At 42.2% G+C, this 144,179-nt stretch overlaps 1 protein-coding gene across 2 annotated transcripts; it reads left to right on the top strand.

The window, feature by feature from the left end:
• Positions 1 to 9,774: 9,774 nt before the first annotated feature.
• Positions 9,775 to 93,570, top strand: LOC119655502 (T-box transcription factor TBX10). 2 transcript variants are annotated; one of them, XM_038061404.1, is made up of 8 exons: positions 9,775 to 10,271; positions 65,545 to 65,705; positions 65,768 to 65,997; positions 72,799 to 72,955; positions 73,019 to 73,180; positions 76,204 to 76,271; positions 92,849 to 93,006; positions 93,061 to 93,570. In XM_038061404.1, the coding sequence occupies exons 1-8, from the start codon at positions 10,106 to 10,108 to the stop codon at positions 93,375 to 93,377; spliced, it is 1,419 nt and encodes a 472-aa protein (XP_037917332.1). In that variant the 5' UTR covers positions 9,775 to 10,105; the 3' UTR covers positions 93,378 to 93,570. The 2 variants fall into 2 exon arrangements, with proteins under 2 accessions (XP_037917332.1, XP_037917333.1); XM_038061405.1 differs by having other exon boundaries at positions 93,067 to 93,570.
• The last annotated feature ends 50,609 nt before the right edge of the window (positions 93,571 to 144,179 follow it).

The raw sequence follows: 144,179 nt of genomic DNA on the forward strand, positions 1-144,179 counted from the left end.
GCCAACTATGCGAAAACTATAACTCTCGTGCCCGGAGATCTCGAATCCTGTACGCACATCCTAATTAGGACGGTCGCTCTTCGGAAGCCACTCCAACCACCTTATGAGGATCCCTTCGAAGTCCTGGAGCGAGGCCGACATTATTATAGCCTCAACGTTAGGGGTACCACCAAACGAGTCTCCTTGGCCCAACTAATGCCTTTCGTCTAGCAAAAAAAACGCGACCAGGCGCCGCTTTGACTTCCGGCAGCCGAGGTGAGGAACTTGGACTTTCTAGCTAGTCATCGCGGTAATCAGGGTCGTATTGCGTTCTCGTACCGTCGGCAGTATTAGTCTTCGACTATTCTTTTTTCATTAAGACCCGTCGTCAGACACCGAAGGGGTAAATTGAAACCACACTCGTTTCTGAAGATCGTTTTCTGTCCGGCATATTCTCAACAACTCGTTGGCATACCCCTTTCTAAGTTCGATAGTATGTGGAGTATTAACTCTACTCAAATCGAGCAAAATTCATGGTGTTGCCGAGTTTAGCCTATAAATTGTTCGCCGTCACTTATTTTGACGCCTTTTAACAGACAAGGTTGACAAACAATTCCCTTAACGGCAATTGAGGAGTTCCTTTCCACGCACGATTCAATTTCTATTAAGTGGAATTTTCACTTTCACTTTTTTTGCAAAATTTTTTTATTTACTAATTTGATAAAATATAGTTTTAAGAACCATCCCTCAAAGTTTCAAGTTGAAGTTTTTGTGAAGGCAAGTTAAAAAATTTCATACAAATCACTACTAACTAGAAAACACAAAACAGTATATTTTTCATATGAATTGTATTTGTGACACTAAGTTTTTCCGGATACTTTTTAAAAATATTCGGCTATTGATTATCCGATTTGCTTGATTTTTCTTTTGTTTTATTCTCTAGACCTGTCTTTAAGAGACTGCATTTAAACTTAATAGTTTTTACATGCTGAATGGTCGTAGAAACTTTGAATGCTTTTATCTCGAAAACACGCTTTTTAAAACTTCTCATTTTTCTCAGGAATTTCTGGATCAATCGTCGCATTTTTTATCGAAATGGCCGTAACGCTTGTCATTATGGCCCGAACTAGAATTTTCGAGATTCGTTGACATTAAGCCTTTTTCATAATGCTTAATTTAATTGAAATTTAATTTTTAGTATTTGCTGCCAAAATTTTATTTTTTAATCGATTCCTTTAGTTCTGGTTTGGGCTATAACTACATGTGTTCTAGACGAAACTGAATTTACACTTTCTTCATGCTGTAGAAGGTCAAAGCTTTGTATTCACGTGAATTCTTTGCAGTTTAAAAGCGTATGATGTTATCATCATATATGAACGGCGGGTGTTTGGAAACGTTTGGATCCCTTTTTAGCTTTTTAAGGTTTGTGTGAAACAAAACCTTATTAGAATCGATTCGATGTCGGTCTGTCTGTCTGTCACACCCGATTTATTCGGAAACGGCTTGTCTGATTGTCACGAAAATTAGTAAGAATGTGTGATCTGTTGGTCCCTTTACATACAGCAAGTGGCGTCATTTTGTGTTAAGTTTAAGGGGGGCTCCCCAAACATGCGAATGGAGGGTTCACAATTTTTTTTCATAAAGTGTGGCCATGCGGGGTATCAAATGAAAGGTCTTAACTAGTACTTTTCGAAACTGGTTCCATATTTGATATTGAAATATAAGGGAGTGAGGGCTCAAAATATGACCCACAAAAAGTGTAGCAGGTCTCCCCAACCGAAAAATCTGAAAAAAATCACAGTGGTGCATCTCTACGAAATCTAGGCCTCAAAATATATCCGGTTCAGATATCTGCACAAATAAAGTTAATAATAGTATATTTCCACATTTTAGAAATTTACCCGGCAACCCCCCTTATGTTCATCCCAGCAGTAATTTCGTATGGGTATAATGAAGAGCATAATGCACAATTTAGTAAAGCTTGAAGAAAATCGAACACGGGGGTGAAACTTTGCCATTTTTTTGTGAATTTCCTACATTCTACAACCTCTATGACGTCATCATCACCTATTAATTCATCAATACCACAATGCAATGAGTTCTTATGAATGGGGTCCCAAACAATTTTTTTTTTAGTTTTTTAATCATTTGTGTATGAATATCAATTACTTCAACCAACTATGTGTATATATAGGTGTATAGAGTATTCGTCCTAATGAAATTTGCGGGTAGTGTCTAATTCAGATAGATATGTTTGTACATTAAACCAGCCGTATTTAATATACATACGAACTATATATGTACATACGTATGCTTTTGTGCACGAAGTAAATCGGAAATATGGGTAGGAGTTTACATACGTGCATATATATGCACAGTACTCGGAAATAGGCAGTTTGTTTGTTTAGGATGAGTATAATAGCTATGGCTGTAATATGTACGTTTGTCTTGTAGTTTGGAAAAATATAAAGGAATATGTTAGATTTGTAGCTATATACTGACAGAAAAATGTGCGTTGAAGTTCCTTTCATAAGATGAACACAAAACCTTTATACCCGAAGCGCGGTATTCCAACTTGTTTTAATTATTTGTATATCAGCATCAATTACTCGAGAGATATGCAAATGTATATGAATTAAAGTGCGTAGAAAGTTCCGATGAACACGAAACCTTTATACCCGAGGTCCCCAGCTTCTGGTATTTCGACTTGATTATCTTTAATCTAATATCTAATCTAATCTATCTTTTTTTTTGTTTTTTTTTTTGTGCGTACACGGAGGTGGAAAATCTTAGAAAGACACGTCCGCCGCAGCTCCGCCGCCCGAACGGCGGAACAACAGCGGGCGCGTGTGGGATTCACACCCACTAAAAACCACCCCCGGTCTCTCCAGCCCCAGCCCCGCGGGACCACCATTGAGGTATTACTTCGCGGGGTAGGTTTGCCCTTAGGCACTCATCCTTCTCCTATTTGCAGCTTTCCTCCTTCTTTGTTCTTTCAGCAACTCCTCCTGCATTTGGATGATTGCGGAGCTAACCGCAAGCCACTTCTCCTCGGACTCCAGCATCTCAGTAACCAAGCTCTCCGGGGTCACACTCCTGCCCAGCACCTGGTTTAAGCTCCTTCTCTCCATCGCAAATCGTGGGCAGTGAAACATCACATGCTCTGGATCCTCCGGTATGCCATCGCATCTGGGACAGTTCGGAAAGTCATCCAACCCAAAGCGGTGCAGATACTGCCTGTAGCAACCACCGTGTGCCGTGAGGAACTGGGTAATGTGGTAGTTGGTATCCCCATGTTTTCGCTCAAGCCACACCCTAATGTTGGGAATGAGCCTGTGCGTCCACCGACCTTTCGCAGACTCGTCCCATCTGCGTTGCCAGAGATCAAGCGACTCTGACCTTGCCGCATTTCTACGCTGTGCATGCCCCTCCATATGTCTTGCATTGTACAGGACACTCATTTCTTTGGCCAGAATGTCAACCGGGATCATGCCTGCCACCACCAATACTGCCTCATCTGATGTGGTTCTAAAAGCACTGCAAACCCTCAAAGCCATCCGCCGGTAAACCGATTTCACCTGCTTCCGTCTATGAGAGTTTGCAAGCGCCTCTGCCCACACAGGCGACGAGTAGAGCAGGATGGAGCGTACCACTCCGGCTAGCACCAACCTCCGGCAATGTTTCGGCCCACCAATATTTGGCAACATTTTTGCAAGTGCCGTGGTGGCACTGGCTGCCTTTTGGCATGCATACTCTAGGTGCTCCCTAAAACTCAATTTGGTGTCAATTATTACCCCCAGGTATTTGATAGCCGGCTTTGATACGACCGTATGTCCACCGACCTCCACTTTTACAGTATTATTTTTCCAGCGTTTCGTTATCAAGACCGCTTCCGTTTTCGCGTCCGCCAAGGTGAGCCCGGCCTTTTCTAGCCAGGACTTTACCGCTCTCACTGTTTCCGTTGCGTAAACCTCCACATCTTCTGGGTGTTTTGCTGCAACAACCACAGCTAGGTCATCAGCAAAGCCGACAATCGTAGTCCCCTCTGGAACGGGAAGAGCAAGCACCCCATTATACATGATATTCCACAACAGGGGACCAAGTACCGATCCCTGTGGTACCCCGGCTGTGACAATGTACTCTTTGGGGCCCTCATCCGTCCCGTACCAGAGAGTCCTCTCTAAGAGGTAGTTTTCCACCAAATTCGCTAAGTATCCGGGGACACCTATGTCAGCCAACGCCCCTTTAATTCTATTCCAGTCGGCCGAGTTGAATGCGTTTTTGACATCCAACGCCACCACGGCACAGCAGCCGCCAGAAATCAGTGCACCTTTTGCCAGGTTTACCACCATGCCAATTGCGTCCACCGTAGAGTGGGCTCGTCGGAAACCAAACTGGCGTTCCGACAAACCATTGCTGGCTTCGACGATGGGCAGAAGTCTGTTGTAGATGACTCTCTCCATCATCTTCCCCATTGTATCCAACAGGCAGATAGGACGATACGACGCTGGGTTTCCAGGTTGCTTGCCAGGCTTCGGAAGCAACACCAACTTTTGCTTTTTCCACTGGGCAGGGAATATTCCTTCTTTTAGGCACGCCTCGAAGGTGTTGGCGAAAAGGTCGGGCCTAGTCTTCACTGCCAGTTTCAAAGCTCGGTTGGGGATGCCATCCAAACCTGGGGCCTTGCTGTCACCGACCCTACCACATATTTCCCGCAGCTCCTCCACAGTTACAGGCGGTATTATGCCGTCATTTGGCTGGACACAAACTTGCCTTCCCCTATTTTCGTGGTGAGGGAACAGAGTGGTAACAATCTGTTTCAGGAGGCGCGGACAGGCCACCTGGGGTGATTTCCGCAGCCTTTTCATCACCACTCTGTAAGCCTCGCCCCAAGGGTTTATGTCGGCATGGTCGCACAGCTGTTGAAGCAGTTCTTTTTGCTCCTCCGAATGGCTTCCTTTAGGCGGCCACGCAATTGCTTGTGTGCCTCCTCTCGACCGTCGCCACCGGGTTTTCCCCTGAGTCTCTGGCAAAGCCTCCTTGCCCGAAAACATGCGGCTCGCAAACTTGCGATTTCATTGTTCCACCAGTAGTTGGGTTGCCTACTGGGGAGCAATCGCCTTCTAGGCATAGTAGCATCGCATGCTTCCGTCACCCATCGAGTGATCTGGGTGGCTTTCTCTCCAGCCGTACCATTCAGGGATATGTCGGATTTGAGCACCGCGGAAAACGTGTCCCTCTCGAAAGCTTTCACTGTCCAGCCAAGCATACCACCCGGCATTTTGCGAAAACTCTTTTTCGAGCTCGATCCGCCCTTGATCTCTATGCAGATTGCCTGGTGGTCGCTGTGAGTATAGTCCTCACTGACATGCCAAGCGATTCTACTGGCTAAAGTGGCACTCACGTATGTCAGGTCCACTATAGACCCCAGGCCCCTTCCCCGGAAAGTGTACGAAGACCCAACATTCGCCAGTACCACGTCCAGCTCCGCGAATGCTTCGAGGAGAACACGTCCCCTGACATTAGTTATCCGGCTGCCCCATTCAAGAGCCCACGCGTTGAAATCGCCTCCTATTATGATCGGCCAACGTCCTCTTCCATCCAAAACAAGAGCAGCAAGCATCCGCTCATACTCGACGAGTGTAGCGCTGGGTGAGCATAGCAGCTGTAGATCTGGATGCCCTTCACCTTCGCTCTGATGAAGCCCTCCTCCGGGTGCTCCATTATTTCCTGGAAGGCTTGTTCTCCACAAGTCCACAGCGCTGCTTGGCCCGTTTGGTCTTTGACCCAAACGCTACCACCGCGGTTTCGGTATGGTTCACTTAGTATGGCCACATCGATGTTTTTCTCGCGGATGGTTTGCGCGAGTAGATCCTGCGCCGCCTCGCAGTGGTTGAGGTTGATTTGTATCAACCTCATCTGCGATTTGTGCTAAGGGCTCTCCTGTATTCCGGGCACCTGCTGCTGCCCGCAATGTGCCGATGGTCCACACCCTGCTTTCCTTTGCACAGTAGACAATTTGGGTCAGCTCCGCAGTCCTTGCTGATGTGGCCTTCCACTCCGCATCTCCTGCATTGCTTTGACCTGTCATTTGGGTTAGTGCATGACTTCGCAATGTGACCAAAGCCAAGGCATCTAAAGCACCGTTTTAACGCCACCTGTTCCCTAAGGCGACACATAACCCAGTCTATTCTCACTCTCCCTGCTGCTAACAGTTTGAGTGCGTTCTCCACTGGTAGGCTGATGATGGCGGTTTGTGTTCCCCCATAGGCTTTCCTTAGCGTTTTCACCGCTGACTCTTGTAGTCTGGCAAGATCGAACTGTTTCTCCAACGCTTCGCGAACCTCCTCCTTCGTCGTGATTTCATCTATATCTTTGCAGATTATAGTGATCTCCGGCCTGCTAGCTCTTATGTCGGCTTCCTGCCCTAAAGTCTTCCCGATTTGGCTTAAGAATTTTTCCGCGGTTACATCCTTGGATTTCTTAAGTTCCAACATAAGATCTCCCTTCTGGGACCGTCTAATGCGGCTGACGTTGTCTCCCAAATTGGTGAGTTCGGGGTCTGCCTTCACTTTCCTGAGAATGTCGGCGTATGACCCTTCGCCTCGTTTGGAAATGAAAATCACCTCCGGTCTAATCTTCCTCCGATAATTTCTTTTCCGCGGTTCTACCTTCCTCCAAGCTTCCGCATCCGCCTTTGAAGGTTCGATCCCTTTTCTCGAGGTAGCCACTGCAGTATTTTCCCTGGTAGCTTCAGACGTACTTTTCATGAACTCCGCCTTTTTGGGAGTTGACTCCTTTTTTCTTTTCGGGGTTTGCTGGCCTGTTGAGTCATTCAACTTCTCGCGCAGCCTCTTCCCCGGTTTCTCCCCTTTTGTGTTTTGAACCGGCGTTACTTGAGTTGCCTGGTTCACTTTTCCAATCGGCGACTTCCCTACTCGTTCATCCTGGGCCTTGCCGTACGTCAAACGGATGCCTCTTATCATGGCCCTTATATTTTGGTGAATGTTCCTGCGCTCCTTTATAAACTCACACAGCTCCATGATCTTTATACCGAGGGCAGTAAAGGCAGCTCCAGACTGATCATTGCCCAAAACATCGCTCGGGTGAATCGGCGTCAGCGATTCTTCCTCATCGAAGACTCCCGCTATACGCTTCCCACTGGGGGTAGCGATCGTGGGGGTTGTGCCCGTGTGGGAGGGGATCTGCGAAAAATCGAGCTCCTTCTGAACGGATCCATCACTGGAGTCAGTTCAAGTTCCTCCCGTACGCTTGTAACATTAGATGCCACAGTAGCCAAGGTTCCCACTACTGAGGCACTGCGGTCGTTGGATATCGACGGCCGGGAGCCCGCTTGCTCACTCCCAAAAACCGCCGGCACTGGGTTTCCGAAGCCCTGCACCGTAACTTCATTCTTCTTCTGCTCCTCCATGTTTGGTTTTATTTCTGGGTATCCTTCCCATAGCCAATTTTTATCCACGGGTGGGTGTTTACTTCCCACCTACCCGGCCTGCGCATAAACATGCCCATACACGCACATCTCCGGATGCGTGCATGTGCATGGCCATGACACATTCGCCGAGCATTCCCTTATCCGCACGAAGGGACGCGCCTGATGGGAGATTTGGCAACTCCACACAGGTAATCTAATCTATCTAATATATTAGCCATTGGGTTAATGTACATGACTGGGTGAGAGAGCGAATATTAGATCAGATGTTCGTTTTTGGTCAGTCGGAATTCACCTGGCGAGGCGGTGTAAGTTCCAGAAGTTTAAACCTTCACCGTTGTTGTTACGGTCATCAAGCAATTGTTTTCCATCACTAACACGTTGGCATTCAGATCACTAATCATGATCCAATGTCATCCTTAGGAAGCCTCACCTGAATTGTTCGTAGTTGCTCAAACAAAGAATCCTTCTCCCCTATATCGGGAATCTCAGTTAGTGCGTAGTACTGAAGGGTTCAACGTGGGTACCTGCCACGTATGCATAATCCTACGGTCCCTTCCAGACATGGTTGATTTGGCAACTGAATCATACTGAGTGCAGGCTCAGCATTCATTAATGCATAGTACTGGACAATTATGATGCTCCTTAATTTGGACTGCAATCTCGTACTCAAGATTCCGTCAGAAACCGTTTCCAAAGTGAGCATTTCGGATGTCCTCGATACCGTTGTCGAAAACAATCATAACCTCTTTGCGACAGTCAAAAATGGTAGCCGTGAGGTAATTTTGTCCCATTTCGGTAGTAAGAAAATTTGGAGAGTTGCGAGCCCACAAATGTTTATCCCTTTTAGTGGCTCTTCACGATAAGCAGGAAACACTTTTTTTTGTATTTTTATTCTCCAGCCTAATGAGCATGAAAATTATTTAGCAGGATTTGAATTTACTCTTTTTATCTTAGAATGTAGAGACATAACTGTCAGGTTATGCTGTATCTAAGTGAGAATATCTACTGTTTACTGCTGAGTTCTCATCGTTTTGTACTTTCAAAATGTCTCATGTTAACTTCTTAACTTATCTTCAGCGATTCACATTAGAGTTGAACATCTCTCCTCCCTTTTTCCTTTTGTCGGGGAGCGTAAAAACGGTGAAGTATAGAAGGTTATAGTATGCAAACATTTTATTTGCGAATATTTCTGCGCATTTAGGACGAACCCATAATCCTCTTGGGCCCACAGAGTATTTTATTTTCTTCCACTTCCTACCTTTTGGAACATCAAGATTGCCTTTGACACAATTTTCTAAGAGGGCTTCCACACCATGGAGTGTGATGTTGAATGTATATTTGTTATTCCTAATAACAAGGTATGTTTTCCTCCCAGCGATTTTGGAACTATTAAGATTTAAAAAAGCACCCAATTATATGCATCTATTTCTATTAAACGTACACACATATATGCACGAAAGGTTCGTTTCTAGAAAGAAAATCAAAGTTCCGCTATTTGGATCGGCCATGCTGAGGTAAACAAAAAGTACGGATAGTATCGATTTCGAAACGTATGATAAACGACCGGGTATTTCTCGTTTGCCCAAACCGCCATATTCAAAGGCAGGATTCCTCGACCGGGCGATTATTTGCAGCCAGAATCCAGATCTTCTTGCATGATCAAAAGTGAAAATTGAAAATTTATGATGAAAAATAAGGAAATCTCAAAAAATCTTATCATTGAGGGCAGCTGTTGACTGTAGGCTTCATGTTAGTTTTGTTTATGAATATATACACTTGCATAGTATATACAAACTATTCCTAGTACACATCAGGCGAATGTATCTGTACGGACTTATGCGCTGGTATCTGTGGTAATTCACGCCTCAACCGATGCATTATCCAACTGTGTGGGCGGATCTGGGCTTCGCACCGTCCCATTTGTTCGAGGCCTCCACTCAGGGGGAGAATCAGATCAGCAGGATCCATGCTGGCTCCCAGGCCAAATCCACTCATCACTTCGCGTGAAATCCATCTACATAATTAAAGACGCTGCAGTTAGCGCTTCTGCTCAAAGGAATTTAATTTATTCCCTTTCAGAGGAAGCAGTTAGCGTGGGGCGTTCCTATCCAAACAACCAATAAATAATTTGTAGACCAACAGAACTCTGATGCGTGACTTTTCCTCATAAGAAAATTCCAAGCCAATGGGAAGAGATCGGCGATCTCGTTGGCTGGATCCCGCTCGGGAAAAAGAAGATACTGTGGCGTGGAGCTATTAATAGATCCCGATCGGCACTTCTGTGTTGTTCATCACCTCACGTTTTAAGGGAAGTCGCTCTGTGACAGCAGAAAAATATTTTCAGTCTTAGTTGAAAGTTTAATTAATGCTAAGGAGGTTATCGTGCTGATGTACAGTGTCTACAGAGTCCTAGCGAAAGTGTGAGACAATAAGGTGATGAGCGCGAATTGTACCCCTATGAATGCTTTCAGCAAATTATTTGTTTGCGGCTCGGACTTTTCACCAGTCATATGAGATTACAACACACGTGAAAATGTTTCAAATAATTAATTGGTGATGGTTTTATGGTGTGAAATTTTATTCATTTGTGCCGATTTGTTGTCGATTTGTTTTGTGGTTTAGTGTATTTATTGCTATCACCTTTCGCAAGTTTGAATTTTTTTGCCGGGCAACATGCATCACGTGACATGTACTTTACCCGTTATGTCGGAGTGCGCGCTACCGCAAACTACAGCCTGTTCGGCGGAGAATGAGCTGAATATGGTGGGCAACTGCTATTACAATTCGGAATACTGGAATACCTACGCAACCTACACGAACCCGATGAAGCAGATTGAAGGTAGGTTCAGAGTGGAGGATAACCCTTTCTAGCCCTGAGGGTCCATGTTAATTTGTTGTTAGTCTAGTGACCTTCTACAGGAAATAGCCTTTCCATACATCTTTTCAACGTGATTGTGAAACAGGACCTTCAGATTGACTATCTTCTAGTGATAAATGTATGGAAACTTGAGGATCCTTCCGTTCATACATATCAGGCTACCTTTTAGAATGAACCTTGCAGAACCGCACCTAATGCCATTGCTCTTCCCAATCAAAATTTACAAGGATTCATTCCCAAGAAGCGGCTTCCATTGCTTGAGCCTCATTTAGGGAATAAGTGCGAACGACACAGTTTAGTGATAACAATCATTTTTGGGGTGTTGTCTCTTGTCTTGTGGTATCTTTGCCATCTGATATGTTTACTTTCATAGTTCCAACTCCTACATAGTCGGTTCGTATTTTATAAATCGCCTCAACCTTAAAGTTACGGCAAAGTATATTCCCTTGGTCATGTGGAGGAGTAAGACTGTGTAGTTGTCGTTTAGGCCATCAAATTCTGTTTCGCGGGTTACGTTTTCTCAAATGTTAATGAACTCAAAGATCAAAGATTTCATAGCGGCTCCATATGTATGTTACTTTAGATGAACGTTTGCATGTCCGAAATATAAGAAATTATCAAAGTTTTCTGCAAACTCCTAAAAAATATCATGCCGGTTTTTTTTTGTGCTTTAAAAGCAATTTTGTTAGGATTATTATAATTTGGGGATGATATTGAAACTATGCTCTCGTCATACATTGTCGAAAGGAAGTCATTTTTTGGGGGCAATACAAAGAGAGCTTTATATTTTTATATTTAATTCTGGTATACTTGGGGGTGGTGCTTTTCTCTTTTCGCACTGGTTCATTAGGGATTTTCTTCGAATCCTAACTCCAGTGACAATATGCGAATTGTCGTATGATTATTGTTTCCTGAGACCGGATTCAATTTTCTTTTGATGCATGCCGGAGACTCGGCTATAATTTTGGTTTCACCACATAATCATCACATGCAGAATACGATTAGTTGCAGACCACAATCTGAAATGTTCTCGATTGACCAAGATACTCACGACCTTGCTATCTTAGATACTTTCACTCGCCTGTTAGTGAAAACCAATCCGTTGATTGTTTGCATGCAATCTATATTATCTATATTGAATTTGGGCTTTTGGTAGGCTGGGCGTTGTAGATTCCTATCGTCTATGCTTGAGTTAGTTAAAATTTCCCGTTGTTGTTGCTGTGAGCAATACATTTGAAATTATCTTAAATATGTTGCAGCTCTGCTCCTTATTTTTTCCGTCAATAAAATCAGACAACTTTTTCATTCTCGAATTATTTCAATTTCTTTTCATGCTAAATTTCGGCTCTATATGTTGCTAGGCAAGTAGGCTCAAACCATCCTACCTACAATAACCTTTTGTAGTGTGGTTGGTAGCAAACTGGGAACACCCCATAGCATTGGACGCGTATGTCGGGTGGTCTATTCCCGCCTAATTTGAACCAGACCTTCCGAATTGTTGAACTTGCGGTTGATCATAGTTAGCCACGAGGGCAGAGCTATCCGAAGACCTAAAGATAGTTGGTAAATTTAACCATGAAGGTCCGCCACTACCTGAGCGCAGTCCTAAGGTTTAGTGGTCGTTGATACGCGCTGTTGTGCCTCTGCGCTAACCAAGTTCGAGAATGAAAGGGGGGGGGGGGGATCTTTTGTTGGCACTTCCGTTCGTATCACGTCATTATCAAAACTTTCACGTGTCCTTAAGTCGAGTGTGACTACGCAAAGTAGGGAAAGAAATCAGCGTGAACCTGAAAATGGGTAAAAAACCACGCGTGTTTAGTCGATAAGCTTGTGACCCGAGTCTAAAATTGATAGACCAGTAGTTTACTCCAAACTACAATTTTATTGTAATATGTATATATATATTTCGGGTCGCTGCATGTTATTCGGCAAGTCCCGCTTTTTTCGTCCGCTGCCAAAGGATCCTTAACGCTTCCCAGTAAATTCCGCAAGGTGGACGATCGACTCGAACCTACGACTTCCAGTTGGTACTTTTTTACCCAATTCCTGACATTGTTAAATAGGTAGGAATATGGGATACTTATTCCTCTAGTGATTACCTCCTTCTGCTGCGAAAATAGCGTTGTATAGGCATGCCTATTGTGTTGCCTGACTTTCCTTCCAATCAATTTCTCAATGGTCTGAGAATTATGCCCATTCTTAATAGCGGTATCAATAATATATTGTCGTTCCTTATTGAAACCGTATTCTGAAAGAGGGTATGTGATCAGTCGGTGAATCATGCAATTATAGGCAACCGTTTTTTGAGAAAATGTGTGATGTGAAGTTACTGGTATCGTTCTCTGCGTTGCTGTAGGCTTACGGTATATCTCGAACTTAAGCTTTCCGTTAGAGTTGACGATATTTAGATCCAGGAAAGGTAGAATCCAATCTTTTTCTACCTCTAGTGTAAACTCGGTTTTATTATGAATCTTGTTTATAGAAGAGATGACCATGTCTATATCGTCTCTTCTAACAATCGCAAATACGTCGTCTACATACCTAAACAATACTTTAGGCATTATTCCCCTCGATTCAATTTCTTCTTCGATTGATGACATGAACCTTTCAGTGAGTAACGGCGAGACGGGATTCCCCATCGCTACTCCCGAAGTAGTTTTGTAGAATCTGTCCCGAAATGTAAAATAGTTTTCGTTCATGCAGAGCCTGGCAAGGTTTGCATAGATACGAACTTTTCTTCTCCATTCCGGGCATCTGATTCTTGGAAGCGCAGGATTAGGCATTCGAAGTCGCCCAATATTCGGGAATACCACGCTAGCTTCCTTCAACGTTCGATCGACCCTTTTGATGGATTCGGGTAGTGGGTTGTTCCTCAATTCGAAGAAGGTTCCACTTTCCAATTTTCGAAAAACTGCCTGGTCATACTTAGCTTTTTCCATGACGACGACGTTGTTCCCCTTGTCCGCCTTGAGAAAGTCTAGCGGTTTATCACGAAGTTCACGTTTTGTTTTTAAATCGCGTTTACAAATTTTTAACGGCGCGTTATTCTGAATGATTTTACTTAGACCCGAACAAATTTCATCCTTAGTTTCGTTATCCAAGAATTTTATACCCGTCTCGATATTAACCACGGTTTCGTCGACAACCTTGGTTGTTGGTACCGCGAACGCCAGACCGTTATTTAACAATTTCATTTCGTTATCAGTCAGTTCAATATTCGTTTTGTTTATTACAAAGCTATCAATATGCGCGACTTTATTAGTATTTACCTGCGGACTCGAATGGTTTTTTAGGGTGGCGAATTTTTTATTTAGAACGCGGCGTCTCTTTATAATTTCACACTCAAAAGCCCGGTGTAGTTTCGTGATTAGTTGCTCAATTGGCAGACCCGATTCTGCGGCTTCTTTTGCCATTTTGAGGTGTGTGCTGTATGCCCGTAATGCGATGCTATTTTGTTTCGCGTGCAGAGAATTAAGAGTTGCCGCGACGTGCTGCAGCTCTAACTTCAGGACTAATTGCTTATTATTATTAGTGCCGCGATCGAGAGGGAAGATCCTCAAAATGCATCCTGAAACGATATTTCTCTTACCTCGGATCTTAGTAAGGCGCGGTCTTTGGGGACCCCACCCTACCTTGGTATCTTCCTGAGGTAAATGCTCCTGTAATCAACGTGTCAGTTTCAATGAGTGTACGAAGGAAGAGCGGTAAAAGGGGGAAGGGAGGCTAAGTAAAAATAATTGCTGAATTAAATTCATTATAGAAGTTTTAGCGACAAATTAGCTATTCGCAGGAGTAAAGAAAAATATAAATTCAATTCAACATATACATACATACATATTATAAAAATAAGAAAAATAAAATAAAAACTAATCTAGGAGAGGAAAAATGTTAAAATAATAATAAGGAAAGATAATTAACCTAAGCTATAAATGAAGGAATTTAATAATAATAATCGTTGGCGCAAGAATTCATATTGGATCAGGGCCTTGACGTGTGTTAGAGCACTTCATTCAAGGCCGTAACGGTACACTACAATACACTGTAGGAGGCAATGTGGTCAGCATTGCAACGCCCGAGATTATTACCCTGATTTGACTCAGGTACTCATTCACAGCTGAGTCGACTGGTGTCCGACGGCATGTCACGATGCAAATCCCACTGCCAGTGAGATTTGAACCGCGTCCCTCCGTACGACAGGCCAACGCTCTAACCACTGAGCTATCCGAATTTAGACTAGGTAAATATCATTATTAACACTTTGACTATGCAATGACATCTATTTACTCTCACGTTTAGTCATCAACCTTGGGCAAATGGCTCTGGAGTTTAAGAGGGAAGAAAGCAGGGTCAGATTGAAGATTAACACAACAAAATGAAGGTTCTCAGTCTAACTGATCATTGCACATGTTCGATCTCCATTAACAGCCAGAATATTGAGGGTGCCGATCAATTTGTTTATCCAGATTATTTCTGACGATGGTCGTACTGAACTTGATCTCACTCGACAGATTAACAGCAGTCAAAATCCAATCCTAATGGGTGGGATACCAGTGACCAAGTGAGGGATTACGATGTAGGCGTTTGTGTTCTACGATTCTCTTTCCGTGGTACGAATGGTGATGATCGAGATGTCTTATTCGCGGGGATGATGGTAATTTCCTTGAAGGGCGGCTACGAATGGTATGAAGAACATGCGACATCCCCCAAACTACGAACCTATTTAGAACCGAATGAGAGCAGAGGCTATTGGGACGGTATACATGTACACAAAGGTAAAGGTGAATACACCTCTCGACTCGATTGTCCTTTGGCAGTAAACCAATCGTAAATACGAAAATTCCTCAACGCCGCTTGAGGTTGTGAAAGGAAATCTGTTGACAGGTTGCACTAAGGGATCAAGTGCGATTTTCCTGGTCTGGTCTCTATCCTATCCGGTGGTGAGAGTCCGGAATCCAGAATAGGATACTACTTGGAGAGGACACAACCACTTGGGCTCAGAACTTGCTGCTGTTATTCAGAATCCGCAGTCGGGGACACTGTCGCGTAAATATCGACTACTGACATAGTCCCGTGATCAACCCATGCTTGTATACAAGGTTCTGATGAATCACATTATATATAATATTACGTGCTCGTGTATTACACTGGTGTCATCACAATGCTGTCAGAAATGACACGATCCGGTGTTTCTAACGCGGAACTCAAAGCTCCGCACTGGTTTTTTTTCACCCGATATTTCTGTATAATTTTTCGGCACAAAGGGATCATCAAACCATTATTGGAGGTAATTTACGTACTTACTACGCATTGCCCTCGATAGTTGATCTTAAAAATTAAGTGGAGTTAGCCGGTCATTCAGCTTACTTAATAATGGTAGTGCAAGATGCATCTGATCCTTGCTTTGAAAATGATCTTAAAGCAAGTCAATTTGCCCTACAACGTCACCTTGGCTAGTGTCTCTATGTGTTTTAAAGGAATAAGGACAGCAGTGTTCTACTAACTAGGCATTTAGCGAAGTATGTATTGACATGTAGCTTACGAATGTGTAATTGTTAGGGCGATATGAGAGACCATGCACAAATTGACTTTTGGCGGTCATAAAAGCAGTGTCACTTTTCATATAGGAAAGTGATGTGCAGTCACCGTGCATCTACGAGTAAATGCAGCTCTTTAGAAGATTTCATCGACATTCGCTTGCATATTACTGCATACATACTATCTTAGATAGTTTGGAAAGGTGGGCGGAATTGATGGAAGCTTGAAGCTTTTGGTCACGTCATCCGAAAACAAATAAGATGTCGCCACTTTTTGCTTAGACCTGTAACGGGATGAGCTTTAAATTCTAGAACTAGCAAAATCGTAGTTACACCTTCCGTAACATAACAAAAAGAAAAATGTGAATATGTGGCATAACGTCTAAAGTTGATCGCCTTTCTTTAAAGGGCGAGTCAAATCTAGATGGTTTTTACCATACATACATACATTTCACCTAAGGTGGGACTTATAATATTAAATGACACAAATGTCAAGCTCGAAAACGTTACGAGATGAGTATTTAGGTTCCAAAGTAAGGTTATATTCTCGATGAACGAAGGTCCCTTTCCTTTCATTTGAAGGACCTTTAGCTTGACGTTAGAAATTTTAGTTGAAATTCAATTCAATGCAGATTGATTAGCCAGTAGCCAGAAGATATTTTTTACATTTAATTTTATTTGCGTTTTTTAGCTTTGAAGTGCCCTTTTCAAGGACGACGTTAGTTGAGGGGGGGAGGCTAGAATTAATGCTGTTTAATGAAAAGAGGGGCGGTGGCCACAATACAGAGTGTGAGCTTTTGTTTTCGTTCGTCCGAACTATCTCTTAAGTTTTTCAGACAAAATTCCAGAAACCTGGAGGCATCGTTGGGGTTGTTTTGAGGGATAAGGAAAAAGATCATCGCTGCCTTGAGGAACACATGCTTTAATGGAACGATCTTTTGATAAAAAGCTTTTGTATTTCAGTCGGAACAACCGACTGATGAAGGTTACTCTTGTCGGTGAAAGTCTTTTAATCTTGTATAATAATCCTTTTTTCCAGACTTTGTGAAAAACCTGACTAGTGTCAAAAAGACGATGGAGCAATATTTCTTTGCGTTAAAGGATTGCCTTATTGTTGGGATTATATGGCGAACTTCTTCTGTTTTACCAAGCGTTTTTCGGAAGTTGAATTGATGGTCGATGATTACATTGCGATTTGCTAGGTACGTAGGTAGGATAGGCGGCAGACTTGAGCTCTATTCATACTATCCAGTAGCTAGCATGTTCAGAAACTGACGTATCAGTCACAAAATACACAATTCTTCTATATATTTACTATGGGGGTATTCATACATTCATTCATGAATACTCCAATAGTAATTGTATGGAAGAAATTTTTTGTCTGACCCGTTCAGTGTTGATAGGCTACCAGCTGGATAGTATGAATACTTTCGTCTGTGCTGGACACGCTAGCTGCTGTAGAGTATGGATACTGTTTTATCGAGCGGTATGATGTTACTTGTGACGGATCTTTTCCGGCTTCATTGTCAGCACATCTAATGCTGGACAAGTGATAAGTCTACAGCAGAAGAAGCAAATGAGATTGAGTATTTCGGAAACTGCGTTTCATTTTTTACTGAATTGGGTGTAAAAATATTCTCCAAGTACAGCATATTTTTCAGTATTATTAGGAGTCTAATTACCATTACCTAGACGCAAGGATGGTGAATAGTGTTTCGGTATCGGTCAGTATCTTCTGTCAAAGTTAAGCTGTTGGGTTAGTTTTGCATACTGTGCTGAGTTTTGCCATTCAGAGTTTTTCAGACGCTTTTTGTCGCCTCTGATAGTTCAATTGTTTAATCTTGGGGAACGACTGTGTGCTATGTACAATTTGAAAATCAACCGATTACAGAAGCAATTCACTTCATTTTGAACTGTAGGTTTAGTTTCTACGGTTCGTTCAAGAGAATTTACATATGCGTATGTTGTCTAGCAGGATTTTGGAAAATATTCGGCCAAAAAAGTCCCTTACATTTTGATTTTGCCTGCTGCTTGATCCACATTCAGTAGAGGAAATTTTGAAGTTAATGTAGGGCGCCAATAATTTCCGCTTGTTAAAGGTAGTAATCTTTTACTAACAGCGTTTTGATATCATCGTAATAGGTCTGTCTTCTTTGGACAAAATTTTTTTTCGAGACGAGCAATGCTTCTTCATCCATAATAATTTAATGTTGGTACCTCCGTTTCTGCAAATATCGTCTAATAGGTTTGGTGAGTAATTTCTTAGTCATGTAGAGCATCAAATGAAAGCTCTCCATTTATTTTTACTTTTTAAAGCTGATTCAGTTCAAGGGGGGAGGGCGAAGGTTTAAAAGTGGTTACTTCTTTCACGAACCCATTCTTAGAGCCTACGCAACCGCAAAATCTGAAAAAAATCACGAAACTGCCACTATACGGTCCCTAGGCATTTTCCATGTCAAATAAAGTGATAATATGATAATATTACTATATTATCATAGAATCATGCAGTAATATAGGCAATAATATAGAGCATGAGCAAGTTTTGGTGGAAGTCGAACTATTACTAACAAAGTTATAATAGGTCAAAGTTGTCGCTTTAGTATAAATTCTAAGACTTCAATACCATGCGAAAGTGGATATTCTGACATAATCTGACATATATACATGAGGTGCTAGATGCTAATGGGACAAATGCCCACTCAAATGTTTTTATAAAAGAAATACACAAAACCAGTGTCTAGTTTCTGGTTTCTCGACTTAATTTTTCAGTTCTCGAAATGAGTAAGCGCGTCTTTCGCTTGCTCTTCTCGTCAATCCATTTTTATCCATTGTGAGGTTATTGGAGTAGACTCCGGAAGTCACTATTGGGCGGGCTGAACATTTTCTTACTTCCGCTGCTATTGGGTATGAATATATGCTATAGTGAAACATTTTATTCTACGTGGCTCTTAAAATTAGCGAAATCACTCCTTAATGCGCGTCAATCACGCCTGCGCGTTTTTGCTGACGTTTTTCTCAAATGTATGCTTCAGTTCCCTCCAAGACCCTGTGGAGACGCTTGCACTCCGGTCCACCATTCTGCGCCATATGTTCCCGAGACGACCCACACGCCGGCCATCTTGAAACGGTCGAATTCATTGCCTGGCGTAGCCGTAATGCAGTAATGCAGTTGCCGTCTTTCCTTAACGTGTGATCTATCCATTGCCACTTCCGCATTCTGATCAATATGCCGACGAAATTCTTCGCGACAGATATATGTTGATTAAAGCTATGAGTTTTTCAGTAACATTGGTGGTCACATTCCATGCGCTACACCCATATAAAACACAGAAAGGACATTGGTAGAGGTGGATCTGTTGATGTGTCGGGCGACACTAAGTTTGGTGTGCTTCTTGCATATACAAATTGATCGACGTCTTCGATGCTCTGCCTATCAATGCAAATGGCAACAGTGCGATGATGTTTCTACTTACCTCGTTCTCCCAATCCATGTTTGGAAAGAACTGATGGTCTATTGGTGCTTTCCACGCCCTCCGGACAAGGCAGCATCAATAACATCACCGATGACACCCTGGAAAGCCCTTCCTACCTAGAGCACCCTACATATACTCCCTGTCAACAGCTTTCTCGAAATCAATGCAAAGCAGGTGAAGTGAAGATCTGAGGTCCGTGCACTGTTCCAAACTGAAACGAAGGGTGGAACAGAAACTAGCCTGACCTAAATGTAAACCGTTTCCGTTTACTTTACTAAAATTTTTGTTTTTTTGCAAATATTTCGTTTCGTAAAGAAAACTTTACTTAAATGTTCTAAATGCATCCAGTAATATTTTAGCGATTATCTTTTTGCGACGGCAATGAGCTCTCCGGTATATAGTTCTGAAATGATTGCTACCTGCGGTCCTTTTTTCACGGTGCATTCTATTTGAAACTTTTCGGGGTATTGCATGAATCGATTCTGCAAGTTAGTAAGATAGCAACGTATGCATCATATAAGTGGGTGATGTTAAACTTGGGGGGTTGTTGTTCTCCAAACCTGCAAAGAACGTCGGACGCAACATACAAGCGAAGGGGAGTGACCTTTAGATGATGATCCCTTCCGAGGTCAATGTCCGCGTCTTAATTATTACGCACATCCAAAACACAACTTGTAACTCTGCTGTTGATCTTCAGTTGTAACCCAACCGAGCAAAGTGTTATCAGAGTCTAGCTTGGCATCTAGATCACCCATCACGACCGCAATGTCACCTTGAGAAACCTCTTCTGGAGTGCACTCAATTTCTCATAAAAGGGCTCCTTTTCCTTTGCATCGGAAACTACCGTTGTTGCGTACCACTGAACTCCTGATTTTGGGTTAGAGTTTCACAGTCAATATCATCATCAACGGAACAACAATCGGAATCCAATCTAAGCCTACCTTAATAAAGAACTTCAAACATCCCGTTTTTGTGCGAGGTCAGGCAATTTGGTATTCCTAAAAGCTATTTCGCGTCCTGGCCTACGACATCACTCCATCTCAGACAGGTCTGCCTCATTTTCTTTTTCTACCATAGATATTGCCCTTATAGACTTTTCGAGCTGGATCATCCTCATCCATACGGATTAAGTGACCAGCGCAACGCAACCTATTGATCAGACGGTCGCGTTAGCGGTCATAGATTTTCTCGTGATCTAGGCTACGGAATCGTCCATCCTCATGTAGGGGTCCAAAAATTCTTCGGAATATTTTTCTCTCCAACGAGGCCAATTTTTCTGGCTAAGAAACCAGGTCTCCAAGGAATACATAAGAACTGGCAAGATTATAGTCTTGTAAAAGTAAGAACTTTGACCAGAAATACAGTACAAGCTAAACCTCATGCAGCGAGGAAAGTTGTAAAGGAATCAGATCAAACAGTTGTATTTTGTGTGAGTAACAACGAACAATTTTCAGATTAAGCATTTCTTCACTGTACTCTTCGTCCATGTGATATATTTTAAGAATTAGCGGAATCCGCTAGGGTTGTATTTTGTCATCGATACTTTTTATTTTGACTGGATGACGTGGAGGGCTTTAATATATGATGTCATCCTTCCTCAAGCACCCGTTCGCTGATGACGTCTGCTTGCTCTCTAACCGAGACATGGATCTTGACTGGAAAGGGGGAGAAAGAGATTCGGATTGAAAATGAATACCGAGAAGACCAAAGTTTTCGGTGTGACGGATCAACATGCGCCCTGTTTGCATGAATGAGCAGAATATCGACAACTTTGTATATCTGGCGCTTTCTCTGCCGACGGTCATACAGAATTGGATTTCGTCCGACGCAACGACATCCACCTTTCCTGTTTTGTACAAAATTTGGAAATGCAACTAACTCAACAATAAGTTGAAGTTGTTTCGTGCCAATTTACTCTCTGCTATTTGGGAATACACTGTTCCTCGAAACGTCCGAGCTTTCATTAGCTATATTATCATCGGGATACCATGGCTTTAGAAAATATCCAATAGAGAGCTTCGTCGCGGTGAGGCTAGATATCCGTGGATATCTGTGAAAGTCTCAATCAGAAGTCAGAAGTGGCTGTTATGCGGGCTATGCCCACTATCGCAGGATGGTTAACGAATGAGTTCCGCTAGTATTACCTGCTGTAGAACAGTGAAAGAAGAGTATGAGTTTCTCGGACAGCCTTTGTGAAACTAAAATATAGATTATACATAGGTCTGATTACGGAGTTGTGCTCCGTATAAGAGCTTATGCGAACCTACATAGGCGGGAGGAATCCGAGAAGTGTATTTCGTTGTCAAAATTTCCCGTTGCCCGATATGGGCAGCACGTTTTCGACAGTAAATTTGAGATTGCTTGGATATCCATCAGAATGAAGATTGCAAATTATATTTAGTTCTTAATTAATGTGAGTTTTATATGAAAGAAATGTGGCTTCATCAGGCTAGCTCAGCACTATTTAGAGCAACGCCGTCCAATATTTTTTGAGAGATGCTTTCTCTAGAATGACCACCAATGCAATTAACAAAATTTTCTTTAAAAAATAGTTTTCCTTTGATTCATTCATTTTCCCTCTAAATTTTATATTGACGTCAAATATGTCAGTAGCGCGAATCAGCTTTGCATTTGGACCGTCTGTTCTAATATAATTTTCTTATGTTCCAAACAATTAATATTGTTAAAAAAATATTAATTTCCATAACGATGTGCACATCTGATGACCCGAATGATTACAAATTGAGAAGTTTGATTTTTTTTTGAGGGGCAATCCTTAAAGAATTAATGCTGCCAAGAGCATATGTGCAAATGGCGTGATTATTCGTATCTTATTTCAGTATTTTGCAGATGCAATTTATTATGGATTGAATGTGGATGAACCAGATTGACAAAATGACCATATGCGTTGATTATGGTCAACTATCTTAAAAATAAGAAAATCGGTGAAAGTAGATCGAATAAATCCACCAGTGCGGGTAGCTCCACTGAAAAATCCCGTCGAAACACGTTTGCACGCCTTTTGAAAACATCAGCTCTTGACACCTCATGTACAAAACGTCATCCATTTTATACATGTTGTGTTGGGCTGCAGTTGGAGCCGATTTCTCGAGGAGTTGCAGGCGAAATCGAGGGAGGAAAATTCATTATGGTTTGCTCTCTTGACCTTATTCCTCTTCGGGCCTTAGGTCCTAAAAGACCCACAGGTGCTGGTCGCTATATGTTGAAACTAACAGAAGTGGGGAGAAAGGGGCCCCCATATTAAAGAAAACGTTCACTCTAGGTAATTCATCTTATAATAAAACCAGTCGGGAAACCGGAAGCTGGACACTTCAGGTATGAAAGGCTTTGTGTATTTCTTTTATAGAAACACTTGACTGGACATTTGTCAAATTATATATATATATATACATATATTATGTGAGAATATCCACTTTCGCGTGATACTGAGATTCAGTCTTGAATTTGCACAGAAGGGACGACTTTGACCTATTATAATTTTGTTAGTAATAGTGCGACTTCCACCAAACTTGTTCTATATTATAGCCTACAATGCTGATTCGTGATTCTAGGATGAACTTAAGAGGTGTTTTGCAATCAATTACTAAAAATTGTAGTAATATACTATTATTAACTTTGTTGGGACAGATACCGGTATGGAGGGTATTTCGACTTCTAAGCACCGTACTGTGGCAGCTTCTATTTTTTTCAAATTTTTTGGTGAGCTCCGTGAAAGAAATTATTACTTTCGACTTCTCGCAAACGCCACCTTTTCAACAAATGTCGAAACAAACCGGGTTGGGAAGGTACTAACTGAGGCCTTTCATTTGATACCCTACATGACTATATTTGGTGTAAATGTACTTTAGCATGTATGCCCCTCCATTTAAATTCCGACCTTTCCACAACCGTTACAACCGTTTCCGAGTAAAATGCGTGTTACAGACAGACCGACAGCAAACCGATTTTAATAAGGTTTTCTTTGATTATTACCCTGACTTAACTCAGGTACTTATTCACAGCTGAGTCGGCTGGATCGTTTCTTTATCTAAATAAAAATTTAAAATTTAAACAGAGTGAGTTAGGAGAGTAATCCCCATTTCAAATTTTCAGATGAATAAGTAATTATACGTATAAGTTATATGAAAATGCTTGCTTGCTGCTATAGGTTTTATTTAAGGATAGCAGACACGTGCTTCGGACACAACATGTGTCCTTCTTCAGTGCTGGCTTTGTAATCGCTTACTAACCTAGCACTAAAGAAGGACTATCCTTAAATAAAATCTGTAGTTAAACTGGAAACTTTTCCATTTAATAGTTTCAATTATATGTATATTTAGATATATCAAAATATGTCAAAATTTAATATGATAATAATCTAGGGAGGTACAAGATAAGCTAATTTTAAGCTACATATTCTGTATACCGATATTGCATGCAAATGGATGATTTAATCGTCGTCTTTTCTGGGCGTTTAGTTTCCATGATTCAAAGGCAAAGAACCTCATCAACTTCTGTCATGCAGTCGCGCACGAGAAGTGAAAAACTTTGAAGCTCACAAATAGTTGTTATTACTTTATTTTTGAGCGGGTCATTGAAGATTATTATCAATTTAAGAGCCAAGCATATAAGGTATTTATTTATTTATTTATCATAATTAACGGACGACAAACAGAAAGAATTCCAATTAATTATTGTCCTCAGGAGGAGGAGAAAGCAAAAAACTTATCCTACGTTTAAAACTATTTAAAGTAGGGAAGTTAAAAGGACCAAGCTGTTTTGCATTATAATTTCGGCAAAGCCTGGGAATCGGGGAATGAAAATAGACTTCGAGCTCCGCGAAAGGCACGTTGAAAATATCTGTGTTACGTGTGTTATAAGACGCAGGACGGCAGGTGATCTCGTCAGCGGCGGAGCAGTCCATCAGGCCCGAGGAAAGTTTAAAGAATGTGCATAGATCCAGATAGGATCTACGCTGTTGTAGGAAGGGAAGGTTTAGAAAGCGGAGGCGGGAGGGGTAATCCACACGAGGGAAGCTTTTCTTAAAGAAGAGATAACGGGTGAATTTACGTTGTACATTTTCAAGGGCAAGACAATCACAGTTACGAGTGGATGACCAGATAACGGAGCAATACTCGAGGGTATTCCTCACAAGGGAATTGAAGAGAGCTAAGGAGGGTTGGATGGAGTCAAAATCAGAGGAGGAGCGAAGAATAAAGCCTGACAATTTTGCTGCTCGATTGATGACATCGAGGCAATGGGTGTCAAAGCGGAGCTTATTGTCGAAAGTGACTCCGAGGAGTGTCAATCGACATAGTAAAATTGAGCCACGCTCTTGTAATTTCAGCAAGACATAGCAAAACATTACAGAAACAATTCAAGTGAATCGATGAATTTCAAAAATTTTCCCGGTCAAATTTGTCAATAGAAAAGTTGGGAATAAATGACTTGCAAATTGGCTTACATCTCCGAACTCGGATGCTAGTTTGACAGCTACATACGCCGGTACAAGACTCAAATCATATACTCAGGATATCCAATGCTTAGCATTGACTATACAAGTTATTATAGAAGCGAAAGAAGCGAGCCTCCCTTTAATTTTATTATTTACACAAATATATCGGTGTATAACAGGGGCAGCAACCTTCCATTGTTCAGCTTGGGGAACTATGGGGGAAGGTCTTTGATATTACGCTACTAACCGACAATGGGGTTTTTATGGTGGAAAATTGGAGAATGTCTAACCAGAGATCCTTCTCAGATCACAGTTGGATACTTTTGAGCCTAGATCTCGCTGCTTTGCAACCCTTTCATAGACCCAAGAGGATCGACTTTGGCAAGTTTGATCAAATTATTAAGAACAAATTTTCCGGCGGGTAAATTGATAAGATTGGCACGAAAGACGAACTGGAGTCAAAGGTCGAGGCTCTGGAAAAAACTGGGTGAGGCTATAAACACCTCCTCCGGTCTCAGATGGTATAATACCAGTCATGCTACAGAAGCAGCAGCGGACTTTCCAATCAGGGCAGAGTGGAATACCGGCTATTGTAGCAAGGTTATGACACAGTATTCTTCATTGGCGAAACTGGAACCTTGTGCATGGCTGGGGCATGATCTGAACCCCAAGCGTAAGAAAGCCATTTTGACCGGCTGCCAGGCGGACATTAAACTTTTGAACTTAGAAGCGACATCCTCCAGGCTGATGTGGAATTGCAAGAATGTGTATAATATTCTGGGCGGTAAGCTCAAAGTTACCTCCCTGGTCATAGGAATATAGAGAGAGAGAGAGAGCTCTCGCTAGAGGCCAGCTGCACACACTAGGGAAGCCATTCTTTAAGGACCTCAGAGAGATCTCTAAATGCAGGGTGGGAAAGCTGCTTTCCTTCGTGAATGCTGCGGTCCCCATCTAAAGATCTGAGCCGGCTAGACTCTGCCCCCTTGCTTTTATTACAGCGGTCATGGTTTTAGGAGTTTGTGCCAGCGAAATGGCGCATCATAGCGCTAATTGGGCTCATCAGAGCTGCCACTGATCTCTATCTGCCTACCCACAACGATCAGCTCATTGATCGAACAAACAAACAAAGAATCGACTGTTATTTTTTTTGAACAAAGGATCAAAAAGGCCCAGGCTGTACCTCATGCATCCGACAGCTTGAGTGCTATAAACAAATACTTCTGAATTGCCTGGGCTACACTGTTTAGGTAAAATTCATTTAATTGCGCGCTAGCATGGAATTATACATAGCGTTGCAATGTTAAAATATAAGAAAAAGGGTCAATGATTTGGCATTTCCATATACATTACGATTATATTATATAATATATTATTATATAATATTTTGGGTTACTACTAATATTACCATTTAAAAAGAAGATTTAAAGGACGTTAATTTTTAATATTCTGGAGTCGGGGAATGGTAGAGGAAGTCGGAAATGGGATTATGAAAAAGTGAAATGCTGCGCATTATCAAGTGAATTTTTCAAAGAACTCGGCGCAAGACAATAGACAACATCGTGAAACTGGCACTAACATTTGGTAGATAATTATGTTGAATCTGTATGCAGTAATAATTTTTAACTATTTATGTATGATCTTCCAATTTAAACTTCAATCCTCTAATTTCGCACTCGATGCGAACGTACATATATATGTATATGAATGTGCGTACTTTCGTTTTACTGATTTGATTGAGTCATCCAAGTCCTTTGAAAAGATATTGTAATCTGTATCGCAATGTGCAATCAAGCGAGAATTATCCCTTGAACTGGGGACCTGGGCCTCTGTATAGAAGTTTGGAACAAAATCGAGCACTAATTAATTGTCACTCCATAATGTTCGTTCTGATTTATTACATTATGTATGGATGCACTCATGGGATTTGTAGTGAGTAACGCATTTTGTGTAAAGATCAGTTGGAAAATTATGAAGTGCAGTTTTGCGACCTGAAGTACGTTTCAACGGTTTGTTTTAGATTTATATTCGCAAAAAGAAGAAAATGAAGGCCGAACACATTGTTTCACATATTTGAGCGAACTGTAATTAATTTTCTTTTCCGCAATGTGTTCATGTTGCCTGTATTTGTTTGTTTTTATTGATAACTCAACACTTGTGTAGCTGCAGACATTTTTATTATAGGATGATGGCTATATAGAGATGATACGCTGGGAAATAAGAGTTCGTCGAACCAACATTCAATTGAATCGATCATTGTCAAAGGGGTAATTTCCAGATTTTCAAGTTTTCATCAGGAAAAGGAGCTGATTCGATTTTTATGATATATTTTTGATTATAACGGGTGAAGAGCGACCGGCGGTAATTGAACGTGACTTCTGGCCTCGCTGCCCGGGTTTTAAATCCCGGTTGTCCTGGTGTGTGTGTGTGTGTGTGTGTGTGGTGGGGAGAAGCTACAGCTTCTGAGCACTCAGGCCGTGTTGGCCCATTGTACTCGCGTCCCCCGTCTAACGGAATATTCCGGACTCGTTAACGTATCGCAGGATTTCCGTTAGTGGATGTGATGCTACCCGTCGTAATTGGAGAACATCGGCACCAAAGATTTGATGCCTGATGCGTCCATAGGCGGGGCATTCACATAGGAAATGCTCCGTGGATTCCGCTTCCTCATTACAGGAGGGACACGTATCATCTTCGGTAATTCCTATTCTGAACATATGCCCAGCTAGTGAATTATGGCCTGTCAGAATGCCCACAATACACCTGCAAGTCCTTCTGCTTTTCGACAGGATAAACTTTGCGGTACGTATGTTGGGTTCTGGCAGGAAAAGTTTGGTGTGTCGAGCAGCATTAAGGCTCTGCCACCTGTCATTATGGGAAACTTGTTCCCAGTTTTTGAAAACAGATTTAGCCAATGCTACTGATACCCCAATTGCTGGCTCCGGTCCCGGCATAGGGGAGATTGACCCCTCTTTCGCTAAAGCGTCCGAGATTTCATTTCCTTCTATGCCACAGTGACCAGGTACCCAGAGTAGTTCCACCGTATTGAATCTAGACATAGAATTCAAACGGTTTCTGCATTCCTGAACGATTTTCGAGGTGATCAAAGGACTGCTCAATGCCCTCAGTGCAGCTTGACTATCACTGCAGATTGCGATGCGTCTGCCCTTCAACCGCTCGTCAATCACCCAGTTTGCCACCCTTAGGATCGCATAAACTTCGGCTTGAAAAACCGTTGCATATTGTCCCAAAGGAAAAGCCCACTTCTCGTTTTTATTCGAGAGGTAGACTCCGGCTCCAGAACCCTCTTCTGTTTTGGAGCCATCGGTGTAGAAGACTTCCGTATATCCCTCCACGCATTCCTCTGGGTCTTCCCAGTCCTCTCTACGCTTCAGGGTAACTACATATCTTCTACCAAACAGATGTATGGGGACACGAGAATCGGAAGGCATTGTAAGAACTGGATTCAGTCCTCCCAGTAACTCTTCCAATGCTCTGTGCCCCCCACATCCGTTGTTTTCCCATAGATCTAATCGAATTAGCCTATGAGCTGCTCTCATTGCAGTGCTTTGAATAAATATATCCAGGGGCTGCAAATTGAGTAGTGCATTCAGAGCTGCGCCGGATGTCGTGCTCATGGCACCAGTGATACCCAGACAAACAGTTCTTTGCATTGCAGCTAGTTTACGGTGAAAACCTTTTTGTCTCACTTTAACCCACCACACTACGGATGCATATACGAACATCGGCCTAATGATGGCAACGTATATCCACATTACCACATGAGGTCTGAGTCCCCATGTCGAGGCAAAGGTCCGTCTGCACAGCCCATAAGCTGTGAGAGCTCGTTTCATCTTTACCTCTACATGTTTGTTCCAAAGAAGTTTTTTATCTAGAGTAACCCCCAGGTATTTCACTTCTTCGGAGAGTTGAAGGGTAGTACCCCTCATCTCAGGGAGGCAAAGTCCATCCAGTTTTCTCCTTTTTGTGAATAAAACCATTGTGGTTTTATTTGGATTAACTGACAAACCATGTCTAAGGCACCAGCTGTCTATCAAGTCAACGGCACGCTGTATATTCCTACACACCGTTCCAAGATCCCGATCAACAGCAAGTACAGCCACGTCATCAGCATAAGCTTGAGCGTGTATTGGCAAATTTTGCAGTTCACATAGCAGTGAGTCGATCAGCATACTCCACAGAAGCGGCGAAAGCACACCTCCTTGGGGGCAGCCCTTCGTTGCCTCCGTAGTCAGGTAGCGATCGACCCCTACCTCAGCGCACAGCAATCTTTGCATTAGCATAGCATGGATCCACTTAATTAAAGCATCATCAACACCATGCGCTCTGGCGGCATCACAAAGTTTTTGAAAAGGCGCACAGTCAAAAGCCCCTTCAATGTCCACAAACACCCCCATCGCGTACTCACCATTCAAAGTTGCATCCTCTATCTTTGTGACCAAAGAATGAAGAGCAGACTCACAGGACTTTCCACGTTGGTAAGCATGTTGGTTTTCACTAAGTGGGTGTGACCTAAGTGCCTTTCCACGAATGTGACGCTCCACCAGTCTCTCCAAACCTTTCAGCAAGAATGAAGTCAAGCTGATCTGTCTGAAGTTCTTTGGATTAGAATAGTCATCTTTCCCAGGTTTCGGTATGAAAACTACTTTAACCTGTTGCCAAGAAGAGGGCACGTAGCCCAGAGCAAGACATCCTCGAAAAATATTTGTTAGAGGTCGCTCTAAATGCTCCATACCCTCCTTTAGCATTGCCGGATAGATGCCATCCATGCCAGGTGCTTTGAAATGTTCAAAGGACAGTATCGCAGCTCTCACCTTTTCAAGGGTAATAACCGCTTTCGCAGTGTTCCAGTTCCTCTTGCAACACTTGCGTGTTGAAGGGGTTGCAAGAACCGTCAACTCTCCCCCTACCACTTCTCTCACCCGTTCCCCCGGGTGGTGTACTTCCAGGAGGGTCTGTACTGAGTCCAGTCTGGAGTTCGTGAAAGTACCGTCGGGTTTTCTAAGAGAATCCAACTTGGCCGACTCATCCCTTTTGAGGACTCTGCACAGCCTTGAAGTCTCCCTTTCGCCTTCCAGTTCCTCACAGTACGCTCTAAAGGAGTCTCGTTTCGAGCACCTCACGAGCCTCTTATATTCACGTTGTGAGTTCCTGAAATTTAACCAGTCTTCGTTCTTGTTACTTTTGCAAGCACGATTTAGAAGTCGCCTGGTTGATTTCCTGAGTTTTTGCAGTTCTCGGTTCCACCAAGGAACTGTTTTACCGCTTTGGCCTCGGGAAATAGGGCAAGCCTCTTCATAACACTCTAAAAGTGTGTAGTTCAGAGTTTTCAATTCATCTTCCAGCACCAAAGGAGTCCTTAGTCGCCTAGGGAACTGTACTTTATTGCCAAGAAGTTCATTGAACTTTGCCCAATCCGTTTTCCTAGGGTTCCGTCTTTGTACTGCAGACTGTTCGCCCGCAATAGTCAGATTGAATTCTAGATATCGGTGATCTGACAGTGAGACCTCGTCTAGCACTCGCCAGTGTGTAATCAACTCTAACAATTTTGGGGTACAGATTGTTAGGTCAATTACTTCGCTTCTTCTCGGTCCCACGAACGTAGGGGCGCACCCCACGTTTGCAGTCATAAGACCAGCTGAAGTGATGAAATCAAATAGCTTCTCTCCTCTTGGATTGCATTTGCTACTGCCCCAACAAATATGTTGAGCATTCGCATCGCAACCTATTAAGAGTTCGAGACCACTTGATTCTGCATACGCCACCAGATCCCTAAGTTCTTGCGTCGGTGGAGGATACAAAGAATCATAGGGTAAATAAGCGGAGGCAACTATGATGTTTTTCCTCTCGCCATTTATCTGGTATTGTATGATGACCGTAGCTAAGTCCTGGGAACAATATTGTCTCAGCATAGTTGCCTCTAACCGTCTTGACATCAGGACGCAAGCTCTCGGTCTTATGGATCTTTCGTCGTAGAAGATCCTAGCCCCCATTACTGATCCAATACCACAGATTCTGTTAAATCGAACCCACGGTTCTTGCACCAGAAAGATATAGGGGAAATCCTGTAGCTTTGTCATTCTCGCTGCCAACAGGTAGGAGGGAGCTTTGGCATGCTGCAGGTTGATTTGACCAATCTTTATGTTTTTCGACATAAACTTAGTCTATTGTCTTATAGAAAACAGTTAGAAGCGTATGCGGCAGTCCGCGTATGACGGGGTTTCCCCCACACCGTACCGCCAGAGACTCGATCCCCTCGTGATTGATTTCTCTGAGAAAAGCCGTACTTGGGAGTACCGCAAATCCCATGTTCTCATCCACGAAAGATCTCACCTCATCCCGCAGAGCATTCGTCTGTTTTCTACTTAGCACCTTACTTGGTTTGCGGTGTCCGGGTTGCATAGATTCGATCACTCGAACTGGCATCAAGTCAGTTTCGTTCACGTCTCCGGCTTCCCTTCCTTCCGCCTGTTCCTTGGAAGGTGTAGGAGAAGTTACTAGCAGGTAGGATTCACTCTGTAGTCCCTTCCCCAGTGCGAGCCCCCATACGGGGGTTCCGCCTCTGTATGCACTATCCTCCGCGCACGTCTCCATTGTGGGAGAGCGCACCGAAGATGCTGCAATTTGCTCTATGTTGTGTAAGTCGAAGACCATCATTGTTCTTCGCTCTCAAAATGGAGATGATGCCCTACAGTCTCCTGATATGACTGAATTTCAGTCTATATAGGAAAAAGTGGAGCACCATATGGTGACTTCCCCTGAGCACATTTAGACTCTGTTGGTCCAGTTCGAATACCAAGTTGAAGCCCTCCACGTTAGTAGATTGGTCCTTCCTGGCATTCATGAACTTTACCCTCCAGTGTCCAAAGTCCATGCCCGGGTTCTGTTCACCCAGCAAGCGGATGATGTCCTCTGCCTTCCTTCGAGGGCCCGGTAGCCAACATCCGACATGTTCTGTCCTGCGTAGCTCAGTGTTCACAATAGTGAACTTGGGCCGACCGCCGGAACTCAAAGTTGGAATTACCTGCTGGAGCCACTTTAAGGCAGCCTCGTCAGCGCACTCCAAATGTAGAAGCCCATCACGAAAACCTTGATCGTTAAATCGTGGCTTCGTTCCAGGCTCCATCATTTTCTTCCACAGGCATTCCTGGAGGATGGTAAATTGTCCCTCTGACATTTTGCCATCCTTGGGGGAAACTCCCACGGCAGCAGTCAGAACAGAGGCCGCAGCTTGCGCATACGTCCTCTTCCTTCCCGCCTTCGTGTTCGTATTCCTGTGGGAGGGACCAGCTTCATTGAGATCTCTCTCACTGATTTGATCACCTCCCGGCACACCGGTCCTAATCCCCGCGAGACGCGTGGATGTAAGACCTGGTGCGGAGCACAATAAAGCGTCGGCCACAGCAGATGTGTTGGTCTTACGCTTCTTGCGCGCATTACCGCTGACTGAAGAGTCTGGTGCGTCCAGTGTGGATCTTACCGGGGTTTCCAGTTTATCCTCACCTTCCGCCGGAGATTCCGCTACCTTGCGTCCGATTTCTCTGGGCGTTACCGCGCCTACTGGTACAGCCACGTCCATGTCCTCATTCCCAAGGTGCTTCATCTTCCTTCGCAGTGCTCTCTTCTGCCGTCGGCTTAGGGCTTAGGGCCTTTCCGGTTGTCCTGGGATATAAAATTGGAATGCAATTTCTTTAAAAATAAAATGAGGGCAAACGATCACAACGATAATGAGAAACTCTGTCGACGCCCCACCTCCACAAAGGAGTGAACAGGAGAAATATAATAACGGATTAACGTTTTCGAGCTTCAGTTAATTTAAGGAAAATTCGCTTTTTTAGCAAGTAAATTAGGAATTTTTACTAATTTTGCAGTACGAAAAATTAAAACTATTCAGCGAAACGTGGACCTTACCTTTGCTTTCGAAAGGAAGGTCCTGCGCAGAATATTGGAAGCAGTTGGTATTGAAGATGAACTGAAAGGAGTCGGGGCTTGAAATGAGCTACAGCGCTGCAAAGAAGAGGAAGAAGAAAAGTTGCTACTGTTTTTCTTACAAATAATAAGGCGTAAATTATAGCCTGGGGAAATATAGTGGAAATCTAATGTTTTTATCAACAAATCATTTTTAAGGGGGTCATCCCGCGTGTTGGATCCGCGGAATCGAATTTTTTTTGGCATCAATTGTATCTAGAAATAATGTAGAATATATGGGCAAAGTGATTTTTTCATATTCGGAGTCATTCGGAAATTATTGTGTTAAACACGTGGTAAGTCACATGCTAGATTTATGTCGATTGCCGTAACAAAGCTCGTATTTATCGGTCCGAATGACGTTCAAATGACTTCGCTAAAGTAACAAGAATTGAAGCCAAGCCCATACACGTGTTTCTTCAAGAAACCTAAGGTTGATGGACTAGGTATAGCAGATTAATGGCCAGTTAAGGTTTTATGGCCAAAAATCGCATTCTACTTTTTAAATGCGTTTTTCTCGAAACCGCATGTTGAAAATCGGCTGCCACCATAGCCCAGAATCTATCAAACGAAATATACTTCTACGGTCCGCAAACTAGGATAATTGCCATTCATTCAGTAGTTTTTTTTTTATTCATTGAAGAAGCCGTAAAAGAGCGCCAAAATTCAAAAAAAAAAAATTTAACACGGCACCAAAAATTGAGTTTTTAATATTTTTTAATAATCCTAGTTTGCGGACTGTAAACTAGTCTGTACATTAAAATGCCGTTTACTTTTTCTCTAAGATAATCGCAGCGCCCATTTAGCGTGGCAGCAGAAAAACACCTTTTTTGGAGATGAGTGTATAAATTGCTCTGTATTGAAATACAACTAAAACTATGTGATCGGGCTGGAATATGCACGCTCAAGATATGAATAAATCTATGGTGAAAAATTCGTATTTGCATCTTTCTCCAGTAGTTCACAAAAAATTTCTAAGAACGGCCTTCACACGGGATGACTCTTTTAAGTATGAAACAAGCCTACTTTCCTTTTTAGTGTCTTTGCCAAAGCTGGGGGAAGGGTGTATTCCCAGAGAATAACATTGCCTTTCAGTAGTCGAGATTCGTTATGTTATATGGAAAGTAAAGCGTCAATTGACCGGTAAAAGCATGCAATATCTCTTCAAAGTAAGGTAGACGAAGATAAGTGGTGATGGTATCAGTGAGCGCTTAGAGTCCTAGTAAGTTAGCGAGAAGAAAAAATTCTCTCCACTGGAGAAAGCTAAGTCGACCATAAAAGCTATCGACAGTTTATCGATTATGGTATCAACACCTACAAAAGAGCAAAAATCCAAAACTCATCCAAACAATGGAAAAGTCTGAAGAACCAGGATAATAATCAAAATATGAGTCAATCATTTCAGCGTGGAACTGAGACATATGAAACTACAATGCCGCGACAGTATTTCTACCACAGAAGCAAACCAAACTACTGAAGAGATTAGGAACTTGCGATGACGAGATCTACTTTGCAAGCCAGAAGACGTGTTTTGTCAGCACGTATTCAGGAAGGTGTCGTATCTAGGCCTTGGTTGTGGAATATTATGTACAATGAAATGACGGACCTTCGCGTACCGAATGAGCAACTTTAAATGATTTTGCAGACGATCTGGTGACGTAGCCTGAGGACATGGAACTATATGGAAGTGAAATTATTTATGCCATTGAACCATAGTTGCGTATGGTCGTACTAAGCCTGGCGAGCAAAAAGATGAAGGCGGTTTTGCTAGCCAAGAAAATTATACAATACATACCTCGAGTCGATGACGGATGCCACATTACGCTTCAAGGGGTGCTTAGACTAGACGCGAGAAAAGATAGCAAAACCTAGTTCACCTCTACCAAGGATGGTACTTAGTATTGGAGGTCGAGTATAATCAAAGGTTGCTTATCGGAGGGTAGTGAAATCTGTCCTATAATAAGCGGCTCCTTTCTAGGCGCGAGCAACGGACAGTGCTGTGAATCGACCAATTGCGCTGAGAGCATGTATCACGTCTAAGGTAGCATTGGCAACGGTATTGTGTATTGAAAACCCATTTCAATGTCCTTGAAAGTTGTCAATAGATACCACCAAATTTCGTTTCTATAATGCTCTATAATTTATATGAAAAATTGATTTGTCCAGAGATCAATTAAGAGAAAGCCTTACTGTCGAATGCAGTGTTGTGCTGGCTATAAATTAGATTTAAAATTTATTCTTTGATCATAAAACGAATATTTATTTTGCACTAGGATCTTATCTTTCCTAAAAATGGGAAAACTTTGCAGGCCAATATTCACACATACATAGATGATGTGACGAATTTTTCTTCAGAAAATATATCAAAATGCCTTTTAGAACGGATATATATGAATATTTTCATATATGACAAAATTCGTTTGATCAGATTAAATTCCGTGTTTGGATTTGGTGGAAATTTATGGAATTTGTGCAAGTATAATATTTTCAAAGAGTAGACATTTTTACATACGCTTTTAATGAGGACAATTTCACCGACCAAAACTGTGACTATGATCCAGGGACAGGCGTAAATTTTCCATAATTAAGCCCAACAGGTAAAGCCATGCCACTTGAAAGCTTTTGTCAAGTTTGCAGACTTGTAACTTTAAGGGGGTCATCCCGTGTGTCGGATCGGCTGAATCGATTTTTTTGGCATTAATTGCATCTAGATGTAGTGTAGAATATATGGGCAAATTGCTCTTTTGATATTCGGAGTCGTTCGGAAATTACAGTGTTAAACAGGTAAAATATCACATGCAGGTTTATATCGATCGCCGTAATAAAGCGCGTATTTATCGGTCCAAATGACTTCGCTAAAACCATAAGATTTGAAGCTAAGGCTTTACTTGTGTTTCTTCAAGATACCTAAGGTCTATGGACTAGGTATAGTAGATTAACGGTCAGTTAAGATTTTATGGTTGAAAATCGCATTCTAATTTTTAAATGCGTTTTTATCGAAACTGCATGTTGAAAATCGGCAGCCACCAAGCGCAAAATCTATCCAACGAAATTCTTTGAAATTTTCAGGATTTATTCAGAACATATTTCTACGGTCCGCAAACTAGGATAATTGGGATTCATTGGGTAGTTTTTTTCAAAGGTGATCGCAGTGCCCTCTAGCGTGGCAGCAGAAAAACACGTTTTTTCGGGAGGTAGGTGTATAAATTGCTCTGTATTTCAATAACGCGCAATGCTATCGTGCTGGAAAAATTGCTACGCATGCTCAATACTTTAATAAATATATGGTGAACAATTCGTATTTGTACCTTTATCCAGTTCGTCACAAAAAATTTTTATAAAACGACCTTCACACGGAATGACCCCCTTAAAGTACCGTTGCAATATTGCGTTTTGAAATTTAGGTGAAAAATAGTTTTTGAAATTTCTGGGAAGTTTGAATAGTTATAGCTTTGGAGTGACGGTGATCTTTACAATTGGAAAAATATCCGTTCATATCAAATTTTATGTGTTATATGTTTCCAAATATAAGATTAAATAATTGGAGTAGTGGAGAATTGTGATTTTGTTGGGCAAAACAAGTTTTTGGATACAATTTACGAAAAACGCTATAATACTGTTACGGTAAAAGATAGAGTGGCCATTCCCCCATTTTTAATCAAATAAGTGGTGCTATCTACCATTAACATTTCTACCATCGTGAACGGGACACCCAGTATACACCAATAAGTAACGCTTGAGAAAATTATACCAATGCAGAAAGTGCAGTGCTGCAACTGTCAAAACTTTGAGCACATCACCCAGAACTGTTTAATTGGGCACCACGGTGCCAAATGCACAAAAGGTCATGTGCGTACGTGGGAAGTCAGAACATACATCCTGCGAGCGCCGCGGATGTCCCGTACTATACGTTCAAGTTGTTAGTAAAATTTTTCTTAGAACTGCGGCCAAATCGGTCCACCGGCACAAACCAATGAGTAGTGACAATTCGCTATCATTAAATGTATCGAATGTAGTCAAAATCTAACTCTGATAAGCTGACTTCTACCGTATTTAAGAGATGCGACCCAAAAGTAAGTATAATGTGAACTTCGCCGGATATAACATTACTCAGGAAGTCATTACTGTGGCACTGCCTTATTAGTCAGAAAAGGTTACGAACGTGAGGAAGTTGAAAAGAAAGAAATCACTTTTTTTCAGTTGTTTTTTCGACGATTTGTCAAATTTTTCTTGAAGTGAAATTATGATGATAGTACGCTTACGAATTTGTAAGCTTCATGCTTACATGGCTGTTAAGATTAAATCTGCCTTTTCCGCGGTCAACCTCATGTTAGCATAATAGAGTGGCAATACACCCGTGGTCGTCTCTAATCTAATATTCAGCAAAAAACGTTTTTTCAATGGAATAGGTATAACATAAGGATAGCATAAGGATAAAGGAGGAGGGTTTGAGGCAATGTACTCAATACTGGAGTTATCTCACTATGCTAAATTGTAACTGGTCTCTCTTCGCGAAGGTTTCACGACAGGCCGGTCAATAAAATGTATTCAAAATCGTCAAAAAACCATCACACACCATCTGCAAACAATACCAGGGGACCAGTCCTGTCGAGAAATGAACGGCTTCAGGACGTAAGCAAATTATTCAGAGCCACACAGGTTCATTCGGCACATTAAATATTGGTAAGACGGAGGAAGTTGTAAGACCCTTTCGGAGATATGTGGGCACCCACGACCGCGGAAGAAAAGGCTACACACTTTTCTGCTTTTCTAGCTCAAGGACTCAATATGGTTTTGGACATTGCCATCTCTGGGGGTTTTCGTGATGTCATTAAAGAAGTCGAAAAATTTGATGACGTTTTGGTGAAGCTGACTTTTATCTTACCTGACCTTATCATTCATTTCTTAACCGCCTACGCAACATAGACCTGACGCTGGGAGAGACCCCTTCTGGCAACTATTCGACGCAAAGACCTGTAATGTACCTGCCAACGAGTACGTCATCATTGAAAGTGATTTCGATGGTCATCTGGATGAAAAGGTAAATGGCAATCGGTGGCATGGGGTAAAGGCTCTGGTACACGTAATTAGCGAATTGTCGCCGGCCAATTGGCGAATTTATAAGAATACTAATTGGAAAGCATACCTGTTATGCAAGCGATCCGCTAAAAAGCTCTTTATGATAAATTGGACATTTGGGACGGCGAGGGAGATCTGTATGAACTTGCCAAAAGCCGGTATCATTGCACACAGGATGTCCATTTCTGTTGTGTTAATGATATGTTACTTCGTTTACCGATCGCCAAGCCATCACGGATTAATAATGGGAATATTTCGCGCAGATTTCAACGGAAGAATTTATTCATGCATCGTTTCCACAAACATTTTCGACATTTGGGACAATTTCACCTGTTAGCGCTACAGAAATTGAAAAGAAAATCAAGTAAATGAAATCGGGGAAAACAACAGGACCTTACGATATCACAGTTAAGCTCTGGAAAGCGAAGAGCTCTCTGGTTTTATGAGTTCTTCAATGGCTCTATTGAAGAAGACAGACCACCATCTAACTGGCAAGAGAGCACGGAAACAGAAAGGCAGTCCTGCGGAATGCTTAAATTACCGCCTGATTCAGTTGGCATTTCTGAATATATTCTTATTAACAGCATACCAGAGACCGTTCAAATTTCCATGAACCAACCACACTTCGGGATCTAGAGAAAGCATTTTTGCCACAGCAATTCATCTGTGACAATACCGAGTGGTAGAGGAAGGGAGGAAGGGCTGGGTTAAATTTCTCTACCGTGACTCTAAGAACAAAGTTCAAAGTGTGGCAGGTATATGAAAATCGCTTGAGGTCTTTGTCGATGTTCATTAAGGAAGCGCCCTCTTGCCTACACATTGCTCTCTCTGTTTTCATTGCGTCTTATATCAAATCTAATCTAGAGTAATTTCTCCAGAAGTCGAATATTCGCCTCACGGATTATGTTGGATCAGCAGCGTAACACGTTATGATATCGTAAAAAAGTGGAGACTCTCTAATAGTCATGTAGTTTGCACTGAAATTAATGCGAAGCGGTCAAATAATCGGCCGATAGTAACCATGGTACACTGGGTGATGATTTATAACCTCTCGACTCCTTATGGACTAAGTCTATGACGAGAAAAAAGTGGCCAATTCGACCTAGACGGGCCGACCGTGCTTCTGAAGGAAACAAATTCTAAAAAAACAAGATTCATTGATTTGAGAATAGTCCCAACTATAATGGATGTAACGTTAAGCTCCCGCTCATTTGTCTTAAGAAGGTGAAATTATCGTTTAATTGCCTAACAAATTCAAATCTTATAATACAATATACGAGATGACAGCACAATTCAAAGTTTCAAATCATCATAGCCGCACTTTCATCAAGATTTTACCATTGAGACTCGAGAATTAAAGCACTGAGGGAAAGTCGAATTAAGTTCAATATGGTTCACCCGCGACATTACATACAGTGATAGAAACCGTAATGCGACGTAGGTCCATCATAGTTAGCCCTAAAGATAGAAGACCCAGGAATGGGAGGAGGAATTAGTGGGAGGCCTGCAAGTGTATGTGATGCAGTGCATTGGTGTGCGGTCACGTGGTTGCGAACCAGATAGCTACGTCGTACCTACCCCACGAATATGCAATGACATTCCGTGCCCCCTAGAAGCTTGACTTGCTCCTCCTATGTGTTATCTTCCTGGAAGCTTGTAATATTTTAAGTACTTCAGTGATCGTTATGAGCTATGCTCCTGGTAAGCGGAGGTAAATATTATAGTGAATAGTCTGAGAAACATCCTATTTCCTTCTTCACTTCTTTACTAAGTTGTAGATTGACCCAGAAAGTTGTGAAAAGAGTGATAGGAGGTGCAGAAAATCAAGCTCCCTGATTTTTACAGTTTAAGTCCTCCGTTGGCACAACTTCTGTCTTCTTAACCCCTTTGACTTTTCTTTCAATGCTATTCAATGTCATTCGCTACTCCATTTGTACAGACTATTGTACGAGGAAAGAAAATTGTGCACCTTTCTAAATTTACTAGCTATTGGGCGTGTGTGCTCTCTACTGTGTATTGCGAATTCCTAGGTATTTGCGCATTTAGGTATGACGGGCATTAGACTATGTAGACTCATTAGTTAATCTCCTCTGGGCCTGCGTATCATTTGCCCCCAATGTGATGAAAGGTTTGCTTTCAAATTTTGGGTTTATTGATTAAATCCATTCTTTGAGTAGCTAGGGAAAATAATAATTGGGTACTGTCATCCTACTCATCTTCTGTTTTCTTGCTTAACGCCTGGATTGATGATCAATCAAACAAGGGAGGAAATGGTTCCCCAAATATGTTATATATTACTAAAATAAACAAGTCGGAAAACCGGAAGCTTGGCGCTTCAGGTATAAAAGGTTTTGTGTTTCTCTATGTGAGGAGCATAACGCAGTCCTCCATTGGCTGATAGCATTGACTCGAAATATTTAAATCGCTCCGTTCTGTCAATAGCAGTAACCTGCCCATAACTGAGCGATTTAAATATCCCGGGTCAAGAACTGCGTAATGAAATTGTTTCACGAAATTAACGCAATCTGGATGAAGTGGCATTCCACAACTAGTGTTCTTTGTGATCGACGTATTAGCGAACGCCCGCTCTCTATAGTTCTGAATCCGACTGTAAAAGACAATGAAGGATATCCGCGATCGATATCGGGTTGAAACGATCATGGAAAAACTACGAGAGAGGCGTTTTCGATGGCGTGGTCATGTAATTCGCGCTAACGATAATTTACTTGCCAATATTGGTCTGAAGATCGAAGTCAATGGTAAGCGAGCAAAAGGCCGTCCGAAACAACGGCTTGATACGCTGGATGGGGATTTAAAAGCCTCGCGAGTGCATCCAGATCAGATATTTGATAAAATAAAATGGCGAAACCGATCACGACGAACCGACCCTGCTTGTGAACGGAACAAATGCTGAAGAAAAAGAAGAAGATTTGAGGAGCGACGAGTGCATGACAGCCCCGTATCACATAGCTAAAAATTCCATTGCTCTCTATTTTTTAGAAAACGATTTAAATAAAGCATTTGATGGAAAGCCCTATACTGATAATAGTCAACCTCATACGCTCCACACTTTGAGTGTAATTTTATTAGCAAATGCGAAGAATTTAGCCGACAACAGATACAAACAATTCGGGAAACCGAAAGCTAGACGCTTCAGGTATGAAAGCTTTTGTGTATTTCTTTTATAAAAAGATTTGAGTGTGCATTTGCCTCATTAGTATGTAGCACGTAATATATGCATATATTATGTGAAATTAACCACTTGCAAGTGATATTGACATTCATAGTCTTTAATTTGCAGAGAAGCGACGGTTTTGACCTAGTATAACTTTATTAGTAATAGTGCGATTTTCACCAAATTTGGCAAATTCATGCTCTATGCTGTAGCCTACATTGCTGCAACATTTCATGATTCTAGGGTGAACTTAAGGGAGATTTTTCTGTCAATTACTAAAAATTATAGTAATGTAGTGTTATTGACTTTATTTGAACTGGTATTGGTATGGAAGGTATTTCGGAGCCTAGACAGTATATAGGGCATGCCTCCTGATTTTTTTTCAGATTTTTCGATTGGGTGGTTTCTGAGAATGGGTTCGTTAAAAAAATGATCACTTTCAACCCCCCGCACTCCCCACCTTTCCAACAAATATCAATACGAAGATCAGGTTCGAAAAGTACTAACTGAGACCTTTAATTTGATGCTCTACATGACTATATTTGATGAAAAAAAATTTGTGTAAACACAAAACCTTAGAAAAGGCTGGGGAGAAGTAGATTTTTTAGAAATGGAACTTTAATATTTCATTCGAATGTCAATTATTCTTGTTAATTTTGACATCAGCATCTAATTTGCATGGCTTTAGAAGAAGTAAATTCTCGGGAAAATGTTAAGTTTGAACTGCTATAATTTTGGCGTTAATGGCCAGATTTCCATGAAATTTGGCAAGTGTATACCAAATCTTGTTGTTAGTAGTCCTAAGATGAATTTCAGGGGGCTTCTCAGTAAATTTCTAGAAGTTGGTAATATGCTATTATTAAGTTTATTTGAGCGGATATTGGAATGGGACATATTTTGAGGCCTAGATTTCATCTAAGCGGACCACCCTGATTTTTTTCGGATTTTTGGGTTGGGTAGTTTCCGAAAATGAGTCCTGTCTCATTTTAAGTGCATACATTTTGGCTTTATGTAATGTTAGTTTCGGAAAGTACTAATCAATGCCTTTCATTTGATACCCTACACGACTATATCCGGTTTTATGGTAAATCCCCCCTTTGCATGTATGGGGAGCCCCCCTTTAAACTCCACCTAAATTAATATCACTCGCTGTATGCATGGGATTTCATAGTTCCCATCTATCCACCAAATTTTGTTCGGATCGGTGAAACTGTTTTGGAGAAAAGTGCGTGTGACAGGCAGATAGACAGAAAGTGAATCGATTTTAATAAGATTTTGTTTTACACAAAACCTTAAAAAGATGAAAAAATTTATTAATTGCTTTCATCGTATCAAGACTATGAAGCTTTTCTCATCTCCATGCCATTTTTTTGAAAATTGAGGCATAAGTCCCACGGTTTTTTAATCATCACATTTATTTCAATGTTTGTTTAAAATTCAATTTAGCCAAGTGCTGAAGCTCATAATGATGATATCATGGTAGAGATGGAACTAGTTATGTTGGAATCCCAGATAATATCGAAAAGATGAATGCTTAGAACATGCTTACAGCGGTTAGAGAAAGCACTTCAAAGTCAAAAATTTCCACTAATTTTTTAACATTCCCAACAAAATTTTTGCCTCTTATTTCCCGGATTTACTCTTTTGGCAAGCATATAATCGCTTATCGAAAGAAACATGATAAATCTTCAAGATAAAGCTTTAAATTTATAATTTTTTCTGATGCGATGAAAAAAACTCTATTTTCTGTGCAATTCACTCTAATGTGCAACAATTCTATTTTTATATTTTAATGGAGAAATTAATTTGAGACTACGCAAGCAAGAGAACTCCTCTCGGTGTTTAATCTTCAAATGACCCACGTTAGGTCGGAATGCCATCAATTTTCTCTAACAAGACATTGGAATTTTCGTCATTCCCTTCAGCAACGCATGAATTCTCTTTGTGACTTTTCCAATGAGTTTAGAGCGTTTATACTTTGAGGAAAGACAAGAGATTGAAGTAATTTGGCGCTAAAGGCATTATGTTCCTATAGATCTTAAGAAGCACTTGGGGTTTCCGTAGAGGCAATTCTGGGGCACAATTGGGTTGCATGAATGCATTTAAGGTTTCATCTGAATAACTGGGAACATATTACCGATTATCTGCGGGTTATATTACAAACAAATCGGCGCATATTGAGATAATTACATTTAAGTTAAAATTCCTAGAAGATTTTAGAAACAGTGCTATTTCATAAGTGCGTTGGGTTAGTTCTTCCCATTCATTGGGGGAAGAAAGTGAAACCGACTAAGCTAAAGAAATGAAAAACCTTTTAAGGGTAGAATTTAATATAATTTGCTTCTCATTTTCCTTATTTTTCTTTATTTTATTATAAAAATAAAGGCTCAACTAGAGATAAATTTAAGAGTTTTGAAGCACTTTATTATACACTATTCGAAAATGACGTTGAAGAATATTTGAGGTTTTAACACACAAATTGGAAATAAGAAGGTCCCAAAACAATGGCAAAAGGACATAATTTGAGGCATAATTACGCATTTGATAACACCAAACAGCCTCTAACCCCATGGCTTTTCGCACTGGCACGAAGGCGGGAGATGAAGAAACCGGAAAGTGGCACAAAGTTTCTGCGGAAGTGAAACTTCCTAAAATATCGAAAGTGGTTTAAAAAAGTGAGAAAGGGGAAAACAAGTGAGAAAAATCCTTTTTAAAAATTAGGTAGAAAAAGTGGTGTGCTAGTACAGAGGCAATCCTTATTTGGCCAACTTAAGGACACAGTTACGCCGAAGTCTTAAAGAATCTGAAGAAATTGTAAAGGCCAACGGTATCGAGAGGGTAAGGAAAAGGGTAAACCCCAATTCCTACAACAACTAAAACCGACACCGTGCGAAGAGTTGCTTTCGGTAAAGAGGAGAAATCAACGCCTCAATTAAGATACGGAACTTTAACTCTTTGTGTGGGGATACTAGACGCAAGCTCACTGACCACTAGTTGGGGTTTTTCAAGTACCCGGCATGCAAGCATCAGCGAAATAAATGATAATGTTTAAGCTTATATAGCCCGAAGCAGAATTGGAGTTGCGTTAATATAGTAGCTTGTTGCAGAAAAATAAGTAAATGTTGCAATAATCAGCGACCAATATAGTACAAATGGTGGCGCAATTTGGTCTTTAGACGAAACTGCTACGGCGGCGATTTGGTGAGTGATTGACTCCAGCACAAACGGGGTTTGAAACAGTTTGTGGATGCCAGAACCGAGGATTTCACGCTGATAGGCTTCTATCTGACACCCGGTGACGGCAAACTTGTCCTCATCGAAGGCAGCAGGATTGGAAGAACCTTTATTAGTAGCAGGAGTCTTTAATTCTAAAGCAGTTGAATGTGGCATACAAAAGACGTAGAAGAGAGAAAGTGCATTTTAAAGGTGGTGGCCAGACCCAGACAAATTGTAGCCAACATAGATACCATTACAGTTTTTAGGCCAGAATGCGAAAAGACCTCATACTTCAAGTTAGTATCGGAAGGTTTATTTAAAGAATGCAAATCGAACGAGCTTCAGCCTCTCAATCTTATTGTCCCGAATTGAATCTGCTGATCATAGATGATTGTGTTTCTCGTTGTGTCGTCCGCTGCTGTAAGCTTATCACTTGCATAGCATCAATAGTGGTGCTAGCGAAATTGCAGCACAATGTTAATGATAATTAAATAGAAGCAAATCGGAAAACTGAAGATCGGCGCTTAGGTATGGACGGTTCTTTGCATTTTCTATGTAAAAATGCATGGGTCTGCTATAGTTTTATTTATATACATATATGAATTGTGTATGTCCGACTATTCATCATTGTGGCATTTTCATTAAACTTCCCACAATTATCCTCGATATCATGGCTTAGATTATTACAATGTTATGGTTGTAGAATAAACGTAAGGGGGTCTGTTCCAAATTTTCAAAAAAACAATAATATGCTGTTATTAACTTTCTTCGGACACATTGAGATGGAGATTATTTTAAGGGCTATATACTGTACCACCATAAATTTGTCAGATAATTTCTAAGAATGGGCCTTTGAAATAATTACCTACTATCGCATAAGATATATCATTCATTGATCTGGAGTTTGAACAAATGATTCAGAGCCAGCTCCAGAACCAGATTAGGGATTACTGGACTGGAGAAGCATACAGAGTCGGCGTGGGGCATTATACAATAACCATTTTCGTGCCGACAAGAAAGTGTACTTGGGGTTGTTGTCTTGCTGCCTAAGGTGATGTTTTGTAACAAATTGAGGCACAATGCATAAAAGTATACTTCCTTTTTATGTTCTAGTGAATAAATACAACTTTTTCACTCTGTTCGCATTGAATCTCCAAGTTAATTGATTCCTTCGGCCATGCTTGACGATTGCACGTATTTCGCCACTTTTAAGTTCACAACGCAACACAAAGGTAGGCTGTTTTCCCACTTAACTTCTGAGGTGAATGACTAAGAAATTTAGCTAACCGCAATACCTTACGTACATACAATATATCTTAAAAGTAAAACTGTCTGCTAGTGCATGTCGGTTCTGAGCAAGAAAAAGTGCGAATTCTTAGCCGCGGATGAGCGATTCCGTAGCCTTTATAACAACGCATTTATGAGCGATACCACGACCGCCTGGTTATAAATAAAATCCGGTTCAATAAATTGCGATTCACTTACTTAATCCGTATGGGTGAGGGATCAGGATAAAAGTAGTGCTAAACAAAGAAGACAGGGAAGACCGTGCTTCAAATGAAGCGATGGCATAGGTTAGGGCACCAGATAGCTTATAGGGAAATCTTATTGATGGACTTCGGCGGATGAACCGGGACGTTTGGAGTTTTTTTATTAAGGCAAACTTAGACTGGATCCCAGTTGCTGCGCCATTGATGGTGATGTGGACATGGTCCCCCAGGAAAGTTCGAATATCAGAAGGCGCAAAAAAAGCCGATGGTTAACACGGCTGAATTTTTCAAGGGGAATACAAGAAAAAGCATTGCCAGAAAGACAGGTGGAAGACAACGTGAAGCAATTTATAAGTTTTATAAAAGTAGTTCCTGTGTTTACTACAGTTCGTTTTAAGTAAAACTACTTAAACGGGAATGGTGTCCGGATAGCTGAGTGGTTAGAGCACAAGGTTGTCGTACGGAAGGTCGCGGTTCAAATCTCGCTGGTGGCAGAGGGATTTGTACCGTGATTTGACGTCGGATACCAGTCGACTCAGCTGTGAATGAGTACCTGAGTCAAATGAGGGTAATAATTTCGGGTGAGCGCAATGCTGACCGCATTGCCTCCTACAGTCTACTGTAGTGTACCGTTAGGATCTTGAATGAAGTGCTCTAACACACTACAAGGTCCAATATGGATTGTTGCGCCAACGATTATTATTATTTATTTATTTGTTTTTTTAAGAATTGCAGACACGTGCTTCGTGTTTTAGGGTAAGTAATTAAGGGGGTATTACAATTTCCGAAAAATTTATCAAATACTAGTTACCACATTAATTGGTTTAATAGGTTAGGGTATATAAGGCTATATAGGTAAGTGAAATAAATTATTACAAAAACACCACTGAAGAAGAACGCACGTGTCAGAAATTCTTAAAAAAAAACAATAAATCTATAGTTAAATTGGAAACTTTTCCTTTTAAATGGTTTCACTTATAACATGAAACATTTCAACAACAATGAAAGGCGGACTTTGCACTTGAAGAGATTATTGAAAGAAGCGGACTTCGATTCATGGGGTCGCACATAAAAGTCGTTTATATCATCAATCTGATAAATTTGGAAAAATTCGCGATAATTCCTCTATATAAAGTCTAGGTTTCAAAAGGCATTCCGATACCTTCTCAAAGAAATATTTCCTTTTACATTTATTACTACTACTATCACTACTGGTAGGATCATAGAGAATAATATTCCGCCTAAAATTAATTTCCTTGAAGTTCTATTATTATTAATAAAATTATAATGGGTCAAAATTGCCTTTATCGTTTGGATTTAAATATATTCCCTACTTATCGTAAATTATAGAGGTATCACGTTGTTAATTACCATCTATAAGATATTTTCCGCTATCTTGTTAGGTCGGCTAGCCCCATACGCCCAGAACATCATTGGCCCATACCAAAGAGGCTTCACTCCAGGCAAATCAGCAACAGATCAGATTTACTCTCTGCGGCAAGCGATGAAAAACCTGTTGGAATATGGATATCAGTTGCACCATCTGTTCATCGACTTTAAAGCCGCCTATGATAACATAGCCAGGGTGAAACTGTACACGACCATGAGAGAATTCGGTATCCCGACGAAATTGATAAGACTGACTAGTCTCACCCTGACCAATGTGCGAGGCCAGATAAAAGCAGTAGGATCACTTTCAAGACCATTCGACATCAACAACGGTCTACGACAAGGGGATGCCCTATCATGCATCCTCTTTAACCTGGCCCTCGAGAAAGTGATCCGTGATGCTGAGGTAAATGCAAGAGGTACGATCCTCTTTAAGTCCACCCAACTACTGACCTATGCTGACGATATCGACATCATGGGAAGAACGACCCGAAACTTACAAACTGCCTTCATCCAGATCGAGCAAGCGGCGCGAGATCTTGGGCTGCATATTAATGAAGGCAGAACAGAATATATCGTGGTAACGTCAGCACCAAAAACCAACCAACCAACAACATCAAACCGCACTGATCAAACGGGAAGAATAAAAATAGGAGACTACAACTTTGAGACCGTTGATAATTTCTTCTATCTAGGGTCGAAAATCACAACCGATAACAAGTACGATGATGAAATCTGCGTACGGTTGTTGGCAGCCAACAGAGCCTATTTTGCTCGAATCGTCTCACCATAAGGTTAAAGCTCTTACTGTACAAGACAATGATCTTGCCAGTCCTCATGTATTCCTCGGAGACTTGGATTCTTAGCAAGAAAAATTGCGAATTCTTGGCCGCGTTCAAGAGAAGAATCCTCCGAAGAATTTTCGGCTCCTACATGAGGATGGACGATTCCGTAGCTTACATAACGACGGAATCTATGAGGGATACCATGACCGTCAGGTTGTGGATAAAAGTCGGCTCAATAGGTTACGGTGGGCGGGTCACTTAATCCGTATGGATGAGGATGATCCAGCCCGGAGTCTACAAGGGCAATATCTATGGTAGAAAAAAAAGACGAGGCAAACCTTGCCTGAGATGGAGCGGTGACGGAGGCCAGGGCGCCAGGCAGCTTTTAGGGATATCGAATTGGTGGACCTCGGTGCAAAATCGGGATGTCTGGAGTTCCTTATTAGGCCTAGATCGAATATCAGTTGTTGTGCCGTTGATGATGAGTTAGTTCTACACAAAAGGGATCTTTCGGAGAAACTATTAGCTATTATGAGAGGGACATATGGTCGTGCAAAATATCAAATGTTTTAGAGGAATTTAAAGTCGAAAGCGAAATTCGCCAGAGTAGCATCTTGTTACCGACATTTTCCTTCTCGTCATCTATGACGCTGTTTGTGTTACCCTGGCTGGAGAGCGTGGAAGGGTTCAGTAGAGGATGCCCGCTTTCTTCAAACATCCCCACTACGGTGACAACATCTGTTTAATATTTTACCGAGTCATGGACTGTGGTCAAATGCTTCTGGATGTAGAAAGGAAGAAAGCAGAGTCGAATTGGAGATAAACACCACAAAACCGAGGTTCCCAGTTTATTCCTCGCGATCTTCCAATCTGCATTAAAATTTTCTGTTGCTTGATGCATTAATAGCGCTAAATTCGATTTCGCTAAGTCCCAAATTTTAAAATATATATAACCAAGCATCATCATCAAGTTGAGGTAGCTTCGCATTAAAGTTTCTCTGTGCTAAAATATGGGACGATTATACGCAAAATTATGGCCACTGGTATTGAAAAGATGCCAGTTTTTAACAATTCAAGTCTTTAGGAATTAAAACTCAACACTGTCTCCGTCGCTAGTATACAGCAAACGCACATTGATTATAATTCAAGTCTGTTTTGTGTTGTTGGTGTCACTCCGGTATGAAACAATAGCAACTGAAGAACTGCGGACGTTTTGATTAGAAACCGAAGCAATAGTCCATAGGTTACGCATTAAGAAAGGGCGATAGCCTCATTGAGGGTTATGTTATGCAATGGAACCCACTATCCCAGAATAGTTGACGAGTGGGTCGCCCTAGAACCGCCCTAAATGGCCCAGAATAGTGGGCGAAGAATATAAGCTCCTTTGAAAAATGGGGTGGAAGGTATGGTATGATATGGTTGAAGCGCTATGCCTTATGTAGGGGTTTATGGTAATCATATAAGACAGAATATCAATATTACATTAAAGTGAATGTTCTGGTATGTAGTACTATAGGCTCATTCATATATAAAGTAGCTACTTTTCCCCGTTTCTGCTTTGTATTTGTTTTAGGTAAACTCCTCATAGTTGCTGAATAATGTCTAATTTCACTGTGAAGCCAGATACTAACACAAGTGGATTATTAATTGACATACTTTGTTGAAATGTAATTAGGTGTGTAATCCCAATTTTGCCCTTTTTCCTAAAATGTTTGGGAGGAAATAAAAAGTAATTTTTCCAACTTATGGTTGATTTATCGGAAAAAACGGACTCAAAGTCATTTTCTAATTTGATTATTGATTTATTGTTTTATTAGAAAACAATAACTTGAGAAGCTGAAGCCATTTATCGTGGCAATGATATAAAAGGGCCCTAGTCAAAGAGTAGTTGCTAAGACATTTAGAATCTCGCAATCCAATTCCGTAATACGAACGCCATTACAAGAAAGAAAAGTAGCGAACGCCCGAGGTAAAAAATCAAGGCGGATCTATGATGACATTGTTTTTTTTTCTCGTGATGCGGCTGGACCCAAATAACGAAGAGTTGGCTGTCCAGCAAGTATGTAAATGTCCTTCAATGGTCTGGGCAGTTCCATATCTGGGAAATCGTTGGCAATTAATTTAATTAAGTTTTTCATTTTTGTTAAAATTTTTGGCAAAAAAATCGTATTTTTGAAGAGTGTGTACGTTTTTATTGACAAACACGGCAGTGATTACTTTATGATAACTTTTTCAAAAATTTAAATTACACATCTTACTCTATATAAAATATGTAATAAACCGTTTAATATAAAGATTAGAAATACATTCGTTCTTGAAGGAAAAATATCTTTAAAAACTTTGAGTACTTATTTTCTGGCTTTAAATGCACGTATTCAAACTCAGCAAATGTGTGTGTGAGGCTTATTTTGAGAACGCGCGAATTACATCTGTAATGTCAATTCCAATGAAAAAAATGAAAGTTTACTGTACAATTAACTTAATTGTCCGGAATTGTCTCTTAATACCATTTTCATTTATTTATAAAGTATACAAATGCTTGTTGAGTGGCATGTGTGGGAAATGGGTGCAATTGCATGCTGGTGCATTGTTTCCAATTCAGGTGAACTAGTATGTGTCACGTGTAGCTGATGTAGGCGAATATCGATGTTTGTAATACTAGGCTACGGATGTGGTTGCGAATGTAACTCGCGCATATTATGAACTTCTGAACACCTTTTCCTTAAAACTACGCTTTTTTGGTTTGGTTGACTTTATGTAGAATATTGATTCATACCGATTTGCCGCAAATTTTGAGCAATTATTGTGTACATATATAAATTATCACCCGCATCAGCATTATAACTTTTCCTCCATATTTCACCTTTTTACCAACGCAACCGAAACAAAGGCCAAAAATTGAAAATTCCAACATTTTGTTTTGTTTTTTCACTAAAGATTTTTGATTCTGGTACGTGATTTTTTTATCGAAGTTTCAAAAGCTAGGATAATGTGTAAACCAGTTGAATAGGTTTTTTTTAGGCAGCCATTTTGGCAGAATATTGGACCCAAATAAATAACAATTTTTTTTGCATCTTTCAATGGGAAAAGAATTTAATGTGTAAATAAATAATTCTATGAAAAAGAAAAGTTCTTTAAAATTAATTAAAGATGCCAGAATGTCCCCTTAAGTATCTCAAAATACTATCGGTTCGTGCTTGGTTTTACTGGTTAAAAATGGTTAATTGTAAATCTAAGAAGGGACAGAAAATTGGATCTAACGTAAATTTGTTGAATTAGTTAAATTGTATGGTAAATAATGCCCCCCAAACGGAGAAACTAGATCCAACATTTAACCAAAGTTAAGGTCATATTTACAGTATTTGTGTCAAACTTGAGGCTGGTCCTGAATGAAGTGTTCTAACACGCTTGAATGCCCTGATCCAATTGGATTGTTGCGCCAACGATTATTATCATTGAGACTGGAACGAACACAAAAGTAATCACACGAATCATTTAAGGGGGTCACCCCGTGTGTCGGATCCGCAGAATCGAAGTTTTTTTTCGGCATGAATTGTATCTGGATATAGTGAAGAATATATGGGTAAAGTGATGTTTTCATATTCGGAGTTGTTCGGAAATTATAGTGTTAAATACGTGATAAGTCACATCCAAGATTTATGACGATCGCCGTAATAAAGCTTGTATTTAATGAATGCATGAAGTTGGAATGAAGTTGGAATGACTTCGCTAAAAAGACAAGAATTGAAGCCAAGGCTGCACATGTGTTTCTTCAAAAAACCTAAGGTTTATGAAGTAGGTATAGCAGATTAATGGCCAGTTAAGGTTTGCTGACTAAAAATCGCATTCTAATTTTTAAATGCATTCTTCTCGAAACTGCATGTTGAAAATCGGCTGCCACAACAGCCCAAAATCTATCCAACGAAATTCTTTGAAATTATTAAGAGATTCAGAACATATTTTTACGGACTAGGAGGAACTAGGATAATTGCGATTCATTCAGTAGTGTTTTTTTATTCATTGAAGAAGCCGTGAAAAAACATCAAAATTAATAAAAAGAAGTTTAACACGGCACCAAAAATTTAGTTTTTAATATTTTTTAATAATCCAAGTTTGCGGACTGTAGTTAAGTGTGTACGCTAAATGCCGTTTACTTTTTTCCTTTAAGACGATCATAGCGCCCTCTAGCGTGGGTGCAGAAAACACCTTTTTTTGGAGATGGGTGTATAAATTGCTCAGGATTTCAATAGCCAACTATGCGATCGGGCTGGAATGAATGGATATGAACGCTCAGGATAGTAATAAATCTATGGTAAAAAATTCGTATTTGTTTTTTTATCCAGTTCTTCAGAAAAAATTTCTGAAAAAGCAAGAAAAAAACGGCCTTCACACGGGATGACCCCCTTAAATATTTTTCGGAAGATGGCGGAACAACGGTCAGAAAACTACATTATATTAAGCCACACCGGTAAAAACTTACCTTCAATATAGAAATTGCAACAAGACCACCATCGAAAACATTCCGACGATTAGTACGACAGACAATGTTTTTATGATAATCGGGTATTTGTTACTATATGCTATTCTGATCTGAAAGCAAGTGAGATAATTCAAGAGTTTCTGGGGTAAACTTAAAAAAAAAATTTCCTAATAAAAAAATCGCGAACATAAATCAATAATAGAAGAAGTACAGAAAACATGGCATAACATCCCAAAGCCAACCTGTCAGCATCTTATGGCATCTATGAATAATAAGTGCAGGGAAATAGTCAAAAGACTAAACGTCATTGCAAAAACTTATGACGAGGAAAAGGAAAATGTGCAAAATTATGAGGTGCCATTTGTCTGGGCGCCATTTCTCATATTCATTTCGACATTTATATTTTTTCTGCCAGGTGCTTTTGGCAAAATGTCAGCTGTTTGTTAACCCATTTGTTAGAAACACCGAAATGGACTCTTTTTAAACCGAATTATAAATGATCAAGGATACGGTGCAGCATTCATTGACTGCCAAAAATTACCTATTTATTTCTCTGCAAGGACAATTGTAATTATAATTGTAATGTAAATCTATTAAGCAGTGTTCTTTTTCTGGCATCATTGGTTATTGCAGGCAAAGCAATGAATCGATAAAGAAAATCATCAAACATTGTCTATGGTTTTTATCTACGAAACTCAAATATGAAAAAAGAATCTTTGTAGTCAAATTGAATCCTCAGAAAAAACACATCACATATCACCTTTCTTCTGTACTTACCACATTAGAAGGCTTATTTTTATGTATTTGCTTGGGTTTTTTTTAGTAAAAATAATAAAATTTAAATAAATAATAAAACTACTCGGCATTAGACTACTGCTACAGCTTCTGAGCACTGAGGCCGTGTTGGCTCATTGTACTCGCCACCCCGTCTAACGGAATATTCCGGATTCGTTAACGTATTGCAGGATTTCCGTTAGTAGATGCGACGCTACGCGTCGCAATTGGAGAACATCTGCACCAAAAATCTGATGCCTGATGCGTCCATAGGCGGGGCATTCACATAGGAAATGCTCCGTGCATTCCGCTTCCTCATTACAGGGAGACACGTAACATCTTGATTAATTCCTATTGTGAACATATGACCAGCTAGTGAATTATGGCCTGCCAGAATGCCCACAATACACCTGCAAGTCCTCCTGCTTTCGACAAGATAAACTTTGCGGTACGCATATTCAGTTCTGGCAGGAAAAGTTTGGTGTGTCGAGCAGCATTTAGGCTCTGCCACCTGTCATTATGGGAAGCTTCTTCCCGGCATAGGGGAGATTGACCCCTCTTTCGCTAAAGGATCCAAGGATCCAAGATTTCATTTCTCTCTACCCCACAGTGACTAGGTACCCAGAGTAGTTCCACCGTATTGAATCTAGAGATAGAGTTCAAACGGTTTCTGTATTCTGCATTCTGAACGATTTTCGAGGTGATCAAAGAACTACCCAACGCCCTCAATGCAGCTTGGCTACCTTATCATCATCATCATCATCATCAACGGCGCAACAACCGGTATCCGGTCTAGGCCTGCCTTAATAAGGAACTCCAGACATTCTGGTTTTGCGCCGAGGTCCACCAATTCGATATCCCTAATAGCTGTCTGGCGTCCTGACCTACGCCATCGCTTCATCTTAGGCAGGGTCTGCCTCGTCTTCTTTTTCTACCATAGATGTTGCCCTTATAGACTTTCTGGGTGGGATCATTCTCATCAATACGGATTAAGTGACCCGCCCACCGTAACCTATTGAGTCGTATTTTATCCACTATCGGACGGTCGGTAGATTTCGTCGTTATGTAGGGGGCCAAAAATTCTTCGAAGGATTCTTCTCTCGCATACCTTAGGATCGCTTAAACTTCGGTTTAAGAAACCGTTGCATATTGTCCCAAAGGAAAAGTCCACTTCTCGTTTTTATTCGAGAGGTAGATTCGGCCTCAGAATCCTGTTCTGTTTTTGACCCATTGATATAGAAGACTTCTGTAAATTCTGGCCCGCATTCCTCTCTCTCTTTCCAGTCCTCTCTATGCTTCAGGAGAACTTCATATATTCTACCAAACAGATATATGGGGATATGGATTCAGTCCTCCCAGTAACTCTTCCTAGCTCTGTGCCCCCCAAATCCGTTGTTTCCCCATAGATCTAGTCGAATTAGTCTATGAGCTGCTCTCATTGCAGTGCTTTGAATAAATATATCCAGGGCTGCAAAATGAGTAATGTAGAGTAATGCACCAGTGATACCCAGACACACAGTTCTTTGCAGTGCGGCTAGTTTACGGTGAAAACCTTTTTGTCTCACTTTAACCCACCACACTACGGATGGATATACGAACATCGGCCTAATGATGGCAACGTATATCCACATTACCACATAAGGCCTGAGTCCCCAAGTCGAGGCAAAGGTCCGTCTGCGCAGCCCATAAGCTGTGAGAGCTCGTTTTATGTTCACCTAAACACATTTGTTACAAACAAGCTTTTTATCTAGAGTGACTCCCAGATATTTCATTTCTTCGGAAAGTTGAAGGGTAGTAGAGTAGAGGCAAAGTCCATCCAGGTTTCTCCTTTTGGTGAATAATACCGTTGTGGTCTTATTTAGATTAACTGAAAGACAATGTCTGAGGCACCAGCTGTCTACGTTGTTATTCCCACACACTGTTCCAAGATCCCAATCAACAGCAAGCACAGCCACGTCATCAGGATGAATTTTAGCGTGTATTGGTAAATTTTGCAGTTCGCATAGTAGTGAATCGATCAGCATACTCCACAGAAGTGGCGAAAGCCCACCTCCTTGAGGGCAGCCCTTCGTTGTTCCTGCAGTCAGATAGCGATCGACACCCACCTTAGTGCACAGCAATCTCTGCGTTAGCATAGCATGGATCCACTTAATTACAGCATCATCAACACCGTGCGCTCTGGCGGCATCACAAAGTTTTTGAAAAGGCGCACAGTCAAAAGCCCCTTCAATGTTCACGAACACCCCCATCGCGTACTCACCATTTAAAGTTGCATCTTCTATTTTTGTGAGCAAAAAATGAAGAGCAGACTCCCAGGACTTTCCACGCTGGTAAGCACGTTGGTTTTCATTAAATGCATTCATAGTCTCCCCAAACCTTTCAGCAAGAATGAAGTCAAGCTGATCTCTCTGAAGTTCTTTGGATTAGAATAGTCATCTTTCCCAAGTTTCGGTATGAAAACTACCTTAACCTTCTGCCAAGAGGAAGGCACGTAGCCCAGAGCTAGACATCCTCGAAAAATATTTCTTAGAGGTCGCTCTAACTGCTCCATACCCTCCTTTAGCATTACCGGATAGATGCTATCCATGCCAGGTGCTTGGAAATGTTCAAAGGACAGTATGACAGCTCTCATCTTTTCATGGGTAACAACCGCTTTCGCAGTGTTCCAGTGCGCAGTTTTGCAGTGAATGCAGTCTGGAGCTCGTGAAAGTACCGTCGGGTTTTCTAAGAGAGTCCAACTTGGCCGACTCATCCCTGTTGAGGACTCTGCACAGCCTGGAAGTCTCTCTTTCGCCTTCCAGTTCCTCACAGTATGCTCTAAAGGAGTCTCGTTTCGAACATCTACCGAGCCTCTTATATTCATGTTGTGAGTTCCTGAAATTTAGCCAGCCTTCGTTCTTATTACTTTTGCAAGCCTGGTTCAGAAGTCGCTTGGTTGATTTCTTGAATTTTTGCAGTTCCCGGTTCCACCAAGGAACCATTTTACCGCTTTGGCATCGGGAAATAGGCCAAGCCTCTTCATACCACTCTAGAAGTGTGCAGTTCAGAGTTTTCAATTCATCTTCCAGCGACAAAGGAGCCCTTAGTCCCTAGGGAACTGTACTTTATTGCCAAGAAGTTCATTGAACTTTGTCCAATCCGGTTCGTCTTTGTACTGCAGACGGTTCGCCCGCAATAGTCAGATTGAATTCTTGATATCGGTGATCTAACAGTGAGACCTGAACTAGCACTCGCCACTGTGTAATCAACTCTATCAATTTTGATGTACAGATTGTTAGGTCAATTACTTTGATTCTTCTCGGTCCCATGAACGTTGGGGCGCACCCTACGTTTGCAGTCATAAGACCAGTTGAAGTGATGAAATCAAATAGTATCTCTCCTCTTGGATTGCAGTTGCTACTGCCACAACAAATATTTTGAGCATTCGCATCGCAACTTATTAAGAGTTCGAGACCGCTTGATTCTGCATACGCTACCAGATCCCTAAGCTCTTGCCTCGGTGGATACAAAGAATCGTAGGGTAAATAAGCGGAGGCAGCTATGATGTTTTTCCTCTCGCCATTTATCTGGTATTGTATGATGATCGTAGCTAAGTCCTGGAAACAGTACTGTCTCAGCATGGTTGCCTCTAACCGTCTTGAGCTCTCGGTCTTATGGATCTTTCATCGTAGAAGATCCTAGCTCCCTTTACTGATCCAATGCCACAGATTCTGTTAAACCGAACCCACGGCTCTTGCACCAGAAAGATGTAGGGGAAATCCTGCAGCTTTGTCATTCTCGCTGCTGATAGGTAGGAGGGAGCTTTGGCATGCTGGAGGTTGATTTGACAAATCTTTAAAATTAGTCTATTGTGTTATGGAAAACAGTTAGAAGCGTATGCGGCAGTACGCGTGTGACGGAGTTTCCCCCGCACCGTACCGCCAGAGACTCGATCCCCTCGTGTTTGATTTCTCTGAGAAAAGCCGCACTTGGAGGAACCGTAGTTCCCATGTCCTCATCCATGAACAATTTCATCTCATTCGGTAGAGCATTCGTCTGTTTTCCACTTAGCACCTTGATTTGTTTGCGGTGTCCGGTTTGCATAAAGTCGATCACTTGAACTGGCATCAAGTCAGTTCCGTTCGAGTCTCTGACTTCCCTTTCTTCCACCGGTTCCTTGGAAGGTGTAGGAGAAGTTACTAGCAGGTGGGATTCACTCTGTAGTCCCTCTACCAGTGCGAGCCCCCATAGGGGGGTTCCGCCCCTGTATACACTATCCTCCGCGCGCAGCTCCTTTGTGGGAGAGCGAACCGAAGATGGTGCCATTTGGAAAGGAAAAAAAAGATGGAAAAGAGCCAAGAACGTATACTTTTTCTGTATGAGTTCAAACTCAGTTATAAAGCAGCGGAGGCGAACAAGAACATTAATAGCGCATTTGGAGCTGGTACGGTAAGCGAACTACACGGTAGTGGTTCGAAAAATTCCGGCCAGGCGACGTAAACCTTCAAAGTGAGCGACGTGGATATCCAGGACCATCGACAACGACGAGCTGCGTTTGCTAGTCGAATCCGACACACGTCAGTCTGTGAGAGATATTGCAGAGAAACTATATATTATTGGACAGTTTCCCCGCACTTGCAGCAACTTGGAAAGATGAAAAAGCTTGATAAATGGGTTCCACATGCCCTGACGGAGCAAAACATGGCGCTTCGAATGGGAATTGGCAGTTCTTTACTCACCCGCAACAGAAGCGATCCCTTTATGCACAGAATAGTAACATGTGATGAAAAGTGGATATTATACAACAACCGTCACCGATCAGCGCAATGACTAGATGCTGATGAGCTTCCGAAGCATATGCCGAAACCGAGCCTCCATCCGAAGGAGGTAATGGTGTTTGGTGGTCTACAGCTGGAGTAATCCACCATTCTTTTTTGGCACCTGAAGAAACGATAAATGCACAGAAATACTGTGCTCGACTCGAGGAAATGCTCCAAAAATTAAGTATTCAACGGCTGAGATTAGTCACCAGAGATGGTGTGATACTTCTTCACAACAATGCACGACCTCATGCATCCAGAACAATGGTTCAAAAGTTGAACGAATTGCAGTATGAGACTCTACCTCTTCCACCATATTCACCGGTCCTTTCGTCAACCGACTACCACTTTTTTAAGCATTGGGATAATTTTTTGGCGGAAAAACAATTTTGGAACGAAGAGGTTGTCAAAATTGCCTTCGACGAATTTATCAACACCCGACAGTTAGACTTCTACGAAACTGACATACATGCTCTTGAATCTCGCTGGGAGAAGTGTTTTGAATCGACTGGCACCTATTTTGATTAAATAAATAAATTTTTGTAAGCTTTACAGTCGTTTGAAATTTTAGTACCAAAACGGCCATTTCATTTGCAACAATCTAATATTTCTATCTATTATTCAAGATCACAAATTGTTTGGCCAAGCCTTGTTGGCAGCAAAGTTACCTTTTCTTTGCTATGCTTTTTATCAAAACATTTGTCTCCTCTTAAAGTGCCCTTTGGTTAGCACTTGTAAAAAAGACTGTTATCGTTTCTATCTTCAGTCGAATTACAGCACAATATTGAAGGAAGTGTTTTATAAAAGTAGTATAAAATATAATATGAAGCATATTATCTCCACTCTCCACTCAAATATACTCACACAAGAAGCAAACAAAACCTTTCATACTTGAAGCGCCCAGCTTCCGGTTTCCCGACTTGTTTGTTGGCTATGCGATTCTTAACATTTGCTAACGTGGAATCGATTCATTTAATTATTCGAGTTGATTGAAGTTCTAATTAATTTCCATTTATCGATCTCGAAAACAAAAGATATCTAAATCCGCGAAATCTCAGTATGTATCTCTAACGCTGTTGGTGGCTCCAAAGTACAGTACTTCGACGATTAACAGGAGCGCTTTTAACTCGGCATGTGAATCTTAGATGTTTCCAAATTTTCAGCAAAAACATCGCAGCTAAACATGAATTTTTATTCTGCAATGAAAGAAAATATTTTCAACTCTGTATTTAGTGCGCATCATCAAGCCCCTGGAGGCAGATGAAGTCATCTATGAAACCACCATTATCACACCATCTACACTATTCACGTCTATTTCAAAGATTTATTTTCACAATTTTCAAAGATTGTTAAATTAATAGCATCTTAACAACCGCAGAAGAACACCTACACCATGCTGCGTCTTCAACCAACTGAGGCAACACGGATTCACAATAAACACCAGCAAAAAAAATTGTTTTATACCACAAAGCTAACTCTTAAAATTATAAACTACCGCCTGGAGAATGAATATGTGCAATTAAATAAAATAATTTTTGTTTTTAATAATAATAAGAAAAAATCAGTCTTGATCTGGATGCAGTCGCAGGGCGTTCAGATCACCATTCAGCGTATCAAACGATAGTTGCTTTGGAGGGCTTTTCCCATCGACTTCGATGTTCAGACCAGTCTTGGCAGGTGAATTCTCATTAGCGTTAATTACAGCTCTCTAGTGCAACCCCATATCGACCGCAGCTATCCCTATTTCGGATGTTATCATGGCGTGTTATGCCTCCATTATCGCGCGACGCCATTTATTGTCTTTTATAGTCGGCGAACATTCAAAACCATAGAGGGCAATGGGGCGGATGGCACTGGTACAATTTTAGACTTGAAACCTTTGTTGATACGTCGGACACAAAGAACAGAAGTCGTGGAACACCACTTCATCCAGGTTACGCTGATGCGTGGGGCAATTTCAAAATCTAGGTCACTATTGTCTGATAGCATTGAGAGATTTTTAAATTGCTGGGCAGGACTCTGCCACTGGCAGTGATAGTGTCTGATTCATGGGGATCGGTCGACAAAAATGCGGTTTTATTCAGATTCACATAAAGCAATGTATAGGATGCAGGACTTTGGATGTCCCCCATGACAGTGTCCATAACAAGAAGAAAGAGGAGTGGTGAGAGGGCACTTCCTTGATAAACACCGAAAGAGACATGAAACGGTTTTGATCTACCCGAAGCACTTCGTACTTTACTTTTCGGATCGTGGTAGAGGAATTGAACCCTTCGCACGAGTTATTCTGGTATTAAATGTTATTGCAGAACGTACCAGATGAGTTCGTGTGGCACACGGTCAAACGCTTTCTATAAATCCAGAAAAGCAATGTAAAAAAGACGATGCTTTTCACGGTGTTTCCCCATAAGTAAATGTACAGCGTGTATTACGTCAGTAGTTCCGCAATTCTTGACAAATCCGGCTTGATTCACGGTTATTTCAACGATTTCACGAATACGGTTGTCAAGAATGCGTTCAAAAATCTTAATGGTATGGGGCAGTAATTGGGTCTCTCTCCCCGTCCCGAGTGTCCAATTTACCGTAAAAATCTTTGTAATGAACCGTTTGAGTAACAGCGGTGGCTCCCTTTGCTTCCCGATTGGCATTGTTGTAAATTTGCCAATAATCCAGTGTTTCATCAACGAGAAACTTATGAGAGAGGCATCTCTTCTCACGGACCTTGATTTGAACATCGTCATTCCAAAGCCAAGTATTTCGCTTAATGAACTGCTTACCAGGCTTGGTGACCCCGAAGGTTGCATAGACCACTTTGTCGATCATGTCCTTAATTCGATTCCACGATTCGATATTCGTAATGGTTGGTAATAATGTAAAGCCCGCCTGTCAGTTACGTCTGAATAGTCCGCATGTGACAGGCGGCGATAACGTGGATGGGTTGATGAAATGAAAAATAATTCGGTCAACCGGCCAGATATGTTCGTTTAGGCTGCGAGCGAGGATTTCATGGGCATCTTTATTGCTAGTGAACATTTTTCATAAATGCCCACAGGCAAAAATATACCAAATTCTCGTCCCAGGCCCTCACACGCCCACAATTGAACCAATGATCTTGCGGCTTTTCCGTGCGTGGATGGTGCATTCAGCTCAGCTAGGGGGCGGGTGCATTACCGACTTTTCCGGCGTAACCAACAGGCCGAATTGAAATTGTAATACCTTCCTAATTACTTAACCTAATTACCTGGAATAAGCGGAACAGTTGCCCATGTTCAACAACCTGGCGTTAGTCTGTTTAAATATTTCCAGGCTTTCTGCGGCGTCTAGTTTGAGGACTTTATATATTTTTTGTCCCGTTGTCCCAGGAAATGCCCGCTAGTTTCGCCTCTTTGGTATATTTTTCGAATTATATTTTTACTAACCACTTACTTTGGCCTATATACATATATATTGGTGTATTCCGGACATGTGATCTTATAGATTCCGCTTCCTCCTTGGATTTCGTATTCTTTACGTTCCTAAGTCGAGTTTTAAGTTATATATAAGGTTATGGAGTTAACTGAAATAAATTAGTACAAAACCAGTACTGAAGAAGGACATATGTTCTGTCCGAAACACGTGTCTGCAATTTAAAAAAAAAACACAATAACTCTATAATTAAACTGGTTATAGTCTATTAACTACAGTTTATCAAAAAGAAGAAAAAATCTTGACCGACTCTCGACTCCCAACATCTTCAACAAAAAAAAATTCTCTTCGGCCTGGTTTAAGTTTGAATTTGGGCCGGATTTCACTTCAATATAATTTGCACTCATATTGTGTTGGCGATAAATGGAGCGATTACCACCTGTCGTCACTTTCGGTCACGCTGCTCCCAGGGCAGAGGGGAGGCAACGTCTGATGCTGGACGAAACCGTCAGTCAAGATTTTTTCTTCTTTTTGAAATTGGGTGTTTCACCCAAAAAGAGGAGTCCGTGGACCACAAGAGAGGAAATAAGTTGCTTCCCAAGTGGCCCGGTCCGTCATCAAGTGGATGCGGACTCAGGACTCTCAGCATCCTCAACAAGAAAAATATAGTTCATCAAGCAAGGCTATAATCCACAGTAATTTTAATATGCTCCCTATTTCTAATTATTTTAATTTGACATCTAGTATTAAGTTTTCTCTACAGACAGTGTCCATAGATATCCGCAGTTTGCCCAGCTGATAGGTTAGCCGACTATGATCAGTGAGTATTCCGGAGCATAGTGCTCCGGAGGCTCTTCTTGGTGAGGTTTACACAGTCCTTCGCGCTTGGATTTGTATCTCTCCATGAGCATTTTGAACTGATCCATACGTGGTAGATTTGTCGTAGCCATGAACTTAACCTATGATTCGCTACCCTAAGAGGTGGTCGTAATGCCAATCTAGGTTCAGTTTTGGAGTTTAGCATGCGCAGCTAATAAGGAGTTGCTGCTATTCCAGAGGCTTGAAAATTGCGGCAACAAGAGGGAGGAAAGTATGAAGTATACTGGAAGGCTGGTTTCCTATCATAACCCCTTAGCCAGCAGCTTGCTTTGACAACTTTGAAACTTTGAAACAAATTTTTTACAGATACGCCATAATTTCACTTTGCAAACATTTTTTTACTGGTTGAGAAAAGCATAAACAATGATAAACCTCGGAAGTTGTATTATATATTGCAATACAGCGCTAGCAATTTTGATTCATCTGGTTTTAAATAGCACATTTGGCAAATATCATATATATGGTACATACCTACATACAAATACATTCTATATGGATGAAGATATAGTTCACTATACAAAACTCGATGGCGTGTAAAACAAAACCATATTAAAGTCGATTCACTGTCATACGCACTTTCCTCTAGAACGAGCGAAATTAGGTGAACATATGGGAACCATGAAGTCCCACACATACAGTGACATAAATTCATGTGGAGTTTAAGGACAGCTCCCCATGCATGCAAAGAGGGGATGTACAATTTTTTTTAACAAATATAGTCATGCGGGGTATCAAATGAAAAGTCTCGATTAATACTTTCCGAAACTGATATTAGTTTTGACGTGGATTGTAAAGTACGCGAGAAGTCAAATGTGCAAACTTAAAGCGAAGCATGACTCATTTTGCGAAACTACCTAATCCAAAAACTTGAAAAAAAGAGGATGGTGCATTTATATGAAATCTAGGCCGCAAAAAATATGTGCCATTTTGATATCTGCGTAAATACTAACTTAAATAATAGCATATTGCTAACTTTTAGAAATTGACTGAAAAATCCCCTTTAAGTTCATACTAGGAGTACTAAATTTCGCATCAACATAGAGATGCATACGCTTGCAAAGTTTCATGGAAATCCGGCTATTAATGTTAAAGTTATACCAGTTCAAACTTATTAATTTCGTGCGAATTTCCTGCATCTTAATCCTTGCAAATAAGTGGCGTCATAATTAAGGAGAATCCACTTCTCACAGCCCTTTTTAAGGCTTTGTGTAAACACAAAACCTTATTAAAATCGGTTTACTGTCTGTCTGTCTGTTCGTCACACGTATTTTTCCGGGAGACGGTTATAGCGATTGACACCAAATTTTGTAGAAAGGTGAAAACTGTGAACGCTCACGCATACAGTGAGTTACATCCTTTTACGACGAATTTAGGGGGGGTTCTCATACATGCAAAAGTGGGGTGTACATTTTTTTTTCATCAAATATAGTCATGTGGGATATCAAATTAAAGGTCTCGGTTAGTACTTTTCGAAACCGGTCTTAGTTTTGACATTTGTTGGAAAAGTGGGGAGTGCGAGGGGTTGACAGTGAACATTTCTTTAAGGGAACCATTCTCAGAAACTACCAAACCGAAAAATCTGAAAAAAATCAGGAGGCTGCCACTATATGGTGCCTGCATGATCTCACTAAATTTGGTGGAAATCGCACCATTACTAAAAAAGTTATAATACGTCACAGTCGTCGCTTCTTCGCAAATTCAAGACTATGAATGTCAATATCATCCGACAGTGGATATTCCCACATAATATATACATAGAAGAAATACACAAAACCCTTCGTACCTGAAGCGTCCAGCTTCCGATTTCCCGACTTGTTTATATATATTTGTTGTAGATTAACTTGGTCACACTTGCTAATAATATTGAACTCCTAGTGTGAAGCCTATGAGGTTGACTATTATTAATACAGTGCTTTCCAGATAGAAGGTAACTGAATTTTTAACTATGTATACACGCAGTTGACATGCACTCATCGTTCTTCACATAGGGAAACGCACAACCTTTCATACTTGAAGCGTCCAGCTTCCAGTTACCTGAGTTGTTTTATATATTAAAAAAGGTGTGAAAAAACCCCAAAATTTACAAAAAAAAGTTTAAATATTTCAATATTTTTTAATAATCCCTAGTTGTATGTAACAAAACCTTATTAAAATCGGTTCAATGTCTCTCCGTCTGTCTATCTGTCGCAGTCGATTTACTCGGAAACAGCTGAGCCGATTGTCACGAAATTTAGTGAGAACATGTGGTCTGTGCGTCCCTTGACATGTAGCGAGTGACGCCATTTTAGGTTAAGTTTAAAGGGGGGCTTCCCATGAATCTGGAAGGCAGGTGTAAAATTTTTTTACAGAATATGGTCATGTGGGGTATCAAATGAAAGGGCTCAAATAGTACCGATCTTATTTCTAACATTAGATGAAACATAGGGAAGTGAGAGGTTAAAATATGTGCCCCAAAAAGTGAAACAGATTTCGTACCTTTATACAAATAAAGCTAATAATAGTATAATACCATGTTTTAGACATTTAGCCAAAAACCCCCATTACGTTCACCCTAGAAGTAGAAAATTTGGCAAAACAGTGTAGCTGATAATATAGGACATAACTCTGAAAACGTACGTAACGTAACGTAATGCAACCATTATTAACAAAGCTATTGGAATTATTGCATTTCATGTAAATTTAATGCATTCTAGGACGTGTATGACGTCATCATCATATGTACAAAGTCAACTTATATGGAAGGCGAGTTCCAAGGAGACACTTTCCCTTTTCTTTTTTAGGTTTTTTTTTAGTTATTTGAATATCAGTATCAATTACTGGAGACAGGCATGTGTGCCCGTATATGTATATGCACTTATGTCTTTAAGATGTGTTTACGGAATATTTTGCACTCTTGTACGTATGTTTGAATGTAAAAACGTTCATAGGGAGTTGCTCACATAAGCTGAACACAAAACCTTTATACTTCCGGAGCTTCCGGTATTCCAACTTGTTTTCTTTAAGATGAGCAAGGCGCTCTCGAGCGTGGCACTTTTTGGAGATGAGTGAATAGTTGTTGCGTACTTCAATAATGCAGTAACTGTCATTGTACATATTTGAATCCCGGGGGCTGTAGATTATATAGTTCCATTGCAGTTAGTGCTTGATAACTAGATAGAAGGTTAACTTAAGTGTATTCCCTCAACTCATTGTTCGATAGCTTCACTCGGCAATTTTGGGAGAAAAACGTTTTGCAATTTATAGGACTTTTCTGAAGATTCTGATAACTTTTAAAAACACTTTTATTCCCTGACCTTCCTTCTTTTCCAATTGCAGCCTGCATTCAAACCGCTGGCAAGGAGAGATCATCATACAAACCCTTAGAACAAATAGAATTAGTGGCACATAATAATGAGTTGACAGAAACGGAAACTACCACCATACGCAATGGCTCGCCACCTAAAAAGGCGAAAACGAAAAAAACCACTGAGAAGGCCGTAAGTAAAGACGACCTACTATTGTTTATTCCATGAATATCAATTCCAGTTTGTTTCACTAGGAACATACAGTTCATCCGTCTTTGCTGCAAGCTGTGGTCGCTCTCGAGACGAAGCAACTTTGGGATAAGTTTCACGAACAAGGAACTGAAATGATTGTTACCAAAACTGGAAGGCGAATGTTTCCCACATTTCAGGTTCGCATATGCGGGTTAGACCCGCAAGCTACATATATTATGATGATGGATTTTGTGCCCGTTGACGATAAACGCTATCGATATGCATTCCATAGGTGAGTATTTGACATTTCTGGTGAATGATTACAAAGATATAACTGGTTTTACTAAGAATATTTCCACTCGTTTGGGTAAGTACTTGAGCAACATTTCTACACAAAAATTACCCTTTCTCAGCGAAGCTAAAACCCAGTAACGCATTTTGAGCGAAATAGTGGAATATATGCAATTTTTTTTAATAAGCGGAACTTTCCACTATCCTATTCTAAAGTGCTTACGCTCTTATCTGTCTTCCATTTTTTTGAGGCCTATGTTTTCGACTATTCGTTTCATCGTCATGTATCATTGCCCCAAACCACTAGTTGGGCGCCAGGCTTTCGCATGAAAGGTCACGGTTCAAAACTCACTGGTGTTAGAGGTATTTGTATCATGATTCGATGTCGCATACCAATCGAGCTGTGAAAGAGTACCTAAGTCAAATCAGTTTAATAATCACGCGATCCGTCAGTGTATTATAATGCTGTAGTGTACCGTTATGATTTTGAATGAAGTGCTGCAATACTCTAAACTCAAGCTGATTTAGTTTAATGAAAGATGCAGTCTCTCAATATCTCTATTAGTAACAAAATACCAACCTGGATCCCTAATACCCAGAAGTCAGTTAAAAGCCGTCCGCGGTTACCAAAGGCGAGATTCAGTACTTCGGTTGGAAGCTTATGGTATCTATAGTATAGCTTTAAGATGGGAGGCGCTTTACTTCTTTAAACTACAATTGTCTTAAAGCACTAATACCGTGAAAAGTGACTTTTAATCATTTTTCAAAAAATTATAGAGGGCGCTAGAAATTAGGCCCTCCAAAAATGCATCGTCCCATTGCGGCCAGGTAATCTCAGAAATGCCACATTCAAAGCAAAAGAAACAAAAAGCATGTTAAAAAGTCAATATCCAAAAATGGTATCAAATCTGAGATCAAATGACTGAAGAGTTGGAAAATTGCAATTTTGTTGGAAAGGTGAAGCTTTTTGACACTATTTACGAAAAACGCTATAATTCTGCAACGGTGAAAGATAGAATGCTCCTTTAATGGACCAATTTTCCTCAACACCCTGTATAATCGCTGTGTGCTGCTGTGAGATATAATTTCGTACGAGTTGTGATCAGATCGTCTATTAAATCGCGAGACATTGAGTACCAATAATATGATCTCGTCAAGCTCAATTGGGCGTGTTAATCATTAACTATGTCACTCTGTGATGTGTTTTTTGTTCTCTCTAACCCCTCACCCTTTTTACTGCGACTCCCTACAATTGATGCAACGATGTGTACCAAGTGCTGTCTGACTAGCTATAGGGCATTCGACAATAAATTCAAAGGCAGTAAGCTGTAGGGTATTCTGCCAATTGAGGCTGCATGTAGCGTGTCTGGAAGTTCTAGGAGACTATTCGCCTTACTGTGCGAAGCATTTCATCTGTTCCGACTGCTAAAACAACGGAAATGTGTATATAAGATTACTGCGCACATTAGCAACCAAAGTACAGAAAAGGATGACATTACAGTTAAGCGTTCGAATTAGGATGGATTCATGGGCCAATGAGGCATCAAGTAACCCAAATGCTACCATATCTGGCCACAATGAAGTAAATTCTATGAGCTTCTATGTGAAAGATGCACCTATCTCCACAGCTGGTACCTGGCTCCTGTTTTTTAGGTCATTGTGGTTGTTACGGTCAATTTGACAGTTCTCTTTTCAATGGAAAATGTTGAATGAAAACTCGGCGCGGCAATTGAGTTCGCTAAAACATGCCATGACAGTTCAGCCCGCAGTGACATTTGAATTAAAAAGCTTGAAATCAAGTGGAATGGTAATCACTGCGGTCGTGGACGATGCCAGCGTCAAATGAAACGCTGCTATGGTAAAGGGCAGCCATAAAACCATCTAATAATCATAGAAATAAAATGGTGAAGGCTTATGGTACAACTACTCTATCTTTGGATGAAGACCATAATAAATAATAAAGCACAGCCAATCATATATGCTTTTAAAATCACCTAGATTTATGTATGATGACCCGTCCAAGAATTTATTGACTGTAACTACTACTGCCAAAACTAAATACTCTAATCTTGTTCATGGGGCCGATCAGATACCATCTATTTCCAGTTCAGTTCAATTGCTGCCTGTGAACTATCTGCCCCGAAATTTCTTGATCCACTAGTGCCTCCTGCTGTTAAGATCACAACCAACTCCAAAGACGATCCAAAAAGCAAGTGCCTTTTTTATAGATTCAGGGCCCGGAAGATCTAAGACTGTGTATGCATGATGCAAAAACCAACCATAGGATTCAACAAGAGGGGCGACCCACTGATGTGGATTTCTTGCGACATTTCTTATATCGTTTCCACGGCGAGCTTATACTAAGCTCAAACCAGATCCTCCATGATCTTGAAACTTACCGTTCTTTTGTCAACCATGGTGGCGTGCTTATCCATTTGTTCAAAGTGCATTTTCTTTTTACCAATGACCTCTTCCTTAAGAGTGCCATCCTTGCACCAAGTAATCACCTGCAGGTTTAAGCCATAGGTCAATGCTGTGGCTATTCACTTCACTTTTCTTTCGTCTCTGTTGTTTTGAGATAAAGGTTTTCCCGTTTTTGAAAACTCGCACTCCCTATTTTTTGCCATTGGACATATTCTCATTGCCCCACTAATATACATGCAAGCCAGTGTTTGAAGTTTGTAAACTCCCTAGTTGTTATGTGGAGTTCCGTTCTTTCTGCCCCAGATTACCGCGCCATAAGTAATCATTGCCCTCATTACTGTAGTGTATATTCAGTGCAGTATTTTCGGGATGCATCCCCTTGTTTCGCCTGCTATGGAACTACATAGCAGTGTGGCTTTCCGATGTATGTTTTCAACATGTGTCTTCCAGAGCCGCTTTTGGTCTAGCGTGATGACCAAATATTTGACCTACCAGCCATGTGTAATTTAATGGCTCTCAGGCGATCGAGCTTGCGCTTCCTAGTGAATCGTGCTACATTGGCATTTTCTGGATTTATGTACAGCCGCGCTTTCCTGAACCAGGCGCTATTGATTCTTAGTTCAGTTTGGATTCTGCAACATAGAGTGTCCTCATATTTGCCCCAAGAAATTAAATCAATATCATCAGCGTAACCTGGTGCCTATATTCCAGTGTTTGTTAGCTATCCTAGAAGTTCATCAAATCATCGTCCCATGCTCTCCATTAATGGTGTTAATGACCTACCTTGGTGACAACTTTGAGCTGTGTTCATGGCAATCGAATTATCTAACATTCTGCCTATCCGGAAGGCCAGGATATTACCTCTATATTATCGAATCTTCCTTCGGAAAGCTCTCGTCCAACTGGTCACCTTCTACCAGTGAGATACCCTTCGGCCGAAAGTTGCTCCGTGTGAAAATACAATAGCTTCAATGGAAAATCAATTTATTCATCAATTTAGAAAACAGTGCATCATCCCAAAAAATTACAGAACAGGACTATATTTACTTTTCTCTCTCTCTCTAAATATGAAAGGATCAAAGGGAAACGTCGGAAACAGCTTATATAAATGAAATCAAAAAGCCATCTAATTCCATTTGCAAAGTTCACCATTCGTTGTTGTTCTATTTGAACTTGGTTTGAACCCTCTCCCCGAAAAATGCGATAGTGTTTGCCTAGGGTAGACATCATATCGTGTTGAGCTGTACTGAAGCTGTTCGTGAAGATTCCTAACAAAGTTTTCCTAGGTATCCACTATCTCATCATATTCATTCAGTTCTTTGTTTTCTTCAGCCTTTCTATCTTCGAACCACTTGTCGAATATAAGCTTGAACCGATTAGCTGATCCTTGCAGGATTGACACTTCCTGTATATTAACTCCAATTGTTGTATTGTTTCGCATTATGCTTTCTGCAGGTACAATTACTTTGATATTTTTATTTGTATTCGCTTAATGTTCAAGGTTGAATTAGGTTTATAAGTCAAGTCATTGCCTTATATAGGTGTGGTTCACCTAAAGGATAATTTGACATGCCATGCCAACTCTTAAATTTAAAGCGGTCCACCTAATACACTGCTCGCTAAGTTCAACTTCGCCAAAACATTTCACTGAGGCTTCGCTGTTGAAATCTGTACGTTTGTGGTAAAATAAACTTAACAGAATTGAAAATAAACTTAACAAAATTGAAAGATAGGAACGATTCGATTTTTAATTAATTGCATTACTCGCTCCAGTTTGACTATTGTTAGGTCGCTGGAACTTAGGTTCGGACGCACTGAATAGCGTGCAGGCTCTTCCTTGTCCAGGATACGAGCTCTCTGGTGCTGTCGAATAAAATGTGGAGTTTTTAAAGCACAAGGATTGGACGAAGTTATCCTCAGCCATACGAATCCTCGAGAGCCAAGAAAGTCCCTGAAAAACTGGCCCTGATATGCTATGACATGGACTCACGGAGAGGAAACAAAGCAAGGGATGAATCCCCTGGTCCCTTTTGCTTTCCAAAAGATGACCTCAACACAGGTCCACACCCTCGGCGTCCATTTGCCTCTAGCAGAGTTGCCATCCCCCAGCGCCAAAAGTAAGGGGCTCTTGGGCACATTGTTGACGGGTTTCACAAATCGTGCGAAGAGGGGGTGAAGAACTTAGTTTCTCCGTGTGAGATAGCAAACTAAAGGTCTCGGTTATTATATTACGAAACAGCTCTTATATTTGACATTGGTTGCAAGATAAGAGAGTGAGAGACTAAAAAGTATGATCTTAAGGTGGGACAGGACTCATTCTTAGAAACAGCCCTACCGGTAAACCTGAATCTCATGAAGATGCCCCTATATAAAACGTCGAAATCAAAATACGTTTATGTTTTTATGTTTTTAAAATCATTTTTATTTTTAAGAAATAGGTAACAATAGTATATAGATTGGAAAAATTAACAATAAAAAACAATCTTTTAAAATATCAAAAATAACTTAAATCTAATGGCCACTGTGGGCTCTCAAAACTTTTGAATAACGATTTACAGACAGAGAAGAGAAACAGTAAGAAACGAAAATCTAATTTTACAATAAGTTGTCGGGAAATGGTCAAAAACCCGACAGAATTCACTTGGCCTTAGTGGCAAATAAATAAATATAAAAGTAATAATAAATATTTGATCGCTTCAAAAGATACTTTTAACTTAAATTATTGTTCTTAAAACTATCATAATTATATATTTTATCTTACACATTTTTTCTTTTTTTTTTACAATAACATCCATACAAAAAAAACAAAGAATAATAACGTATATATTTATAAGTTACAACTGGAGACAAAATCAGCACCCGTTCAATGTGTACATATTTACAAAGCCCCACCAAGAAACAAATGGCAGAACTGAGCACGGCCACCGCTAACCGGCATCCCGCAGCCACCAGTACCAAGATTTCTCTTTTTCATCCCGCTTAATGTCAATTGCTCTCGCTCTGGAGTATCTCCAGTCGAATCCCGGAGCCCCCACTGTCAAATTCGGGGGGTATTCTATCCTTTTGTCCGTGGCCCGTCTATGTATATGATACATAACCGGATCACCGGCAGAATCAAGAATTAGACCATTCCTGTCAAGATACACGAACGCTTCGGGAGGAATGAAGCCGGTCGTGAGAGTTTTCTCGAAATACCCATCATTTGGGTAGAACGGCTGCGAAACCCAAGGGTTCTCACCATGCGAAGCAGATCGCACTATATGATTCCGAATCAATCTGACGATAACTGTGTCAATTCTTGGCACAGCAGCAGCTGCATACATCACTTCATTAGTTACATAGTGCTCATAGTTTGACGAAGCAGTCCTATTAAGCCCCGTGCAAGCACGCAGACATTTCCTTTCAAAGATCCTTATTTTCTCCATTTGGCTAGCACTCAAATTAAACCAGATAGCACACCCGTAGGTGAGCACCAGTCTAACCAAAGTAAGATAGCAAATAATCTTAACCTTCCGGCTAAGATGTGGAGCATAAAAGAGTCTTCGAAGAGACATGAATGCCTTGCGAGCGCTTTCTAGCGCGACTTTAACGTGCTCGTTAAATTGGAGACGCTCGTCAAGACGCACACCATATTACTATATTTTTGGATTTTTACTACAAAAATAGTGTTTCCTGATCACTCCTTGGTGGGGTATGGGGCATCTACACAGTCAGATTGGTCTTCAGTTTCACTATCATCGCTGTGCTGTGATAAGCTCACAGCAGCGAGGCAAACAGAAGACGAACACAGACATTCATGACAACTGGGATTCGAACTCAGCGCAGCAATATTGGGCAATTCACGCCCTACCACCTCAATCATGGTGCCGTTACTACAAAGAACCCTTAAATTTATTAGGATTAAACAATTACGAACGACTTTCCATACCACACAGGTCTTCAAACTACTATTCGCCATTTCGACCTTATTGATTCGATTCATGCATTTGCGCTTCAAGCATTTGAATATAATATTGTAAGTTTCGAAAGGAGTCAAATTGAGCCAGATAAGATAGGAAACGATAAAAATAGCCAAAATCTAGGATGATCTTAAATGCGAAGACAACAAATGAAACCAAGATCAAATGTTACGAAGGAATGATATGCGGTTGAAATGTTTACACGAATTGAATGTTACCTTCCTTATTTGCCCCTCATATCTCACAGCATGTATATATGTCCTTTAATGTCGAAAGTCCACATTTCTGACTCTTCTTTAAGGGAATATCTGTCACGTCAAAATCAAAGATGATCTGCACTAATTGTCTTGAATATTCTTTAAGATAATTCTTCCTAATTTCCAAAGGCAAATCTAATGTTTATCTCATTTTCCAATTAGTTCTAGTTGGGTTGTTGCAGGAAAAGCGGATCCTGTTTCGCCGCCACGTATACATGTCCACCCGGACTCTCCAGCTCCAGGCGCGACGTGGATGAAGCAAGTCATCTCGTTCGACAAACTCAAACTTACCAATAACCAGTTGGACGAAAATGGCCATGTAAGAGGAAGATGATGCATTGCCGAGGACCCAGTGAAATCTGATGTTTGTCGCTATTTTTAGATAATCCTCAACTCGATGCATAGGTACCAGCCGCGGTTTCACATCGTCTACCTGCCGCCCAAAAATAATTCCCTGGATGAGCAGGAACACGCCAGCCACTTTCGCACATTTGTATTCCCGGAGACATCGTTCACGGCGGTGACGGCGTACCAGAACCAACGGGTGAGTATGGCATGCAAGGAATATTGCCGCAATCTAGAAAATAATATGGAGCGCCCACACCAAAACGACCTTTGAGTGTAATTTATGGCTTTTGTCATTAAAATGATCTATATTATGACAGAACGACATATAATGAGACGGATAGCGAGCGTGGAGACGGGGTTCGGCTCCCGGTCGCCAGTGACAGATTAACATTTTTACATGAATTCTTCTCGGTCAATTTATTAGGAACCACAACTTTCCCTGGGTGGACTCGACTGATGTATGGTGCCGTGAATCGTCATGAGAGGTTCACGAAATGATCTGTGATGGATTGTCAAGTGGATATTCTGAATATTTTATTATTATTTTGATCATTTTTAATCTGGGGAATTCAAAATAGAAGACATAATTTAATGACAGAGACGTTGGAACCCCGTAATAGCTTTGCTATCGTGTTGAAATTACTGTGAAGGTGTTAGCAGAAGTTGTTTCCTCTCGATTGAGTTGTACAACCGGACCATCATATCTGTTCAGTTTTGAAGACCTTCAATACCAGAAATAGCCAGGAAAGACAATAATTGTAAAGAAAGCATTGCGAGAGGTCCTGAAGCAATTGAGCTAAAAGATGGTGGGATCATATTTATTTCGTGGCTCGTCAAATTTAGGCAACCTAGAAAATTTAGGCCAGATCAAAAAGAAAGTAAAATGACGTGAAAGTCCTTAGACATAATATTTAGAAATAGTTCCAGATAATGTGGAGAAAAGGTCCGATACTTGAGTGTCAATTCATAATATGGGGAATCTACATGAACTTAGAGAAAAAACTGAAACTCAAAATAGGAAAACCTTGGTACAGATCCCAAGACTCAGTTACCTAAGTATTTCTGGAGCGATGAGGACAATGCTAACCATTCGAAGCTATCCTAAATCTTTCCTTATTTCATTTGGAGGTAAAATGTAAAAAGCATACGGGCATATGGGCTTGATATGATCAGATGAAACTGATGTCTCCTGATCTTAAAGTTTTCAGATTTGCTTTGCACTGTTATAATCACAAAAAAAAAAAAAGAATGGTCAACGAACGAGCCTTTTAAGATTACAGACTTAATGAACTTCACCGATGGGCCATTGATGGTAGGGAATCTGGCCCAAAAATATTTTCGGAAAACCTCATTATGAAACTGGCTCGACCTCTTGGAGAAAAGACGACCATATTCAAGGTGGATGTATATGCCATTTTATTGATATCAGAAGAATTTGTACGGCAAAAATGGGGTTGTGACACAATATGAATCTGTTTCGACAGTGAGGTAACATTATCATTATTAAATAATAACATAACATATCAAGTCAGTTGGCATGGAGCTGCCACCAGTTGCTGCTGAAACTTGATCGACTGAACTACATATCTCTGATATGAGTACCAGAACACTCGAACATCGCTGTCAGAGTGTAATTCTACAATAGTTGGATCAGAGAAGGCATTTTGGGTTAGGTCACCATTGGCGAGTATGCCAAAATATGAATCCTTGGAGGAACGCGAAAATGTTCGTGAAAAAACTAGAGTGACTTTTTTATTGTTGCTTGAGAAAAGGAAAGTGAAGACCCGAGTAAAACTAGAGTAGTATTCTTCCTTAAGAGGGGGGATTTGATAACCCTAGTAAGGCTTGCAACACAAGTACCGCGTGGAAAAAAACTGGGATGAAGACGGCAATGCTTTTCATATACAGTTGATTGGTCTACTCAGATCTTAAACGAGGATACATCGAAAAGTTTTTTTAAACGAAGAATCTGGGCACTCTCTGACTCTGGAAGACGTTCTTAGATTCGCAAAATTCGATTGAATAGGTGATTCTAGAGAATAGAACCATGGATCTAGTAGTAGGGTTCAATGATTGGACCTCCGGCTCCTCCAATCTTTCAACTAACATAACTATTTATTAGAAGTAGCAGTTGTACTGAAGGTAATACAAACCCATGTGGCCTTGTCTACATATAAAACTGGTATAAACAAGATACGTATTATTTGAAAAAATTATCACCTTTCTAGACCAGAAGCAGCACCAAGTAAACGTCAGCTAACCATTCGGCACGACGTCTTCTACTCGCTCAGGACGACGTTTTGTTAATGTGTGAAATGTTCGAAAAGAACGGTCTTCCTAGACTACATTGGAAATAAGGAGACTCCGGGATCAGGTGGGATTCCGAATAAAGCTCTCACTTGCTTAAATCAGGCTCGAGTGGCTAAAAAAGCACATTTGAATGATGTTTAGTGGAAAGAATATATCTTTTGTTTAGTAATACAGGGCAAAGTACTAAAAATCACCCGGTGTATCCTCTTTAGATCGCTCTACTTGACATTTGGGCATTATAAAGTAAATGTTAGAGAGAATGATATACCACAGTTTGATTCATTACAATAAGCTAGCGAGTGCTCTACCAGAGCACCAGTAGATGCCGTGGCAATGGTCGTAGATCTGCAGCATGCTCCCCAAGATCTGGCATTAGGGTCCTTGTTTTAGAAGAAGAAGCAATGTTGATTGCCTTGGCAAAAATAAAGTCGTCTCAAAATCGGCCATTAAATGATTGATGGCAAGCTATGCTTCAAGAAGCACTTAGGCTTTGCACAACTGAAGGTAACAAATACAAGTTCATCTCTAGCAAGGATGGCTTTTGACAAGAGTACGTGTGACAGACAGACAGACGGGAAACAGAACAGAAGAGGCGAAGGTGAGAGATGATTAAGAGCGCATGATGAGGTCCTATTATTTTATATTGTTCGAACTTAGAACCTCCATCGTATGCTTTTTCAAATCTTACTACTCGTTTTGCTGAACGCTCGCAAACCCAAACCCAAACCGTTAGTATCATTTTCGTAGCAAAAAAAATAAATAATTCAAACTGATTTTCACAAAATATATAAGATGCTAACTTTAAAAATACATCTGTTAAAAAAAAGGATTTCCTTATTATTTTCCTTATATATAATTCTATAAAAGTCATTTTCAAAATGCATAAAATCGAATGAATTTTACTTTCAGGTGACACAACTTAAGATTGTTAGCAACCCCTTCGCAAAAGGATTTCGTGATAGTGACGCCAATGAAGAGTGAGTACCATATGTAATATGTAAAGATATGTTTGGATCACTAGGTGCTTACCATACAAAAGGATGGGTGATGGTTCACTTCTGCTTAGTTTAGTCAATTTGCTACAAATGGCTGGCTCATTGGAGCTTTCCCAGTTTTTTATTTAGTACTAGACATTTTTATCTCGTCGTAGATTTCATACAATACCTCCGTCTCCTTTAATGCTTATGTCAATATCTCGATAAAGGTTTCATATCAAAGCTGTTTTATATTATTACCTTGATGACTGTTTCAACGTAAGAGTAGAAGCCTAACATTTGGCAGCACATTCTTCTGATTCCTGAAATCTAATCACTTTACACGGAACGATAGATTGCAATTTTCCTAAAGTATTCCCTACCTGTGTCCGGATAGCTGAGTGGTTAGAGCACAAGACTGTCGTACAGAAGGTCGCGGTTCAAATCTCATTGGTAGCAGTGGAATTTGTATCGTGATTTGACGTCGGATACCAGTCGACTCAGGTGTGAATGAGCACCTGAGTCAAATCAGGGTAATAATCTCGGGCGAGCGCAATGCTGACCACATTGCCTCTTACAGGATGCTGTAATCCTGTAGTGTACTGTTACGGTCTTGAATGAAGTGCTCCAACACATTTCAAGGCCTTTCAACTCAAACGGTAGAACTTCGCAGCCCAGAATCCTGCAAAGTTCGATGCTAATTTGGCACTTAAACATTAATGAATGACTGGTTTCTGGAGGCGTCCGCTCCTTAACAACTGTGTTGGGTATCTGCAGATTGATCGTTTCCGCCAATTTGGGCAAAAATTTCGGCAATATCGCGGAATGGTGGAACTATGGACGGCATTCCTTCCCCTCTTCCGTCACTTCGTTCTTTTACTTTGCTAAGGCAGCTATAGTAGACGCGAACTTGATGTCAGACCGTTCCTCATATCTAACGCAAGGAGTGCTCTTATGACCTTGGAGCTGGTTTGTGGCACGATCTTGTGTATGCGACACGCACCAGCAGGGACTTTCGGTATAGGGAAGAGGTAGGCCATTAATGAACAGCTACACGTATATAGTTCAGGAGAGACTTGCTAAAGCTAAAAATGAGGTGGCAGCCAACGAGAGCTCTAACAACACCTGACTCGGCCAATGGCGAGGCATACTCTTAGTGACTGTAACAATAACAATGAAAAATAGGGAAATACAAATATTATCATCATTGACAACGCACTGCTCAAGTACAGCACTGCACAAAGTCAATTTGGCTTCGATAGACCGGTATTGTACATTTAATCAAATCAACCAGATCGCGATCAACAGTAGATTTAAGAGTTCCTTTTTGAATATACGTTACAAAAGAGACCATCATTTGATGATTACATACTTTTGCTGCAAGCTGCTACTGTGACAATCCATTTGTAGGGGCGCAGAGCGTCGGCCCACAAATTCAATAAGGGACCTTTCTGTGATCCAGCCTACTCTAAAGTTCACTCTGAGTGGAGGCGAGCATGATGAAATGCAGTGCGAACATCAGCCTAATGATAGCAACATATATCCACATTACTATTATACCTAAGGCTTAAAACCCATGTCGAGGCAAAGATCTCACACCTTTCGTTTCATCTTTATCTCTACATGTTTGTTCCAAAGAAACTTCTTGTCTAGAACAACCCCCAGATATTTCACTTCTTCGGAGAGCTGAAGGGTTGTACCCCTCATCTCTGGAAGGCAAAGACCATTCAGTTTCCTCCTTTTTGTAAATAACACCATTGTGGTTTTATTCGGATTTACTGAAAGTCCATGCCTCTCAGGCAACTGTCAATCAAAACAACGGCGCGTTGTGTATTTCTACACACCATTCCGAGATCTCGACTAACAGTCAGTGCAGCCACGTCATCCGCATAAGCTTGAACGTGTATTGGCAGATTTTGCAGTTCGCATAGTAGAGTGAGTTGATCACCATACTCCACAGAAGTGGCGATAACACACCCCCTTGAGGGCAGCCTTTCGTCGCTTCCATTGTTAGGTAGCGATCAACACCCACTTCAGCACACAGTAACCTCTCCGCTAGTATAGTGTGGATCCACTTTATTAGAGTTTCGTCAACACCATGCTCTCTAGCTGCATCACAGAGCTTTTGGAAGGGCGCACAGCCAAAAGTCCCTTGAATATCCACGAACACCCTCATCGTGTACTCACCATTCAGAGTTGCATCCTTTATCTTTGAAATCAAAGAATGAAGAGCAGACTCACAGCACTTTCCACGTTGGTAAGTATCTTAGTTCTCATTTAGTGGGTGCGACCTTAGCGACTTCTCGCGAATGTGTTAAGTTGATTTGTCTCAAATTCTTTGGATTTGAATAGTCATTTTTTCCTAGCTTTGGCGTGAAGACTACCGTCACTTTCTGCCAAGAGAAAGGCACGTAGCCCAAGGCAAGACATTTTCGAAAAATATTTCTTAGAAGTTGCTCTATGTGCTCTATACTCTCCTTTAGTATCGCTGGGTAGACGCCATCCATCCCAGTTGGTTTGAAGTGTTCAATTGATAGTATAGCAGCTCTCGCCTTTTCATTGGTAACAACCGCTCCCGCAGTGTTCCAATTCGCCCTAGAACTCCGTAGTGTGGAACAGTGGAGGAGTGGAAACTTCTGCCTGTGGAAATCGAATTTTAACATTGCGTTGGTCAAAGACATCACCAAAGAGGTCGTAGGTCTTCTCTTTCTCTTTCACAGGAGGGGGCTGTAAGGGACATTAACCGCGTTAAGGCGTTTCATCCTCGTATTGCGCATTTAGTGAGGTGGGAAGAACAGTTCATCATAATTTTACAATCGATTAACAACCGATGAAATTAACTCTTGTGAATTAAATGTTGATTCACCATAATATGCGGATTGGACTGTTGTTGCAAATGGAAACTAAATTATCTCAAATACTGGGTACTCGTCTTGATTGTGATCAAAGACCTAAAATACCTCCTTGAAAGCTCGATCGACAGATATCAAGATGGCTTCGTTTTTCATTGCTTTTGGGAAAGCTTTCGACTACGTGAACAGGGAGTGTGTCTGTAGTGCTTTCTGCAACTGGGAGAATGCCGCTCTTAAGAACTAATCACAAATATCAGAGTGACATATTACTGCACAAAGTGCCCCATGCTCCATCCAGGTAAAATCTTAGATGAATTTAAAATTCGAAGCAGAGTCCACTAGTGTTTTTCGTCGATGTTTCTTTCCTTCTTGCTCTCAGTGTCGTAATCGCCTGAGCTGGATGATGTGAATGGGTTCAAGAAATGATGTTACCTTTCCTTAAATACAGCATTCCATTTGCTTTGGAATCTGGAGAAGGGGGTTAGGAGAGTTAAAGTGAAGATGGTTGTGCCATTAAGCTAGCCTTAGGTAATATCAAACTACATATGTTGGCCGGCGGGCCAGATATTCATGGACGTGTTGGTCAAAAGGCGGAAATGGTATTTGAAAGGTCACATATTAGGAAAGGGCGACAATTCCATTGTGAGTTAAGTCGAGCTTGGGAATCCATAATTCTATGATGGCAAATGAGTAGGCCCTCCTAGAGCTGTGTAGCTCCTAGAGCTGCCGATGAGTGGATGGGGATGTTTAAATGTCACTTACAAAAGCAGTTACAAGCTTGTCCACACAACAGGATTCTGTTATGGGAACTCAGAATAGAACTACTGTAACAAGTGCAATCTAAAATTGTGCGTACGATAACAGGGTTATTATCTGGCTCGTGAAAAATACTCAGTTACGTAAAGATCTACAGATACTCACAATTTTGGGTGAAAGTGCAACTTATACCAAATCACCCCAACAGCCTGACAAAGGCTTCACCGGAAAAGGTTTGAATCCGTCGACTTAAAAAGCTTCATATAGAAGAATTCTTTGATAATTAATACAGAAGCAATTAGAGTTAAAAAGTAAAGTAAAAGTTTCAAATAATCATACATACTTTTAGAGAGGGCTTGTTAGCTACCTTTTTTTTAAGATTTGATAACTTGAGATTTTCTTCATTTCTTTTTAAATGAAAGATAGTTTAATAAAATTATGTATTGTGTTTTAGGGGCACTTGCAGGCGAACATGGATTTAACTCAGATTACAAAGGAATTGTACAGGAAAGAAACTTCTTTTGAAATTAGATAGACAATCTTGTTTTATTATAGTATCTATTCCCTCTCTACTCTCATGGTAAGACCCAGAGGAATCTTCTGAGTCCTTCCCATCTCTTCACGGGTTTGGGTCTTGCGATTTGTATTGCGGACTGTAGATGTCAATGGGAGATTAATATTTCTCCTCATATGTGCAGTAGGGCGGGGGCGACTGGAGTAAGATTGAAGCTAGTCGATTTTGGTGCGAGATACGGAATTCAAATTGCTTCTTCCAACATTTCTGGGATGAAAGAATCATGGTAAAGTGGTCGATTTTTAGTATTCCTTAAGGTTTTGTGTTAAGTGGAAAGGGGCTCCCCATACATGTGAATGGAGGGTGTAAATTTTTTTTCATAAAATGTGGTCAACCGTATGTATCAAATGAAAGGGCTCAATTATTACTTTTCGAAACTGGTTCCATATTTAATATCGGGTGAAACATAGGATAGTGAGGACTGTGTAGACCTCAAAATACATCCGATTCCGATATCTGCATAAATAAAATTAATAATAGTATATTAGCATATTTTAGAAATTTAGCCGGAAACCCCCCTTAAGTTCATACTAGAATTGCATCTGTGTAAACGACGACCTTAGGCACAATTTGGTCAAGTTTGAAGGAAATCCAACTATTATTAACAAAATTATAGAGGGTGAAACTTTGCAATTTGCTGTGAAAGGCAGTTTGTTTGTTTAGGGTGAGAATGATATCTATGTATGTAATATGTACGCATGTAGTTTGGAAAAATATGAAGGAATATGTGGGATTTGCAGCTATATACGAATGTAAAAATGTGCGTAGATGTTTCTCACATATTGTAAGATGAACAAAAAACCTTTATACCCGAAGGGCGAGCTTCCTGGGCCAGGAAATTATATTATATTGTCACAGAATCCAATTTACCAGGTTTAAGCCGAATATCAAAATCTCAGGGGATAAACACACTAACCCGAGTCCTTTCTTAGAAGTTAACCTATGGGCCACGATTAACAATTTGCCCGGTCGCCAATGACGATAATGACCCGGTAATATCCATATTTCGGAGATATAATTACATTCCCTGTTATCCCTTTGGCAATTGAAATATCCAATTATGATTTCCCCAAGTCTCTTTGAAAGTTTAGGTGCTAATTACATTGCTCGAGACTGAGTTATCATCCTGCAATGTCTGGGAAGAACAACCTTGTAATTTTCCCCATTGTCTAGTCATAGCTGCCCTCAGCTTGGTTTTCATGCTTATGGAGTGGTTTCCATTGAAAACCTCATCTTCCACCGAGAAGCTGATTCCCTTCCTCAGCATGTACAAATAATGCTTCTCCATTACTGCCAACCTTATCGGCAGTTACCCCGCTAGAACACAAAGGGTGTCAATCGAAGTAGTCCGATATGCTTCCGTAACTGCGAAAAGCTCCATTCGTTGTGCTGACCTGGTGGGTCCTATGTATGTTTTGCTCGTATGCCGTGCCCACTCTATCTCTCCATAAGTTAAGAACGGCAGCGATAACCCTTCGTAAGGATGGTATTTGCCCGATTTCCTAGTCCCCACTCGGAATTTGCAAGGCCGGCAAGTTGGCGAAAAATCTTTTTTCCTTGCTAGCGGTTTCAGCCCTATGTCGCTTATGCCTCTTCCACCCACTAATCTATAAGCCCAGGTACTTTAAATCTACAACCATTTGAATAGTGCTGCCCTGCACTTTCAACTGTGGCGTCCGGGCAATTTTCCATTCAGGAGGATTGCCTGCGTTTCCCTCACTGATAGTGTAAGCTTGACATCGCTGCACTACGAGGTAATATTATCTGCGGCTTTTCGGACGAGGTCTTCAATTTCGCTCCGACTTCTGCTTTCGATGAGGATGATAATGTCGTCTGCGTAACCAACCGGAGTAATTTGTTCCGACATACTAGACAGCTTGATAACTAGTTGGTCAAAGACAAGATTCTATAAACTTGGGACGAGTATGGAACCCTGCGGGCAGGGCAGCCTATACCAACTGTTTTTTCTTCCCTCTCGAAATTGTCTTCCGTAGCTATCTTTCGGTCCCGTAGATAGCTGAAGATGAGCCCATAGAGCGGAAGTACGCACTCCCTTTTTTCCAACTTTTTAAGTACCGCTGGCCACCAAAGATGGTCGAGGGCTCCTTCAATGTCAAAGGCGATTGGAAGCACGTAGGGCTTCTGACTGTTCCTAATATCCTCGGTGCCATTCCCTGCACGGAACCCAAACTGTCGCTTCGCAACTCTAGGTCCGTCGTCAAGACAAGATTTCAGCCTGTTAAGGGCGAGTCTTTCCAGTAATCAGCCAGCCACTGGGAGCAAGTATATTGGCCTGTATGACTTCACCTCTGCCCTGCCGTTTCACTCCCCCTCCCCTAGATATACCCTCCTTTTCTCCAAAAGTGCCTTCCTTGCCTCGGGACTAGCCTCTAGCACCGAGTGCACGTTATTTGAATCAAACCTCCCTGTTTTGAAGAGTACCTTCAATTTCAATCCCCGTACAGAAATTTGCCCCTCTGAAAAGGAGGCCTCTTGCACTTCGTTTTGCACCATCTCCCTGGGAATGTGCCGTATGATCATCCTGGGATTGGTTCCCTCGCCTTTCGTGGCTCGGAGACTTGTTTTCTTAATCTCCTTGTTATTTAGGATGGCCTTCAAGTCACCTTCACTGGCAGCTTCGATTACCACGTCGTTTGTACCAGAATTGCTAACATTTTTTATGTTTATTTTTGCCTTGGTTGGGTTGACGGCCTTGAATAATGCCTTCTTTGTGTTGATATCCTCGCTAGTTGCAATTTTATTCTTCTTTCGTTCCCCCACATTTTCCTTTTCTTTCTCAGTTTTTGTTTCCATCTCGACCTTTTCTGGCTACTTCACTGATCCCTTGTTTGCCTCCTTTTCTGGCTCGCCCTCACTCGGTGAAGATGTCTACGACGTGTAGTGTCGGTGTAGTGCTACGGCATCTTCCTTCCAATCCCAACTTTGCTAAAAAGGCTTCATCCATCTCCGCTTCGGATTCTCCTATAGTCTTCGCCCTCGGCCTGACTCTTTTCTTACTTTTATCCGCCATTTCTAATGATGCTAACGAATAAGGTCAACTTTAGCCGTCAATTCAACCCCCTTAAATTTCCTGAAAAAAATATTGAGTTTAAAGAAGAAATCAGTTACAGAGTTAATTTACCAAACCCATTGAAAAATTAAAATTATTCACTCCAAGAAACCACCTATGTGAAATATATTCATTCAACCTGTTTCCCGAAATCCTATATTCAATGAAAGTAAAACAAGTCGGGAAACCGGAAGCTGGACGCTTCAGGTACGAAAGGTTTTGTGTATTTCTTAGTACGTAGCACGTAATATCTCCATATATTATGTGAGAGTATCCACTTTCGGATGATATTGACATTCATAGTCTTCAATTTTCAAAGAAGCAACAAATTTGAGGTATTATAACTTTGTTAGTAATAGTGCAATTTCCGCCAAACTTGGCAAGATCATGCTCTATATTATAGCCTATATCACTGCAAAATTTCATGGTAGTAGGATGAACTTAAGGGGGGTTTCTAACCAATTACAAAAAATTCTAGTAATATACTATTATTAACTTTATTTAAACAGACATCGGCATGAAAGGTACTTCGGAGCCCAGGCACCGTATACTGGCAGCCTCCTGATTTTTTTCAGATTTTTCGGTTTGGTAGTTTCTGAAAATGGCCCCCTTAAAGAAGTGATCACTTTCGACCCCCCGCGCTCCCCACCCTTCCAACGAATGTCAAAACGAAGATCGGCTCTGAAAAGTACTAATCTATTAATTTGATACCCCACATGACTATATTTGATGAAAAAAAATGTTACACTCTCCTTTTGCATGTATAGGGACCCCCCCTTAAGTTCGACGTAAAAGGATGTAATTCACTGTATGCGTGAGCGTTCACAGTTCCCATCTTTGTACCAAATTTGGTGTCAATCGCTATAACCGTCTCCGAGAAAAATGCGTGTGACGGACAGACAGACAAACAGACAGACAGACGGACAGACAGAGGGGGGAGAATGCCCAAAGATATGAGATCTATATACAATGTAAGGATCTCGGTAAAGTAACATCGAAAGAAGAAATTTGTACTGCTCTGAAGGAGCAATTCAAGTTGAAAGAACTCACCGAGGAGTCAGTTGTGGGCTTGCGAAAAGCCTATGGTGGTACTCAAACGGCCACAATACGAGTACCAGCGGAGGCAGCACAGATGTTGTTGGCTGCCGGAAGGGTTCGGATTGGATGGGTTGTCTGCCGTTTAAGGGAACAAATTTCACTGAAGAGGTGCTTTAAATGCCTTATGTTTAGGCACTTCGCGAAGGCATGCACCAGCAGCATTGATCGATCCGATCGATGCAGAAGGTGTGGGGAGAAATGCCATATTGCCAGAGAGTGCAATAGGGACCCCAAATGCCTATTGTGCGAAGTAAAAGAGGGACAGGATAACCGGCATATTGTCGGAAGTGGTAAATGTCCGGAATTTAGGAAGGCGCTCACTGCAATGAGAGAATGAGGTTTATCCAAATAAACCTCAATCATTGCAGGGTCGCTCAGGATTTACTTGAGCAGGCCACGTTCGAATCTGAGATGGAAATCGCCATCATAAGCGAACCGTATAGAAACCGTCACGGCGGCATATGGGTCAAAGATTCGACTGGTGGAGCGGCGATATGGGTTTGCGGTCGACAGGCCATACAATGTACTGCAAGTCAAGCAGGCAGTGGCTTCGTGTGAGCGAAAATAAGTGGTGTATATGTATACAGCTGCTACGCCCCGCCAAGTTTGACACTGTCTGGATTCGAGCAAATGCTTGATAATCTTGTTGCGAGGGGACCTAGTCCAAAGGTGATTGCTGGTGATTTCAATGCTTGGGCTCTAGAGTGGGGTAGTAGGGAATCAAATGCTAGGGGTCGCAGTTTATTAGAAGCTTTTGCGCAGATGGACATAGTTTTGGCCAACCAAGGTGCTGTAAACACCTTTCAGAAAGGGGGGTCAGGCTCGGCTGTAGACCTGACCTTTGTCAACCCTTCGCTGGCGCGTGGTATGTCCTGGTGCGTCAGTGAACGCTACACCCACAGCGATCACCAGGCAATCTTCTTTGAGACATGTGTCGAGCCACAGGCCAAAGAGCTATCATGCCCGAAACCGAGAAAGATTTCAGGCTGGTCTGCAAAATCTTTGGATGAGGAGACCTTCATAGAGGTGTAGTTAGATCAACCTGATAAAGTAGGCACCTCTACGGAAAGAGCCATCCATCTGGCTCAATGCATTGCCAAAGCGTGTGACGCGTCCATGCCTAGAAGGTGTTCATTCCCCAGTAGAAGACCAAACTACTGGTGGAATGATGAACTGACCGGCCTTCGATCAGCCTGCCACCGAGCCAGAAGAGTGGCTTAGAGGGCGGTAGGTAAAGTTGAACAGGGACAAAAAGAGCGCGCCTATAAGGCAGCCCGCAAAAACCTCAAGCTCGCCATCCAGCGAAGCAAGAGGGAGTGCCTTAACGAGCTCTGCTCAGAAGCGAACATAAACCCGTGGGGGAATGCCTACAGAATCATGATGGGACGATTCAGAGGCCGTTCATCTCCGCAGATCACGTGCCCCACCCTCTTGCTAAAAATCATCCAGGGGTTATTCCCCCAGCAAGAGGAGAGCACCGACACATTCCAACCACCTCTGAATGTGGCGGCAATTCCGCCAGTCACCAGAGACGAGCTGTTGGATATCTGCGGTAGAATAGGAGACAACAAAGCGCCGGGCTTGGACAGAGTACCGAATAAGGCCCTTAAGCTTGCCGTGGAATCCAGACCGGACATGCTCGCTGAGTTGTTCGAAGCGTGCATGTCCGAGGGGATATTTCCAGTGGCATGGAAGCGGCAGAAGTTGGTACTTCTGCCTAAACCAGGTAAGCCTCCAGGTGAACCATCTTCATATCGACCCATATGTCTCCTGGATACGGTGGGGAAAATTCTAGAGCGGGTAATCTATAATAGATTACTCCCGGTTGTTGAGAGCCAAGGCGGCCTTTCGGATTGGCAGTATGGGTTCCGTAAAGCCAGATCAACCACTGATGCCATCAAATTGGTTACTGGCTTGGCCGAAGATGCAATTCACGGAAAGGGTAGTACCAGCAAATATTGCGTGGTAGTAACCCTGAATGTGAAAATGCATTCAATTCGGCCGATTGGAATCTAATACGGAAATCTTTAGGTTGGTATTCCCGCCTATCTCGCTGCTATCGTCGATAGTTATTTAACTGAAAGGAGGCTCTGGTATGACACCGATGACGGACCCCAGGAGTACGTTGTTTCCACGGGTGTCCTGCAGGGCTCCGTATTGGGCCCACTACTGTGGAACATCATGTACAACGATGTATTTAATCTTCCCCTTCCGGGGGAAGCCACAGTGGTGGGTTACGCTGACCACATAGCGCTGGTTGTTGTCGCAAAGCATCTCGAAGATGCTGAGTTATACTCAAGTGAGGCAATCGGTGTTGTTAAAAGTTGGCTAAAGAGCTCTGGTCTGACAATTGCGGAGGAAAAAACGGAAGCGGTCCTCATCACTAAGCGCCGGAAGAGAAATTATGCCTGTATTAGAATCGGGAATCATATCATCACTTCCAAGCCGACCATCAAATACTTGGGAGTGGTGATAGACAGGAAGCTTAGCTATAAGCAACATGTGCTGTATGTTTGCGACAAATCATCCGCTGCAAGTATGGCCCTGGCAAGGATGATGCCGAACATTGGAGGGCCACGGCATACCTCTAGTTTGCTTATAGCCCGGGTGGTGACCTCGATCGTGCTCTATGCAACCCCAGTTTGAAGGGAGGCGTTGTGGATGTCAGGGAACGCTACCAAACTGAGTTCAGTCTACAGGAGGACAGCCCTGAGGGTATGCTCTGCCTTCAGGACTGTCTCAGATGATGCAGCATTCACCATCTCTCGAATGATGCCGATTGACATCTTGGCAGATGAGATCGCGAACATATACAATGCGAAGCCAACCTCTTCCTCATCGCGAACGAAGAAGACTGAGGGGGAGAGATCCATAAATAGATGGCAAGAGCGGTGGGAACGCTCGGGAAAGGGTCAGTGGACGCAGAGGCTCATTCCTGCCATCAAGGAGTGGTTGGAGAGACGACACGGTGAGATTAATTATAATCTCACCCAGTTTCTCATGGAGCACGGAGGATATCTCCAATACCTTCACAAGTTTAAATTGGAGACCTCACCCGATTGTCCAAATTGCAATGGAGTCCCAGAGGACCCAGAGCATGTATTCTTCCACTGTCCGAGATTTGTGGAAGAAAGGAGGAATCTAGAGGAGACTCTAGGGGAGGTGCTGGTACCAAAAAATCTGGTGCCGAAAATGCTAGCACATCAAGAGAATTGGGATGCGGTAAACTCCATGATCGCATCTATCCAAAATAAACTGCGAAAAGCAGAGAGGAGAAAAACGCGGTCACTCCGCCCCGTGATGTAATACCTTATTGTGGTTCCGCGGGGCAGGGAGGGAGTCGGGGGTGGTTTTAGTGGGTAAAAATCCCACACGCTGGTGTGTCCAGACCAGTGTCTTTTTGAAGATTTCCACCTCCTCAACAAAAAAAAACAGACAGAGATAGACAGACAGACAGACAGACAGACAGTAAACCGATTTTAATAAGGTTTGTGTTTACACATGCATGCAGCACTTACCTTACACTCTCTTACGCCTTGGTACTCGAATTCGCGGCTTGCCCACAAATGTTTGTAGTTTCTTTACTTTTTCCTCGCTGATGTATCAGAAATTTCGAAGCAGAATACTTTCGAAATGCACTACGCAACAAAAACGGAACGTGAATCACAAAGCCGCCGAACTAGCACCTCACAACCCCTTCAATACGCACTTGCACCTTCGAAATACTACACTAATTGGAAGAAACTAGCAATATGCAAAATGCACCAAACACCATTAGTACACTGAACACAATATCCCCTTCTGCAATTTTTAAGAGGTTCCACAAAACCACACAGAAGTTCAAAACGCCGTTTGAATCAACTTTCCCAAAGTCCCGTTATATACACCTCTATCGAATTTTACTAAATCACAACTACTAGCAGTGGAAAAAGTCAAAATTATCTGAATTATCAGAATCACATTTGAGACCCCTCGAGTGTGGCCACGTAATAGCAACATGAAAATGTGACAATCAAAATTGCAGAAATTCAGGAGATGCAAGGAAAAGGGATCACAATAGGTAACAATAGGTGTTTGTTATTTAGGACACTAAACGTCATACAAGATTGGAGTTACAGTGTACTGAAGTGTACCGTTAACGTCTTGAATGAAGTGCCCTAACACACTCAAGGCCTTGATCCAATTGGATTGTTATGCCTACGATTATTATTATTATTTCAATACTTGGACTACAAAAGGTCTAAGCTTTCTTGAATGTAGACATGGCACTAGCTAATGTAGGATCTACGTTAAATTTTGCGGAGCCAGGGTTCGATTGATGATAATGACGTGCGTAAAGGAGTTCTACATCAGCAAGAAACTTGGATTCGCATGTTAGCGAGTGATTTAATCATAGTGACCACGAAGCTATCTTTCTGAAGATTGAGCAGAAAGCATGAAACGAATACAATGACAAAAGTATTCAATGAGCAGTAGTTGAACTGAGATTGCCAGGGATGCGTTCATGGATACGTTGTCAGTTGGGTAGGGTTTGGGAAGTTCCGCTATAGAAAGAGTGACACAGATGAGAAGACTGTTGACTGAAGCAAGCGATACCTCTTTGCCGAAACGGAGAACAGGCAGTAAGGGGTTATATACAGTTACAATGTTCCCACTTTCTCGATTTTTTTCGACAGCTTAGTAAATGCTTATTAAAAGCAGTATCAATTAATACATATTGTGGAGCGCTGGTGCTTTTTTGGGAATGGTTTGCGGGGAACACGAGAATTTGATAAGGGTTCATCCAATATGAGAATCAAAGATTTTTCGTTAGTATATCGCTTTGTCTAGGCACTGAATGAAGGATTTTTTTAAATGCGAATTTTCATAAGAATCACTCCGGATTTAGCAAAACGTTTGCTGTTTCGAGGTGTTAAATTTCCGATTTCTTTACCTAAAAGAAAATTTGAAAAAAGAATTGAAAGCCCTCATTCAACGACTAGCTTTTATCATAATATATAAGTGATAAATTTGGCGTTGATTGATTTTCTAGTAGTGCCCACCGCGAAAGTACTTTCCAAGAAAAAACAAAAACACGATCCTGAGATAATCCTGTTTAAAGTTTCATGCTTGTGTTTTTCATATTAAATATTAACTTATTTACTAACATCGTGTCGCCGGTTCCGCAGACCCCAAAACATCGATTTGTGGCTGCAACTACAAGCAGTATATACAACGATGAAGGTTCGATAGTCTTCATACAACTAAGCTAGAGTAGCGGGGTAACGTGTTATAAATAGCTATAACTTCGGACCTAATATTCCAATCGTTATGAAAACTAGAAAAAATATTCTTAAGATAATGTAGATACTTAGAGAATATGCTGTTGGAGTTTTCGGATGGAATGGCAAAATCACACAATTACGATTTCCATGCCTGAAAGGGGGAAGGTTTTGTAAAAGGGCCAGACAAAGATCGAATCATGTGGAAATCGAGCAGGAGCATAAGTGGGGCCGAGAAAAGAGTCAGGACGAAGAGGGCGAAGCTCCTCACAAATAATTGGTCCGAAACTTCTAAGAGAAGAATTTACCACGCCCTTTCCTTCTCACAAAGCAAATAGAATGTTATGTAAAATATCACTGGTTCGTGGGTGTATTAGCCATAGAAACAAACCGCAAGAGGATGAACTCGGCATTCTGCCTAATTGGGGGAAAGTCTGCTTCGTCGTCAGAATCACATCAGAGGAGGCACTCTATGTTGGTCCCTATTAATATTTTTGCAAAGGGGATGCTCTTCTTACAATAGACTGGAGGACACAGTCCCCGCGAACCGGGAGAACACAGAAGAAGACCAGCGAGGGAGGAAACCTACATAAAGTGGCAAGAACGGTGGCCAGATTTATGAAAAGGTAGATGGACCCATAAGCTCGTTCCCTATGTCAAGGAATATGCTGAAAGACGAGTTGGGAAGATGAATTCCAATTTGATTCAATTCAGTGGATTCCGCTTGTTCAGTACACGTATTATCTTGTAAAATTTCTATTCTGAACATACGCTTGTGAACGGGACAAAGGTTGAAGAAAAAGAAGAAATAGTGGTAAAAAATGGAAACAGTTGACTGTATGAAATCAAATGATTATAAAAGGGTAGTATCTGACTCTTTTTTATCCGGCTTTTTGCGTTTTATTGCTGGTAGGTTAATTGATTTTTTTTTCATAAAAAAAAAATTCAACTGTTTTTCTTAATTAAGCTAAAATTCCAAAACATCAAAAAAAGCAAGTTTAAAAGAGGTTTATTCAATTCTATGGAAAATGTACGAGTTCTTTTGAAATTTGCTGTCGAACATCAGCGACAGACAGACGGACACACAGACATTGAATCGATTCTAATAAGGTTTTGTTTTATACAACACCTTAAAAATGACCAATTCTATGTGCGTCCCAGAAATCTGATCTGAACTCTATTGTGAATCTTTGGGAAGGGTCGTGTTCGTAATCAGATATTTTCTGAAACCGATGCTAAAGGCAAAGGGCTATGCCACTATATATTAATAGAAAAAATTTTGTAAAGTTTGAAATTTACTGTTTATCTCGATTTAATAAATTTGTTTCCATTTTTTCGACTTCCTTAATTTTTGACAATTTTTACGTTACTATTTTTTGAATTATCATAAATAAACATTATAAGTTCAAAATTTCAGTTTTTTTACCCTTCCTATATACAGAATTATGGCGAGTCAGGATGTGTGTGGGCATCCTTCTGCAAGTATGATTGTTTAGTTCAACAGGAAAAGTCTCCCCGCTTGTCATTATAGGAAACTTGTTCCCAGTTGTTGATAGCAGAATTAGCCAATGCTATCGACACTTCAATTTCTGGGCCCGGTCCCCCATTCGAGTTTTTTTTTCCCTCGACAAAATACACACTGACCAGGTACACAGAGTAGTTGTTGAAGTAAGCAAGTATTGACTGTAGAAATAAAGTTCAATTGGTTTCCACATTCCTGAACGATTTTTGAGATGATCAAAGGACTCAACGGCCTCAGTGCAGCTCAGTTACCACTGCAGATTGCAATGCGCCTGCCCTTTAACCGCTCGCCAATCACCGGGGCTGCTGCTCTTACGATCGCACACATTTCAGCCTGAAAGACTATTGGATATTGCCCCAAGGAAAAAGCCCACTTTTCGTCAAAATTGTGTCAACATTTCAGATGAATCAGAGCAAAACTAAGGAAGATGAAGCGGTCTAAGCAACTACATTTTATTCCAAATTGTTCCTAATGTTCAAACTGCAAAGCGCATCTTCCACAACTCACGTTTTCAAAATCGGTACCCCACATAATTCTAAAATGACGCGGCGTCATCTTTAAATTTTCTGCGTAAAATCCAAGTTAACCTTGGAATTAATTATCGATGGCCGGTTTTGCGGTAGCTCCTAAGTATGTTTTGCTGCTTTGAAAGTATTGATTATTCTATTGACGAAGAAAGAGGATCAAAAGCTTACAAGATACACGAATGGAAAGGATGGGACGGGAAAGTCCATTTGTTATCTTCATTCTGCTTTCCAAATCCGGATTCTTCTTCCATTTTCTCCCAGAAAATGAAGAATAAAATTGAGTACACGAGCAGACATAAGTAGGCAATCTTTCATTTTCTGATACATTCTTCATAGAGCATTTCCCAATTTCGCTCTGTCTTCGCATTCAAATCATATTCCGTATACATTTGAGTTTGATTATTTTTTGTGTGCAGCTATCAAAGCCTGCTTCCTTGATTTATGTGGTAAACAGAATTCCATGGGTATCATATATACAATAAAAGTTTGAGGAATTTATTTTTAAAGCTTGGTATCATCATCATCCAAATGATGCCCGGAAAAAAATTTACACAGATTTTGATGGGATCCGAGGCGCGATCTGGTTCGTTTTGAATTGAAAGAAACACCAGAGGCCCATCCAACTAATGAAAGCCATATTTTGAACTGTCAATAGAGGCCTGAGATCCTCTGACTGGTAATCATACAATAATTCGGCGGCTGTGCGTGCTGCTGCCTGCGAGGTCGATCAAAGAATCTCATCTATTAAAGTGTTTACATCACTTCTGAAGACGCGAGATGCCTCGCGATGTGTTTGTTTTACGAAGGCATTTTTCTTTCAGTGGCGATGTAAACAATTATAAGTGTATATTTCACACGATCATCAGGTCGCACTCGAGCATTAAATCACAAAAAATAATACGCCTCATAATTTCTTCCAGATCGCCTGACATCATGACTTCTCTGAACATAAATCAGCAGAGTCACACGCGCATAAAAGAGCACCAGGCCCAGCAGCAGCATCCGCAACAGCCCCCGTCGCAGCAGCACCAGCAGCACCACGGCACCAAGAGCTCCTCTGCCAAAGACATTAGACGAAGTACTTCATTTCACTTTTCATCGCTCGCCCAAGTAAACAGAAATAAATTCTCAGTTTCAGGATTGGACAACCACGTGACAACGATTTCTCAATCAGCGCCGGAAGTATATCACTCCCGGAATGATAATATGAGCGCCCAGAACCTCGGCGAGAGCCTGTACCCCATAGGCCAGCCATATGCGACGGAGTGCAGCAATTTCGGGCCAATTTTTCATCGCCATAATCATTTGTCGCACGGATACGGGAGTCCTTATGAGAAAATCAAGATGACGACCCACATGGGCCAGCACTACAACAGCTACCAGTCCTACTACGCCCCGGCCCACCAGATAGTCAGACCCAACAACTACATCGACCTGGTCCCGAGGTGATGACGGCCTGGCCCCGTGTAAATTATTGCAATTTAATTTCGTTTGTTTAGGGAATATGTCACTCAAATTAATTTAGAACTAACGCGCGACCGGGTCCATGTGTTGGGCCCCTTGTAAATAGCAGATGATATCTCATCCAGCACGTCCATAAAAGTTTATGTAAAATGTTTCTAATTATCGTAATAAAGTTTTGTTTCAAGTAATTAACAAACATTTTGTTTGGACTTAATTTCGGATCGACCGATTCACTAGAGACGAATCTAACTCTAAAGGATTTTCTGTGAAATCGAAGTCCTTGAAAGCTGCATCTCTGGCTGCATTGACTCTGATACATTTCAACATAGAAGCATGAGAGACCGTGATTTCGAGTGTATCTAAATGGAGCGTGTTTTGCTTTTATTTATAGCTTTATTGAAGTGGTTTGGCCCTTTGTCTTGTTAACAGATCTAAGATCAATCTTGAGTTCCAATTTCTACTGCATACTTACCGAGAGTGTTAATAAAGAATCATCAACTGAGTCCTGTGGAATGTTAATTCGGGAGGAAGCAGAAACGGAATGGGTAATAATCAGGAGAAAATAAAAGGTGGACTGATAAGAACAATAACGGTGGCGCGTTGAAAAAGTATTGTGAAAAATAGGAATTGGCTATATTAGTAGGAGTACCCTGAGCATGGAGATTGAGTGCCCTAAGTGAAAAATAAGTCAGAAATGGAAAGCTTGGCGCTTCTTCTTTAAAAACTACAAATCTAGATCTTTCATCAAGTACGCCAATAGAGAATAGGGAAAAGTTGTTACATCCTTTCCCCTTCTTATTATTAAGTATGAGAAACCGGTGGCAATCTTCGCCTGTAAGATGAAATAGTTTTTAGGGTAAAATGGGCTACAATAAAGGGCAAAAGGCAGGAGATCGTCATGCAGTGCAGCAACTTTCGCGAAGATACCACGAAGGAGGGATAATCTGGGTTAGAAAAGTCGACAATTAGGAGGCCCTTGAAGGAGTATGGAGGGGTTCAAGCTGTAAGCAGCACTGAAGGTAAGGTTAAACAAGTCGCGAAACCGGAAGCTGGGCGCTTCAGGTATGAAAGGTTTTGTTTGCTTTTTGTGTGAGTATATTTGAGTGTAGAACTATACCATTTGTACGTAGCCCGTTAAGAATATGCATTTAGCATGTCCGATTTAGTACTTCAGGTTGTAAATTTACGCGGTAAAGACAATTTGAGCTACTGTAACTTTGTTACTTATAGTATGATTTTGATCAAACTTGGAGATAATATGCTTCATATCATATTTTATACTACTACCAACTTTTATAACTCTGGAATAAACTTAAGGGGGGCTTTTTAGTCAATTTCCCCGAAAATATGGTAATATACTATTATTAACTTAATTTGAACGGATACCGATATGGAGAGTATTTGGAGGCCTGGGCACCATATAGAGGCAGCTTCATGATTTTTTTCAGATTTTTCGGTTGGGTAGTTCCCCCCTAAATCTCAATGTAGGAGGATATCACTCACTGCATGTCTGGGGGTCCACAGGTCCCACTTTCTCACCAAATTTCGTGTCAATCGGTATAGCCATTTCTGAGAAAAGTGCCTGTGACAGACAGACAGACAATAAGCGGTATATTCGTACACAGCTACTACGCTCCACCGAACCTCACACTTCCTGAGTTAGATGCCCAGTTAGATGTAATTCTGGCCAACGACGGCTATTTAAACACTTATCGGAAAGGAGGATCTGACTTTTGTCAGCCCCGCGCTGGCACGTGACATGTCCTGGCAAGTTAGCGAGGACTTCACATACAGCGACCACCAGGCTATCACCTTTGAGCTGTGGAGGAAACCACAAAGCAGGATACCCGCACTCAGGAGGAGGGGAGTCGGGGGTGGTTTTAGTGGGTAAAAATCCCACACTCTGGCGTGCCCAGGCCAGTCTTTTGAAGATTTCCACCTCCTTAAAAAAAAACAAACAAACAGACAGACATTGAACCGATTTTAATAAGGTTTTGTTTTGCAAACAAAACCTTAAAAAAGTCTGGACAATTAGAATATCATAGGCAACAGAAAATGCCGAGTATTTAAGAAAGCCTTATATGTAGTAGAAAAATCAACTTCAACCATAATCTGCTCTTTTCAATTTTTTATGAGAAATGCATCGGAGTGGCATGGCTGGGTTAAAGGTCGAATTGAGAAGGCAGCAATATGGAAATCAAGCCAAATAAGACATAATACATTTCTATAGAATAGACGAACTGCCGAATTTCGTAGAACTAGACGCGAGGCTCACAATTTTTGACAACTAACCCTAAAGAAACAAGCACTATCACTGTCAATGCCAGTAACCTACCCAAACCTGAACGATTTAAATATATCGGATCAATGCTATCAGCTAATGGAGAACTGCGTTATGAAATTGCTTCACTCATTAGTGTAACCTGGACGAAGTGCCTTTTTTTGTGATCAACGTGTCAACGAACATTTCAAGTCAAAAAATTACGACAGTATCGTCCGTCCTGTCGCCCTCTATGGTTCTGAGTTGGGATGGTAATGAGCGGCGTCTCGCGGCAATGGAGACGAAGATGTTGCGTGACACGTCATGGTTACTTTCGGAATGAGGATATTCGCGATCGATATAAGGTTACACCGATCGATGGTATATTCACGTAATTCACACTAAAGAGAATTGAATTGATTGGTCTGAACATCGAAGTCAATTCAAAAAGATCAAAAGGTCTGTCGAAACAACGGCGGCATGATACGCTGGATCGTGATTTGAAAGCATTGCGACTACATTCAAATCAGGCTTTTGACAGAACAAAATGGCGCAACCGACCACGAGAAACCGACCGCGGTTCTGACCGGGGCACATCCTGAAAAGTTGAGCAAGTTGGGAAACCGGAAGCTTGGCTCTTCAGGTATGAAAGGTTTTGTTTGTTTCTTCTGTGAGTATATTTAAGTGTAGAACTATCTCATTTGTACGTATGGTAGCCTGTTATGTATATGCATTTAGCATATGTCTGGGCGTCCACAGTTCCCACCTTCTCACCAAATTTCGTGTCAATCGGTATAGCCGTTTCTGAGAAAAGTGCGTGTGACAGACAGACAGACAGACGGACAGGCGCGGATACTTACCACAGAATGTGAGTACCGCTAACCTTCCGATTGTCGAGATAGGCACCGCCGAAGTTCCCATGGTAAGTGAAAAGGAGGTCGTCGAAACTATGGATAAAATTGTTGGAAATAAAGCACCTGGCAGTCAACATAGCTCCAAATATGTTTGCCGAGGCGTTCATCACATGCCTTAAAGAAGGAGCATTTCCTACATAATGGAAGAAGCAGAAATTAATATTACTCCCCAAGCCAAACAAACCTTTGGATAAAGCTTCGTCCTACAGGCCGATATGCCTTCTACATAATACTGGCAAACTATTCGAACGAGTAATCTATAACAGATTAATTCGAATTGCTGAATAGGATGGTGGTCTCTCCGAAAATCAGTTGCGTTTTCGAAAGAGGAAGTCTACAACGGATGCATTTCTCCCAGTAGCTAACACAGCTAAGACCGCACTTGACGAGGGCAAATGTTGTGCAGTGATTACACTTGATGTGAAGAATGCCTTCAATTCCGCTAGATGGAGCAAGATACTTGAGTCCCTAATCAACTAAGGCGTTGCGAAGTACCTGGAGCGTATCGTTGCCGACTTCCTAATCGATAGGATTCTGTGCTGCGAATCAAATTAAGGAATGAAATCCTACCAAACGACATGCGGAGTTCCACAAGGGTCTGTCCTAGGGCCACTCTTGTGGATTGTTGTGTAGTACTGACCCTAGACCGTCCTACTGGTGTGACCTCCATTGGTTTCGCGAATGATATTGGTGTGCGGTTGTTGCACGCCTTCTCGAAGAAGTCGAGCTTTATGCAAATGAAGTAGTCTATGAGATTAAATCCTGGTTAGAGAATGCTGGTCTACAGCTCGCAGAGTATAAGACGGAAGTAGTACTTATTACCAAGCGGAGAAAGTGCACTTCCATGAAGATCAAAGTTAGAACGCAAACAATTCATTCCAAGCCTGCACTTTAGTACTTAGGCGTAATGATTGACTAGAACTTCAAATTGCATGTGAAGGGTGCAGCAACCAAGGCATATAACATCGGAGCGCTGATTGCGAGAATGCTACCAAATATAGGTGGCCCAAGGCCGAGCGGTCGACTCCTTATCTCGAGGGCGGTCAGCTCGATCCTACTGTATGCAACCCCAGTATGGGCAGATGCACTGAACAATATAGCAAATAAGAGAAAGATTGGAGCTGTGTATCGCATAAGTGTACTTCGAACATGTTGCGCTTACAGAATCATATCCAATGAAGCAGCTTGCGTGATAGCAGGAATGGTCACGATTGAGATTCTGGCGAAAGAAATACAACGACTTTACGATGGAACGTATCTCACCGGAGAATCTCCTGTCCGTCGGCGACAGTTCGCACGAACTGAAACTGTCGCGGGATGGTAAGAGAAGTGGCACGAGTCAGAAAAAGGCCGCTGGACTCACAAAATCATATGGGATATCCGGAAATGGATCGAGCGACCCCACGGCGAAGTAGGGTTGGACCTAACTCAATTCTTGAGCGGACACGGAAGCTATCGAGCATATCTGTATCGATTTGGGCATCATGATTCGCCATATTGCCCAAAGTTCCCAAATATTGCAGATGACGGAGAACACGTCTGTTTTTCATTGATTCGAAGCCCAAAGGGCTACATTAGAAGCTACAACCGGGGAGCATTTTACACCCGAAAATATAATGGAACTTATGGTGAAATCAAAAGGGATATGGACCAAAGTCGAAAAGGTGATTGCAGTCATCGGAAAGAAGCTTAGGCAGGAAGAAGTCATCCGAAAGAATGAACACGAGAGGAACACAAATATTAATATGAGCGCAGAATAAATTCTGATCCAGCCCCACTACGGAATACCAAGTGGGAGTCCCACGGGGAGATTGGAAGGAGAGGGAGGTGGTTTTAGTAGGTAAGAACCCCACATAACCGTGTGGAAGGACCCGGCGGTAGCTTTTGAAGCTTTTCACCTTCCATAGGAAAAAAAAAAGACAGACAGACAGACAGAGATTGAACCGATTTTAATAAGGATTTGTTTTGCACACAAAACCTTAAAAACGTAGGGCATGTTATTAAAAAGTAATTAACAAATTACAATTATAAATATATTTTTTTCATTTATTATTTCCGAGTTATCACAATCTCGGCAGATGCCGGATTTTACCTAATACTAGCACTAAGTGTCAAGCATTTAGGCTCGGACGATCCTACCTACTTAAAAACTAAAAGGGGCCCTGGTGGTGGTGGCCGGTGGTAGGTCAGTGGGAGAATCCGTCGAGTACCCCCCGCAACATCGAGCACGTATGCAGAATGGTGTACTTCTGCATGGTTTGAACCAGACTGTGCGAAAGTCCCAGGACATCAAGGGAAGCCGTGAGGGATTTAGGTACAATACCTGTAGCTGACAATATTATGGGAACTACAGCCACCCGCTCGAGACGCCAAATTTCTTTGATTTCCCGAGCCAATGGCTCATAGTTCACCTTCTTCTCCACGTATTTCCGTTCAATGTTGCTATTATGGGGGATAGCAACATCAATAATATACGCGGAGCGACCCGTCTTGTCAACTAGCAGTACGTCAGGCTTGTTGTGTGCGGTATGGCGATCAGTCAGAACTTGCCGGTCCCATGCTGTAAGCAGAACTATCAAGTACTGCTTGCGGCTCATATCGGTAAACCGGACATGTTCCCATGATCAGCCCATGCTTATATGCAAGGTTTCGATGGATAACCTTACATACAGCATTATGCCTGGTGATGTATTGCACCGGTGCCATAACAGTACAGCCAGAAATGAGATGGTCCAACGTCTCTAACGCCGAACCACACATTCTGCACTGGTCGTTCTCCACCCGTTCTTTCATGATGAGCTTTTTATAAGCTCGGGTGGCGACCACGCCATCCTGAATGGCACACATGAACCCCTCCGTCTCAGCAAAGAGCTCCCCAGCACACAGTCACCTGTTCGACAGATGCAAATCGACAAATGGCTGCCAAAGACAATTCACGTGTTTACCGTGCATTGCCTTCGACTTCCATTCCTCGATCCGCTCCTGGTCCGACTTCACCCCACTCAGAGGATTGAAAGATCGATCCTTCAAGTTAAGTGGAGTCAGTCCACAGTCTGCCTTACAGACAGCCGCATGCAAGGGGCTCGCCTGCTCTTTACTGTAAAAATAAGCGCGCAGCGAGTCGACTTGGCGATGATGTTGTGCCGCCACGTCAACCACGCCCCTACCTCCGATGTCACGAGGCAGGTTCATCCGCTCCACGGCCGACTTTGGGTGATGCATTCGGAATTTGGACATAGTTGTCCGTATCCGCCGCTGGACGTTTTCCAGGTCAGTCTTCGTCCACGGCAATATTCCGAATGCATAAGCCAGTGAAGGGATAGCGAATACATTCAACGCGCTTATTTTATTCTTCCCCGAGAGATGCGATTTCAGCACCAGCTTTACACGTCGCAGGAATTCGGACAGCAGAGCTTCCTTCAGATCACCAACTCGAGCATGGGTTCCTTGCAGAATTCCTAGGTACTTGTAGAAGTCTGTTTCGGTCATAGCTTCGATGTGGAGGTCACCAATGCTATGTCCGGCATGCGGCGCGTGATGACCTTTGCGAATGGCTTGGATTCGACATTTGTCTAATCCAAACTCCATCCGAATATCACGGCTGAACATGTCTATTATTCGCAACAGACTTCTAAGATGGTTGTCAGTACCAGCATACAGCTTGATGTCATCTAGGTACATCAAGTGTGTCAGTTCGCACTTAGCACGTAGGCCATATTTTATTGCAAAACCATGCCCTCTAGCATCATTCAGTAGCCATGAAAGGGGGTTCAGTGCCATACAAAACCAAAGAGGACTCAATGAATCCCCCTGGAAGATGCCCCTCCGAATACGGATGGGCTCTGAGGTATTAGCACCCTCAGATGTACGGACTGACAAGGTGGTATGCCAGCCTTCCATGACTGTCGCCAAAAACTTTATTAGTTTCGGATCAATGCGATACAGATGTAGGATGTCGATTAGCCAGGTATGCGGAACGCTATCAAAAGCCTTGGCATAATCGATATAGCAACTGAAGAGGTTTCTTTGGCCTCTAGTTGCTTGTCCTACAACTACCGAGTCGATAATGAGTTGCTCTTTGCAACCCCTTGACCCAACTCGGCAGCCCTTCTGCTCCTCGGACAGAATGTTGTTGGTCTCGAGGTGCGCATTGATCCTTCCACTAATAATGGACGTGATGAATTTGTAGAGGGTTGGTAAGCAAGTGATCGGTCTTGTGTCTGCGGGGTCCTGCACCGTGTCCTTCTTAGGGATAAGGTAGGTAATTCCCGCAGTGAGGGAAGGTGGAAATTCCTCCGGCCGACTCATGACCTCATTTATACTGCGTGCCAACCGACTGTGTACGCTGGTAAATTTCTTATACCAGAAATTCTGCACCCGATCCAGACCTGGGCCCCTCCAGTTCTTCGAGATGTTTATAGCTCGTCGAACTTCCTCTTCGGTAACATCCGCGAAATTCATGCCAGGTGTATTGGCATGGCGGGTGCCTTCGGCGGTGATCCACTCAGCATGCTGGGCAGGTAACCCCCAAAGTCCACCCCAATACTCTTTCGCTTCCGTCACCGAGAACTGTATTGTCTGGGCGCTCTGTTGGGATTCGTTGAGAGGTCTGAAAAAGCTCCGCTGGTTCCTCGCGTATGTTGCATTCTGGACACGTCTGGAATAACTTTCGCCATACCGTCGTAACCGACTGCATATGACAGAAAGTTTCTGTTTTAGTGTGTCCAGAATTTCAGCTACGGGTGTCTCACAGGGGATGGCATAGTTCCGGTAAACCCTCTGCACTTTATTTCTCACCCGTCGGCTGGCATTGCCAGTGCTGATCTGAATCAGTCTAGCAATGTCCTGCCTTAGTAAGTCCCGCCGACGTTCCAGACGAATTTTCCATGGTGGATCTCTTTTGTCACTCAAACCAATAACGCGAAAGCGAATCTTCTGACCGTGCAATCTGATAGCCGCAACTGCACCACAATACACAAGTGATTGTATAATAGTTGCAGCAGCGACATATCAGCACACAGTCGAGACGCAATCTCATCATTGATTTGAGATAGAATTCCCGGAGTTGCTGGAGATGCATAGAGCCTGGGAATACCTGGTCTATGCAAAGGATCCATATCCGAGAATTCTATACACGCTCTTTGGAATTCGTCCCGAACTTCAGCGGAAACCTCAGCTGGACGGTGGAGAAGAGTGCTTCGGCGAGTACTGAACTTGTTGCCTGCAGTGCGGCGTGGTGTTGTTGATGCCGCCGCCTCTGCCCCCATCGACTCTCGGTCACCAGTTTCCCCGATGACTTCAAGTCGAACACGTTCCCTGATGGTGGCCGGGATTGTGTCACTGCGAGTGATGAAGCGGTACTGGTCTGCGACTCGCTGCACAGTCACGTGCGCGAATTGCGGGAAACGCTCGACGAATCTCTGGTGCAACAAGGGGCGGTAAGATGTTGTACCCGCCCCCGCCGTTATTTCGTAGTAGGAGCGGATGATGAAGAGGTTCATTTCTTCAGTCCATTTCATCCGCTTCCTACGCGAACCTGCTGAAGTGGTCGCCACAGATTGTGGCGAAACAGCTGCAGCAGGCGGAGCTGTGCTCCTGGTCGTCGTGGCGCCTAGACGTCCAACCGCCCCACGACTAGCGGTTTCGACGCCGTGCTGTCCATTACGAGAGCCCGACCCAGTCACCAAGTCAGACGACTCCCGCCGGTTATCCGTACCGGACCTTAAATTTCTCCTTCTTCTCATTTTTTGGTGGTGCATTTTATCCCTAGCTGCCAGGTGTGTAGATAGCTATTAAATTATTGTAATATTATGTAATTAATAAATTTGATTCTTATTTTTTTTCCAACCACTGCAGAGTCACTAGCCCGAAATTGATAGACCAGTAGCTTACTCCAAACGACAATTTTTATTTTACAGTGTATATATATATTTCGGGAGCAACTTACCCCCTGCATCAGTACAAAGCTACTCGAGTAAGCTACTGGTCTATCAATTTTAGACTTAACTACAAATAGAAGACAGTATCTAACCTCTCACTAGCCCGGTTCCCCCGCTTTCATCCTGCTACCAAGAGGTAGGCGAGCTGCTCAGGCAGGTAAGTTTCGAGTCGTGGTGAGTTGTGCTGCACTACTTTGATGTGGAGCTCGGGTGAATCTCTACATTATAATGAAGAAACTGAGAAGCGAACACTGTAAGTGACCTGTGCGCATCATCTTCTCAATATAGTGATGATGCTCTTTCTTTTACAGAAGGGGAGCCGAAAAGAATATAAAGCAGTACAGCAAATATTCACCACACCTATGGTAGCTAAGAAGCGACATCTGAAGATTAATGGGGGGAATGGGGATTATAAAACTCGCGGTTAAGATATTATTCCTAATAGAGCCCTTACGCTAATTGTTAACACTCAGACCGATGGGTTTGAGGCATGCTTGGCGGAGGAAATTTCCTCCGCCCAGTGAAAGAGACAGAGACTGGTTTTGTTGCCCAAACTCAATAAATTAACAAAACATATTACCTGAGCTGCCCGATAGATACGATAGGACAAATGTTATAAAAGGTCTTCTCCTTATCATTAAATCCAAATCTATCTGGAACCTTTACTTGGGGATGATGGCCGACGCTTATCGTAAGCGTGGATCATGTCCAACATTGGAGGCCATAGATACTGTCGAAGAATACTAGTGATGGTAATTATTCGTTTAACTACTTTATATACGTCACTTGTCTGAGAGTAAGCGCTAGTGTATGAGATTGGTGCAGGGTGAAGGTGAATATTTTGCCGCGTCAAAACTTGAGGAAAGATTAATAAGTAACCCCGGAAGTAACAGAGCAGTGCTATACAAATCGACCACGATCTCATGAAAAAATGGCCTCTCGCAATCTTGCCGTGCTTGTAACTATTCTTCATTTCACTTTTTCGTCGGAGCGAGCTATCCGCGCCAAATCGCATCCAAGGGTCAGAGCAAAGGTTAAATTCGACATTGAAAAGGTTGACTGTGAATAAACGATTACAAATTATGTTGGATTGCTAGAGGAACGAATTTATTATCCGCAGACACAACAAGAATGAATCGCAAGAAGTGGAAGCACTTAGAAAAGGAATAAGAAGTCCAGAGGTAGAGGCCACATCTGGTGTGTATACCGCCATAAACGCATGTAACTAACAAGTCCCCACTCAGAGGAGGTATTTATACCAACCAAGCTCCAAACGCGACTTGCACTTCGCAGATGTCCAAGCCAAGCCAAGTGTCAAGCCAAGTTACCTACATATTAGCAACTTGAAAGAAGCTAAAAATTTCATTAATAAAAAAACAAGTCGGGAAACCGGGAAGTATGAAAAGTTTTCTGTATTTCTTTCATAAAGAGATTTGAGTGTGCATTTGTCCCGTTCATACGTAGCACGTAATATAGGCATATATTATGTGAAAATATCCACTTTCAAGTGATATTGACATTCATAGTCTTGAATTTGCACAGACGCTCTATGCGGTAGCTTAGATTGTGGCAAAATTTCGTAATTCTAGAATGAACTTAAGGGGGGCTTTCATGCCAATTACTAAAAATTATAGTAATGTACTATTATTAACTTTATTTGAAGGGAGATCGGTATGGAGGGTATTTTGGAGCCTAAGCACCATTCAGTGGCAGCCTCTTGATTTTTCTCAGATTTTTCGGTTGTGTATTTTCTGAGAATGGGTCCGTTAAAGAAATGATCACTTTCAACCCGCCGCACTCCCCACCTTTTCAACAAATGTCAGAACTAAGTACTAACCGAGACCTTTCATTTGATATTCTACATGACTACATTTGATGAAAAATTCCCTTAAATTCGACGTAAAAAGATGTAACTCACTATATGCGCGAGCGTCCTCAGTTCCTTTCTACCAAATTTGGTGTCAATCGCTATAACCGTCTCCGAGAAAAATGCGTGTGACCGACAGACAGACCGACAGTAAACCGATTTTAATAAGGGTGTTTACACAAAACCTTAATTATCCCCATAAAGGCTCTAGGGTATGATTCAGTCATTTCTTTCATGTTGAAACAATTGCCAGTAAAAGCCCTCTAATTGCAACGGTACAATTCAATACAGCAAGCTCACCGGATTATATCAGAAATAAGCAATGCTCTAGAAGGAAGGATGTTGCACTGCAATACGAGAATTTCTAAATGTGGCGCAGGAATTCGACAAGTTTTGGGACAAGTGTTTAATTAGTAAAATCCATGGTAGTTTCTATGAACTATAAACATCGTACTTACTGAAACACAGACTTCAAGGAATTCCTTAGTAGAGTGTGCTTGGTCCTATACTGTGCAACCTTTCCTGACGATACCGTAATCTTAAGTTCACACGCAGTCGACTTCTCCACAAATGGAGTAGCATTCAAAGAAAGCGGAAAACTGGCCTCAGATGTGTAGAATGACGGTAAACGAATTGAAGTGTGTGCAGTAAACATTCGCAATTAGATGACAAATATTTTGGAATATACCTCGATAGTAAGCTGACCTAAAAGCAACAACTTCAGTTCAACAGAGCAGAGGAGCAGAGGAAGGAAATTCAAAAGGCCGAAAATAGTTGACCCCTTGAACCTTGGAAAAGTGTTTGCACCAAAACAAAATAGCAGCTTTGCCTACCTTTGTACCCATTAAATTTACAAAGATCAGGGTCTAAATTCTTCCAAAAATTTATTTTTCTATTTAAAAGCAAATCAAGAAAGAAAAAATAAACGCTAACACGAAAAACTGTTGGATTATGATTCATTAGTTTTAAGAAATGAAATCTATTTGAAGCTTCCTATGTATGCATGGAATCAAATACAAATGTTTATTAAAAAAAGTTTACACGAAGAGATTGAAGTTGCAAAAGGAAAAGTACATATTTAACATATGTATGAGGAGTTAAGCACTGGTGAAAGTAAGGCAAGGTAAAGGGAAAGGTAATTGCGAAGAATTGACAGTAAAGTCAGAGAAATCATTTATTAGAAAAAAAAGCGTCACTAGGAAGCAGATAAAAAGAACGATTTGAAAGGTGATGCGATTAGATTATCGAAACTAGTTTCTTAAAAGATGAACTTACCTAGCCTGTAGTTGGATCTATGCATCAAGTTCGTTAATGGCTCTTGAAGTCAACAAATGGAGATGTAGAACAACGTAGGAGGAGGTAACGCTCGGTGAGGAGTCATTAGAAGGGAAAGGCAAGTTAAGTTAAGTTAGTTCTCGTACTTAGCTCCATAATGGAGTGAATGGTAACCATAAGGGTATCCATACAATCTCTAAGAAAGCGCCAATATCAACAATATATACTTTCAGTGAACAACATAATATCAGAGCAGGAGTGCTCAGGGGAGTGTACTCAGTCCTGTACTGTACCTTATCTACACGCCGACTTCCCTGTTAGCGGGTTAACTACCACAGCTACTTTTGCTGACCCCACCGCAACCTTAAGCTCACATGCAGACCCAAAACTAGCTTCTTTGCAACTGGAATGTCATCTAACAGATGTAGAAAACTGGCTTGAAATGTGGAGGATGAAAGTTGACGATAGACCTGGAAGCGGCATATAGAGGCGAAAAATTAACGACTTGAACTTCAGTTCAAATATTTGCTGTGGATGTTTTCTCTGAACTGAACCTTTTTGATCTAAAAATCGATACTCAAGCCTGCATGGACATATCGGATTCAACCAAAATTAAATTAATTTAAATTTAAAAATTTTGCTATTTTTTAACCTGTGATAGTGATCACAGCTCCTAAAAAAAATTGTTGCTTCTGCTTTAACCTGTGTTCCTTTCATAAGCGGGATCGGCTCGTCGTGATCGGTTGCAATCCAAACGTGGCCAAAACATGTCAAATTTTAGATTTGAGACCTTCGTTGATATGTCGATCACACCTGTGGAACGCCACCCGTGAACTTTGACCCGAGATATTTAAATCGCTCAGTTCTGGGCAGGATCGGCCGTCAAAAATTCAGTTTTATTCACATTCAATCTGAGATCGTGTTGCATGAGGCAATCATCCCATTTTTAGACAAGTTGCTCGAGATCATTTTTATAATACTATGAGACGCCAGGAAAACATCATCCGCGTAGAGCAGTCTATAGGGACTGGACGTTGGATGTCCCGCGTGACAGTGTCCATAACAAGAACAAAGAGGAGTAGTGAAAGGGTGCTTCCTTGATGAATACCAAGAGAAACACGAAGCGGTATTTAAAAACCCACTACGCTTCGAACACTTCTGTTCCGATTGTGATAGAGTAGTTGAACCCAGCGCAAAAGTTCCTCTGGTACTAGATGTTGTCATAGAGCATACCAGATAAGTTCGTGTGGCACACGGTCAGGCGCTTTCTCCCGATTCAGAAAGGCTCTGTTAAACGGGGCGATGTTTCCCACGGTGTTTCTCCATGAGTAACCGCGTAGTGTAGCGGCAGAAGTTCCGCAGTTCTTGACAAACCTGGCTTGATTCACGGTTATTTCAACGATTTCGCGAATACGGTTACCAAGAACGTGTTCAAAAACTATCATCGTATGGGACAATAACCGGATCGGACGGTAATTTGTATATTCTGCTGGACTACCTTTCTTTTTCCATATTGAAACTGTAGTACTTTCTTGCCAATCAGATGGTGTTCTACCTTTCTCAATAATTCAATTGAAGAATTCACTGAGTCCCAGCTCTTCGCTTTAACTTAATTTAAATTAAAGAAAACAGATTGGGAAATCGGAAGATAAACGCTTCAGGTATGAAAGGATTTGTGTATTGCTTCATCATCATCAACGGCGCAACAACCAGTATCCGGTCTAGGTCTGCCTTAATAAGGAAATCCACACATCCCGGTTTCGTGCCGAGGTCCACCAATTTGATATCCCTAAAAGCTGTCTGGCGTCCTGACATACGCCATCAGTCCATCTTAGGCAGGGTCTGCCTCGTCTTCTTTTTCTACCATAGATTTTGCCCTTATAGACTTTCCGGGCTGGATCATTCTCATCCATACGGATTAAGTGACCCGCCCATCGTAACCTATTGAGCCGGATTTTATCCACAACCGGACGGTCAGGGTATCGCTAATAGATTTCGTCGTTATGTAAGTTACGGAATCGTCCATCCTCATGTAGGGGGCGAAAAATTCTTCGGAGGATTCTTCTCTCGAACACGGCTAGGAGTTCACAATTTTTCTTGCTAACAACCCAAGTTTCCGAGGAATACATAAAGACTGGCAAGATCATTGTCTTGCACAGTAAGAGCTTTGACCCTATGGTGAGACGTTTCGAGCAAAACAGTTTTGGTAAGCTGAAATATGCTCTGTTATTGGTTATGATTTTCGACCCTAGATAGGAGAAATTATCAACGGTCTCAGAGTTGTAGTCTCCTATCTTTATTCTTCTCATTTGACCAGTGCGGTTTGATGTTGTTAGTTGGTTGGTTTTTAGTGCTGACGTTGCCAGCATATACGTTGTCTTGCCGGGTCGTTCTTCCCATGATGTCGATATCGTCAGCATAAGCCAGTAGTTGGGTGGCCTAAAAGAGGATCGAATATAGCTCAGCATCGCGGATCACTTTCTCCAGGCCCAGGTTAAAGAGGACGCATGATAGGACATCCCCTTGTTGTTGATATCGAATGGTCTTGAAGTGATCCTGCTGCTTTTATCTGACCTCGCACATTGGTCAGGGTCAGCCTAGTCGATCTTATCGATTTCTTTGGGATACCGAATTCTCTCATGGTCGTGTACAGTATGATGAAAAGATGGTGCAAGTGATGTCCATTTTCCAACAGTTTTTCCATCGCTTGCTGCAGAGAGATAGTCTGATCTGTTGCTGATTTGCCTGGAATGAAGCCTCTTTGGTATGGGCCAATGATGTTATGAGCTAGCAAGATAGCGGAGAATATCTTATAAATGGTGCTCAGCGACGTGATACCTCTATAATTGCTACACTGTGTGATATCTCCCTTTTCAACTTTGAGACAGATAAGCCTCTTTGCCAGTTGTCAGGTATTGATTCGCTATTCCACACCTTGAGCACAAGTTGATGAACCACCTGGTGTAATTGGTCGCCTCCATATTTTGCCCGTCGTCGATGAACTTCCGCGCCTGGTGCGGTTGCTTCCTGTACTTTTCGAGTTAACAGACCTGCTGATTCTCCCAGGCTTCCTTTTTCCGTCTGTGAAGTCGCTTCTCCACTCGCCGGAGTTCGTGATAAGTCTCCGCGCGTGCCCGCGTCTTTTGTGAATGCAACATTACTCGGTATGCATCATACTTCCGTTCTGGTGCTAGCTTACATTTATCGTCAAACCAGCCGTTCCGACGCTTTTTGCGACTGGGGACAAGTATGTTTGTGGCCGTATTTATGATAACGTTTTTCAGGTGATTGTGAAGATAATTTGTTAATGCTTCATCTCTGTTGACTGCGGTAATTGCGGCATCCATTTCCACCTTATAGGTGTTGCGGAGAGCTGTTTTGTGGATGGCGTCAGTGTAAAGTGTCATAGGGGATTCTGGGTGGTGTTGTTATTCGAGCTCGGAGCACCATGCCAATGAGATAGTGATCCGAGTCTATATTGGCTCTCCTATATGTTCTGACATTCATCGAGACTGAGAGGTGGCGGCGTTCGATTAAGACATGGTCACTTAAGTTGAAAGTGGTCCCATCTGGAGAGGCCCATGTATGTTTGTGGACCGTTTTCCGCGCAAACCAGGAACTTCCAACAACCATTTCGTGTGACACTGCTAATTGAATAATCCGCAGTCTTTTATCATTGGTACCCTTATGTAAGCTATGGGAGCCAACGTATGGCCTGATTACGGGCTTCTTCCCTACTTGACCGTTAAAATCCCCAAGTAAGATTTTGATATCTTATCTGAGACAGGTTTCGAGAGCTCGTTCTACTGCCTCGTAGATGGTATCCTTCTCCGACTCTGCGGTTTCCTCTGTAGGGACGTGAACGTTAATGAGGCTTATATTTCTACACTTGCCTCGCAAGCGCAGAGTGCATAGCCTTTCGCTTATGTTTTCATAGCCGATAACAGCAGGTTTCATTTTTTGGCTGACTAAGAATCCTACTTCGAGCACATGGTTAATTGGATGCCACTATAGTATATGATGTAGTGGCTCTTCTCCAGGAAACCTCTTCTCCATTACATCTCTTGCAACGCTGTTATTGGGACACCTTATATTGGGACAGGGTATCGGCTAGTTGCTCAGCAGCGTTCAGTCTGTACACGGGACGCGCGTTCCATGAGAAAATGCGCAAATCGTTATTCCTTTGTCGTTCCCGGGTTCGTCGTTGTGTTATCGGTCCAGTCCGAGGCTTCTTCCGTGGCTTCGTAACAAGGTGTTTTGCGTGTAGGATTGTCAGCCCTACCCAACCCCCAACCTGGAGGAGTAGATGGTACAATTTGTCCCGTTTTTAGGCACGGGAGACTCGCCTTCATCCGTCTGTAGCTTTTCGTTAAGAAAGAGCTTCCAGCGGTCACCATGTGGAGGTGAAGATAGTGTTTGGTAGTAGAGTTGTTGGTGTTGGTTCAGCAGGCATTTCCCAGGTTTTATGCTCCATCGTGGGTACCAATCCACCTTTCGCCCTGGAACCTATATTACCCTTTGACCACAGAGTGGGTCCATGAAAGAAATGATCACCTTAGACCCCCCACACTTCTCATCTTTCCAACAAATGGCAAACTATCACCGGCTTCGGAAAGTACTAACCGAGGCCTTTCCTTTGATACCCCACATGTCTATATTTGATAAAAAAAATCACACCCCCCTTAAATTCGATAGATAGATAGAAGACTTGATGAACAAAAAATAGTAAACAAACAACTTTTTGACACTTAAAGGTAAGCAGACAAAAATATAACAAGAAAACCAAATGAAAATCATAACGTGAAATGCAAATGGACTGCAACAGCACCTACAAGAGTTAGAAGTGTATCTTAATACTGATGAAATAGACATATGCCTTATCTGAGAAAGCCACATCACGGGGCCCACGGGCATTAAAATCAGAGGCTTTTGGTCATATCATGCAACACATCCCAGTCAGCAACCCACGGAGGGAACTACAATCTTCGCTAAAGAGGATATCAGACACCACGAAGAACAGCAAATAGAAGATGAAAAAATACAGCTTGTGATCTGGTAACAATAAAGATACAACAGGTGGCTTGGAAAAACACTCCGGCTCATCATGGATTGAATAAAAAATATACTGACTCTCCTGCAGAGGTTAACGAACTAATTGTAGAGAAACATAGAGCTCGCAAACTATGGCAAAAAAAACGCACAACGGAAAAACCCTAAACTTTCTGGCAAACAAGATAAAGGCCTTCATTAGTAAATACAATATCTCAAATCTTACAGCACAAAAAGACACAGGCTACTCTTAATGAAAGGCCGCAAAGGATCTAAAAAGACCCAGACAACCCCTTTGAACAGGAAAACGGGCAACGGGTTTGTTCTGCGCAGGATAAGGCAAATCTCTTTGCGAAGCACCTAGAAAGTCTTTCTAATCTCTAGATATGCAAGCGTCTAGCGTCTACATGCTTAACCCCAGTCGGAAAAGTGGATCATAACCCAGTAATGATAATCGTCGGCGCAACAACCCAATTGGATGAAGGCCTTGAAGTGTGTTAGAGCACTTCATTCAAGACCGTAACGGTACACTACAGGATTACAGTTCCCCGTAGGAGGCAAGTGGTCAGTATTGCGTTCGTCCGGGATTATTACCCTGATTTTACTTAGGTACTCATTCACAGTTGAGTTGGCTGGTATCGGACGTCAAATCACGATACAAATTCCACTGCCACCAGTGAGATTCGAACCGCGACCTTCCGTACGACAGCCTTGCGCTCTAACCACTCAGCTATCCGGACATCGGTTTAAATATTTTCAATAAATGATGGCCCAAGGTCAGGATAACAGCTATTAAAAATTAGAACCACAGTACTCCATAGTCCAAAGCCTCAAAAGCTTTTTTTATGGTTTGTGCACCCACCCACGTAGCATTGCTTTCGGTTCCCGGCAATGCGCTTCAACTGCCTCCACGATTCTCTGAGAAGCTTGCACTCCTCCACTGTCCTCCACGCAATTCTAAGGCAATCCAGTTGTCATCCAGCCGAGGATGTTAGTTTCCATTACATGGAATAACCCGTAATGAAGTTGGCATCCTTTCTTTATATGCCACCGTCCACAGGTATTTGACTTGTACGCCGACGAAGTTCTTTGTTAGTAATTGTATCAGACGAAAATAGGAAGAATGCAATGACCAATTAGACAGACCTTCGTTTTGTTGGTTTTGATCTACAGAGCCGTTCGGCCAAAGTCCATGACCCGATGAGAGAGCAAAGAGATATTATCAGTAATTCATGGTATTTGGAGACGGACGACACAGTCCATTGAACCACGTCACCGGTAACGAGAAGCATCGGCCATAAGATTCCTGTTCGAAATCGTTGAAGAACAAGTGGAACAGAGATCTGACCTGGGAACAATGATCCAAAGAGTCCAGTTTGTTCTCCGTTGATCAAGTGTTTGACGTGTTCTTTGACACGTTCTAGGATTATGTTAGCTGTTATCTTAGCAACAACATGGAGCACGCAAATACCCTTGCAAGATGGATGCCTTTCAATGCAATCATGCTTTTCTTGCAGTTATTGGAAAAATTCAGATTCCCACCATTTACGAATGAGTGAAAATAACAATTCTACAGGTACAGCGGAACGGTCGAAAACTCCTTTACTTTTTTCGGCAAATTTTACTTTTCTCGCCAATGCAAAGGTGGAATTCCCTTTCCTATGACGTGTGCTGTCCTAGACTTTTTGTATTTTAATCCAATTTGTCGCACTCACTCGCAACCATCAATAGAGTTTTCAGCTCCTTACATTCCCTGATCGAGTACCATAATCCTGCAGTCACCTATTCCTTTTGGGACGTGGACAATAACTTGACCTGCCCTCACCAATAGTCTTTTGCGGGTTGTCTAGAGTTTTCGTCGTCAGTATAGCCAAATACACAAAACACATGTTGAACCAGACCTCAATATCAGCTTTAGAAAGCCTGAACTGCGTGTAGTTACTCATTGATAGCTTCCTTTTCCTCTATGTTGGAAATCTCCAAGATCTTGCCAGTAACCGATAGCCAGGCCATGAAAGTGTACGTTACGGTAGCCATCAATAACATGACACTGGATAAGACTTTCCATTGTTCAAAAACACAGAACCGCCAGAATGAGTTCTCTCCAGACTTTCACTATCACCCGGATTCTCTCAAGTTAGAAAATGTGAGTATTCTCTCGATACCATTTTGGAGGATAAGCAGTCTTCAATAAGCTAAAATAATATTCGTGAGATGAGTTCGTGTCTAAAATGATGCTCGGTAGCAATAAAGTTTTGAAATGTTGAGGCTGCCAGACCATAAACTTCTATTTCAATCCCTTTTAGTCGCTTTTATGGATAAGTGCATTACTACACCTCATCTCAAAGAGTCTAGTTAGCAAAGAAATGGTTTATTTAGGCGCTTCCCTCAGTATATGCACCGATCGAATCAAACGAGAAGATTTTTACATGCCGTAAGATGGCCAAATATGAGACATATGAGCCATAAGCTCTGCAGACGAGCCATTTCATAAAAATTATAATTCTAAGTTTGATTCTAACTGAGCGTTTTTAGCTCCCGAAAGAAATTTCCTTTCTACTTCCCCTAATCCTTCCTTACTGTCAGTAGAGAAACGGTAAACGCTCTTGGGAAGTGGATCAATTCTTCTGCTAGCACGTTTTGCTTTCGTCTTCTTTTCTCTCTCCCATTTTCTCCTGCGATACGGCCGGAAGAGAAGTACCAACAAGTCAGCAGAATGAAGCCTTATGTATCTCGATGCTCATCCTGTCCAGTTAAAAAGAGGAAATCTGATTTTCTACTATCTTGCTAAGCCGGATATATCCATACGTCCAGAACATCATTAGGCCATACCATCCATACCAAAGAGGCTTCACTCCAGACAAATCCGCAACAGACTAAATTTTTTCTGTGCGGTGAGCGATGGAAAAACTGTTGGAATATGACCATCAGTAGCACCACCTTTTCATCGATTTCCAGGCGGCCATGAGAGAATTCGGAATCCCGACGAAATTGATAAAACTGACTAGAACGACTCTGACCAATGCGCGAATCCAAATAAAAGCAGTAGGATCACTCTCAACTCCATTCAACATCAACGACCTTCTAAGACATGGGGATACCTTATCACGCATGCTTTTTAACCTGGCGCTAAATGTTAATGCGAGAGGCAATTACTGGTCTATGCTGATGATATTTACATTATGGGGAGAACAATCCAGGATCCAAATTGAAAAAAATGGCACGTTACATGAAAATAACGAAGTCCGAAAATTGACTGATATCGCTAACAGCTGTTTTTTTTGCCTTTTTTTGAAAAATTATTTTGGAGGATTGGATAAATATAGAAACGTGATCTTTTTCACCATATGTTTATTGATATCTCTTGTATATGTGATAAATTTTTCAGTTTGATATCGTAGTTAGTTTTCGGCATAGGTGTCAATTTATGCACCCATCTCCAAAAAAGGTGTTTTTCTGCTGTCACGATGGAGGGCGCTGTGTTCATCTGAGGAAAAAAAACTAAACGGCATTTTAATGTGGACAATATTCCACGGTCCAAACTAGGATAATTAGAAAATATTAAAAGGTAAATTTTTGGTGGGCTTTGAAACCTAATTTTTTGGATTTTGGTGTTTTTTACGGCTTTTTTTATGAATAAAAAAAAACGACCAGTCCGATTGCAATTATCCTAGTTTGCGGACCGTAGAAATATGTATAAAAGAAGTTGTTAAAATTTCAAAGAGTTTGGTTGGATAGATTTTGAGCTATGGTGGCAGCCGATTTTCAAGATGCAGTTTCGAGAAAAACTCATTTGAAAATTTAAATGTGATTATTAACAGAAAAATTTTAACTCATCATTAATCTGCTATACCTGGTCCATAGAGAGCACCCTCCGTTTCTTCAAAAAAGTTTTGTAAGGCCCATTGTTGCTCTCTGGTTTCAATTCTGGTTCTTTTAGCGAGGTCAGTCGATCGTCGGTCGGACCGCCAAATTCGCGCCTCATTACGGCGGTCGGCATAAACTTGACATCCCATTGTCACTAGGATTTTAAGAATGCCATTGAATCCTCCATTGAAAATAATTACAACCAGAAAAATGGCTATTTCTACGACTTTGGCCCCAGAATGAAGGTGGTTAGGAGCGAAAGTCCAAATCAATGCATTTAACGACTCATTGTTATTCTTGGTGTCTGCTCCTAAACATCTGTTCAAGAGATCATCTCGAGACAAATCTTCTGGACTGGATTATCCTTTTTATTCCAAACAGCAAATAAATTTAGACAATTGATTGGTTTTCCATCTTTTTATATTTATACCTGTGTTCGAATTTATAAGGCTCAGGTAAAAAACTAACAGGTAAAAAAAGATTCGATGCTCTTTCTCATCGAGTACTCTAGCCGCGGCTGCAAACTCCTTACCTGTTTAACACTGTAATTTCGGAACGACTCGGAATATCGGAAAATCCCTTTGCCCACTTATTCTCCACTATATATAGATACAATTCATGCAAAAAAGAAAAATCGATTTCTCCAACCCGACACACGGGATGACCCCCTTAAAGCCAAACGACTTGCTAACATAAAGATTGCATAAAGCTATAAGCTATTGGAGAACGGCCAGTTCCTTAGCGAAGCCAACCAAAGTGCTGGGGTGGACCATGGGGTCTCCTCCCAATAAAAACGAAACTTAAGTATGCAAAGAAAGCTACTGGATGAGAAAATCTTAGCGGTAGCTAGGCAAGAGGTGGTTTTAGTGGGTAAAAATCTCACACTCTCAAGGATCGTGAACCCTGAGGTTAGTCCTTTGAAGATTTCCACCTCTTAAAAAAAAATTAAAATCAATTTACAATTTCGAAAATTGGGTAATATACGATTATCATTTCTTTTTTTGCGCAGATATCGGGGTCTCTTTTCTCTTTGTGGAAGTAATAATCGAGACCTTTTATTTGATCCCCCACACGTTTGTATTAATAAAAAAAAATTTACATCCCCCTTTTGCATGTATGAGCCACTCAATTCTGTTTGACCCGGTGTAGCCGCTTTGGAGAAAAGTACGTCTGATAGACAGGCAGTAAATTGATTTTAATAAGATTTTGATTTATACAAAACCTTAAAAGGCTTGTTAAGGTTTTGTGTGAAACAAAACCTTATCAGAATCGAGTCGATGTCTGTCTGTCTGTCTGTCACACCCGATTTATTTAGAAACGGCTAGACTGATTGTCACGAAAATTGGTAGGAGCATACGATTTGTTGTTCCCTTTACATGCAGTAAGTGGCGCCATTTTGTGATAAATTTAAGGGGGGCTCCCCATATATATGAATGGAGGATGCGAATTTTTTTTTCATAAAATGTGGTCGTGTGGGGTATCAAATTAAAGAATTCAATTAGTGATTTTCGGAACTGGTTCCATATTTGATATCGGATGAATCATAGGGGAGTGAGGGCTCAAAATATGACCACCAAAAAGTGTACCAGCTCTCGTTCTCAGAACCTATCCAACCGAAAAATCTGAAAAAAAATCACAGTGGTGCATCTCTACGAATATCAATTACTCCAAACAAACATGTGTGTATATAGGTATACAGTATATGCATGCTAATGAGTTTTGCAGGTAGTGTCTAATCCAGATAGATATATTTGTACATCAAACCAGTCGCATTTAATATACGTACTATACATGCACATATGTATGCTTTTGTGCACGAAGTAAATCGAAAATATGGGTACGATTAATTTATATACGTGCATATATGGTGGTCAAAGGGTAGTATAGGTCCCAGGGCGAAAGGTGGATTGGTACCCACGATGGAGCTTAAAACCTGGGAAATGCCTGCTGAACCAACACCAACAGCTCTACTACCAAACCCCATCTCCATCTACACGTGGTGACCGCTGGGAGCTCTTTCTTAACGAAAAGCTGCAGGCGGAAAAGGATGAAGGCGAGTCTCCCGCGCCTAAAAACGGGACAAATTGAGCCAACTGGTCCTCCAGGTTGGCGGTTGGGTAGGGCTGAGAGCCCTACACGGAAAACAACTTGTTACGAAGCCACAACAGGAGCCTCGGACAGGACGGATTTTAAAACGACGGACCCGGCAACGACAACGGAATAACGATTTGCGCATTTTCTCATGGAACGTGCGCTCCTTGTACAGAGATGAAGCTGATGAGCAGCTAGCCGATACCCTGTCCCAATATAGGGCTGATATAACAGCGTTGCAAGAGATGCGATGGACAGGGACCGGTTTCCTGGAGAAGAGCCACTACACCATATATTATAGCGGTCATCCAGTAAACCATGTGTTCGGAGTAGGTTTCTTAGTCAGCCAAAAAATGAAACCTGCTGTTATCGGCTTTGAAAACATAAGCGAACGGCTATGCACTCTGCGCTTGCGAGGCAAGTTTAGAAATATAAGCCTCATAAACGTTCACGCCTCTACAGAGGAGACTGCAGAGTCGGAGAAGGATACCTTCTACGAGGCAGTAGAACGAACCCTCGAAGCCTGTCCTAGATAAGATATCAAAATTATACTTGGGGATTTTAACAGCCAAGTAGGGCAGGAGCCCGTATTCAGACGATACGTTGGCTCCCATAGCTTACACGAAAAAACAAATGATAACGGACTGCGGACTGTTCAATTAGCAGGGTCACACGAAATGGTTGTTGGAAGTACCTGGTTTGCCCGGAAAACGATCCACAAACATACGTGGGCCTCTCCAGACGGGACCACTTTCAACCAAATTGACCACGTGTTGATCGAACGCCGCCACCTCTCAGCCTTGATGAATGTCAGAACATATAGGGGGGCCAATATAGACTCGGATCACTATCTCATTGGCATGGTGCTCCGAGCTCGAATAACAATACCACCTAGAATCCCCTTTGACAATCAGGTAAGAGTGAACACTGAAGCCATCCACAACACAACCCTCCGCGACACCTATAAGAGGGAAATGGATGCCGCAATAACCGCAGTCAACAGAGGACCTGGAGATGAAACATCAACAAATGATCTTCACAATCACCTGAAGAACGTTATCATGGATACGGCCACATACATACTTGGCCCCAGCCGCAAAAGGAGTCGGAACGACTGGTTTGACGATGAATGTAAGCTAGCAACGGAATGGAAGAATGCCGCATACCGAGTAATGTTGCATTCTCAAAGAACGCGGGCCCGCGCAGAGACTTATCACGAACTCCGTCGAGTGGAGAAGCGACTTCACAGACGGAAAAAGGAAGTCTGGGAGAACCAACAAGTCTATGAACTAGAAAAGTACAGGGAGCAACCGCACCAGGCGCGCAAGTTTTACCAACAAGTCAGCAGGATGAAGCCTTATACACCTCGATGCTCATCCTGCCGAGACAAAGAGGGAAATCTGATTTCCGACAGAATGGGCATATTAGAGTGATGGATTGAGTACTTTGATGAGCTACTGAACAACCAGAACATCGGCGAGTTGGAGGTCCCGCCAACTGAAGGCGACGGACAAATACTGCCACCACCAAGTTTAGGAGAAACAGTCCGTGCAATTCATCGGCTAAAAAATCATAAGTCGCCAGGAGCCGATGGAATTACAGCCGAATTGGTTAAATATGGAGGCGACCAATTACACCAAGTGGTTCATCAACTTGTGCTCAAGGTATGGGACAGCGAATCAATGCCTGACGATTGGCAACGAGGCATTATCTGTCTCATACATAAAAGGGGAGATATCACACAGTGCAGCAATTATAGAGGTATCACGTTGCTGAGTACCATCTATAAGATATTCTCCACTATCTTGCTAGGCCGGATAGCCCCATACGCTCAGAACATCATTGGCCCATACCAAAGAGGCTTCACTCCAGGCAAATCAGCAACAGATCAGATTTTCTCTGTGCGACAAGCGATGGAAATGGACATGGGCATGGAATATGGACAACAGTTGCACCATCTGTTCATCGACTTTAAAGCCGCCTATGATAGCATAGCCGGGGTAAAACTGTACACGGCCATGAGAGAATTCGGTATCCCGACGAAATTAATAAGACTGACTTGGCTGACCCTGACCAATGTGCGAGGCCAGATAAAAGCAGCAGGATCACTCTCAAGACCATTCGACATCAACAACGGTCTACGACAAGGGGATGCGCTATCATGCGTCCTCTTTAACCTGGCCCTCGAGAAAGTGATCCGTGATGCTGAGGTAAATGCGATAGTTACGATCCTCTTTAAGTCCACCCAACTACTGGCCTATGCTAACGATATCGATATCATGGGAAGAACCACCCGAGATGTACCAACTGCCTTCATCCAGATCAAGCAGGCGGTCATTGGCGCGAGATCTTGGGCTGCACATCAATGAAGACAAGACAAAATATATGGTGGCAACGTCAGCACCGAAGACGAATCAACCAACAACATCAAACCGCACTGGTCAAACACGAAGAAGAATAAGGATAGGAGAGTACAATTTTGAGACCGTTGATAATTTCTCCTATCTAGGGTCGAAAATTACAACGGGTAACAGCTACGATGATGAAATCCGCGGACGGTTGTTGTCAGCCAACAGAGCCTATTTCAGCTTACAAAGACTGTTCCGCTCGAAACGTCTCACCATAGGGTCAAAGCTCTTACTGTACAAGACAATGATCTTGCCAGTCCTCATGTATTCCTCGGAAACTTGGGTTCTTAGCAAGAAAAATTGCGAACTCTTGGCCGCGTTCGAGAGAAGAATCCTCCGAAGAATTTTTCGCCCCCTACATGAGGATGGACGATTCCGTAGCCTACACAACAATGAAATCTATGAGCGATACCATGATCGTCCGGTTGTGGACAAAATCCGGCTCAATAGGTTACGGTGGGCGGGTCACTTAATCCGTATGGATGCGGATGATCCCACCCGGAAAGTCTATAAGGGCAATATCTATGGTAGAAAAAGAAGACGAGGCAGACCTTGCCTAAGATGGAGCGATGGCGTAGGTCAGGACGCCAGACAGCTTTTAGGGATATCGAATTGGTGGACCTCGGCGCAAAACCGGGATGTCTGGAGTTCCTTATTAAGGCAGGCCTAGACCGGATACCGGTTGTTGCGCCGTTGATGATGATGATATATATGTACAGCATTCGGAAATGTTTGCTTAGGGTGAGGATAATATCTATGACTGTAATATGTACGTATATTTTGTAGTTTGGAAAAGAATCAATGAATGGTGAAAGAATATGTTGGATTTGTAGATATATACTGATAGAAAAATGTCCGTTGAAGTTTCTTACATAAAATGAACACAAAATCTTGATACCCGGAGCGCAAGCTTCCGGTATTCCGACTTGTTTGTGTCAAGTTAAAATAATGTATTTCCTCGGCATATTTGTATTATACTCGTTTATAAATTGATTTGCGGATCTAAACGTGAAAGCTACAGTTATGATGCAGTAGAGAATCTGCAACTGATACCCAAGGTTGGGTTAGCCTCTTATGTGTGACTTATAGTGTCACTTACCATGCTTCGCTTGAATCTGATAAAAATTTGGAATCCTTATAGTTTAAAAACGATGCAAGTTTTGATTGCATTATAGAAATGATTTCCAGCACTGTTACAATCAAGGCAAAAAATATATTCAATGGTCTGTCGTTCGCATTGTTTTGTTGCACGAGAAGACGTCATTTTTGAGAATCCGATTGACCGTAGATGCCACTTGGAGTTATGTTACCATATTACTATAATGAGCATTTTTTCAAAGGTTTGATCGATAGAAGTCGAGCACGACTAATCAACGAATATCCAGTCAATCTATAGTTTTATTTTACGGGCCCCATTTCTGCTTCTTGTCTGTGGGCTTCTCTTTTTTTCTAGGAGTGAATAGAATATAAATTTCTAGAAATAGTAGCAATTTATAGTCAATCCTTTTCATAGACCCAATTCTGTAAAAAGGAATGGTAAGAAAATTACATGATCTCACCGCATCCATCACCCATCAGTACGTATTCACGGCATCATAAAAGAAAATTTATGCAATTTAAGAAAGCACTCGAGTTTTCAAGGTAGCCATAAAGTCTATCCAGTCAGACAGTCAAGTGCAGAGTTATGGCCGGAAGGATGAAGTAAACCATTCCATCCTCCTTTCCCATGGTGCAGTGAATGCAAATTAATTAATCCACGTGACGTCACTAATGACACATTTCCTGCTCTATAACAATAACAAATTAGAGTCCTGCAATTGAGACGTTGACTCTAGCCTGGTCGGCAAACTAAATGAAAATATAGAAAATGTCACATTTTTATAAATTACGAGTTTCCCAGTATGCATGCCAGAGACTTGTCCCGGGTCTGACATGCAGAATGGATGGATGCTGGATACATTACGCATCACGACTTGTTTATTTATAGGCAATTTGTCAACATACTCCAAACACAGCATTCGGTTACATCCTTGACTTGCGATCGTAACTGATCTGTGTGCGGTCGCTGGGCTGGAGGAACATTACACCGACGCATATGGAATCCCGGGAAAGTGTTCTGCAGGCGCAGGAGTGCGAGCAGGAACAGTTTCGATCGCCATGTGCTCCGTTGTTTGGGGTGCAGGTACGAAAAAACATAAACATGGATAATGTATCAGTGTTCAGGGTTGAGAGGTGGGATACGCTTGAGAAGTCCTCTTCACTTTTTCGGGGCACCGATTACGGGTTCGCGGTGAAGGAATGTGTTTTATATTAACTTCACTTTATGAAGTTAGAAAAAAAAATGTTTTGGAAAAAAGTGTGCTTTGAAATATCCTCGTATACATTATTTCGGGATTACGGAAGGCGGTAGCAAGTACTCAAGAACGGAATGTTTATTAAGTAGTGAATAAGCGAAGAAGGGTTGCACATAAGGGTGATAAAATTCCACTCCTGTGTAACACTTTTAGCATTCTACGCTAGAGCAAGGTAGTGCATTTATGCTACACATTTCATACATTGGTTGGGACAGATGGGGTATTTACTTATTACTGGTATAATGTATATAAGTATCGGGGTATTATGTGTAAATAATCTCGAAACCATATAAATATATAATCGTCTTTTTTTTTTTTTTTTTTTGGTGCGTACACAGAGGTGGAAAATCTTCGAAAGACACGTCCGCCGCAGCTCCGCCGCCCGAACGGCGGAACAACAGCGGGCGCGTGTGGGATTCACACCCACTAAAAACCACCCCCGGTCTCTCCAGCCCCAGCCCCGCGGGACCACCATTGAGGTATTACTTCGCGGGGTAGGTTTGCTCTTAGGCACTCATCCTTCTCCTATTTGCAGCTTTCCTCCTTCTTTGTTCCTTCTGCAACTCCTCCTGCATTTGGATGGTTGCGGAGCCAACCGCAAACCACTTCTCCTCGGACTCCAGCATCTCAGTAACCAAGCTCTCTGGGGTCCCGCTCCTGCCCAGCACCTGGTTTAAGCTCCTTCTCTCCATCGCAAATCGTGGGCAGTGAAACATCACATGCTCTGGATCCTCCGGTATGCCATCGCATCTGGGACAGTTCGGAAAATCATCCAACCCAAAGCGGTGCAGATACTGCCTGTAGCAACCACCGTGTCCCGTGAGGAACTGGGTAATGTGGTAGTTGGTATCCCCATGTTTTCGCTCAAGCCACACCCTAATGTTGGGAATGAGCCTGTGCGTCCACCGACCTTTCGCAGACTCGTTCCATCTGCTTTGCCAGAGATCAAGCGACTCTGACCTTGCCGCATTTCTACGCTGTGCATGTCCCTCCATATGTCTTGCATTGTACAGGACACTCATTTCTTTGGCCAGAATGTCAACCGGGATCATGCCTGCCACCACCAATACTGCCTCATCTGATGTGGTTCTAAAAGCACTGCAAACCCTCAAAGCCATCCGCCGGTAAACCGAGTTCACCTGCTTCCGTCTCTGAGAGTTTGCAAGCGCCTCTGCCCACAGGATGGAGCGCACCACTCCGGCTAGCACCAACCTCCGGCAATGTTTCGGTCCACCAATATTTGGCAACATTTTTGCAAGTGCCGTGGTGCCACTGGCTGCCGTTTGGCATGCATACTCTAGGTGTTCCCTAAAACTCAATTTGGTGTCAATTATTACCCCCAGGTATTTGATAGCCGGCTTTGATACGACCGTATGTCCACCGACCTCCACTTTTACAGTATTATTTTTCCTGCGTTTCGTTATCAAGCCCGCTTCCGTTTTCGCGTCCGCCAAGGTCAGCCCGGCCTTTTCTAGCCAGGACTTTACCGCTCTCACTGTTTCCGTTGCGTAAACCTCCACATCTTCTGGGTGTTTTGCTGCAACAACCACAGCTAGGTCATCAGCAAAGCCGACAATCGTAGTCCTCTCTGGGACGGGAAGAGCAAGCACCCCATTATATGTACATGATATTCCACTACAGGGGACCAAGTACCGATCCCTGTGGTACCCCGGCTGTGACAATGTACTCTTTGGGGCCCTCATCTGTCCCGTACCAGAGAGTCCTCTCTGAGAGGTAGTTTTCCACCAAATTCGTTAAGTATCCGGGGACACCTATGTCGCCAACGCCCCTTTAATTCTATTCCAGTTGGCCGAGTTGAATGCGTTTTTGACATCCAACGCCACCACGGCACAGCAGCCGCCAGAAATCAGTGCACCTTTTGCCAGGTTTACCATCATGTTAATTGCGTCCACCGTAGAGTGGGCGCGTCGGAAACCAAACTGACGTTTCGACAAACCATTGTTGGCTTCGACAATGGGCAGGAGTCTGTTGTAGATGACTCTCTCCATCATCTTCCCCATTGTATCCAACAGGCAGATAGGACGATACGACGCTGGGTTTCCAGGTGGCTTGCCAGGCTTCGGAAGCAACACCAAGTTTTGCTTTTTCCACTGGGCAGGGAATATTCCTTCTTTTAGGCATGCCTCGAAGGTGTTGGCGAAAAGTTCGGGCCTAGTCTTCACTGCCAGTTTCATAGCTCGGTTGGGGATGCCATCCAAACCTGGGGCCTTGTTGTCACCGAACCTACCACATATTTCCCGCAGCTCCTCCACAGTTACAAGCGGTATTATGCCGTCATTTAGCTGGACAAAAATTTTCCTTTCCCTATTTTCGTGGTGAGGGAACAGAGTGGTAACAATCTGTTTCAGGAGGCGCGAACAGGTCACCTGGGGTGATTTCCGCAGCCTTTTCATCACCACTCCGTAAGCCTCGCCCCAAGGGTTTATGTCGCCATGGTCGCACAGCTGTTTGAAGCAGTTCTTTTCGCTCCTCCGAATGGCTTCCTTTAGGCGGCCACGCAATTGCTTGTCTGCCTCCTCTCGACCGTCGCCACCGGGTTTTCCCCTGAGCCTCTGGCAAAGCCTCCTTGCCCGAAAACATGCGGCTCGCAAACTTGCGATTTCGTTGTTCCACCAGTAGTTGGGTTGCCTACTGGGGAGCAATCGCCTTCTGGGCGTAGTAGCATCGCATGCTTCCGTCACCCATCGAGTGATCTGGGTGGCTTTCTCTCCAGCCGTACCATTCAGGGATATGTCGGATTTGAGCACCGCGGAAAACGTGTCCCCCTCGAAAGCTTTCACTGTCCAGCCAAGTATACCACCCGGCATTCTGCGAAAACTCTTTTTCGAGCTCGATCCGCCCTTGATCTCTATGCAGATTGCTTGGTGGTCGCTGTGAGTATAGTCCTCACTGACATGCCAAGCAATTCTACTGGCTAAAGTGCCACTCACGTATGTCAGGTCCACTATAGACTCCCGGAAAGTGTACGAAGACCCAACATTCGCCAGTACCACGTCTAGCTCCGCGAATGCTTCGAGGAGAACACGTCCCCCGACATTAGTTATCCGGCTGCCCCATTCAAGAGCCCACGCATTGAAATCGCCTCCTATTATGATCGGCCAACGTCCTCTTGCATCCAAAACAAGAGCGGCAAGCATCCGCTCATACTCGACGAGTGTAGCGCTGGGTGGAGCATAGCAGCTGTAGATGTGGATGCCCTTCACCTTCGCTCTGATGAAGCCCTCCTCGGGGTGCTCCATTATTTCCTGGAAGGCTTGTTCTCCACAAGTCCACAGCGCTGCTTGGCCCGTTTGGTCTTTGACCCAAACGCTACCACCATGGTTTCAGTATGGTTCACTTAGTATGGCCACATCGATGTTTTTCTCGCGGATGGTTTGCGCGAGTAGATCCTGCGCCCCCTCGCAGTGGTTGAGGTCGATTTGTATCAACCTCATCTGCGATTTGTGCTAAGGGCTCTCCTGTATTCCGGGCACCTGCTGCTGCCTGCAATGTGCCGATGGTCCACACGCTCCTTTCCTTTGCACAGTAGACAATTTGGGTCAGCTCCGCAGTCCTTGCTGATGTGGCCTTCTACTCCGCATCTCCTGCATTGCTTTGACCTGTCATTTGGGTTAGTGCATGCCTTCGCAATGTGACCAAAGCCAAGGCATCTAAAGCACCGTTTTAACGCCACCTGTTCCCTATTCTCACTCTCCCTGCTGCTAACAGTTTGAGTGCGTTCTCCACTGGTAGGCTGATGATGGCGGTTTGTGTTCCCCCATAGGCTTTCCTTAGCGTTTTCACCACTGACTCTTGTAGTCCGGCAAGATCGAACTGTTTCTCCAACGCTTCGCGAACCTCCTCCTTCGTCGTGATTTCATCTATATCTTTGCAGATTATAGTGATCTCCGGCCTGCTAGCTCTTATGTCGGCTTCCTGCCCTAAAGTCTTCCCGATTTGGCTTAAGAATTTGTCCGCGGTTACATCCTTGGATTTCTTAAGTTCCAACATAAGATCTCCCTTCTGGGACCGTCCAATACGGCTGACGTTGTCTCCCAAATTGGTGAGTTCGGGATCTGCCTTCACTTTCCTGAGAATGTCGGCGTATGACCCTTCGCCTCGTTTGGAAATGAAAATCACCTCCGGTCTAATCTTCCTCCGATAATTTCTTTTCCGTGGTTCTACCTTCCTCCAAGCTTCCGCATACGCCTTTGAAGGTTCGATCCCTTTTCTCGAGGTGGCCACTGCAGTATTTTCCCTGGTAGCTTCAGACGTACTTTTCATGAACTCCGCCTTTTTGGGAGTTGAGTCCTTTTTTCTTTTCGGGGTTTGCTGGCCTGTTGAGTCATTCAGCTTCTCGCGCAGCCTCTTCCCCGGTTTCTCCCCTTTTGTGTTTTGAACCGGCGTTACTTGAGTTGCCTGGTTCACTTTTCCAATCGGCGACTTCCCTACTCGTTCATCCTGGGCCTTGCCGTACGTCAAACGGATGCCTCTTATCATGGCCCTTATATTTTGGTGAATGTTCCTGCGCTCCTTTATAAACTCACACAGCTCCATGATCTTTTTACCGAGGGCAGTAAAGGCAGCTCCAGACTGATCATTGCCCAAAACATCGCTCGGGTGAATCGCCGTCAGTGATTCTTCCTCATCGAAGACTCCCGCTATACGCTTCCCACTGGGGGTAGCGATCGTGGGGGCTTGTGCCCGTGTGGGAGGGGATCTGCGAAATATCGAGCTCTTTCTGAACGGATCCATCACTGGAGCCAGTTCAAGTTCCTCCCGTACACTTGTAACATTAGATGCCACAGTAGCCAAGGTTCCCACTACTGAGGCACTGCGGTCGTTGGATATCGACGGCCGGGAGCCCGCTTGCTCACTCCCAAAAACCGCCGGCACTGGGTTTCCGAAGCCCTGCACCGTAACTTCATTCTTCTTCTGCTCCTCCATGTTTGGTTTTATTTCTGGGTATCCTTCCCATAGCCAATTTTTATCCACGGGTGGGCGTTTACTTCCCACCTACCCGGCCTGCGCATAAACATGCCCATACACGCACATCTTCGGATGCGTGCATGTGCATGGCCATGACACATTCGCCGAGCATTCCCTTATCCGCACGAAGGGACTCGTCGGTCGTCTATCACTATTTGTAGGAAGAAGTATGCATTTTGAAACTCATAGTTGATGACAATTAACTCTCATTGTCATTTTGACCATTCCCAACTACCAGGGTCATTTCAGAAATTGAAATCCGACTTTCACATGCAAATCGCTACTTTTCAACCCCATACCACTTATTTCAAAATCGAGACCTCTCATTTGTTTACTCTCATAACTACATTCATATTATGCCTGGGGATTATCTTATATTTAACATAAAATCGTGCCGTTCATAGGACCACGGAATTAGGGTGGCGATACTGACGACAAAACCAGAGGATTCCCCGCTTACCTGGAAGAAGTAGAGTTAAACTTCCTAAGTGTTGAAGAAATTTTAAATTTTCATTTGTGGAAAAGGCGACCCAAAAAAGGCTACCGGATACGATATAATCACTTTTTATTAAAGTTTTGTTAAAAAGAAAATTTTATTAAAATCGATTCACTATCTATTGTCTTTCGGTCTGTCTGCCTGTTTGCCTGTCGCACGCACTTTTCTCAGAAACGGTCACACCTATTGACTCGAAATTTGGTAGGAAGGTTGGAACTGTGGGGGTTCACGTATGCGATGAATTACATTGCTGCACACTGAACTCAAACGTGGTCCCCATACACCTGAAAAGAGGATGAATTTTTTTCAGAGAATATTGCCATGTGGCATATCAAATGAAGGTCTCGATTCGTGCTTTCGGAATCAGGTATTAGTTTTGGCATTGGTTGCAAACGGAAGGAGTGCGGGGCCTGAAAAGCGTCAATTACTCTACGGACCCGTTCTCAGAAAGTACACTACTGAAAAATCCGAAGCAATTATGATTCGCGCATATGATATCTAGGCTCCGAAATACTCTCCGTTACAATATCTGCATAAATAAAGTTAATAATAGTATATTAGAACATTTTAAAAATTTACTGCGAAGCCCCCTTAAGTTGATCGTAGATACGGAAAATTTTGCAGTAAGATAGGTTTTAATATGAAGCATCATCCTAGAAAACTTTGTGGTATTTTTGGTATATACACTACGAGCTACCTATAAATCGAATCATTGTGTACCCAAATATTCTTATATAAAAAATCAACAAAATCTAACAATACATTAATAGCAGCACTTAACCTACAAATATATTTCTTAGAGATTTGGTTTCAAATTAACCTTGCCTCACAAATTTTTATTCAACAATACAGACAAATGTTTTAACATTAAAGGTAAAGATAAAGCAGCAGTACTAGGAACAGGAAAAATTAATCAATTCCTACAACTCTTACAATTATTAATCCTATTATACCCCGCAGTATTGTTCATCTTTCATCTCTTAAAAACTGCATAAATCTATAATTTAAATGTGCAGTTAATCTATAAAACAACTAATCGAAATAAATAACACACAGTAAGCTTTGTAAAAATAAAAGTAATGTATGTAAAACATTACAGCTAAAAAAGGTATTCCAAAAAGTGCTAAATTTGCCACATTTAAATATCTAACAGTAAGAGGTATGTGAATTACTGAATTCCCTATAACCCGGATGTCATGAGAATTGTTTGTGTTTTGAATAATACCCCAGCACATGAATAATAAAGCCTTAAATAACGCATGGATTAAAAGATGAAAAAAGCTACCTTAGGAAATCCTATAATCAAAATTCTAATTATTAGCCCCAATTGACTTAAAGTAGAAAGAGCAATAATTTTTTTTTAAATCAAATTTAAAATTAGCTCCTAGCCCCGATATAAATATTAAAAGATCTCCGATTAATAAAACTGTTGTTACTATTTACGTGCCATCAATTAATATTAGGTTGCGGGTCGTATTTTGTCAATAGATGGCGACACTTAAACATATCTTGTGTGATACGAAATTTGATGGAAAGGTCTAAACTGTGAAACCACTCGCATGTAATGATTAACATTGTTTCAAGTTGAGTATGAGGGGGGACGTTCCCACAGATGGGAAGGGGGTGTATTTTTTGTTCACCAAATGTAGCTATGTGGAGTATCAATTGAAAGGACTCGATTAGTACTTTCCATTTTTGACATTTGATACAAGAGGGGAGAAGGCGCGGACTGAAAAATCGAGTCAAATAAAAAAACCTTTTAAAAAAATCACGAAGCTATATTGTGTCTAGGCCTCAAAGCATCCTCCATTGCGATATTAGTTTAAATAAAATTAATAATAGTATGTTATTAACAATCAGTATCACACTAAAGCGAAAAGTCTGACTTGATAAGTTGATGAACATTTTGAATTATGTGTTAGTAGGGCAGATGTACAGTTGAGAACTTTCAAATGAAAGACACGATCTATAAAGCGGCCTCTGCAACCCTCGGGGTCACCAAGCCGGGTAAGCAGTACATCAACCGAGATACTTGGCTTTGGAATGATGATGTTGAAATGAAGGTCCGTGAAAAGAAACGCCTCTACCATAAATTTCTCGAGGATAAAACGCCTGCTGATTGGCAAATTTATAAGAACGTCAACCGGGAAGCAAAGAAAGCGGTCGCTGTCACCCGAGCAAACCATTACAAAAATCTTTACGATAAACTGGACACTCGGGATGGCGAGAGAGATCTGTATCGACTTGCTAATAGCGGTGACGAACGTACACAGGATATCGAACACTTCTGTTTTAATGACCAGAACGGTACTTTGCTCACCAACCGTCGAGCCGCAATGGATAGGTGGCGAGAATACTTCAAGCAGATTTCAATTGAAGAATTTGCTCATCCTCCACTTCCACAATCATTGCCGACATTTGGACCAGTTCCACCCGTCAGCGCAACTGGTGCTCAGAGGTGGCGGCGGGGAAGATGGGGCGGCAGCCCTATCGGCCAAACCATCACTTTGGTTTGCCGACCGTGATTCAGTAGGCGAATGCTCCAAAGGCCTAATTAGGGCGATCAGACGCGAGTCTGCACGGGGACTCGTCTGAAGTGGCAAATTGGTTAGGAAACCTTACCAGGGGTATACTGGTACCATGGGAACCGGGAAAGCTCCGGACTCACATACTTCGGGTGAACTCCTGTTGTATGTGAGGACAGCTCGGTTATTTGCGGTTGGCCCCCCTAGTGGGAGTTTCATGGTGGTTGTGGTTATGTTCAAGCGAGAAGAGACCTTCGGGCCTCGACGTGATGTTGCGTATCAACACGGGTGCCGTACTCCATAGTTTGGTAGAGATTTAGGTAATTCTTGCATCCACCAGTATGAATGCTAAGCCATGCACTTGGTATAGACTGGTACCGTTGTTGCTTGTCTCAGCAGGGCTCTGATTGTGGTCACAAAATCAATCCGTGTCTTAAGAGGACCGTAGGATTAAGTCTCCACAATAGGTACCTACGGCTTAACTGTTAGCGCAACTGAAGTCGAGGAGGTAATAAAACGAATGAAATTGGGGAAAGCCACAGGACCTGACGACATTGCATTTGAAATCTGGAAAGCGAAGAGCTGGGACCCAACACTGTGGCTCAGTGAATTCTTTAATCGGGTTATTCAGGAAGGAAGAACACCAATTTGACTGGCAAAAAAGTACCACTGTTCCAATATGGAAAAAGAAAGGTAGTCCAGCAGAATGTTCAAATTACCGTCCAATCCGATTACTTTCCCATACCATGAAGATTGAACGCGTTCTTGACAACCGTATTCACGAAATCGTTGAAATAACCGTGAATAAAGCCGGATTTGTCAAAAACTGCGGAACTACTGACGCAGTACACGCTACGCGGTTACTCATGGAAAAACACCGTGAGAAGCATCGCCCTCTTTACATTGCATTTCTGGATTTAAAGAAAGCGTTTGACCGTGTGCCACACGAACTCATCTGGTATGCTTTACGACAACACTTAGTACCAGAAGAATTAGTGCGCTGGGTTCAATTGCTCTACCGCGATCCGAAAAGTTAAGTTCCAAGTATGGCGGGTGTATCAAAACCGCATCGTGTCTCTGTTGGTGTTCATCAAGGAAGCGCCCTCTCACCACTTCTCTTTGTTCTTGTTATGGACACCGTCACACAGGATATCCAACGTCCAGCGCCCTATACACTGCTTTATGCAGATGATGTTTTCCTAGCATCTGATAGCAAAAATGATCTTGAGCAACTTGTTCAAAAATGAAATGATCGCCTTATGTAACACGGTCTCAGATTGAATCTAAACAAAACTGAATTTTTGACGACCGATTCCCATGAAACAGGTAGAATCACTGTCAGCGGCAGTGATCTGCCCAGAACTGAGCGATTTAAATACCTCGGGTCAACGCTATCAGCCAATGGAGAACTGCGTTATGAAATTGCTTCACAACCTGGATGAAGTGGCGTTCCACAACTGGTGTTCTTTGTGATCGACGTATCAACGAACGTCTCAAATCGAAAATTTACCGCAATGTTGTCCGTCCTGTCGCTCTCTATGGTTCTGAGTGTTGGCCAACTATAAAAGACAATGAACGGCGTCTTGCGATAATGGAGACGAAGATGTTACGTTGGAATAGTGGCGTCATACGTTTTGATCAAGATCAAGATTGGTCTAAACATCGAAGTCGATGGTAAACGACCAAAAGGCAGGCCTAAACAACGGTGGCTTGATACGCTTGATGGGCATTTAAAAGCCTCGAGATTGCACCCAGATCAGGCATTCTATAGATCAAAGTGGCGAAACTGATCACGACGAGCCGATCCCACTTGCGAACGGGACAAAGGCTAAAGAAAAAGAAGAAGGGCATCAAATATTCATATATAGGAAATATACAAAAAAATTTCATATCTAAGCGCTGAGTTTCTGGTTTTCGACTTGATCTTTATTTGAACCATATAACTAACAAGTAACAACTGTTCGAATTAGGCGGACAGGAAATATTCAAATGCAGGAAGATAATTTCCATTGACTCTGCTATATGACGTTACAGTGTTGTTTTTGTCGACGGTAATACCGAACTTGATGTAATTCGACGCATTAATATTGCTAAATTCGCCTTTAATATTTTATTCAAAATCTGAAAATGCACCTTTTCCAATATCAAGAAAAATCAGAGTGAAATTATGCGGTGTTTCCCACGATTAATTAATTGAAGTAATAAAAACTTGTTGTTTCTTTTTCGTTGGTGTGGGTATTTATTCTTGCAAATACTGATATTTCGGGAACCACTTGTTCCCTTCATCAGTGCAAACAAGAACAAGAAACTTGTTCCAGAGCCTTTACCTAAACCGAACATTTACGGAAAAAGGTTATGTAGCCTTATTTAAAAAGCTCAAATGAGCCGGTGAAATTCTTCGACGACACCAAGCGATTTATCAGTCTCATACGCAGGAAATTTTAACCCTATTTGCTTTCTTGACTTGGAAGCCAATTTCTGACACACTTCTGACTAGAAGATTCCGGCCCAAGTTAAGGAGCATCACAATTATACAATGTTATGCGAAATGTGGACTGTAACATACGATGTGTAGCATCTCGAAACGCTTGCAGCACTAATACCAACAGCTCAACTACCAAACCATATTTCCACTTCCACGTGGTAACTCTTGCGCCTAAGAACCAAACAAATTATACCCACCGGTCCTCCAGATTGGGAATTGGGTAGGGCTGACAACTCTCCACGGAAAACCACGAAAGGAGTCACAGACTATATTGACTACTTAACGACGAACTCGGCCATAAAACTGCGCTAACATTTTGTGCAATTTTTCATGAAAGGTGTGCGCCCTGTGCAGAAAAAAAAACTGCTAACCAAGTATCCGTAAACCATGTGTTCGGAGTAGGTTGCCTAGTCAGCCAAACAATGAAGCTTTCTGTTATCGGCTTCGAAAACATAGGCGAAAGGTGCAGCACCTGCGATTGCGTGGCAAATTTCGAATTATATGCCTCATTAAAGTTTACATCCCTACAGAGGAGACTATAGACAGTAAAACGAATCCTATTCAAGCAATACGTTGGACTTACACAGAACTACCAATGACGGCGGACTGAAGATTATCCAATTAGCATATAATGGTTATTGGAAGTTCCTAATTTGCGGGGAGAGTGGTTCACAAATATAGATGGACCACTCCAGACGGGACCACTTTCAACCAAATTGACCACGTGCTAATCGAATGCCGTCACCTCTCAGCCTTAATGAATGTCAGAACATATAGGGAGAGGGGAAATGAACACTATGTCGGTTGCATAGTCCTCCGGGCTCGAATCACAATACCACCTCGAAACCCCTCTGACAGATGCGAGTGAAAACTGAAGTCATCCATAACAATAATAACATTCATAACGGAGAAATGGATGCCACGATCGCCGTAGTTAACAGGGAAGTCAGAACGACTGGTTCGACAATGAATGTAACTTTTACCAACAAGCCAACAGGATGAAGCCATATCACTTCCATGCTTACCCTACCGAGAAAAAGCGAGAAATCTGATTTCCGAGCGTACTTGAGTACTTTTATGAACTGTTTAAAAACCAAAATATCGGCAAGTTGGAGGTCCCGTCTACTGGAGACGACAGATAAATGCTGCCACCAACAACCATGGAAGAAACAGTACGTACAATCCATCGACTGAAGAATCATAAGTCGCAAGAAGCCGATGGAATTAGAGCTGAATTGGTTAAATATGGCGGCGACCAATTACTCGTACATCAAGCGATTCATCAACTGATGCTCAAGGTGTGGGACATACACCGAAAGGGGGAAATTACGCAATGCAGAATTATAAAGATATCCCGTTGCTGAGTACCATCTATATCTACAAGATATTCTCCGATATCTTGCTAGGCCGGGTAGTCCCATACACGGAAAACTTCATCGGTCTACGTCAAAGAGGCTTCACTCCAGGCAAATCAGCAACCGATCAGGTTTTCTATTTGCGGAAAGCGATGGAAAAATTGTTGGAATATAAGTTCCATCATCTTTTCATCGACTTCAAGGCCGCTTATGATAGCTTAAGAAAACTATACACGGCGATGAAAGAATTTGGTATCCCGGCCAAATTCATAAGGCTCATTGGTCCCTGACCAATGTGCGAGACCAGATAAAAGTAACAGGATCACTCTCGAGACCATTCATCACCAACAACGGCATCATCAAGCATTCTTTTTAAACTCACCCTAGAAAAAAGTGATGTAAATGCGAAAGGCACCATCTTCTTTGAGTCCACCCAACTACTAGCCTATGCTGACGATATTGACACCTACATTTATCTGATGCAAAAAACCTTTTGTCTGACGCAGACATTTGCCTGTCTGATGTCTTAAACATGCACAGACATTTGTCTGCTTGTTGTCTAAGGTAGCCGGAGACATTTTCCTACGCTAATCATAAGTTAATAGTAGTGTTTTCAATATGTATACCTTGCAAATACACTGGGCAATATTCTGTCATGTCGTGTTGTTCTCAGCGGGCGTTAGCCAATCTGTCGTGTTGTACGTAGAAGGGGGTATCGACAACATAGCGCACCTTCTGGAAAGTGGTGGTACTGTGGTAAAGTATAATCCATCCACTGCTATAAAATTACATCCACTGTGGTAAAGTACATCCTATTCTCACTATGCACTTCCTACCTTCCTGAAAATTTTGAAAAAGAGAATCACAGTTTACCCTGAGTGTCAAGGTGACCAACTACAACAAATTACTTTGACACTCCATTTAAACAGAATTGAAATAAGGAGACGGGATGGCCTCTATGCTCACTCGAGTCGCAGTCAGGGATGCCACTATCTAAGTCTGACCAGATAGGGGTCTATCTACCATGCGCTGATGGTATTAATATTTCTTCCCAACTTTTTATCAATACTCGTCCAAAGAGACGGTGGTAGGCTGGACTTAGCGTAAACGAAAGCAAAAAAGAAAGTCATGATATAAACCAAATAAGTGAGAATACCGGAAGCTGGGCGCTTCAGATATAACGATTTTGTGTTCATCTTTTGTGAGAAATTTCCTATGCACGTTTTCCACTTTATATGATCATGACGTCATACACGTCTTAGATTGTAACTTTGTTAATAATAGTTCGACTTTTCAAACTTTTCAAAATTGTGTAATACATTATTACTTATGATGTTAGGAAATTTGATACTTCTAGGATGAACTAATGGGGGGTTTTCGGGTAAATTTATAAAATACGGCAATATGCTATTTTTAACTTTATTTGAGCTGCTATCGGAATCAAATATATTTTGAAGTCTAGATTTTGTATAGTATTTTTCAGATTTTTTTGTTAGATATTTTCTGAGAACGACACCTGCCATACTTTTCGGGGCATGCATTTTGAGCCCTCACTCCCTAAGGTTTCACTCAATATCAGAAATAAGTTTCAAAAACAATTAATCGAGCCTTTTCATTTGATGTCCCATATGACCATATTCTGTGGAAAAAATACACCCCCATGTATCGGGAGCCCCCCTTAAACTCAACACAAAATGGCGCCACTGAATAATAATCGTTGGCGCAATAATCCAAATCCTTGCAGTGTGTTAGAGCACTTCATTCAAGGCCGTTACGGTACACTACAGCACACTGTAAGAGGCACTGTGGTCAGCGTTGCGTTATTGCCCTGGTTTAACTTAGGTACTTATTCACAGCTGAGCCGACTAGTATTCGACTTCCAGTCATGGTAACAAATCTCTCTTCCCCCAGTGCGATTTGAACAGCGACCTTCTGCTACAACAGGCTAGCGCTCTAACCACTTGAGCCATCCGGAGCAAATTCCGCCACTTGTTGCAATGTAATGTAGTAATAATACTGAATGAATTTGAAATGCCGAATCCTGGGAGCACGTTGGGTGCGAGATGAATGGCATATCAGGTACAAAACAAGTTGTATAAAATCTATGGTGAGCCAAAAGTCTCGACCATGACACGATGACAAAGACTCCTTTGGTCACCTGTATAAACGCTGCGAGGAAATTGAAGGGGAAATGCTATCAAGTATAAGAAATTGAGAAAAGTAACCACTGGACCGGGACAAAGAAGAAAGCCAAAGCCTGAGATGCGAAGAAGACGAGGGAACAACTTCCGCAACCATCCGCAGTCATACTGTCGTACCGGACAGATAAGCTGCCTTCGCCTTGGACGAAACCATCAGCCACAACTCGTAAACTTTTGAATTAGACTGAGAGAACAGATTCATTGACCTTTCAAAGTGGAAATCCGAAAATACCTTCAAACTGGAGCATCGGTTCTATGTATGTAGGTTTGAAGGTTTTCTGTAAAGGTCGTCCTGTGCCTATTGTTCTAAGCGGTCCCGCTTCCATTCTCTAGCTGTCTCGTTATGCTGTCAGAGTAGAGAAATATCCTAAAAGTATTTAGATAGTGACAAAACATAAGGACGTAGCTGACCTCGTGAAAGCTTCAATAGATTTAATCGCGACTATGTAGAAATATTAGGTAGAAAGAGGCTTGTCTGTAGGTTAAGGTTAAGGTTAGAGAATAAAAAAGATTTGACGTTGAAGGCGTAAGCTTGAGGCTCATTATTTGTTTGTTAACAATTGGTTTTCAAAGCTATCACTAAATTTTCTCGTCCTAAAAACACTGAACGGAGTTCTTGCTATATTTTGCCATGAACAATGTCACGGCAATGATTTGCTAATTCAGGCAATAGCATCTGGAATGAGGCATCATCGAAACATCAGAGAATCCCTTTCAAACGCCAGCACATTCCGTCGTTACACGTGAAAGACTTGGTAATGATTTTTATTGTGTATTTCGCGCATATGTGGCTCCGGAGCGGCCTCTGACTCCGGGCCGGGACCGTGCGGCCGTCGAATCATAAACGCAGCCGACATGTCTGTCAATAGCCTCATCATTTCTCCCTGGGACTAATGTGTGCCATCTCTCCACTGAGTCTTTTCATATAAATATAAAATTTATGGTTTCTGGAAAATGTAGAAATGCACTTAAACATAAATGGGCTGCTTCTTACAAATCTGTTCACACTTCGCCGTAATATTTTCGCGCTATTTTTAAAATTCGAAATGAGGTTTTTGAAACTCCGCTCCGATCGAAGGCGATGTCATCAAGGATATTACTTTGCGCCGCTCAGAGACATATTTCATAGACGCAAGTTCCTTTCCCACTATGACTGGGTACTCGCCGCTAGCTCCAGCTTTCAGATTGGGTTGTGTTTATCTGGCGAGCGGAAGAGTCTAGCATTGAAATTCCAGGAAATCGTGCACGTTTTAATCATTATTAATATCTTCAAAATTAGTTTTTCCAAGCGACTTGAAAGGGTACCACGAAGTCCGATTTGAATGTATGATGATGCTACGTGTTGGTAAACTTCGCTATCACTTTTATATAAGGTGATGCGATAGGGTAAGATCCCCATTTGCGCATCAGAGGAGCAGAGTGGAAGTTAACAGACGATAAGCTATTCGAAATTTGTGCGAAAATCTAAACTTTATCCTTTACCATAGACAGAATATATAAGAGAATTTTACCCAAGCAGTATTTTTCACCAATTTTATTCATTGATAAAGACTTGGCGGATTCCCGTGAAATAAGATTTGCCAAACTGTCAGACCTTCCACCTGGCACATTCTTTCGTCACCAATAAACAAATGACATTCGGCGTATGCATATACCTTCACCTTCAAATCAAAGAGTACTCAGAATTTAGCGTCGCTCTCCTATGGGTTCCCAGCAATAGAAGCATAGGAAGAGTAGGTTGAGGGCCAGATGGAGCTCTGCTCTGGATAGTCTACCGGTAGCCGTAGTTGACATTCCGCTGGCGGCTGTGAGAGTCGAATCTTTTCAACAACCGTTGAAAATCTGAGCCGGTTAGAATTGGATTTTCTTCCTCTTCTTATGGCCGCCACCATCATAGGAGTTTGTGCTATCAAAACGGCGCTAATCGGGATTCACGAAGTCAGAAATATCTACCTACTCAGGTTTCCCCATTCAAACAAAGTCGAGAAAGCAATAAAACAAATGAAATAGGGAAAAACAACAGGACCTAAAGACATCGTCTCTGAGCTCGGGAAAGTGAAGAGGTGGGACTCAACACTGTGGCTCAGTAAATTCTTCAAACGGGTTATTGAGGAAGGTAGAACCCCATCTGGTAGTGATGGTGACTTGATACGCTTGATGAAGGCGCAGCGGATCACGACGATGGTACATCATAAAATTGGGCGGAAAAGGAGCTGAAGGCGATTCATTTATCAACCTATGAAAAGTGTTACAATGGATATTACTTTGAAGTCAATTGACCCGTCTTCATTTTGTTGAAAAATTCTGGATGCATGCTTACATCTAAGCCGCCGCCTTCCGCCGTCTTCACGAGATCTTCTAGACAAGCGTTACAAGAGAGGCGCTGATATCGGCCTCGAAAGAGATCATCATCTGATGGTCGTTTACCTTCGCTTGCGTGTTGCGACCGCCGCTTCTCGCATGGTTGGTGAGCTAAGGCCCCCCAAGTTCAACATTGACCAGTTGTCACTCGACAGTACGAGAGTTATCTTACTGATTGGACGGCAGATACACTAAATAACCCTCCTAAAAATATGGATCAGCATTGGACCGCCATTAAAATGCTCTTTTCTCGGGTGCTACACAGACTGTCGGCCACATCCCAAAGATTAGGCATAAAATCTAGGTGACTGCGGAATCGTGGAAACGGTTCCATGAACGGAACAGATTGAAGACTATTAACCGCGGAAGTTTAATATAGAGTGCGCCGTGATAAAAGGGAATTTATTATTGCGCTGGTCAGAGTGACGGAAGTTGCTGCAGAACGCAATGATCTCACAGGTGTATACCGCATTGCAAGGGGTCGCAAATCTTTCGATAGTTCTATGATAGGAATGTTGACGGTCAACTTCTCATCCAGGATGGAGAGCAGCTGAAGTGGTGGAAGGAACACTTTACCACGGCTCTTAACCGTATCACATTCGGAGAAATTCTGCTTCTTTTGGATAAAATGACTAGTCACCATAAGGTGCGGATATGAATTGTTCCTCGAAGCAAAAAAGGAATCATCTTGGCCATCATTGCACTCAAACGGAGCAAAGCCGCTGGGATCCCGCGGATTTGCCCAATAATGGGCGGTGCCAAAGAAATAGATGTTGCCCGGCGCATTAACAGCGTCAGATGCGCTTTCGCTACTCTGTCTTGAAACTGTTCAGACTGTTCTGTACTAGTGTTCTTTCTGGGAATATCACTTGGAAAGTCAACTCCACTGTTACTCGAAAGCTCCCAAGCCTTCGTTAATACCTGTCTACGTCATATCATTGGAGTACGTTGGCTTGACACTACCTCAAATGAAAAACTCGGTTGGCGCACAGGCCTAGAACTCATACGCATCCTGATGGGAAGGCGGAAGTGGCGGTGGATAGGTCACATCTTAAAGAGGGGCGACCATTGCATTGCGGGCTACGTGATGCAGTGGAATCCACTCTCTAAAGATGAGATGAAGGTTCTAGGGGTTTAACGTCAGTACTTGCTGTATAGGTATAATCCCATGGTCCTCTTCGGACACGAATTGATTTGGAAACCACAATCAGAGCCCCGCCATGACTGGCACGGCGGTATTGGTTTATACTGAGTGCAGGCTCAGCATTCATACCAGTAGATGCAAGGTCTGTCTAACACCTCTGCGGCAACTAAGGGGTACGGGGCCCGAGTTGTACAGTGCACCTCCACGCTTGAGGTCCATGGAGCTCTGTCCATGATATAAGCATAACAACAACCACCATGAAACTCCCATAAAGGGGGCCAACCCCCAAATAACCCGGTAATGCCAGATTGGATGTTTTCACCCCCAGTCGCTGGATCATAATCCTCTACAGAACCGTGCCAACGGCTGGGAGAACAGATATGGCCCTGTACGACCCAGGATTACTCTTACCCTTCTCTAACAGCTTCAGGAGCACAACCACCCTGCATTCTTCCAGAATGCAAGGAAATAACCTCCCCGGAAGCCACATTAAAACAAACACTGGACATGAGATGGGATGGCCTGCCAGATGGCTTTGCACATCTCGCCAGTTATCCCATCCCAGCCAGGTGACTTCCGAGACCTGAGCTTCGCTATGCTCTCCACGATTTCACAACACCTCAGGAAAGGAATTGCTTCCCCTCCTTCAGCGCAATCGCCAGAAGGCACCGAAGGCTCAGATCTCGGAAGTAGTTCACTCAGCAAAGCACAAACACTACCACGCCAAGTCAGCATAGGTTCACCGTTATCCTTGATGCCAGCTATGTCGTGACTACGGTCCCTTCTGCATGTTCGGTAGATCCTACTCCAAGGGTCATCACTACGCTCACCAACGAATCACCTCCAATCTTCTTCCTTAGATTGTCTCAACAAATCTTTATAAGACGAGACACCTCGCCTACAGGCGAGCCCTAAGTTGGTCAACCTCAACATCAGGATTGACAGCACTTAGACGGCGCGCCCTTTGGAATCTTTTCCTTAGGCGACGGACTTACCTCCGCTTAATACGAAGAGTATTCGTCCACCAGGTGACACGTTTCGAGCCCTTCGTTCGGGCTTCGGAAGCATGTCATCATTGACGGGACATTCAAACAGAACAAATCATGCTTTAACAACACTTGGGACAATACCTCTCCCCACGTATAGCACGACGACAAGATGTGCGCTGGGCAACCTTGCTGTGCCACATAGGGAAGACTGCATTCGCGTCAATGCCCAGGATGATGGTGGAATCACCTCATCCAGGTACGCGGTATACTGCTCCAGGACATCTGCGGGGGGATAGTGCACGCTTAAGCAAAACCACCGTCCTAAAGGCCAACTTGAACGACCCCCTAGCAGTGAACACCCGTCTCATTGACTGCCTAGGGTTCCTGCAACATGGATATGCTAATCTTGTGCTCGCGCATGTGCTGGCCGAGATCATGCATCACGGAAGCCGCTCTGCAGCAGTGTAAGCGACATGGCGCTCAGGGGGGGGGGGGGGGGTTGATTCTCGCCACCCTTGCGGCGTAGATCGGGCACAACATGGACCGGAGCATATGCTCAGCCGGGAGTCCCCGGAACGCTTTGAAATCACCGACGCTCAAAACCCAGGCACCTGAAGCAGGAGCTACCTGGCATATAATAACCTGCGCCACTTCTTTCGATGGAGCCTGTTTGTTGCGGCTTTTCACCACAGCAGACCATGTCTCCTCTGGTTTTGGAATCACTGCTTCAATTCAGTGCTTCAATTTTGCCGTTGAGTTTGGCAACCTTCTGCGCCATTCTGGTCAATAGCCCGGTGTACCTCAAAATTATGTCATTGCTGACTTCACTGCTTTGCTCCGCTACACCTTTCTTTTTCCGCTGAGCATCTGACAAAATTTTTTTGACCGCACTCTGCAAATCAACCTTCTTCAGGGTATGCTCCTCAATGTTCTCCTCGTCAGTAGTAATAGGCTGACACTTATCTCCTGGCTCGTTCCAAACCTGATCAGCCTCCAAAGAAGTGCCCGTATCCGCGGGACGAGCTTCCCAATTATTTTTGCGAGGTGGCATATTCCTCACTCAAAGACTCGCGATATATGAATAAAAAGGAAAAAAAATATATGGCAGCCCCTCTCTAAAGATAGCAGAACAGTAGCAGTAAATGGCAACCATATATGGTTGCAGCACATGGAAAGTTTGAAAGTCCCAAGCTTTCGTCAACACTTTTCTACGCCGTGTCAACGGGGTAATCTAGTCTGATACAATTTCGGTACCTGTACCTGTACCTGTGAAAGATGGAAGTGGCAGCAGATAGGTCACGCTTTACGAAATTCTATTGCGGGCTACGCTATCCAGGGCTATCCCATTTGATTTCATCCGAAATGAGGATATTCGCGATCGATATGGAGTTGCACTAATCATAGAAAAATTGGGAGAGGGACCTTCGATGATATGGTCGCGTAATTCGCACTAACGAGAATTCACTTGCCAAGATTAGTCTGAACGCTGAAGTCGATGGTAAGCGACCAAGAGCCCGGCCGAAACAATGGTGGCTTCATACACTGGATGGGGATTTAAAGCCTCGCGGTTGCATCCAGTTCAGGCATTTGATAGAACCAAATGGCAACCGATCACGAAGAAAAAAAGACCTTATCAGAAGTAGAACCAGGCGCTGTTTTCATGCTTTATATGAAGAAAAGACCCCAGCTCAGGGTCTAATAATCCTACGTATGTACAGTACTGGGCAAAAAAAATTCGATCAGTTAAGTGCGTGTCACTTAATTTCGCGTAAGTCCGTTAAAATGGCTAGAATTCACAAGCGGTTTTTATGTTGCATAAATACAGGTGTGAAGAAGGTGTTTGCATAGTTAGATTGTAGTTTCTCGCAGTGAAAAGTTTTTGAAGTGGGTTAATTTAAAAAAAAATGGCAAAAACGCGTAAAATGAGTGACATCGGCAAAGGTGAAATAATTGCCTTATTTCATAAAAAAATATAGCACACCACAAATAGCGGTCGTTGTCGGTTTGAGTCAGTCCTCTGTAGTTGGCTTTTAAAAAAAAATTCTGGGCTACTGGGTCTACTGCCCGGAAACGGGGCTCTGAAAGGCCGAGAAAGATTACATCTGCCGAAGACAGACTGATGCGGAAATTTTGCCTGCGGGATCAGTTCAAAGTTCACCGGGCATTAGAAAAGAGCTCAAGGATACCATTTGGACAGAAGTTGATGCATCAACGGTTCGTCGAAGGCTCAGAGAGAGTGGATTTTATGGTCCTTTTGTAAATGGAAGAATGCGGAAGCAACGCTATTTATGGGCAAAGGACCACGGAAATTGGACCCTGGAACAGTGGCAAACTGTAATATTCTCCGATGAGTCCCAATTTAATATTTTTGGGTCGGATGGGATTCATCACGTATGGAGAAGATCAGGCGAACTATTCAGTGGGGAGTGTATCCAGACGACAGTACGCCAGCCGGTGAGCAGAATGATCTGGGGCTACTTTTCGTTTTACCATGTGAAAGGACTGTCATTAATTGATGGAAGAGTCAATGGTACAGCCTATAAACAAATCTTGGAGGAGCATCTGATACCTTGCATTGAAGAGCAATATCAGTATTCAAGTGAGGTCATCTTTCAGGACGGTTCTGCGCCCTATCACAGGTCCCACATGGTAATTAATTTTCTTTTTTATTTTCTCTAACTGTTTTATAAGAAATATTGAGGATTTTCCAATAATTTTCCCTTTTTTGCTTTGGAAGTGCGCAACTTTCAGACCGAAAACTCTGTACAGTAGCTGCCTTGGCCCGGGAACAGCCCAGATTTAAACCCCATCGAAAATTTGTGGGCACTAATGAAGAAAAAGGTAGCTAAGCAGAAGCCGAAAAGCCAACATGAGCTGAATTTAATCCTCTTAAGGACATGGAATGATGAAGTTGGTCTGAAGATCCTGCAAGGATTCAGATTTTCTTACTGATCGGATTTTTCCACCCAGTACTGTATATCAATATACCACGTTCAAGTCCTTCATTACTACACACATATTGGGTTGGAGAAAAATAAATGTCGTATTTTGTCAATAGATGGCGACACTTAAATATATCTTGTGTTGAACTTATCGCATCGGGTCACGGCGATTTGAAGACGACAATCTGTGCTACAAGTGACTCTTTAACAGTGTTGTGATCGTACGTTTCAGTCTCAAGTTAAAGCGCGTCAAAAATGGAATCCACCAAGCAAGAAATTCGTCATATTCTACGTTTTTACTGCCTAAGAGGTAAAAATTCAACGGAGGCGGCCAAAAAATTTGTGAAGCTCATGGGCCCGATACTGTAACGATTCGCACAGCACAGCGTTCGTTCTGGTGTAGTGGATGTCGGAAATGCACCCCGTACTGGTAAGTCAATCGTCGTAGAAACCGATAAAATCGTGGAAAACATCCAAGTAGACCGGCATGTGAGCATTCGCTCGATTGGCCAGGAACTGGGTTTAGACCATAAAACCGTTTGGAACCATTTGCAGGAGATTGGATTCCAAAAAAAGCTGGATGTTTGCGTGCCACACGAGCTAACCCAAAAAATTTTTTGGACCGAATCAACGCTATGATGCACTGCTGAAACGAAACGAATTCGACCCATTTTCGAAGCGGATGGTGACTGGTGATGAAAAGTGGATCACGTACTACAACCTCAAGCGAAAAAAATCGTGGTCGAAGTGCGGCGAGCCGACCCAAACCATCGCTAAGCCCGGATTGACGGCCAGGAAAGTTTTGCTTTATGTTTCGTGGGATTGGAAGGGAATCGTCCACTATGAGCTGCTTAACTATGGCCAGACCCTCAATTCGGTCCTCTACTGCGAGCAACTCGACCGTTTGAAGCAGGCCATTGACAACGTTCGGCCTTCTAAATGGCAGCAAGTTTACGAACAAAACGGCGCATATTTGACTTAAGGGGGTCATCCCGTGTGTCGGGTTGGAGAAATCGATTTTTTTATGCATGAATTGTATCTATATATAGTGGAGAATATGTGGGCAAACAGATTTTCCGATATTCCGAGTCGTTCAGAATTTACAAACAGGGTTAAACAGGTAAGGAATTTGCAGCCGCGGCGAGAGTACTCGATGAGAAAGAGCATCGAATCTTTTTTTACCTGTTAGTTTTTTACCTAAGCCTTATAAATTCAAACACAGGTATAAATAAAAAAGGAGGAAAACCAATCAATTGTCTAAACTTATTTGCTGTTT

The sequence above is a fragment of the Hermetia illucens genome, chromosome 4 (assembly GCF_905115235.1).
Source record: "Hermetia illucens chromosome 4, iHerIll2.2.curated.20191125, whole genome shotgun sequence".
Taxonomy (NCBI): domain Eukaryota; kingdom Metazoa; phylum Arthropoda; class Insecta; order Diptera; family Stratiomyidae; genus Hermetia; species Hermetia illucens.

Bases quoted from the DNA above. Each gene is read 5' to 3' on its own strand.
- LOC119655502 (XM_038061404.1), top strand. From the start codon at position 10,106: ATGCATCACGTGACATGTACTTTACCCGTTATGTCGGAGTGCGCGCTA. The intron at 72,956-73,018 runs GTAAGAGGAAGA...CGCTATTTTTAG, and splicing joins AGTTGGACGAAAATGGCCAT to ATAATCCTCAACTCGATGCA. The intron at 73,181-76,203 runs GTGAGTATGGCA...TTTTACTTTCAG, and splicing joins CGGCGTACCAGAACCAACGG to GTGACACAACTTAAGATTGT.